Source organism: Rhinolophus hipposideros, assembly GCF_964194185.1.
Source record: "Rhinolophus hipposideros genome assembly, chromosome: 3".
NCBI classification, from domain to species: Eukaryota; Metazoa; Chordata; class Mammalia; order Chiroptera; family Rhinolophidae; genus Rhinolophus; species Rhinolophus hipposideros.
In genome coordinates, this window is record NC_138049.1 from 7,093,911 (window position 1) to 7,236,771 (window position 142,861).

At 43.2% G+C, this 142,861-nt stretch overlaps 7 protein-coding genes and 1 pseudogene across 28 annotated transcripts in view; 1 reads left to right on the forward strand and 7 right to left on the reverse strand.

The window, feature by feature from the left end:
- Window positions 1-3,433: 3,433 nt before the first annotated feature.
- MAS1 (MAS1 proto-oncogene, G protein-coupled receptor) lies at window positions 3,434-32,686 on the reverse strand. 4 transcript variants are annotated; one of them, XR_013993147.1, is made up of 5 exons: window positions 32,447-32,686; window positions 25,836-26,040; window positions 20,016-22,525; window positions 9,074-13,617; window positions 3,434-5,278 (listed from the first exon to the last, which is right to left on the reverse strand). XR_013993147.1 is itself a non-coding variant. In XM_081045136.1 (3 exons), the coding sequence occupies exon 3, from the start codon at window positions 22,487-22,489 to the stop codon at window positions 21,512-21,514; it is 978 nt and encodes a 325-aa protein (XP_080901262.1). In that variant the 5' UTR covers window positions 22,490-22,525; window positions 25,836-26,040; window positions 32,447-32,686; the 3' UTR covers window positions 15,323-21,511. The 4 variants fall into 4 exon arrangements, 3 of the variants coding, with proteins under 3 accessions (XP_080901262.1, XP_080901264.1, XP_080901263.1); XM_081045136.1 differs by lacking the exons at window positions 3,434-5,278; window positions 9,074-13,617 and having other exon boundaries at window positions 15,323-22,525; XM_081045138.1 differs by lacking the exons at window positions 3,434-5,278; window positions 9,074-13,617; window positions 25,836-26,040 and having other exon boundaries at window positions 15,323-22,525.
- Window positions 32,687-46,804: 14,118 nt separating this feature from the next.
- PNLDC1 (PARN like ribonuclease domain containing exonuclease 1) lies at window positions 46,805-62,884 on the reverse strand (the record flags this gene model as incomplete). Its single annotated transcript, XM_081036914.1, has 19 exons — window positions 46,805-47,514; window positions 48,602-48,700; window positions 48,833-49,008; window positions 49,325-49,424; window positions 50,861-50,903; window positions 51,090-51,143; window positions 51,635-51,699; window positions 52,512-52,567; window positions 53,804-53,889; window positions 55,562-55,631; window positions 56,154-56,297; window positions 56,452-56,528; window positions 58,032-58,132; window positions 59,415-59,503; window positions 59,678-59,801; window positions 60,362-60,401; window positions 61,922-61,995; window positions 62,284-62,341; window positions 62,809-62,884. 19 exons carry the CDS (start codon window positions 62,882-62,884, stop codon window positions 47,451-47,453), a joined length of 1,596 nt encoding a protein of 531 aa, XP_080893040.1. The 3' UTR covers window positions 46,805-47,450.
- Window positions 62,885-64,444: 1,560 nt separating this feature from the next.
- Window positions 64,445-72,117, reverse strand: MRPL18 (mitochondrial ribosomal protein L18). 7 transcript variants are annotated; one of them, XM_081045352.1, is made up of 6 exons: window positions 71,681-72,117; window positions 71,148-71,455; window positions 70,870-71,016; window positions 70,558-70,744; window positions 65,304-65,535; window positions 64,445-64,819 (listed from the first exon to the last, which is right to left on the reverse strand). In XM_081045352.1, exons 3-6 carry the CDS (start codon window positions 70,880-70,882, stop codon window positions 64,748-64,750), a joined length of 504 nt encoding a protein of 167 aa, XP_080901478.1. In that variant the 5' UTR covers window positions 70,883-71,016; window positions 71,148-71,455; window positions 71,681-72,117; the 3' UTR covers window positions 64,445-64,747. The 7 variants fall into 7 exon arrangements, with proteins under 7 accessions (XP_080901478.1, XP_080901480.1, XP_080901479.1 ...); XM_081045354.1 differs by having other exon boundaries at window positions 71,307-71,455; window positions 71,681-71,783; XM_081045353.1 differs by having other exon boundaries at window positions 71,307-71,455; window positions 71,629-71,754.
- Window positions 71,862-79,691, forward strand: TCP1 (t-complex 1). Of its 2 annotated transcripts, none has more exons than XM_081045346.1 (12): window positions 71,862-72,000; window positions 73,178-73,263; window positions 73,467-73,595; window positions 74,948-75,045; window positions 75,405-75,515; window positions 75,791-75,972; window positions 76,362-76,488; window positions 77,525-77,700; window positions 78,107-78,230; window positions 78,533-78,725; window positions 78,834-78,997; window positions 79,390-79,691. In XM_081045346.1, the coding sequence occupies exons 1-12, from the start codon at window positions 71,937-71,939 to the stop codon at window positions 79,604-79,606; spliced, it is 1,671 nt and encodes a 556-aa protein (XP_080901472.1). In that variant the 5' UTR covers window positions 71,862-71,936; the 3' UTR covers window positions 79,607-79,691. The 2 variants fall into 2 exon arrangements, with proteins under 2 accessions (XP_080901472.1, XP_080901473.1); XM_081045347.1 differs by lacking the exon at window positions 71,862-72,000 and adding an exon at window positions 72,199-72,854.
- On the reverse strand, window positions 79,511-91,326 carry ACAT2 (acetyl-CoA acetyltransferase 2). Its single transcript, XM_081045348.1, has 9 exons — window positions 90,146-91,326; window positions 89,371-89,505; window positions 86,055-86,236; window positions 84,491-84,608; window positions 82,878-83,021; window positions 82,033-82,155; window positions 81,302-81,456; window positions 80,420-80,530; window positions 79,511-79,999 (listed from the first exon to the last, which is right to left on the reverse strand). The coding sequence occupies exons 1-9, from the start codon at window positions 90,198-90,200 to the stop codon at window positions 79,829-79,831; spliced, it is 1,194 nt and encodes a 397-aa protein (XP_080901474.1). The 5' UTR covers window positions 90,201-91,326; the 3' UTR covers window positions 79,511-79,828.
- Window positions 91,327-98,946: 7,620 nt separating this feature from the next.
- WTAP (WT1 associated protein) lies at window positions 98,947-123,730 on the reverse strand. 11 transcript variants are annotated; one of them, XM_081045086.1, is made up of 10 exons: window positions 123,269-123,340; window positions 122,352-122,585; window positions 121,177-121,314; window positions 116,220-116,257; window positions 113,988-114,043; window positions 111,290-111,348; window positions 110,093-110,220; window positions 106,710-106,888; window positions 101,382-101,536; window positions 98,947-100,191 (listed from the first exon to the last, which is right to left on the reverse strand). In XM_081045086.1, the coding sequence occupies exons 4-10, from the start codon at window positions 116,247-116,249 to the stop codon at window positions 99,608-99,610; spliced, it is 1,191 nt and encodes a 396-aa protein (XP_080901212.1). In that variant the 5' UTR covers window positions 116,250-116,257; window positions 121,177-121,314; window positions 122,352-122,585; window positions 123,269-123,340; the 3' UTR covers window positions 98,947-99,607. The 11 variants fall into 11 exon arrangements, with proteins under 11 accessions (XP_080901212.1, XP_080901217.1, XP_080901216.1 ...); XM_081045091.1 differs by lacking the exons at window positions 121,177-121,314; window positions 123,269-123,340 and adding an exon at window positions 123,442-123,597 and having other exon boundaries at window positions 122,352-122,461; XM_081045090.1 differs by lacking the exon at window positions 121,177-121,314 and having other exon boundaries at window positions 122,352-122,461; window positions 123,269-123,338.
- Window positions 123,731-127,070: 3,340 nt separating this feature from the next.
- Window positions 127,071-127,514, reverse strand: LOC308496210 (mitochondrial pyruvate carrier 2-like; annotated as a pseudogene). The gene has a single exon. The product of its transcript is annotated as a mitochondrial pyruvate carrier 2-like (transcript).
- A 12,271-nt stretch (window positions 127,515-139,785) lies between these two features.
- LOC308496211 (uncharacterized protein) overlaps window positions 139,786-142,861 on the reverse strand; it is a 5,680-nt gene continuing 2,604 nt past the window's right edge. Inside the window, exon 2 of the mRNA XM_081045093.1 lies at window positions 139,786-142,792. Coding sequence (XP_080901219.1) covers window positions 142,737-142,792 — 56 coding nt within the window. The 3' untranslated portion in view covers window positions 139,786-142,736. The remainder of the gene's footprint in view (window positions 142,793-142,861) is intronic.

The window sequence follows — 142,861 nt, forward strand, 5'->3', positions numbered from 1 at the left end:
GGCAGAGAACTGTGGCTTGGCCTTGCAACAAGAAGTCAGTGAATCCTGCCAACAACGTGAGGGAGCTCGGGAGCCAGTTTTCCCCCAGTGGATCTAATCGTGATACTGTAGCCCCGGACAGCGCCTTGACCACAGCCTGGTGAGGTGCTGCAGTGAAGCATGCCCAGTCTCCTGACCCACAGAAACTCTGAGATTATAAATGTGTGCTGTTGTAAGCTGCTAAATTGCTGGTAATTTGTTACGCAGCAAATAGCTAACTCATGGAGAGAGTAAGAAATAGTTTCATGTTATCCACTTTTACTTTAAAATATAAAAATTTTGTTTCTAGGTGGTCCCTTCACACCAGAAGGAGACCCTTCCCTCCACTTCCACTGCCATAGAGGGGATCCCCCAATCCAAGCTCGTGGTGAAGCCCCTTCTACAATGCATGACGGCGGAAGAGAATGGTTCTCCCAAGGAAACCCAGGGTCCTGTGACCCAAAGGAAAAGGAGACAGAAAGTGAACATCCAAAAAACAATAACTGCCCACCTAAGAGTCCAACCCACTTCATTTGACAGAAGAAGCGACAGGCTCACAGAGGTAAGTGGCTTCCAAAGTCATCTGCCATGACAGGGCCAGAAGCAAAACATCCTCAACCCAGGACTCATCAGCAGAGCGCCCGGTCTGACTAATGTTTTTGGATGATCTCTGTTCTTTTAATCTGTTTAGGAATATCTAGTCAGTGACAAAGCATCAAAATCAAAGTTAGATAACTAGTGCAGATGAAAAGAAGTTTTAAAAAATCCAACTGTGGAATCAAACTTATTTGGAAGAGAAACGCCACTTTTGCTGTCCTTTTAAAATATTTCCAAATGATTTTTGCATATTAAGGATTTTGAATTACTCCCACAATCAAGAACAACAGAATAACAAATATGAACCTGTTAAAGAAAAAAGAATTTATTCTCTCTCTCTCTCTCTCTCTCTCTCTCTCTCTCTCTCTCTCTGTCTCTCTCTCGCTCTCTGTTTCTGTCTCTCTCTGTCTCTCTCTCTCCCTACACTTATAAATGCTTGTGGATCTTTTCACATAAACAGATGGAAATGTAGGCTCTCTTAGTGGAACAAAGCTTTGAGCTTAAATCATCAGATACCCTCCTTTACACATAAATAACTGAGTTGCTTGAGGAACCAGTTTCATGCTGGGTGCTCTGCTAGGCTCAGTGGCTGTAACTTCCCTGAGGTCTCCTGCTCTCTCCCTTCCACTGTCATGTGATTTCTGTCAAGCCCACCGGTGGTCCAGGAGCACCGGAAGTTTCCGAGGCAGTAGATGTGAAGTGGCTTCCTGAGGTCAGGACACAGCTGCTCACTGACCCCACAGGGGCCCTGCTGCCCTCAGAGTGGCTGCACCGCAGAGCGAGGCCCTTACGAGTAAGGGGAGTGTCGTTGGTCAGGCCCTCGGAAAATGGCGTTTCCCTCCTGCATGGCCTCCTCCTTTCTACTTCAGCAGGCATGCTCTTCGGGATGGCTACAATTCCACAAAGGCCAAGGGGCACGGGAGCAGGGAGGGCACAGATAGAGGAGAGAAAGTAAGTACAATGTCAAGTCCTGCCATGTGACTCAGAGCAACATACTTCTCTGAGCCTCAGCTTCTCCCGTACAGAATAAAAGTACTAATAGCTATCCTGCAACCTCGCCCTGGTGAGCAAGTCCAACGACATGGGTGATAGCTGTGTCTAAGGTGTTCAGTAAATATGTGGGTGCCTGTCTGAGCCAATTCCACATCCACAGTCACCTCCACTCACCCACGGCAAACGCTCGAGGATTTATGGAATAAACACTGACACTGCAGCACTTACTGTGGACCAAATGCTAAATGCTTTACACACAGAACACTTAACCCTCACAACCTCATAGGACACGAGCGCTGTCATGATCATTCCTGCTGTGTAGATAAGGGAACTGAGTCACGCAGGCTAAGGTACTTTGGAGTAACTAGCTGGTGTTGCTAATACAGCCAGAACACAGACTCAGGCAAAGGATCCCACATCAGGTTTCCCATCACCACGTTCTGCTATCTCTCGAGTGAATGCAGTGTCCCCAAAGAAAGGGACCAAACTTTCAGGGAGCCACCCCTCTCATTTTTCCTTCCTCACATTTTCCACCACCTGTCCCCCCAACCCTCTTAAAGTCTGGGGCTCCTCTGTCTTTCTTCCAGATGCCTGGATTCCGACTCCTCCCTGGGCCCCTTTCACATCACCACCTCCACTGGGTCACCTTCCTCTTTGCTGTGCCCTGACCACCTGTAGCTTTCTGAAGATCACTCCCAACTCCTGGCCGAACTGGAGGCGTTCCACCTGGCCTGGGGCCAGGTATGCAAAGATATTCCCTTGATTAAAGGGCATGGCCTTTTCAGGCAGAGAAGAGCCCTTCCAGAGCAAGAATAACTTTCAAAGATACACACCATATCTTAGAATGGAATCAAACCACATGTTCATACATTGTTCTTGTTGAAATAGTGCCTCAGTTGTCACCCGGCAAACTTCCAGTCAGCCCTGTTCTTCTCTCCTTTCCCAACCAGTTTGGTTTATTGGCTGTGGCAGCTTCAACATTTCTCAGAAGAGCTTGTACCCTCCTGGTAGAATGAAATTAATGAATGTTGTAAGATTGGAGATGCAGAAAGAAACCTAGAAAGCTCTTTCATCTTCTTTGATGCTAGAAGTATGAACACTGACAGGGGAGAGAGCCCTTGTCATCCTCATCTGGAACACGAGTGGGGGCAGCCAGAGTTCCCACAGTGATCGAACATTATCACTGGGCAAGTGGGAACCAATCTAAATAGCCAACAATTGGACAAATTATGCTACAACCATAGAGTGCAATTTTATGATGGCGTTAAAAATTATGCTTCTAAGTGTAATCGTTTTAAAGTATATACAGAGGGTGCCAAAAAAAATGTATACACATTTTAAGAAAGGAAAAAACTATTAAAATTGTAATAACTCACTCTATACTGATAACAAAAGATGAATACAAGTCACGTTTGACTTCTGCAATTACAAGAAGTGCTCAAAGTGGTTGCCATCAGCATCCAGACACTTCTGATTACGACGAACTACTGCTTGAGCATAGATAACTCTCTTAAAATGTGTATACATGTTTTTGGCACCCCCGGTGTTTCTGGGCAGAGGTTAGGTCACTGTTTTTATGACTATATTTTACATTTTTATACCTGAAGAAAAAAAAAAACTCCATGAGACCGAGGACCTAGCTGGTCCTTGCATTGAACAATGGACAGTGTGGGCTACCTGGCTTCCTGGACAAAGTTAAGCAAACCCAGGGCATCTTTTGGCCAAGATTTCCTGTATTCTGCTTGTGTACAAAGCAACTATCCTTCTAAAACATATTTAAAAAACAAATATTATCTCATACAATGTTACATCATGACCAATTTAAGTTTTACAAAACATGTTTTTCATATATTTGAAAATGGAATTGTGATTATCCATTTTGTCAGTTATATTTTACTTAATAAAATTCCCTGTTTCTTAGGAAAAAAACATTTAATGACATAGGAAAATCATATAATTTACTTTAAAGTGCAAAAAGCTGAATACAAAATAGTAATGATGTTAAACATTTATTAACATGCCATGAAAAACACCAAGATGAAGTATATAAAAATGTTTGTAATTATCTCGTATGAGTCACTTTTAATTCTCTTTATATTTTTCTACTTCTCAGATCCTCTATAGGCATTTAATATCTTTTAAGTGGAAAAAAAGATAAACTTTATTAAGCAAACACACCAGTGGCTGCCAGCCAAGGAGAGCACGTGGAGCTGCCTGCGCCTCTGCCAGGGAAATGTAAGGACACAGACGGTGGCTCAGAAGACGCGACTATTTCTGTTACTGTTACTATGGTTACCTGAGCCCTTGCTTCCCTTTCCAGGCTGGTATGGTGTGTGTGGACAAGCAAGGGTGACAGAGAGTTCACATGAAGCATAAGACCCCCAGCTCACTGCCATCCCTTAACAGAGACCATTACAGAATTAGGTAAAACACTGTTAGTCATTAGGATGTTTACTAATTTAAGACCTTCCTCTTTTCCCTCCATAGTTGTTATAGTTGTGTTGGCCTAAAATGGTCTCCATGTTGTATTCTTCTTCATAGCAGGCTTGGACTGTTAGCTCAAAGCCCACCGGCACCAACTCAAATTCTTACACATTCAGCTACTTAACATATAGTTCAAATAAATATATATATTTAGCCATTGAGAGCCCACCCAGTTTCTATAACCCATGAAATTGCACCCAACATTTGTTAGCCACAGATAAAATAAGCCCTGTAGCTATAAAAGACCCTGTATTAATCAGGGTTATCCAGAGAAACAGAACCAATAGGAGATAGATAGATAGATGAGAGAGAGAGAGAGAGAGAGAGAGAGAGAGAGAGAGAGAGAGAGAGAGAGAGATTAAGAAATTCGTTCATGCAATTATGGAGGCTGACAAGTCCCAAGTTTGGGGTTGGCAACCTGGAGACCCAGGAGAGCTGGTGGTATTAGTTCAGTTTAAGCCCAAGTCCAAAGGCAGGGAAAGATCAATGTCTCAGCTTGAAGGCAATCAGGCAGAGAGAGCAAATTGTTATTTGCCTTTTTGTTCTATCCAGGCCTTCAATGGATTGGATGAGGCCTAACCACAGTGGGCCTGTCAGCCTGCTTTACGCATCTACCCCTTCAAATATTAGTCTCATCCAGAAACACCCTCCCAGACACACCCACAATCATGTTTCACCAAATATCTGGGCACCCTGTGGCCCAGTCAAGCTGATACAGAACATGAACCTTCATAACCCCAAACGACTGCTGCCCTTGGGAGCTCTCTGACCCAGAGACTCCTTACCTTGCAGCTAAGTGACCTCACCAGGACATGTAAACCTCCTCTCTGATTCCTGGCAGTCCTAAGAGTTCCGGTGCCCTCTTCTTCTGAGTGGTGGCCTGCTGCCCCCTGTATCTGGAGGGTTCCTGCTGTTAGGGACCTCCCCAGTATGCAACTTGTCAGAGTCCTGTCCAACGAAGCTGTTGTGCAACACTGCCATCTGGTGGTCGTATCTCTTCCTTGATCAGGCTTGAAACCCTCCAACAGACCACAATAATCTTCATTGTACCGTGGAAGAACTTTCTTATGGTCCTTCCTGTCCCTGTTCAAATCCTTGAGAAGAGAGCGATCACCTTCAAATGATGTTCACTGCATTGAATCAGTCCTCAAGCTCCTTGGATTTCTTATCCCTCGCCCGAGGAATTCTGAGAGAGAGGGTGTGTTGGGGAAGAAAATCAGGCAGGGTGAATGAAGTAGCCTGTCTCCATCTCCTAGCTTCTCTCAGACAAGTCAGCAAAGTCAGAACTTAAACCACTCTGAGACCTTTAGTGGTGCCCAGCACAGAAACAGTTGGTGCCCACCACCTGCCCTCTACGCACTTCAAAATATGAATAATACTAAACCATGAAACTCAGAGCTTATTAAAAATAATTTAAAATAGTGTGCTGGAATTAAAAATAATTTCTAGATTTTTCTGTATGAAAAATTCTAAATAACTTTATAAAAAATAAATGTTTTGATCCCTGACTTGTTGGCACATGTTGCCTGTGGAGCAATCCTGTACTGCTTACACTCAAGCATAGTACAAAATATAGATCCTTTGAGCCAGGCCACACCATTTATGCTTAGCATACAGGATGGCATGTAGAAGATGCTCTGTAAATGTTTGAACTGATTTGAATAGTAGATAGGGTAGAATTATAATGACCATTTTAAAGTCACATACTACGGAGGACTATATTTTTCTTCCAGCTGACCTCAAGCAATTGAAATAATGTGGTATACTATTTACAGCTGTTTCTCCCCCCCCCTTTTTTTTTTAACAAGAAAAGCTTGTAAAAATATATCAAAAGGGAGAAAATGCTTCTTGCATGATCCATGAAAGAAATAATTGATAAACTGGACTTCATTAAAGTTAAAAACTTCAGCTCTGTGAAATTCAATGTCAAGAGAATGAGAAGACAAGCCACAGAATAGGAGAAAATATTTACAAAAGACACATCTGATAAAAGACTTATCCAAAATATATAAAGAATTCTTAAAACTATACAATAAGAAAACAAACAACCTAATTTAAAAATAGGCCAAAGACCTTAACAGACACCTCACCAAAGAAGCTAACAGATGGCAAACAAGCATATGAAAAAATGCTCCACATCGTATGTCATCAGAGAAATGCACATTACAACAATAAGATACCACTACACACCTATTAGAGTGGTCGAAATCTAAAATGCTGATACCACCACATGCTAACAAGGATGTGGACCAACAGAAACTCTCATTCATTGCTGGTGGGAATGCAAATGGTACAGTCACTTTGGAAGACAATTGGGCAGTTTCTTACAAAACTAACCATTCTCTTAACAGACGATACAGCAGTTGTGTTCCTTGGTATTTACCCAAAGGAGTTGAAAACCTACATCCACACAAAAACCTGTACATGGAAGTTTATAGTAGCTTTAGTCATAATTGCCCAAACTTGAAAGCAACCAAGGTGTCCTTTAGTAGGATAAACTTTTGCACATCCAGACAATGGAATATGATTCTGTACTAAAAAGAAATGAGCTATCCAGTCATGAAAAGGCATGAAGGAAACTTAAATGCATATTACTAAGTGAAAGAAGCCAGACTGAAAAGGCTACATAGAGTGATTCCAACTATATGACATTCTGGAAAAGGCAAAACTGGGGAGACAGTAAAAAGATCAGTAATTGCCAGAGATTGGGAGGCAGAAAGGGTTACATAGGCAAAGCACAGGGTGTTTTTAGGGCAGTGAAAATACAGTAGGCCCCCTTATCTGCTGTTTTGCTTTCTATAGTTCCAGTTATTCATGGTCAACCTTGGTCTGAAAATATTAAATGGAAAATTCCAGAAATAGACAATTCATAAGTTTAAATTCATTGCCATTCTAAGTAATGTGATGAAATCGTGTGCCTTCCCACTCTGTCCTTCCCGGGATGTGAATCATCTCTTTGTCCAGTATCTCCAAATTGCTTATACTCCCTGCCCATTAGTTATCAGATTGACTGTCATGGTATCGCTGTGCCTGAATATTCAAGTAACCCTTGTTTTACTTAATCATGGCCCCAAAGTGATGCTGGCAATTCGGATATGCCAAAAAGAAGCCATAAAGAACTTCCTTTGTGATAAGGCTTGTGATAAGGCATGTATGTATAGGAAAAACACAGCATGTATAGGGTTCAGTACTATCCAGTTTCAGGCATCCACTGGGGGTTGTGGAACATATCCCCTGCAGTAACGGGGAACTACTGTACGCTGCATGACTGTATAATGATGGATACATGTCATTATAGAGTGACATATCCAAAACCACAGAATGTACACCAGTACTGAACTGTAATGTAAACTATGGACTTGGGGTGACTCTGTGACAACGTAGGTTCATCACTTGTAACCAATGTACCTCTGGTGAGGGATGCTGATAATATGGGAAACTGCATGTGTCGGGGCAGGGGCCATATGGGCAATCTCTGTACCTTCCCCTCAATTTTGTTGTGAACTTAAAACTCCTTTAAAAAATAAAGCCTTACAAAATTCCTTCTTAACCAAACATTTAATATTTCTAAATTTAAATAATGATATATTTTTTTAAAACTCAGATCTTTATTTGGTAGAAGGAGGCTACGTTATTATATAAAGTTTTCTGTTGCCAAAATCCAATGTAAATTAACTAAAAGGTCAGAATTATATGTTAAAAATATCTTAAGCCATTTTTGGATCACTGAAAGAAAGGACAGAAGGCAACTGACCTCTGATCTTTCATTTGTCTTATTTGGTAATTAATAAATATATTTGGAAACCTTCATTCCTTCCTTCACAAAAATATTTTACTAGAGAGAATAGTTAATATTCCTCAGAAAAGGATGACAAATAGAACTAGTAAAATGCTATTTAAAGAATCATTTATTTGGCTTGTGAAGCTCTGCCTATCTCTGAAAGCCAACGCCACTCCAAACTCCCAAGTCTTACAATGTCGGAACCCTCTGATTAATTGTCTTGATATTTACAGTCTGTCTGAGGCTATTATCTGTGGAAATGTATTTGCTTCTGCCAAATATTCCCTAAAACACTGGGTGGTTGGGATTTTCTCTTTATTGGAAGTAATCTAATATTAAAACAAGTCCCTATTTGGGACTCCTGGAGTGGTGTACCTAGCAGGGGAGTGCGAACCAGAGGTAGACAAAGCCATCCAAATCTACAGGTCAGGCTCAAATCAGCTCCGTTCATGATTGGATTAAGGTGATGAAACCACTCTCTCTGCCTCACCAAAGTCTGCAGTGAACCCTGTCTGGGGGAGATAACATCATGCAGAACTTCTACACCATTCCTAACCTGGGGTCTGTGGACCCCTGGGTCCTTTGGATTGCAATTCAGTATAATTGGTTTCTTTGTAGTCCCACGCATTTTATTATCTGCATTTAAGAATATTTTTCTAAGAAGGAGTCTGCTGGTTTCACTAGACTGACAAAGGTTGTCCTGTCACATTTCTCTTGTACAATGTCCAGAATGCAACCAAAAATCACCAAGCACACCAAAAAAAAAAAAAAAAAAAAGAAAAAGAAAAAAAGAAAAGAAAAAAAATAGGACCAAGAGCAAAAATCTATTGCATTCTGGGAAAGGAAGAGGCTCCAAAAATTGTGGAGGGGGGGAAGGATGCATAGACTGTTTATTTATTTTAAAACATTTAAGTTCTTTGATGCAAGAAGATATAGATTCCTGCTAACTACTGCGTAATTCATTTTTATTCATAATTTTGTGTACTCTTAATTCTTATCTCTCTGAAACCAATCTCATTCATCTTAGTTCATCAGCTTGAGCATTTGTTCATGTCTTTTAGCCTTATGTTTTATCACCTAATTTCTCTCCTATTCTTCTCAACATGCCTTAGAACTGCCCTCCATGTTTCCAGCCCCACCTGTCTTCTATTTTTCACTCTGTACCCTCCAACTTGCCAGGTTCTGCACTGGAACACTTACTTTATTTGCTTCCTTCAGGAAACAGGTTCACAGGATCCATTTTTAGGAGGAACAACAAGGTGAAAATGACCCATGCAGCAGGAATTTCCAGATACTCCCTAGAACTGGTACCCAGGTCACTGAATTAGGTTCTCCACTACCTGAGTTCTTCGTGTCTTGTCTGTCGGAAGTGGCTGCACAGCTTATGCAGAACCTTCTGCCAAAAGCTGAAATGAGAACACTGGAGCAGCCCCAGTTCCGTTTCCTCTGTAGAGTTTAGCCATAACATACCACGTTGCAGCAGCTGGGCTGGAGGAGGAAGACAAGCAAACGATTAATGAGCCAGAATGCCACAATTTTGTTTTCTTAATAGCTAAACTCTGCGCTACTTATCTCTGAAAGATACTGAGCTCGAAGGAACATTTTAATAGTTCCCCAGGGATTCCTCATGTCATCTACATGACATATAAATTTCTCGACTTCCTTTTTGGGAGTAATAGTGAAAGAGAATCTTTGGTCAATACGGGGAAAAAGTCATTATTTGTGTTAGATGAAGAGTAGGCGCTCTGGAGTCAAGCTGTCACAGTTTGAATTCTGGTTCTATTAGTAAAACTAGTCTGAGGACACAGGAGATAAGAATAGGATACTTACGTGGTTGGTTGTGAGTGTTAAATGAGATAGATTCGTGAAGCCCTAAGAAAAATGCCTGGCAAATAGAAAGCTATTTGAGTTAGTAATATTAATCTCCATTTTTCACGAAGTAGATATCATTATTTATACAAACAAAGTCTCACAACTCTGGCCAGTAGGTCTTACTTCTGAACTCATGTGCCTTCCAGAAAGGAATCGCTGTACGAGCAGTGGAAAAGTCACTGTACACAATCAACTCCCCCTTCTGTTTAAAACACAAGGATATACCCAATCTTAAAGCTGCCCAAGGCTCTAGAAACAATAAGAAAATTTGTTCCATTAGTTTCTTGTGAAAAATCATGGAATTGAAAAAAACTTAGATAGCATGCCATCATACAATTTTTATCATGGACGTATTCACATGTAGATCATGCAAAAACTGTACCACAGGACTCATCGTCTTAGGTGTGCAGTTGGATGTTCGACAGAATGTAAGTTGAAGGAAATACATCCTAATTTTTCAGAGACTAATTACCCAGGTGATGAATGTTTGCGACCCTGTGATTTCTTTCCTTCTCGGGTTTTCTGTATCATTGCTTCTCTTGAAACCCAAAGGAAGGATTCCAGGGCAAGAAGAGGGAAGGGAAATGGGTGTCACGGAGACATCCCGGACTTGGAGCTGATGTGAAACCTGGAAATGCTTTGAACTGCAGATTGAGATGAGGATGTGAGTGGAGGGGGTGGGGGACCTTACAAATTGGGACAGAAGCGTGCTGGGCAGCCCAAGGCATGGACTCTAACAGGCATTTGTCACTTTAGAGTGTCCTATTATGTGTAGCATCTGTGGCATGTAGAGGCCCAGGTTTCGCGGGGCAACGGAAAGGGGCTCCCTCTGCCTGTCCCGCAACAGCTGGGATGTGAGTGTATAAACTTGGCGTTTTCAGCGCCACTCTCACCAGGACTTTGCAGACAAATAAGCAATTTGAATGTAATTTGGTGGCAGGCAGAGGCAGCAGCCGGCAGCATCTTGGCTTCCAGATAGTGTCCAGGCAGTGCTGGCCGTGTGGGCAGCAGCAGCAGCAGCCTGACCATACTCTGCCTGACATGGCGTTTCTGCACCTCAGCAACAGCTCCAGATTCTTTAGGTCATCGATGACAGCTTTTCTTTAGACCTAGCATAACACAACACAATATAATGCACTACAGTACAATTCAGTCCATTACAATACCGTACAACACAATACTGTGCAATTCAATACATTATAATACAATACAACACAATACTGTACAATACGATATGATATGATACAAAATACAACAGCATAACTTTACAGTTATGCACGACTCCCCAGAAAGAGAAAGGAGAAGAAATCAAGACTAAGTTCACAGACCCTAGAGCCAGTACTTCGCAACAAGCCATACCAAGGGACATTTTCCATTTGTTTGTATTTCCAATCCATTACAGACCATTTCTTTTGCAAAATATAATAAAAATAAGTGACTTAGAAAATGAAATAAAAAACAAAGTCATACAAAATACAAGTGTAATATTTTAATTATTAGATTCAACAGCCATGAAATTATTCTGTCAAATTACTATCAATTTTTCTCAACGCTTCCTCTTAGTCTGGTCTCCCGGTGGACCAGGAACCAGTCTAGGAGCTACTCCAGTCTAGAGGGGGAATCTTTCTCTGGGTCAAACCCTGTTCTCCTCACAGGCTGGGACTGAGGTAGGGGCTGGGGCCAATCTGGGGACACCTCCTGAGAAACCTTCCCCTATAGAAATCCCAGTCATCCAACAGACACGGTTAAGTTCCTAAGACATCAATGTCTGCCTTGTCTTCCCGGATGGGCCCTTTCCTGAACTTGAATCAGCTTTGAGGAGCACCTCCAGTCACTCGGGGTCATCTTTTGTAACCCAGAGGGAGAGTGCACAGGTTCTTCCCGTCTCCCAGGCCACTTCCCCAGTGTTATAATTTCATTCTGATCCCCACAGTGTAATCATCTGTGCGGGGAGGGGACACACAAGGACCCAGGAGACTCTCTAATATGTCTGTGGCCCTCAGGAATGCTTTGCTCTCCTGGCCTTGTCTCCTTTCAGTTCACCCAACTTGATGACAAATAAGGAAAACGATTGAAAGTTGAGAAGAAGGTCTGTAAGGAAAAGTCAAAGCCAGCAGGAACTGTCTGAAAGTGAGAATACTCGAAGGGTCTTGCGGAGAGGGTTCTATGCAGCTGTCCGGCCCTCCTTCGACGATAGGCCCACAGAAATGGCTGACATGGAGGACTGAGCCAGCCACCGGCTGATGGACAAGCCCTACCCACGTAAAACCAACAGTGATTTTTCTACTTCACATGTCTAACAAGGCCCTTCAAACCTGAAATTCAACTGGCATATACTTTGTTCTTGTTCTGTAGAAATACAAGGCGAAATTTGGGGGTGCTAAGCCCTCCAAAAATATAATCAGTGCTGGATAAGTGAGTCCCTGGCTCAGTCAGATTCAGGAAGAGAAATGGCCTCCCCTACCCCCTGGGCCTCATCATGTCCTCTCTCCTTGGAAGAAGAAAGGTAGAAGCTCCCTTCAATTTCCCATAAACATTCAACCACACTCAACCAGAGCCAATGAGGCTAAAGGATTTTTAACGAGGTTTCACTGTGCTGTTATTTTGTTTTATGTGTTTTAAGGAATGTTTTCAGTTTTCTACATTTGCCTAAAGGCAAATCATTCTAAAGAATTCACTTTAATCAAAAGCATGCATCAATAAATCAGTGTGATAATAACTTTTGCATTAATAATATCCTGAAATATTTATCCCACAACTCGGGACAAGGCTTATATTTCTTGTTTAGGATGGCGATGGTACAAAGCTTGCAAGTGCTAATCAACCCAATATTAGGAATGTTCTGTTTTTGTTTTGTTTCTTAACTTGTTAGCAATCAGAATTTATTCATGCTGTACTCAAAAGCCATATGTGAGATTTTTATCCTTCTAAAAACCCAACAAGAACCCTTATGCATGAGCATTTCATTCCTGGTCTCTGAAAAACTCCAATAATTTCCTCTGAACCTAGAGAATACAGTTTGGTATGACTGAATAAAATGGTCCCTGAACATAGAACTGGAATTATATCTATAGCAAGTTAGCTACCAAAGAAAATCTCTCCCTCATTTTCCTAGGATCACCTTATGATTTGCCAAAAATGGAGTTTCTGAGCTTTACACATACCTCATTCCTCAGGTTTGAGTCAAGATGTCTGATGGTTCTCTTGCAAAGTCAACTTTCCAGGAAACAATGAGGATTGGCCACCTCGAGGTCAGGATTGCAAATGGATGTGCTGAGGCCACATGAAAGAACTTCCAGAAGAGGGTTTTCCAAAACACTCTAGGCCAGGGGTGGCAAATTCCTATTGTCACCAAAGCTGGCCAACGCTTGTTTTGTGTGTGGCTACAAGTTAAGGGTAGTTTGTTACATTTTTAAACGTTTGAAGAAAAACAAAGGAGAATTTTTATGACATGTGAAAATTCCATAAAATTTCATTTTAATACCTGTGAATAAAGATTTTACAATCATACTCATTTATTTACGTTTTACCTGTGACTGCTTTCATGCAAAAAGGGCAGAGGTAAGTCCATGCAACACAGATACTATGACCTGGGAAGCCCCAAACGGTGTCTTTTTGCGCCTCTGCAGCGCCTGCATTGGGATCGTGTGGGGCTGCTCCCAGAGGAAACTACGTTGATTTGAAAATCCAGATTCTGAGATGTATTGTTTAATTAGCCTTCTGTCTTTGCACTGTCACTGGAGACCGTGCCAGTGCCACGTCCCCTGGAGTGATGGAGGGAGCTTGTCTGGCTTCTCTGTCATCAGTACTGTTGGCTGGGTGCCCTCATTGGGCCAGATACTGTTAAGGTTGCTGAGGAGAACTCCTGGTGCCTTGAAAGTATAAGAACCAGTTGTTGTTATTGTGGTAAAATTATATAACATAACCTTGACCATTTTCACCAGTGTTAAGTGTACAGTGCAGTGATATTAAATATATTCACATTGTTAAGCAACCATCGCCACCATCTGTCTCCAGAACTTGATTAAACACCCCGCCTTCCTCCCTCCTCCCAGGCCCTGGCAACCACCCTGTTACTTCCTGTCTCTATGAATGTGACTCCTCAAAGGACCTCATGTAAGTGGAATCACACAGTATTTGTCCTTTTGTCTCTGGCTTATTTCACTTCACACACATGATCTCACCTACTTGGCACAGCTACTTTGCGAGGCAGGCTATTTTTATCCCACTAGACCGGATGCTGCCGGTTAGCCCCAAGGCCACCCTGAGGTCACCTGTAGTCAGATCCTGCACTTGAGCATGGCTCCTCAGCCTCTCTGCCTCCAAGTGTTCTCACTGCGCTGCTCCCTTCCCTGCCTGAGTTCATACTCCTTCTCCATGTCCCCCTAAATAAATGACCTGCACCAAATCCTTACCTCAGGATCTGCTTTGGGGGAATTCTAACTAAGTCACCAATTGTAGATAATTAAGGGTTAGAGAGATGAACTTGTCGACTCTTGCACAGCTACTAACTAGAGTCTGGCTGTTAGTCCCAATCTTCTTTCTCCAGGTGAAGTGTCCTATTTTCAGCAGTATATACCTGATCTGTCAGGGTTGCTTATTGGAAATCCATTTGGAATTTATAGTAGACTGATGGGGTGTGGCAGACTAGAGACTGGGGAGTAGTCACGCACACATTTTCTAACTGTGTAACAAACAGAGTACAAAACGGAGGGGCCCCAAAACTAACCGGCTTCCTTCGAGAACAATGTCTGCCTACATTGCTCAAAACTCATCAGTCAATCTGAAAAACTAAACAATGTTCTCATGTAGAAGGAGACATTTTGGGAACTGCATCTCAGCTTTGGGCTCCTCCTGAAAAGAATGTCTCATTGGTGCCTGCATTTGCCTATGTCATTTGAATCATTAGCTTTCTGTTGGGTATGATCTATTATTCACATTGAATCTGCTTTGGCAATTCAACCTTTTGTGTTAACACTCATAAATACACGTTTAAAGATAATAGTGCGAGAGGATCTCCTTATCTAAGGAACGGATAGTTTTAATAAACATCTGTTAAAAGAGAATCTTGTTAAAATGAGGACCAAAATTGTCACAGTAAACCCTGAAAGAAAGAAACACCATAGTACATTATCTTGAAAAGTAAAATTAAAATTATCAAAAAAAATTTTTAATTCGCCTTTATCAAAACGTATTGCAATTTCAACCACATGCTAATTCTTTTGAAAAAGTGAGAAACCGGTGGTTGATTTGGGGCCTTTTGGGAAAATTCATTCACAACTCTACTGTTTTCAGGAAGGTTCCTCTCAGAACGCAGTTGTCGTGCTGAAAGCAACTAGGCTCAATGAGAGGCCACGTGTAGGAGCGCTGATGGCCTCTCCAGCTAGGCCCCCGAACCAGGCGCGGGTGCCACCTTGGTGTCCCACCCAGTCCAGCCTTCAGACCACAGCTGCCTCAGTCAACATCTGACTGCAATGCAAGAGACCCCAAATGAGAAGCATCCAGCTGAACTCAGTTAATTCACAGAACCTTGAAAAATAACGATATATTGTTGTTATATATATATATATATATATATACATATATATATCATTATATATACGAAAAGAGTTAATGTTTGGCATATTTTTTCTGTCAAAATTGTGTAATATCATATGATGTTCTTTATTTCATAGTGATTTTTCCTGAATATAAAAACAATGGATAATTTTTGTAAAAATACCTGAGGACTTCATTAGCTTTTCTAAGAGCATCCTTAAACATTTGATATTAAAATACTGCTATTTGGAAGCTCTCACCCCACCACCATCCTTGTTTATTTTCCACTGATTCAACTGCTAACAGGTACAACTCTGCCTGCATGCTCTTTTGTCAATAGTTTGCAGCAGTTATTTCAGCAGTTCTCTGACACCTCTCTTACCAATTTCAGGGAATCCTGAATATTTTGCAAACAGGGAGGGAAGCTTGGTGGGAACCAATTTTATATGTGACACATTTGGTACTTAATGTTTTCATGTTTTGAGGACTTTTAGTTTCCACACGTCCTTGTAATGTTACAGTCACATGCGAAACAAAAAGAAACTTCCTGTATGCGGTATCCAGAGATTAGTACTTTATGGCGCCCTCATCCACCTTTCTGCACCCCCGTCCCCCACCCTACCCCTGATTCAGCAGCCTTAACACTTGGGTATCTAGCCTTGTAATGCTCCCTCCACAAGGAAAAGCACTGGAAGAGCTATATGTGATTTGGTGTGTTTTCCCTTCCAAAAAGATTTATAATTGTACAAGAGTTGAGTGAAACATCAAACTTAACCTACAGGGATTATTTCATGAGCGGTTAAATTGTAGGAACTCCATACGGCATCTGCTAGGTGTTCCTCACACAACTCCATGAAGGCAACTAACTATTCCAAGGATGTCTACGTTGGGCACCAAGATGGCGACAAATGAGTGACATGGGAAGGGTGGGGCTCTCCAGCAGTTACCTCATGCATGCAGTGTTGTATACAGAAAAACAACTGGCACACATGGTGGGGGCAGGTAGTCCAGGCCAATGAGACAGTTCACCAACCCTCCCCCATCCAGCTTCTTGAAAATCTGTCCTCTCTTGGTCTGGACTAAAACTGATGGTGCAGAACAAAGAAGGGAGAATCACTGGAGAAGTGTCCTTGGGCAGGAACCTGGGGGAGGGAGCTGGAGCACAGGTGTGGGCGTTCACCTCAGCCAGGAGCACACTGAGTTCCACGAGCATAAGAAGGTATGCAGCTGACCATAGATAGGATGTTGGTAATGTATGGAACGTTTCTTCTGGTTGCTTCCCTTCCTGTGAAAAGGGAAGAAAGCCATCAGCTGAGAGCGAGGGCGACAAAGAGCTGTTGAAAGACTAGAAGAGAAGGTGTGAGATGGTCATTCCAGGAAGGCACTCCTGAGACACCGACTCTGAGCTGGATGTAGAAGGATAGAGTTTGTTCGATTAAAAAGAAGGAAGGGCAATCTATGCCAAGGGTCACATCGTTTGGGTGACAGGGTGACTAGCGGTGTCATTCACTAAGAATAGAGGAGAAATTGTGGGCAACCGGACGGGTTGCATTTGAAGTGTTGACAGGGCATCCGTCCATACAGGAGACACAGCACAGCAACGGGTTGTGGTCAGTATAGTTCTGAGGGTCACTAATACGTGAGTGATCATAGATCAGGACACCCAGGGGGAAGGTGGCGAAGGATAGTGCAGAGGCCCAGCCCCTGAAGCCACAAAACATGGCCATTGAAGGGATGAGCCGAAGAGCAATAAAAGAGGAAAGAGTCTGAGAAGACAGCACAGGATTCAGATGAGAGCAGAGGGAAATGGCTAACTAGAATCACGAAAGGCATATTTTCCAGAAGACTGGTTGCTGTGTCAAGTGCCACAGAAGGTAACAGTAGGGAAGAACCCATAGGATATGGTGATGTGGAAGTCACTCGTATTCCTAGCTGTGCCAATTTCAATGCGGTGGGAGGGTCGCCAGCCAGCTGGCAGGGTGTGGAGGGGTGAATTGCAATGGAGAAAGTATGGACAATGAATGTGGGAGAAGCTTTCCAGAAGGCTGTTCTGTGAAGGGAGGGAGAGATGGGACAGGAGCTCAATAGGACTGTAGGGAATGGTTTTAGTTTTTTGCCTGTGTTAAGAGGGGAGCAATTTGAGCCTGTGTATATGTGGAAAAGAACTCTCCCAGAGAGGGGACAAGTGGACCCCATCACTACAGCACAGAAGGAGCATCTACTCTTCCAGGGGCTAGGACGACAGCCACGAGCAAAGGAAAGTCTCTGCACTCCAGGAGCTTACCCTCTATGTATGACAAATCCATGTGTAACATGAGGGTGTGATGAGCACTGAGGAGAAATGGGGGTGGTGGCTGGGTGTGAAGGGACAGTGAGAGCCTCCCTGTTGAGGTGACATCTAATCAGAAGCCTGAGGGAAGGGAGGAGAGAGGAGCAGAGACCTGGGGGAGTCATTCCAGGTTGAAAGCCCAGAAGTAGGAGTGCACTTGGCACGTTCGAAGAATTGCAAGGACACAGGAGTGTCTGGAGGAGTGAGCCATGCCAACCCTGGAGGGTGTAGGGGGTGCCAAGAGTTCCACAGAGGCCAGGTCACCTAGAACCTTGTAGACCACTGTGAGGGCCTGTTTTTTTACTTTAAACACACACACCCTTTGGTTGCTAATACAGCAGTAAGATTATTGACTGGGAGGCCAGTGGACAGGAAAATTGGGAAGAGAAGTCTTCAGACAGGAGAAGAGGAGGAAAGCAATGGTGTTGAGTGGGGTTCTCCTAGATGGTACGGAGGACCTGACAGTCGTCGCCTTGTAGCCTTGGTGCTATTTTTTTTCTTCAGTGATCTATGAAGCAAGGTAGTGAGGCGATAAGGACAGTGAGGGAAAAGGTGCCAGATAGAGAGTTTGAGGAGAGAGACAGAGTTTGGAAGAGCTGCCCAGGGGAGGGAGAACAGGTTTGTGGGGCCATGATGAGGGACCAACTGTTAAAACCATGACTGCAGGAGCCCTAATCTGATGGCCGTGAGAGCTCTCTGCACTGCACAGAAGGCTGTTTGGTGGCAGAGGCGGACCAGGAGGGCAGGGTGAGAGAGCAAGGGGGCAAGAGCATCAAGGAGCATGGTGAGAGTGCCTAGACCAGGGATGATAGGGTTCTGACTGACAGGGACAGAGATGCCACAGAAGGGACTCACAGACGTGGCGGACTCAACAGTGAGAGAGAAGAGGTCTCAGTGGTGTAGAAATCCAGGGGCAGAGGAAGTAAGAAAGTGAATGATGTGAAGGACAGGAGATCACAGTCAGACAGAACTGAGCAATTCTAGTTTTCAGAAGTAGATTGGTTTCAGATGCAACAAGGCTCAGAGTGTAGCTCAGAAAGGAGAGGAGCTGAGGTTACTGGAGTTGACACAGAGACGGAGGCCAGAGCAGGACTCGTGGAGATAAGAACGATAACTATGGCAAGGCTGGAGGATGAGAGTGGCTGTGGACAAAAGGCCTGGGAGCCATACTTCAAGGAAGTTGAAGAACGTGGGGCCAGAGGACAAAGAGAACAACAACAAAGCAAGAGGAGGAGGTGGTGAGCAGGAACACGAGGGTCTCCAAGGGTCTCTTCTCCAGTCAATCCACAGAAGTGAAGTGACTGGACTTCTCCCGAGCCCTCGAATCCTTGCCTGTCATCTGCCTGGAATCCCCTCCCTCTGGCCTTTTAAAATCCTACCTGCCTTCAAGCAACCCAAGGGCACCACCATGAAACATTCCTTTTTTACTGCTGAACATATGATTTCACCTTCCTATTGACTGCCACACAATTTTGTTTATAATGCTCTCCTGACATTGATTTGTGTGCAGCTTGGAGCTGCATTGATTTGTGTGTGGTTCCTTCTGCCCCAGACCCCAGCGGCTCCCACTTGCTCCTCTGGGCCTTGCTCACATCATGGAGTTTGGTGGAGAAGGCCATCCATGAATATTCGTAGCATGAATGTTACAAACCCTTCTTCTTTGTCAAGGAGAGGCATCATGCCCAAACACCCTGCTCCCCACACCCAGGGAATTCTCAGTAACATCACCTCCTAACCTATGGTGACTTAGGCATATTGTCTAAATGCCCAATGGGTATTTAGTTTACGCTCCATTTGCGCATATGTTCTTAGATCTTGTTTTCATTTTCACCTTATGCTTTACTTTGGGGGATGAATCTAGGTGAAGAAAGAGAAGAATTTGTCCTTACAACACTGCCAAAGCCTGAATCCTACCTCTTTGCAAGTCACGACTCTTTAAAACATTAAAAGAACTTTTATATTCATTAACACATTCAATTACGCCACTTTTTCTGAAGAAAGGCAATTAATGGGAGCTTCCAATTAGTTTACTATATTTTCCTAGGGTGAAAATTCCTTGTTTGTAAGAGTCTTAAAGTTTCTCTTCGAGACCAGCCTCCCTTTGAGACAAGAGGAGATTGATCCCATTTTCACTGACCAAGAGACCAGCGCAGCATCTGGGAGATGACAGCAAACAGAGGAGGGCCACTCTGACCTCCAGATTCTCTTCTTTCCCAGTGAAGATGCTCTGTTTTCAATCAAAAACAAGATCGTTCTGAATGTCATCTCTCCACACCCATCTGGGGCTCCTCAAAGCAAGCTGCCTCATTTCTGAATCAGATGTCATCACCCACTGAAAAGCCGCCTGCATCCAAGCAGGAGAGACTGGCACATCTCCCGCAGTGAAGCTGCCCCCATACTTACAGGCAACTGTCTTTCGAAAAGGAGAGGATGGAAAAGAAACAGGCGGCAACAGAGAACCTTTTCATCACACCTTCTCTGACCCTTTGAGACAGTTAAAATCAATACTAATCAGCGTGAACACTTGACTCCCCACAGAGCTACATGAAGCACTGCCATTTTCATGGAGCGCCTGGAAGAGGCAGAAGGAAACTAAACCTAATGTAGTCTAGAGGCCATGATGGGTGTCCAGGCTCAAACCTGGGATGTGCTGTCTGAAGACCCAGACACAAGTCACAGCAGGTGAGCAGCAGAGCGCCAAGATGCTGAGGAATTCCTGCCAAGTTTCCTCCAAGATGTGGCCACTCTCTCAGCAGCCCCTGCCAACGAGCCTCCTTCCAGGAATGACACTCACAAATGCTCAGAAGGCGGGAAGGCCCAGAAGTGCAGAAACCCACACCTGCCTATAGGTGAGAACTCTGTGGTTGTAAATAAATAACCCACTGCTTCATGGGGAGAGGGCCTCCAAAAGCACACTCACTCTCATGAACTCGTGAATTAAGTTCCATTCATAAAAATTTATGTCAAGCAAAGGATGTCAAAACAGACTTCCCCTGCATCAAGCATTCCCACAGAGGGAAGGGAAGTCATGAGAAATCCCTCTACTGGTGGCCAAACGTCTGTCTTCACAACCTGAAATGACGCTCTAACACAGAGCTGGTTGGATGTAGTAACATCTGCAGACGTTTTCAATAGCGGTGCTGTACCATGAGAAGCTTTCGTACTGCAAGCAGAAAGACGACCTTTGTAAATTTATGGTCAACATTTAAAAACACATAACGATATTTGTATGACAAAGCTGTGTGCATGCTTTACAGCACAGAAATCCGTGTTTCTTCTTCCACTTAAAGGAGGGAGGAGAGGCTGACATTTGTCGAACATTCCAATGTGCCAATTGTTTGGCACACCTTATCAGCCCATTTCATCCTCACCACAAGCCCAGGAGGTATGGACTATCACTGTCAAACACTTTATAAGTGAAGAAACGAGGTTCTGAGAGGTTAACCCACTTGCCTGAGGTCACACAGCCAGGAAATGCCAAAACCAACCTGACTCCAACACCCATCTTCTTCCTGTGACATGTCTCCACCTCCTCAAGTTCCAACAAATATTTTTGTTACCTTTTCCTGTACACAGCTGCGGCCTTTCCTGCTAGAATAATTTTTATAGTTCATGGGGAAATGCCATGAAAGCTGAGGAGGAAGAGAAATGCCATGAAGGGCTGAGGAGGAAGAGAAAGTGTTTCTTTGATAGGTACAGATATCACAACGGTACGACACATATTTAGGCATTTCCAAAAGATAGAGTACAAGAGTACAGTCTCGTGGTTAATTAGCATCTCATGCATAGAGGATGGGGGGTCTTTCTATATTACTTAGGAGACAGTTAAGTTGTCTTTTGAGCACAAGCTACAAATGACCTGTGTCCCACCATTTCTGTTGACTGTTCCCCCACCATCCTCAGACGACCGTCTCGATGGCGGTGGGATTGCCATTGCTGTCCTGGTGCCTGGGCTGCATTTCATCTTTGAAAGCCCTCGTGAGAACCACCTTTAAGGACTCCTTGAACCGCTTCTTCCGACTGCTGCCCACAAAGAAGTAAATAAAGGGGTTGGCACTGCTATTGATTGTGGAGAAGAGGAGAGAAATGTGGTGCAGGTTCCCAAACGTTGACCAATTCTCATGGTACAGCAGGTAGAAGAGTCTCATGGGCATGACGAAAATGAGGAAAATGACAATGGTGACCGTGATGATGATGTACAGCTTCGAGGAATGGGACGTCCACGTGTTCTTTCGGATCTTAACCACCAGGACGGTGCTGGACACCACCATGAGCGGAGTGAAGAGCAGGAAGTTCAGAATGGCTATGAAGATGATCACCGCCTTGCAGTCACTTTGCGAGGGACTCTGCCCTTCACTGTCAATGCACATGACATATTCCATGGTGGTCACTAAGCAAGAGAGTGCCCACAGGAGGGTGCACACGAAAGCCGACTGGTGCTTGGGGCGATGACATCGGTACCAGATGGGGTACAGCACAGACAGGCACCTCTCCACACTAATGGCTGTCAGCAGATAGAGGCCCATGTTGTAGCCAAACAGAAACGTCACCGATAATGTGACAGTTGTGTAGTAATGACCAGAAGAGAGTTCAAAATCTGAAGCATAGTTGACAGTCAGCGTAAAAATACAAAAAAGCAACGAGATGTCCGCGATAGACAAGTGGGTGATGTACACTGTGAAGGGATTTCTTCTCATCCGGCAGCAGAGGAACCAGAGGAGAATTCCGTTTTCAGCAAATCCCAGTGGGGAGATGCTCATGATCACCCAGTACAAGACTGGAATCCCCTGATGTGGATGCCCAGAGGAAGTGTTCCTGCGCGCCGAGGAGTTCGTGGACTCCTCACCAACAAAGGACGTCACGTTTGACTCATCCATGAGGAGGCCTCAGGCTAGGGCTCTTCAGGTAATTTTCTGTAAGTAAGTTAAAAAAATAAATGGACATTGATGAACTTGCGTAAAAAGGAGAATGTCAGCTATGGATCAAGCCTTCGTGTTACGATCACACAAAGGTTATGATCATACAAAAGGTTGCATACGTGTAACTTTACACAAAAAATGTTTAATAGACTGTACAAGTTTCTTTTTAATGATGATAAAATTGGACATTTCACCGAGAGAGAACTGATTTAAGAACATTTTTGATCCCCCCCAAAGCCCTTAATTATGTGTTATTATTTGATTGTGCCCGGATGCCCAAAGGATCCAGCAAAGGGGGTCAGGATTCCTGGCTCCACTTCCGGTCTGGCCCAAGCTTTCTGAATGGTGCTTTGAAAATCATCTCATCTTCTGTACCTCCATCTCCTGGCCCAAGGAACTTGACACATTGTCAATGTTCAACCATTAAAATGCAATGACGATATACATGTTTGGGCAATGTTGTTGTTGTCATTTTTTAAGGCACAAAGTGCCATAAGTGATAGGTAAATGAGAGCGGATGGCTGGCAAAATTATGTTCAATAATAGAAAGTTCAATAGTGTCCAATAGAAAGTTCAATAGTGTCCAACATATGTGAAAGGGTGAACAATCAGAAAGCATTTCTTTTATGTGGTCTCGGGATCTGTGACAAAGACGGGAACCTCCTCAGCCTAGGTGTGCTGTGCAAAGCAACCCTCTATGGTAGATGGTGAGCTTTTATGAGATGTCGTCACACCCCGGTACCACAGGCCAGACCCACGCAGGAGAACACTACTGACAGACATTAAACAAAGCCTTAACCGGAAGCCAACAGAAGCGCTGAATATTTTAGACTGCAAAGCAAAGATTCTCAGAGACTTTCCTTCACACTTTCTGAATTGCAAAATAAATATTTGCACAGTCCCCACCCTCTTCCTCTCATATAACAAATATGTGTAAGTCCCTTACACCACAGGAGAAAGACGGGGAGGCAGCCCATGGCAATCAACTCCCTTGGGGTGCTAAAATATTGATTTTTGCATTTGAAATTTGTCCTTGCAGACCAGGACCCCCACATGTGCAAATAATTAACCTTTAGGAAGTTGATCAAAACAATATTTTAAGTTAGCAGATACCTGCCTTTTGCTCAGAGCAGGACATCGATGTGATATTTTGTGGAACCTAAATGCTCTGATACTAGACATTTCCGGGATGGAGTCAGCAGAACCCCAGCATTGGCAGGGACCCGAATTTGGGTCTCAATGCCGCTGTTACCCCTCCCCGGTGGTGTGATCCAGAAACCCAGAGAGGTCCCTGCCTCCACTGTCCTGATCCCACGTTCCCACAACACTTCCCTCAGCTATTCCGATGAGGTACTGGACGCTGTTCTCACTGGGGCAGAGTCTTCTTTCATTTCATGAGACGGAAGCTATACCTCAGGACCCCGACACCTCAGGAGCCCCACCCAAGAACCAGAGTCCACAATACTATGGCATGGCTGACCAAAGACTTGTGTAGAGACCGGCTTTGTTAGAAGTGTGTAGGTACGACAGCCCTGTTCCCAAATTCACCCATCACGTATTTATTTATTCAGTGCCCACTTCCTGCCAGGCACTGGGATACAACAGTGAACGGGGTTTGAAGAGTCTGGCAGACTTTGGGTGGAGGACTGACTACCCAGCCAGGGAGGAAGAGAACGGCTGGACTGAAGCATGAAAGCAAAGCCTGGTTATGATACTTCGTGAAATGTTAAGTTTATTCTACAAGCCATGCTTATCCAATTCTAGAGCTTAAAAATTACCTGGGGTTGCTTATTGAAAACGCAAATTCCAGGGACCCCCTGTTTCAGAAAGCCTGGGATGGGGTCCTGGAATCTGAGTTTTCATAGCCCAGGGGATTCTAACGCAGGTAGTTCATGGGCCATGGTCTGAAAAACACTGCCATTCGCACTAGGGAGCTATTAAAGGTTTTCAGGCAGGGCTGCAACATGACTTGAACTGTGTGTCTTAGAAAGTCTGCCCTGGTTGTAGTCTAAAGGCTGGGTGGAAGGGGATGATGGATGGAGCTATGAAGCCAGTCAAGGGCTGTTGAAATATTCCTGGGGAGAGATAATCACGAGGATAATGGCTGAAGGAGAGAATGGATTCCAGAGACATTTCAGAGAACACCGGTCAGGCCTCAGTGACCGCGAGGGGAAGGGACAGGGAGGAGTCAGAGGACTGTTTTCCACCTGAGGTGGCTGTGTAGATAAACTGCTGGCTGAGACCAAGAACAGGAGGGCAGGGGCTGGGGGAGGGGGAGAACCAGGGGTCAGTGTGTGGTGCGTCGAGAATGAAGCCTCCGGAGTGCGTGGGGAAGGGTCAGATTCCAGGTGTGCTTATCTTTGTACGTCCTGTTCTCAAGGGTCTACATTTTTTAATAAGCCGAACTTAATAAAACAAAGAAGATAGACACACACATGAGATCTTTAGAACATTCCTTCCCGTAGAGTTAAAATGATATCTCCCCCACTAAACAGCAAACTTCTTGAAGACAGGACTTGATCTTACTCATGTCTGGGTCTCCAGCACTTGGTGCAGACATTCAATGAACGCTTACTGAATTATTCCACAAAATAAAGCTCATCACTACAGTCCTGACAAGCACTCTGGTCACCTCTGAGAGAAAACCACTGCCCCCAAAGCCCATGCTATCGCAGCTAAGTAAAAAGTTCTCTAATGATTGTTAGAGTAGAACTCATGAATCACACATTAGGCAGATTTTGATCATAATGTAATTGGAAAGCAAATAAAAATCCCATTAAAACTAATCTCATTAAAAACTAATGATAACTCTCCAAGCCGTTTTGTTATAGTGGTGTTTCATTTAAATGAACACATTGTAAAAGTCACATTCCCAGTCTTACCGGACCAAACCGAACTTCAGCCCCTTAAGTGCAACAAAAGATGGCAAGAAGCACCTAGAACGCAGCAGGCCCCACCTGCTCACCACCCCTCCGAACCCTTCCCTCCTCTGGGCTCCTCAGTCATTTTGCATCTTCTTAATCTTCCTGGGTGGACGACTAGGGTATTTGAGGTTGGGAAGGGTAGGAGAACAGAAGGGCAATTGCTGCTAGCTGACAAAACAGTCGAGCTCAGAATAATTTCGTTTTGGCTTGACACACAGTGAGTTGTCGGTGACGACGAGAGGAAGCAATTGTACCATGGAACTAACCGCTGTGGGTACCTCGTCTTCCTGTCAACCCAGTTCTAGTTCTGTGAGCTCTCTGCCCAGACAAGCAAAGCTCTGTGTTTAGACAGCACTCCTATCTGTGGGGAAGCATGTTACCTGGCAGCGACAGTCCCGGGTGGAAGGGAGCTCATTCTAGCAGCCCTCTAGACCCCTGATGTGGTCAGTAACACAGCAACTCGCCAGAGGAAACAGCTGAGAACAGAGAAGACGAAGTGGAGTAGGTGATGGCACCACTGCTGTAAGCACCAGGCAGCCTCATAGAGCATCTTCCCATCCTCGTTTCCTTCTCATAACAGGAGCCCTGTGGAGGAAGCAATACCCTGGAGCACGAGAAGGTGGCTGTGTAGGACTTTAGAGCCCAAGCACCTACCCTCCCTGCCAGCTTGCATCCTCCAGCCAGCTTGGAAGGCTGCTAAGGAAGGTGTTATTGCCCCTACTTTATAGAGAAACTAAGGACTGAGAAGCAGGCCAAGTTCAGAGCCACTGGGTCACTGAACTCCTCGGGTCCCCGCCCTCGTCCTTCACTGTGTCTGGTGCGGCCTGGTCCCTGCAGGGTGTCAGGGCCCAAACACTCACAGGGATTCTGATCACAGAGCCAGCCAGCAGGAATCCAGGTCCCCACTTCTCACTGAGAGCTGAGCCAGTCTCCCACTTTGAAAAAGTCTGAAACCGCTGGTCTAATCAAACACCCCACTTCCCCGACCACTGCGTGGAAGCCAGAGACACTGAAGGAGAGGCCAGCATTCACAAGTGCTTGGAGGGAGCCGGGCGCTGGGCGCTCCTCGCTCCAGAGACCTTCGCACTCTGCACTGGGGCCTAATCCTATTTTTAAGACCTTACCTTTTATAGCCTCTCAGTTACATGTTTTCCAATCTAGTTTGCCTCTGTTGCTTCCTACTTAAGGAATTGAGGGCACGATATTCCCTGATGTTATAGGGAATTTTTTCTTCCCCAAAGGCTTGTTTAATTTCTATCTGTGACTTTGCCAACATAAGCATTTAAATTCCACTGGGAATAAAGTAGCCGTAGGTACTGACTAAATGGCCCTGCTGTACACAAGGGCTCGCCTCTGAAAAAATTGCTCACCCAGTAGGGTCCTTTCACAGTTTGTGTAATCTGAACATGAAATGGGTATTTTTATTGCCTTGTTTTCTTTCTCCCCCCCTCCTTTTTTCAGCCTCCCTCCCCCCCACTCCGATTCAAGCCATTGTTTCTCAGTCTAGTTAGTTGTGTAGGACACAGCTCTCTGGCCCATGCTGGTATTATGAATCTTGCACTCCCCCCGACTCGGTCGCCAGTTGTTGGTCGGCCACTCATGGCAGCTCACTCCAGCTCTCACCGGTTGCCAGCCATGCCCATCGGCAGCTCCTGGCAGCACACAGCAGCACACAGCAGCACACGGCAGCTCAAGCCAACCTCCAGCTGTTCACGGCAGCCCAGCTCCAGGGAGAGCTGTTGTTCACAATCTTAGCTGTAGAGGGTGCAGCTCACTGGCCCATGTGGAAATTGAACCCGCGACCTCGGCGTTAGGAGCACAGTGCTCCAACCACCTGAGCCACTGGGCTGGCCCCGAGATTGCATTTTTATAACCTGCTTTTGTTCACTCTATCATATTATAAACATGTACTTTGTCAGTATATACTTTAAAAACACGACTTTAATAGTCACTATTTGGATGTACCGTAACTTATTTTTAATCGTCTTCTAATCTTGAACATACCAGTTGCTTCTGATTTTTCACTATTTTTTTAAAAGCAAAGCACTATAATGAACGTTTTTTAGATTTTGTGCACATGTTTAATTATTTCCGTAGGACATAGTTCTAGAAATGGAATGGCTGGATCAAAGGGTATAAATACTTTTCAAGATTTTAAAGCATAGGCCGGCCCAGTGGCTCAGGTGGTTGGAGTTCCGTGCTCCTAACTCCGAAGGCTGCCGGTTCGATTCTCACATGGGCCAGTGGGCTCTCTACCTACCACAAGGTTGCGACTTCAATTCCTCGACTCCCACAACTGCGCCCCCTGCAACTAAGATTGAAAGGACAACAACTTGACTTGGAAAAAATCCTGGAAGTACACACAGTTCCCCAATAAAGTCCTGTACCCCTTCTCTAATAAAATCTTTAAAAAAAGGTTTTTTTTTAAAGCATATGAACAAATTGCCTTCCAAAAACCTGTACCAACTATACTGATATCAACAGTATACAGATTTTGTTTTTCACAGCACATATATGCTTTTTTCCCCTACCACTCCATTTTTTTTCAAATTTCCAAAGTTATGGTGATATAAAAATTTCCATGTTCTAATCTGCATTTATTTGAGTGCTAATAAATTGAGATATCCTTTCATGTTAATGGTCACTTGTATTTCTTCTATGATTGATTATTTTTCATGTTTTTTGCCCATTTCTTTTATTGAGTTGCAAGAATTCTTCATAAATATAACACTTGGTCATGTTACAAATTCTTTTTCCCCAGAAACTGGGGTATTTTTATAGAGGATGTAAGAGCATGCAGCTTGGAGTCTTTTAAAAACCTCTTCCTGATGGTTAAAGCCTGACTGGACGCTGCTGGTGCTTGTGGTTTAGAGGTTGAAGGAATCATGTAGACAATGCAAACCACCCTTAATTTTACAGGTGAGGAAGTTACCACCTTTCATATGTAGCTCACAGCAAAGCCAGAACCGAGCCTAGATTGCCCACATGGGCACTATTTCTACTCCTTACACTAGTCCTCTGTCAACAGTCACTTATACGTGAAGTCACCCATGCATGTGACTAGACTTTTGGGACATTTAACAATGGTTTTACTGTCACCAGGAGCCATTTCCACAATCGACTTGATTGTCACTAATGATCTTTATTGAAAGCCTCAAAGAATGGCCTTTTGTTTATTAAAGAATGAGTATTATTTATTAGAGGACAGATTTTTATTTATTAAAGAACCATCTACCCAAGGTCAAAACCATAACAGCAATATACACAAACAGAAATGAGTTGTTTTCAGTTTCTTTTGATCTTCTGTGAAATGGAGTGACCCACAATCATCACCTCTACTGAAAAATATTAAAAATGAGCTGGTCCACTCCTCATGCACTTTCAGACAAGTCCTCCAACGGAGAGGAAAATGTGGTCTTGTTCTCCCCTCCCCAAGTATATTATGGAATCCTGTCTATTCCATCTCCCCTCACTGCCGTCTCTGAGATGACACCATTGCCTGCACATGCTTTCTTCTCTGCAGCTCTCGTCCTGCCTTTCTGCAGTTTCTTCTCTGTCTCCTTTCCTGGATCTCTGTGTACACTGCCCTTTGGGCCTCCAGGCTCCATTCCTGGCCCTCTTCCCTTCTCACTCCATAGTCTCTTCCTGGGTGGCCTCATCCAACCCCCTCATTTCAACTACCACCACATACCGATGAAATTCAAATCTATAGCTGGAACTCAGACATCTCTCCAAAATATCAGACCCTGTAACCAAAAGCCCTGGACATCTCCCACTGGGCCTCTCATGACAGCACACCAGCCTCAGCTGATCCAAAACAGAAATGAGACCTTCCCTGCTTTTCCATGCTTCCTCTGGTATTCCCAGTCTGCCAAGGCAAAAAACTGGATGTTTTACCAGGCACTACTCATCTTGTATATTCGCCGCCTCAGTCCCTAGAACACCATTTCTCCAAGCAGTAGAGAAGGGCATGTGGAAGCCACGGTCTGGATGCTGGGTATCCCCTTTGCTCTCAGGGTGTCACTGCTCCCAGGCCTTCTCAGTAGATGGAGCTAAGGAACATATGTATATAAATACATATGTACAGTCATACATACACACATGGAGATCTGTATTCCTATATCTTTCTATATGTACAGTTGACCCTTGCACAACCCAGGTTTGAACTGTGTGGTTCCACTTATACAGAGATTTTTTTCCAATAAATACTATAAATGTATTTCTCTTCCTTGTGATTTTCTTAATAACATTTTCTTTAAGTGTATAGCTTACTTTATTGTAAGAATACAGTATACAATACATGTAACACACAAAATACATGTTAATCAACTGTTTATGTTATCAGCAAAGCTTGTGGTCAACAGTAGGCTATTAGCGGTTCAGTTGGGGGGGAGTGAAAAGTTCTATGTGGATTTTTGACTCTGTAGGGGCCGGTACCCCTAACTACGGATTGTCCAGGGTCAACTGTGTATATTGAATGCCAAAGAATTCACACCAATATCTCCAATTTTGATCCCACACCACTGAGCTCAGTTTAGTTTTCTTTTTCTCCAAATTTGTAACTCCCTTCTCCGATGGTGAGAAACCTGACCCCAATAGCCTCAATATATTTACTTATTTGATCAATCCACCCATAGACATACAATCTCCTATGTCATCACTGCCTGTTCCCCATCCTTGCACAGATGTCCTTCTCACTTTATGGGGCTCTGTCACCACATGTCAGCCCACTGCAGCCACTGCCCCCTGCCCTGGGACACATTCCTCACCTAGCAGAAACCCTGAACCGGGCACCAGGTCTCTGCGACCCCCCATGAAGACTCTTCCATGTCACCACCACCCCCATCACCCCAGCTGGACTGCCCCCATGTGGGTTTTTCTCACCCACTCAGGCTCCAATGCCTCACACAAGCCATGGCGAGGCAGGCTGACTATAGTACGAGGTATACTTAACAGCCACCACCCTCCCGCAAAACTCAACAGAACTGTAGGGAGCATGGCATCTGAGTGCAGAAGAGAGGTTTGGCATTGTTCAAGTTATGCTACAGAGGTGACTGCAATTGTGCCGGTGCCTCAGGCTGCTTTGCTTGGAAGCCACTCTTTCCATCAACCGGCCCACTCGATGTGAGTCCTAAGCTAAGCAGTGGAGCCCCTCGGACCTCAGCTCCTTCACATAGTTGGCAGCTTAATGCATTTCTGGAAGGCTGGGGTGTAAGAAAAGCTAGAGATTGAAGAGCACTTAGGCAATACGAGTCTCATGGAAATGTCAAACTGAGCTAATGAATCAGCAAGCAGGGAAACAAGTACGGTGGTTTCGCAGACGTGTACGGACGCGGGCTTGGCAAAGCCTGTGTCTTGGCCGGGCTCCTCAGGATTGCTGCCTGCATTTCCCTCTCAACAAAAGTGAGAAGATGGAAAAGTAAGAAGAATCAAAGCAGGCAGAGTTAGGTGTAGTGTTTGTTCAGCTTTCTTGAGGTATAATGCAGAGAGTTTTGAATACTACACATTTGTGCTTGCTGAAGTTTTCTCGAGGGATCTAAGAAACAAATATCCCCGTCCACATTCCCGTTTAGTTGGCCATAGTCCACCCATGATTCTGGATTCCCAGTCCAGCACATCATTCTTGGAAGGAGGGAAGGAAGAAAGGAAAGGAGGGAGGAAAAAACAAGAATGGGAGGGAGGGAGGGAGGGAGGGAGAAAGGAAGGAAAGAAAGAAGGGAAGGGAGAAAAGCCAACAAAACTAGGGTTCCAGGTTGGGCCATCTGAAACCTTATCTTGCTCCTAGGCAACCAAAAAAGAGAGGCTTGACCCTAGGCTGCACCTTCCAGGTGTGCAGGTCCAGAGAAAAGGGCAAATTCTTCTGTGTGTGTGTGTGCAGTGACCTGGACAAACAGAAACCCATATGTGAGCTGGAATGTCCATGGTCAGCAAAGGATCTGACGGGAACGTGCAGGGCAGGGACATCTGCCCTGGTACTAAAGGCCTCATTCACATCTTCCTAACACTTGAGCCACCAGCATGGAGAAGCAGAAACTTCTCACTGCCTACCCAAGTGTACAGTCAGATCAGCTTAGAGCACTGGTCTCAAAAAAGGCAAGGGCTGTGTGTGATCTTTGTGCCCAGGAGACATTTGGCACGTCTGGAGATTTTGGTTGTCACAGCTGAGAGGAAGCGGCTCCTGGCACATAGTGGTCAAGGCCTGCGATGCTGCTAAATGCCCTGCAATATGCAGAACAGCCGCCACAACAAAGACTTGTCTGGCCCAACGTGTCATGGTGCCAAGGGTGAGAAACCCTGCTCTGGAGGTAGGCTTGTTTCCACCTTCTCATTGCTGCTGACAGAATATTTTACATATTCTCTCCCGTTTCTCCCCACCCACCCTGCCTGGGAAATATCGCCAAGATACATCAAAGATCAGGAGATTCCTCGTAACACACACCTGGCCACCCAAGCACTGCACACCTGACTTTAAAAGCAACAGAAGCCAATACTATATCCACTAAGGAAAGGCAAAGAAAAATCAATCCAACTTGCCTCCGGCCCTGCCCAGCTGCTTGTAATCAAGCGATTTCCCCAGAGGAATCACATATGGTAACTACCCTTTCAAACCCCAACTCCTTTATTATTCATAACATCTAATTAAATAACCTTCAACACATCCACGTCCACATCAGATTCATGAATTGACCTGAAGATCCTTGCCCACCTCTCCCCGACCATGAGTCAAAAAAAGAAAAAAACTAATGCAGGAGTTTCACCCCTGAAGTTGAAAAGCAATGTTTGGGGACAGTTAACCCAGCGAAGAAGCCAATTTTCCAAAACAAAGACAGGAGGAGACAAAGGTCCTTGCCAACACACACCAAACATCTAACACGCTGTAAAAACAACCAGCACAGAAAGAGTTGCCCAGGCAATAGCTTTCTGAAGAGGGAAAATCTTACTTGGGCAGTCCAGGGCAGCTGAACAATGAAAAAGTGGGGTGTAGACTCACTAGCTCCATTCGCTCAGGAGGGTCAGAGGTGGTAGCAGGGAGGCCGTCCCTTCGCATCCTGGGGCACCGCTGCCCCACCAGCCTGCAGGGTCTCTGGTCCCAACGTCTTCTCCAAGGATGGCTGCAGGCTCCCTTCTCTGAACAAATCAGTGCTGCTCTCCCACTGCTGAAAATATTTGAGATGTGTCAAGCAGATGGTCCCACGCTTATCAGCAGAAGCCGTGTTCAAATGGCATCGTTCAGTGACACACTCCAGTAAAAATCTTCACGCTGATCTGGAGTGGGAACAGGCTGGTGATAATGGACGTGGCTGACCCCTTAGGGCCAGACAGGGCTAAGGAGAGAGATGGCCCAGAGAAAGGCTCTATGGAAGCACAAAATCACGTGTATCAGAAGGATGGAACCAGCTCACATTCCTGACTCGGCCTGCGACCAGCCATGTGGGCTTTGCCAAGGCTCAGTTTTGTCACCTGTAAAATGGAGCCAATCATATGACCGCAAAAAGTTGCAATGATTACCTTCAATAATGGATGAACAAAGACTTATCCACGTCACCATTGTTTTGTAATGGCAAAACACCCCACCAAGTTGCATTGATTCAATGAGACGTCTGGATACACCTTCATAATGAGGGTCACACTGCTCAATAATTAAATATTCGTTCTCTCTGTACAACACATTTTCAGAGTCTCGTGCCCACGTCAATGTGTAAGTACAATGAAGAAAGGAGAGAGAGAAAGCCCGGGACCAGGTTACCGGACTGGAGGGACGCCGTCGGCGTTGCCCAGATCGGATCTCAGCCTGGTTCAGTGACTGCCGCTGGGAGCAGCTGTGTCTGGTAGATGTACATTCTCCCCGGTGCAGTCAATCAAGTTACTTTCCCCCTGACCCCTGTTGCCCTTTTCAACAGACCCAATGCGAAGGCGCAAAGGCCGAGCAGGAGAACTCTGGATGGTTTGACTAGCCAAGACCTGTGGTGAAGACCCCCCCCCAATCATGGCAGCAGTTCCTCATTTTCAAAAGTATTCCTTCATGGTTAACTGTGTCAAAGTAGTAACAGACCCCTGGGACCGATTAGATCAAAACAGGGTGAGAAGGCAATTTCAGACTCTGTGGGAAAGCAGACTTGGGAACCCGAATATGAAGCTTTCCTCAGACTGTTTTCATAAGCAGCAAGACCAAAGGCCAGCCAAACGCTCCTGTGGGAAGCCTGACCTGTGGGAAGCAGAAAGGGGAGACCAGGGGCGTCCACCTAAAGACCTTCAGCCACAGGCAAAACAAAGTGAGGAACGTGGCATCACCAGGTCGGCAGGGGCTAAGCAGAAGATCAAAAAATCAGGTGACCTCAGTCCCGAGAAGCTGGAGGTACATTTTTGTTACCTGGTTATGGTGTTCCAAGGGAGGAGAAGGCCAGCCTCCTGAAGAACTTTACAATCCCCAGAGGATAATCAGAAACTGCAAAGAAAACCAGGACCATCTGCAGCGAGCTGCGAGGCAGAAATGAAGGAGCGCTTAGGGAAAAGGGACTCAGATGCAGGGAAGCTAATATGAGGACAGAAAGAACGGGCTGGCTGAGATGGCCCCAAAGTCACAGTCGGGAAGGAAGAGCTCCCCACGGGAGAAAGGAGGAATGAAAAAGAACAAGGTGCAATGGCAGGACTTGCCCTGCTCTTCTGCTCCACATCTGCTGCTTCTCAGAAGCTCGGGGACTGTCCAGATTTGATGAACGTTTCACCCTGTCCCTACGGGGCTGCGAAACCCTGAGCAGAGTGACCAACTGGAAGGAAGACTCCAACGTCACTATTTAAGTCAACAGGACAGAGGGCCTCACCAATTTGCTTTTTCCAGCTCCTGACAGAACAGAGAAGTCTGAGCAGTAACACTGGCAGAGAACAAGTCACCCAATTTGGAAATTGATAGCGGTCACAAGGTGAATGAGGACCGAGCTGCCAGGAAGCTGGAGTGGCCAGATGGTGTACAGGTAGAGAGGGGGGGCAATGGCTAGGCAGGGGGAGCCTGGGAGAGACCGCGCTCTCTTCCTCCAGATTGAGTGGGCAGTAGCCGACGCCAATTGTTTTGTGACTAATTGGCAACACTAACAACAGCAGGGTCTATTGCAGATGGAGCTGGAGTTTCATTTGTGATAGATAAATGAGTTACACTGAAAGGAAATATAGCAATTCTCTGTAAAAATAAAACTGCTTGCATTTAAGCCACAAATAGGTTGGCTATTTCTGTGCCTGGCTTGTCTTTGTGAGTAATCCTGCTCCTGGAGAGGTAAAGACAGTTCGGGCGAGGGAGGGGTACAGAGCCAGCGGAAATGAAGTGTGGTCGTCCAAGTCCCATGTGGAAGGAAGTTCTAGATTCACCTCCACAAGTCAAGTCATGCCTTCCAAAGTTTCCTAGAGAAACATCCCTCTTTCTCTCATAAAACAACAAGGAAATATGGTGGAGGAGACCGGGGAAAGGACCTTATGCGAGCAAGGAAGGAAGTTTAGTAACCCAGAAGGCTGTAGACCCATAAGTGGTAGAACCCACCAGTTGGTGGAACGATACGTACTAGACCTCATAAGTGGCAGAATTCTTTTCTTCCATCAGGAGTTTACTCTTAGGTTCCAAACTCTCTCAATGCTGTGGGGGCTTTGCTCAGGGCTAACCCCAGGGAAGCATAGTGAATTCCGTTCACAGCCTGTAACACATGCCTCATCTGGAAGGAACTCTGCTTTCCCCTAGATGCTGAGCTGTTGGGGAGAAAGCCATTAATTACGGCTTCACAAACCCCAGTACTACCCTTGGTGTCAGAAAGAAGAGACTTCGAGAGCAAGGGGTTGGGCCACCCCTAGAGAGAACGGGAATGGGTGGGGCAGGTGGGAGTGTCCCTTCTCATAGCAAGCCGACAGGCTCCAGAGTAGGGGCTGGGAAACAGCAGGACTGCTAGAAATTTGGACTTGCCAGCTTGACTAGAGTGATGAGTGATTCTTTATTCCATCCATTTGATTGACAGGATCTCAGAGCAGGGCTGGCCCCGCCCTCTGCCCTCCAGTCCTGCAAGAGACTTCAGATCTCACTGGTCAGATAAAAGTCCAAGATAAAACCCTGAGAACATAACTCTCCCAGGCTCATCTGTATCCCATCAGCCTTGGGGAATCTTCTCCGGGCTTCTCATAGCCTACCCTATCCTGGGATTTGTTGGGTGTCTCCCAAGTAACCATCTTTACTTTCAGTGCACTTTTCTTAAACAACAAATCTTAAAGAGAAATGGCATTTTCTCCCCCATGTCATTTGTTTTCTACCAACTAAACAGGCCCATCTGCTGAGGCAAAAACCACAGCAGGTACGACAACAGGAGAAAGCAAACCCACAAGGAAGTTAAGGGAGCTGATAAACTTCTGGATAAACCCTGAGAAAGGTCCAAAACAGACTGCGGCTGCAGATTAAACCCAGCTGTGGGAAGCTGGGTCTCCAACCCTGAGTCTCCCCCAACTTCCCCTCCCCCCATTTGGAATCTGCCAGAAAGGAGACTCTTCCTGTCTTTGCCGAGTGATGAGGAGAATGTGAAATGACCCAAAATGAAGCCAGCAGTGCTTCATCAAAGACAGCTGGCTCTCCGTGCCAAGGGGCCGTGAGAGCACGCATGGCAGTCATCCTTATAGACACAAGTACTGAGCAGGTTCCCTCACTTTAATAAATGAAATGTCTCCTTGCCCTGTGAATCAGCACCTAATCAGCTATACAGACACTGTGCCCTCTGGATTCCTTACCTAGATTGTAATCGTGTGCTCTCCCTTGTCCAAACACCACGAAAACATGCAGTTGTGAGAAAGAATATTTTTGGAGCATTGCCTTGGGACATGGAGTCTATCCATTCCTCTAGCTGTTCTAAATATTACCCTGGGTTCAGCCTTGCATACTTGGCCAGCACTGTGTTGGCTCTTCATAAGACTGTAATTTCTAAATTATCCTTTGGAGATATTCATCAGCTAGCATTTAGAGGCTTTAAAAAAGAGTCATAAAAAGATCAAAAGTGCGTTCCTGTAGGAATTGGCTAGAACACTTCCCACCCCACCTAGTCTCGAGACTCTTGGAGATTTCTACGCCAGGAGTAGCTGAGTTTCTCCTGAGCCGCAAGCAGCCAATGTTTGTGCCAACAGAACACCAAAAAGTGTGTCAACGTGTTTTTTTTTCCTTTTCCTGCTAGGAAGCCTGAAGACACATATTTAACCTGCTTTTGAAATAGACCACATGGTTACTTAAAAGAAAAATGTTTGAAATTACTAATTTAGTCAAAGATCAAATCCGGGCACCATTAAACTTGTATTCATTGTTCTTTTTCTGCTATGACTCTGAATTTTGGCAAACAATGTTTTTTCACCTACCATATCCTGAAGGAAACTGAAAACAATAAGTCACCTCTAAACGATAGTAACTTACACGTTGGGACTGCTACAATTGGCTAACTTAAATAGCAGTGACTCTGGGTCCGTGCAGAAAAGAGTCCTCTAAATTCTATGACAGCACGTATTAAATTATATTATCAGTTACTTGTTTGTGTCTGTTTTCCCCACAAAACACAGCTCCTTGAGGCAGAGGCATTGTCCCATCACATTTAGTACTGGCCGAGCAAAAGGATACATTGGATAAATACACTCTGTTTAGAATCAGCACCACAATTTTCAATATTAGTCGTTTCACCATGTTTCTTCAGTGTTACTTTGATTTCCCCAATTAAACTGAAAGTCATTTGGGGGAAAAAACAGCATCTAGACATTCTTGTGTGGCCTTGTACGGTGCTGAGAAGATGAGGGGCTGAACGCTGATAGATGGTTTCATAAACGCCTGGCTCCACGTAACAGAGAGCAGACCGACTAGCGCCCTAGGCTGGCGTGTCGCTGAGCCACGCTGTCCCGATTGACCATAAGTGGCCCCTAGTAAACCCTCGCATGCATATAACGTGGTATCACACTGATGGCTCGTATTTGTTTCGGGTGTGTGGGGAACCTCTGTCATTACTGCCTGTTGTATTTTGGAGGGTAAAGGCTTGTTAACTCTTGTAAAACCAGAGTGTCTTATCGTGGTCTAATATGCACTTACTAGACGATTTTGATGGCAGATTACAAAGATGAAAATGTATCCAACTAGTTGTCTGAAAGCAACCTGTACAACCTGAATTCCATCAACGGGGCTCATTCTCGGCAAGTCAATATCCATACAGCGCCCTGAGGAGGAACACTCAGCGTCTGTAGCTAAGAAAATAATAGCTGGGTTTCTGGCAACTGTAGCTATGTTAGAGCTACCCAGTTACCCTCTGCTTAGTTACACAAATTCTATCAGGAAAAAATAAAAATATTCAGCCTACAACAGTGTAAATTAGGCAAAATAAATAAAATCAACCTTCTTAATTTTGTCCCAACTTGAATCACTGCTCAGGATATAGGGGAAAGTCCAGTCAACTTCCTGTGGGTCAGCATGGACCACTTGGTGTGTGTCCCTCCCAGTCCTTGACCTGGTCTTTCGATGTTTGTTCATTCCTCATTTCCACAGACCCATCGCCAAGTAAAGGTGAGCCCAAAAAACAAGATGGGTAAGCCCGCCATATTCGTGTTCTTCTTAGAGAATATGCTGGAGAGGGAGGTTATACTATTGGCCAAAATGAGATTAAGGGATTTTCAATATTTCCCATTGAACATTTTCTCCTTGTGTTCTGCTGACACGGATGTGTTAGGTCACCTCACGTCACCATCCTGAGTCAGAAGATGCTGACCACTCCATGTCTTCCAAGCCCTGAGGTGAGGGGGAGGGGGTAGGGGGACTGTGGTACAGAAGTAGATTCCTAAGTGCTGAGGAGGAGAGGATGATGCAGAAAGAAGGCCTCCGTGAACAAGGTAAAAACGAGTGACCCCTGGGACGTGTACCTCCAATCCTCAGGGAATCCCCGGAACCCACGGGGAAAGGTGACGTGTAGTAGGCAGAGACCTACTGATATAGGGCAAGCTAAGCCCAGTCTCAGTTGACGTCCTCATTAATCAGAGTTACACTCACTCCCTTACAGTATTCTGATACCCTGGAACTATAAAGGAATAATCTGCAGGGAAAGTTCTAGAATAGCAACGTTCTAGGATCAGAAGCCTTTCCTGACTGACTCCTCAGGCACGGTCCTCCAGCCGTGTGTTCTCCCTGACCTGGGGGCACAGTCTCAATGAGAGGCCAGGCCATCCAACTCAGTGCTTCTCTGATGGAACTGCCCTGCTAGAAGACTAAATTTGAGAGAATTTTTTTCCCCATCAGCACATCAGGGAGCCTTGGAACAGGATATCTGACTGCCTGCTGCTACCAGAAGGTGGGTCTTTAAGTGCTGCTTGTGCCATTTATACCTCAAACTGCACTGGGACAATCCAGTCACACATATGGGCAAGCCTGTTCCCCACGTTCACCCCCGAGCAGACCTTAACACCGTGAGGTCCTGTGGACAAGGTAGGGACTCAGAAGAACAGGGGGAGGCAGGGGGACGAGGGGGCCCACAGAAGACCACACGCTTTGTGCTCACACTGCCCAGGGTTTCAATCCCAATCCCACTTAATCACTGTTGACCTTGAGCCAGTTACTCAAGTTTGCAAAACCTCAGATTCTTCATCTGTGAAGTGGGGACAATGCCATACACATAAGGATGTGTGAGAATTAACCGGGGAGAGGTAGGAAGGTCGCGTAGTAAGTACTCAGAAGTCCTAGCTCTCGTTTTTGCTGTTGCTGCTTCTACTGCTATAGTGGGGTGTGCCGGTGTGGCCCAGAGAAGGTGTCACTTGCAATTCGATCTATATTTTTAATAAGTCATTCAGTTGTTTTTATAATACATGCAGTAAAAAAATAAAATAAAACAGGGCTCAACAAATTCGTCTTGGCTGGTGGGATAGAGACAGCCGAATGGGAATGAGTTGTGGTGGCATGATGTGTGTACGGGATCAGTTTCCTGGGGCTGCCACAACCAAGTCCACAGGCTGGGCAGCTTAAAACCCCAGGAATGGATTCTCTCACAGTTCTGGAGTCCAGAAGCCCCAAATCAAGGTGTCTTGCAGCTAAGTGTTGCCCAGGCAGCCCCTGCACTCCCAGTACCCGCAGCACATGTCCCCAACTCCCTGGTCCATGTGGTTCTACTTCTGCTTCTTCCCAGCCTGTTACCGTTTATCCAGCCACTGTCAGTGGAAAAATTGTTCTGCAAATATGCGCCTGATCTTTCCATCTTGGGAAATTGCAGCCTTTTTCTCCCCCTGTAATACCAGTAGATAATTATGTTGAGCAATGTGGGCTGAGGAGGAGCCTTCAGGGGAATATTAGAAAATCTTTTTGTCCTATCCCAGGTTTCCCCAACAAGAGAGGAGCTGCGACACGTCCCCAAACTCTTTCTCCAGAGCTGTTTTCCCATGTCCCAGCACACACCAGCAAGAGGCTGTGTGACCCCTTCTGCATGTGCCCACCCTGTGCCCAGGGACTCTTAGTCCTGCCCTTGGCCCACATGCACTCTGGCTCCACTTCCTGATGCAAAGGTCAGAGCTCCCTCCCTCCGCACTATGGCAGACCACTGCCCACCCCCAGACTCCCTAAGGAGGAGCAGAAGCTTAGACCTTCTGGGAGAGCTGTCAGGACCTCTGAATGGCCAACCCTAACTCATTGGCATGCACCAAGGACGTCCCATAATGGGCAGATTTTTTTCTGTGGATTATGATATTTTCCCCTATTTTACTCTCCTCCCCTACTTTGCATGGGTATATTCGTTTGATAGGGCAGCTATCACAAAGTACCACAGACTGGGTGGCTGAAAGAACAGCAGTTTTTTTCCTCACAGTCCTGGAGGCTGGAAGTATGACACAAGGTGTCAGCAGGGTTGGCTCCTTCTGAGGCCTCTCTCCTTGGCGTGTAGACGGCCGTCGTCTCCCTGTGTCCTGCGTGTGTCTGTGTCCTGATCTCCTCTTCTTATAAGGACACCAGTCACACTGGATTAGGCCACCCCGATGGCTTCATTTTAATTTAATCACTTTTAAAGGCCCAGTCTCCAAATATATTCTGATGTGCTGGGGCTTAGGGCTTCTCCATATGAATCTGCGGGGGACACAATTCAGTCCCTAACAATGGCCAGTTAGGGTAAGGACCTAAACTGTTCTGAGACAAGACCAATGGGTTTTAGCAGATGGCTGTTTTGACCAAGCCTTGGGCTCCCAGCAGCTCACTGCCCTTCAACAGCACCAAAGCCTTCATCTGTCATGCAGCGGCGCCTCTTCCAGTCTGAGGTGCTCCACGGTATGTCAGTGGCTATTCGTGGCAGTTCGTGTGTTTCTGAAATCAGCAGCCACTGGATCACGTTTCCTGTGTCTTGGCTCTTTCCAGACAGACGTGGGCAGTCTAGTTCCCCAACACGAGAAGTCCTGTGGCATTGCCTCCAGAGACATATGGACATGCTAATGCCCAGCATTTTTAGAGGGTCAGTTAAATCTCCCCAGTGGAAGCCACCTTGGGAGTGCCGAGAAGATGGTTCTAGATTTCTGCCCTTCCCCAGCTGAGGTACGTGCCCCGTGCATCACCCGAACATGACAGGATTCCATACTACAAAATGTTGGAATTCTGGACCAGGGTGAATGCACGACAGGCGACCTGGCTAGACACCAACGCATCCCCCAGGGAAGAGGGTCTGGGCACAACAACGCCCCTCACATCCTGCTTTGAAGAGCCTACATCAAGTGGCCCCGCGGTCAATCCTACTCGTCTACGTACTCGTCTGTACTTGTCTATGTACAGCAGGCCCTGTGTGCTCAGAGTGGCCACATCCTAGCATCTTGTACCAAACTTGTGCTTTCCCAGAAGTCCACAGTCATTATTTGATGCCTCTAGAGGTGTGCATGTTTCTCAAGAGGAAAAACTAGTTGTTTGCCACCCACCTGGCACCTGGCGCTGAAGTGCCCAGGTCAACACTGCATTCTACTTAGTTCTACAGTACTATTTTGAGGCCGTTGGAGACAAAGCTTTGCTCTTTGTTTGGTGATTCCCTCCGTGCAGGACCACCCACCAATGCCGGCCGCCATTTCCTGTCCCGCTTGGTGCACGGAGCTCTCAGCCGTGACTCCTCAGTCAGGTTTGCAGCAGGAATATCTGCGGGCCCGCGTCCAAGCTGGAGCCCTTCCCGGGGAAGTGTCAGTGACCCATACAGGAGACCGGCAGGAGCGGCATCTGCTCACTGCGGCAGCTCCGTCCCACTGAATCCTGAGCTCAGGCTGGTAACGTGGCCGCCCGCCTTGGACCGCGAGCACCTCTTCTGGTCCAGTGAGCAGCTATGTAAAGGGCCCACGATTGTCCTCACCACAAAGATGACCCCATTCTCCTACGCTGCACCCCGTTTATATAAGAGCTGACTTGAGCGCTAGAAAATCTAATTTGATATACGGTTCAAGTCTTGCTCTCAGACGACTCTGATACACAGTACTGTCCTTTGGAGGACTTTTTTTTGCATGTAATTTTTTATGTTAAAATATATATACCATAACATTTACCATTTTAACCATTTTTAAGTGTACAGTTTAGCAGCACAAGTACAATCACATTGCTGTGTAACCATTGCCACCATCCATCTCCAGACCTTTTTCACCTTCCCAAACTGAAACTCTGTCCCCATTAAACACCAACTCCCCATTCCTCCCTCCCCCACCCCTGGAAGCCTCGAATCTGCTTTCTGTCCCTACAGTTTTGACTACTCTAGGTCCCTCATGTAAGTGGAATTGTGTAAGATTTGTCCTTCTGTGTCTGGCTTATTTCACTTAGCATGATGCCTCAAGGTTCACCGAGGTCATAGCACATGTCAGCACTCTACTCCTTTTAAAGGCTGAGTATTATTCTATGGTATAGAATGGAATGGGTCTGTCCCACATTTGTTCGTCCATTCATCCACTGAGGGACACTTGGGTTGTTGGAGGACATCACTTTTACGAATGCTACACTAGGGGGACAGGTTCATCAATCAATGCCCAAACACCCTTCTTGCCATCTAGTTTTCCAGAACGCTTTTGGAGTCAATAGTTTGGTATACTTCACCTACAACTGCAGAGAAGGTACTTTGCAGACACTTCTGGCCCTAAATGCTACTTGTGCCAAGGGACCTGTATCGGTTAGGGTTAACTACAAACAACAAAAATAGGCTCCAGCTAATTTGAGTAGAAAGGGGATTTATTAAAAGAATATTAGCTAGCTCACAGAATCTCCAGGACAGAAAAATCCAGGCTAAGTCAGGATGCCAAAAACAACTGCATGATGCTAAAATCGTGCAGAATTGGTTCCGTCAAGATGCTACAGATGCCTCCGCCAAGCCCTGGGTGACTCAGTTGCTCCCCCACAGCCACCGGCACCCAGAGCCCAACGCACTGTGAGCGCCAGTCCTGCTGCCCTGGGCTCTCAGTCTCCCGAATCCCACCCCCGCCAGACAGGATTCTGTGTCCCTGCTCCCTGGTCCCCAGCAGCTGAGGCAGTCAGACCCAGACGAATATGGGCCTGGGCCTGAGGTCCGCCATGCCAACATCAAATGCCCACAGCCCACAGGAAGCGAGGTCAGGAATGTGAGCCTATCACGTGGCGGGGAATCCACAACCCATGCCAACCGTGTGCGAACACGTCCGGGTTTTGGGTGACCAACAGGAGAGACGAAGATCCACGCCAGGTTTTAAGGGCCTCTCCAGCCCCACCGCAATCCTTAGCACAGAAAGCATGTGCCCCTAGCTATTCAATACTGCACGAGGCCTGATTAAGTGGGGCCCCTGCCCTGTGCCCCATACATGAAAGGCCCACAGTGGCCCACCTCCATCACATACCACCCACAGGTCCGTGGGACGCAGGCCACGGCCTGCCTGCAAGCTGTGGCCCTCCCCCAGACGTCATGCTCTGGGTGCCCGGGACCCTGGTTCTCTGGGCCGAACACACGGAGCCGCTCCCAGGGCCTGTACAGGACGTGGCCCTGGGCCGCCCTCGGTGGTGATTACACTGCTCGTAGGTACACCTGGGCCGAGGGGGGTCTGTTCGCAGAGGATGTGCACAAAACTCAGATGTGCCACAGGGACACCTACATGTGTGGGTGAGGCCCTCATGGGGACGGCCAGGGCCAAATGTAGGAAGAGAAGAGGGCTGGACCAGGGCTGGGGCCAGCTCTCCAGTGTGGCCGTGTTCCAGCACAGAACTCCATGCAGTCCAAGCATTCTAAACTTGAACCTGGTCTTCCAGTCATTACAAAAGTGGATTTACCAAGGGAGAAGGCTAGAACATATTTTATATAACAGTTTGATAGCTTGTTGTATATATTTTACCACCAAAAAACCCCCATAAAATTTACCATTTTAACCATTCTTTACCTGTACAGTTCAGCGGTATTAAGTACAATCACATTATCGTGCAAACGTCACCACCATCCATCTCCAGACCTTCTGCAGCTTCCCAAACCAACACCCTGTCCCCATCAAACACTAACTCTCCATTCCTCCCCACCAGCCCCCGGGACCCTCACATCTGCTTCCTGTCCCTACGAGTTAACTGCGCAATGCACCTCATGTAAGTGGAATCATGCAGCATCTGTCCTATGTCTGGCTTATGGGACCTCATGGCTTTCGGGGGGGTGTGAGCCAGTCCCTAGGAGTCCAACACAGGTAGGAGTGACGTGCAAGAACAGGACTGGGGGCAACACCTGGGAGAGAGAACAGAAGAGAGCAGCAGGCCGGGAGAGCAGGTCTGACACTGCGCGAAGGGACGGGAAGGATGGCTGGTGGACAGGTCCTGGCCTGCCTGCAGACGAGGAAGGGTCAGCAAGGCTGATGGGACACCCCTGAGCCCAAGGGGGCTGTCAGCAGAGTCCCACTTGCCCAGCATCCAGCAGCTCAGCCTGGCTGGGAACAGCACCTGGGAAGCAAGGCTTCAGGGCACCTGTGGAGGCGGATTACCTGCCACTGCCACTGCGTTCCCCAAAGCTGGCACCCAGCTGCTGGCCAGCACCCTCCCAACGCGGCTAGAGGACATCTCGCTCCATCCTACCTCCGTCCCCAGCAGTAACCTAAGTGTTTCTCTCAGCCCTGCACAAGGCAGGAGGCCATCCCAGGCTGCTGAGGGACACACGACTGCACTGCCTGGCCCACCTCTGCCACCCCTGGTACTGCACAGGGCGTCCCCTGGCCCCTCCACCCAGGGTTCCAGGCAGGAAGCAAAGCAGGGCCACCTCTCCTGGGTTATCCCCCCCCTGGGGTTTAAACATGGTGTCAAGTGTCCCACATTCTAGCCCCCTTCCCTCCCCAGGCTGTACGCCCAGCTCTTCTCCCATAGAGACTTCATGGCTGGCATCAGCCCCTCCACGTCTGTCTGAAAACAGACACTCCACGCCTCAGCCCTCCAGGTCAGACCTACGGACATTTACAGCTCTGCCTTCAAGCCCCAGGAAACCTCTTAATTGTCGCAGCAATCATTGTTTAAACTGTTTTAAACTGCAGCCTGGGCAAAGAGGTCTGTCCCAGGCAGAGTCAAGGACAAGCTCTCCCAAGAACAAAACAAACACAGTTCACAAAATAGCATCCGTCCCTCATATCTGGGGAGAATGGAGTTTTAAAAGACGCCACCAGGAGGCGAGTAGAAGCCCTTTGGGTTTCTTATTGTTTGGTGCCATCAAGTGGTGATTTAGGTTTTCAAAAAATGGAAATTCTTCCAGTGATTATTTTTATTCTACTGTCTCCCTGCTTCTACAGGAAGTTGGATTTTTGTTATCTCTTGAATTATTATTTTAGGGGAATTTACTCCCCAAAACCAGGGAAGATTCCTTTACCTTGGCAGACACCAAATTAGTTAAATAGGCTATTTTATAAAGTCAGTGACTCAATTGGTAACCACAAGATTGTTATGGGGATATGAAAGTCAATTTGGGGAATGTAATCAATAATGTTGTAAAGATTTTGTAGGGTATCCGATGGACACTTGTCTCATTAGGGAGACCACCTCAGGGTTGATATAGATGCCTGGTCACTGCACTGTACACCTGAAGCTGAAGCTGAACAATAATGAATGCCAACTACAAGTTTATATATATACATATATAGTCACAAGGAGTGGAGTACAGCATTAGGAATAGAGACAGTGGAAATGTAATGGCTGTGTGTGATGTCAGAGGGGTACTGGATAGGGGAGGAGGGTTATCACTTTGTAAGGGATACATAAATGATATATGTCTAACTATTACATTGTTTTGTACACCTGAAACTAACACAAAAAAATAAAATTAAAAAAAAAAAAGTCAGTGACTAAGAAACTCTGAATTTCTTGGAGGCCATGCTCAAACGGGATTTTTAATGAAATCCCTTTGTTTTCTACTCAGGGTAACATTACAGTGTTCAGATCTCACTCACACTGCTTCCTACACCCTCTCATCCATATTTCAACTTGAGTTGTCCAAAGGTCCAAGCAGCTATCGGAGTGCTGCCCACCTTACCAGAGTGGACAAAGGTGGACGCAGCCCAGCCACTGCTCCTCTCCCATAAGGTGACTTGTCTCCCTCTTTTAAGCCCCAAGATGACTGACAATGATGACATCCAATTACAACGTCCCTTTCTCCCTTTGGGGGCACGGAGATGTGGGCTTGTTCTCTATCACTTCAGAGACCTGACAAAAGGGCAAGCAAGCTGAAGTTATCATGATGTAAAGAGAGCTCTGAAAACTAAAGCACACCTTATATTCTTGTTCCATTTCATCTTGTCTTTGGAGTTCCCAAGGAAGATCTCCAGGGCACAGCATAAACAAAGCCTTGTGGGGCCCAGCCCTCCAGGGAGCAGAGAACAAAGGAGGAGGTTCTGTCAAGCGGCCAGTGAAGCCTCAGCTTGCTTCCCACCAGGGACATCTGTGGTAACTGAAAAATTCAGAATGACCCTCGAGACTTCCTCAGGTCCTGAGACTGGGGATGCCAAGTGACTTAAACAAAATTACTAGACAAATCGCTTAAAATTTCACACACACAAAGTAAACTCTCATATTTATCTGTATTGCGTTTTGTCAATGCATTTCTCAGGCAGAAAACACAAAAGCAGAGTATCTGGTTCAAAACTAGAGACTGGCAATCCTGAAGGTGAAATGACCCATTTCTTCCAGGAGTGGGAGGTAGGGCCTTCAGGCCCTCAGGCAAACAGGACTCCCCACCTGGGCAAATAAGCGCAGGGTTCCTGACGGTCCCCTTCCTTCCCCTTCCCCACCTATCTATCACAGGGACACCCTTCTGCCCAGACCAGTAGGAATATTCGTCCTGTTCCCACAGCAGTTAAATCGCTACAAGGAAGGGGTAGCCTAGAGATGTAGTAGCAAGAAATGTCCATCCATAAATATTTATTTACTACTTTGTTTTTACCCTTAATTACACAAAACATTTGAAATGACTTAAATGAATGCTTATAATAAATGATGTAGGTGAATTTAAGATTTGATAATATAGTACAACAATATTTGATTATACCTCGACTCTATGGTATGGGTAATTTTGTTGTTTCTAAAGTGAATATTGACATTTTATGGTTTAGACATTTATCAAAAGCATCACCAATGCACATGGACACTTGGCTTCACTTTCTTTCTTTACTAAACTTGGGCCCCTTCTCAGGCCTAATCCTCTACCAGCTGCTGGCCATTAATTTCTTCTCTCAGAAACAATGCAGCCTTTTGTTCATTTGGTGTCCAGCTCCTACACTGTCTGTCTGTAAGACACTCTGGAACATTCAATTCCCACATGTGGGGACTGCTCCCCAATCAGCGAAAGAAAAAAAATGTTTCGGCCACGAAGGTATCAGATCCAAGAATTTCTTTATCACTGATAATATTTACAGAATTTCTCATTCAAAACACAACAAAATTCCTTGTAAGGACCATACAGTTCCATCTGCAAGTAGGAGTCACACAAACCAACCAGGATGGCCGTCCCCGAGAGGCGCGGAGACAGGACCTAGCTGCGGACGGCCTCGCCGCATCAGGGGCTAGGTCTTCCCAGAAGAAACGCCACAAGGGCCCAGGTGGTGACTATGCCACAGACTCTGCAAGACAACGACAATGTCAGTCGCCCTGGGGTGCGGGCAGGCTGTGTGCACACCACACCGATTTGAAAGATTTGACACACAGCCTCACCCCTCTTTCTTCCTGACTTTGTTTACCCCAATGTTAATTTCTTCCCATGGTTCTCTCAGCACCAACAGCGAACTTCTGCCTCCCGAGATCAGAATGGCTCTGGGACACAGATCAGTCATTTTTCCTAGTGATTTACAGTAGAGGTTGACAAAGGACTGCATAGCAGCCAAATGTTTTTCTTCAACAACACTGTTTTCTGTAGCTCTGGCTTCAAACCAGAAGCCGAAATCTTTATAAAGCACATCAATAGCAACTCCATCTTTCCAGTTGCTCAGGCCAAAAACTCTGCATTCAAACTTGACTGTGCTCCACTCTGCCAGTGACCCCACTGTCACCACCCCCAGTCTGCTACCAAGCAATCCAAGCCACAGCGAACTGTGACCCGGTGACTTGGCTTCCCGACTTCCTCCCCGACCCTGTGTCCTCCATACTCTCAACACAGCCAGGTGTCACTCCTCTGCTAAAAACATCTGACCACCTGCGGTTTCTCCTGCATCCTTTCCCACGGCCCTCCATGTAGTTGGGACCCACTTACTCCTTTAGCCTCCTCTCCTTGCTCATTCATTCCTATCACAGTGGCCTTCTCACCAGGCAGCTCCCCTCGACATAGGGCGCCCCAACTTCTCCTTTAACCAGCAATCTCTCCCCAGGCACTCTTCCACTCCTACTTCCTGACCTGCTCTCATTTTTAATAAACCTTGTCATCTAAAAGGTCATGCAGTTCACTCATTTATTTATTGTTACCTCCCACTGGAGTGTGAGCTCCGTAAGAACAGCAATGTTTGTTTTACTCACTGTCGAGGCCCTAGAACCTACGACAGTGCCCAGTACAGCAGATGCTCAATAAACATTTGTCAAACATTACTGAATAACGTTCGGGTCACCACACTTGTCAGCACGACTCCTTTACAACACACACCAGCTACTGAGCCATGCGTGACGCAGAGCAAACAGGGAGCCCAGGACAGTAGGATGAGCTCAGTCCCAGTCACTTACTGTAACAAGCAGTTGACGTTCGGTGAGTGTCTCCATTGCCGATACAGGGAGACCTGCAGGGTAGGGTGGCACTTGTACTCCTTCAGGATATTCCGAGCACTGCCGAAAGAAGTGTTCTCAGCTCAGGCACGCGAGCCTCAGACCTACTGATCCACGTAGGCGCCAGTGGCTGGGGGCCAAGAGATGGGGCGGCTGGGAGGCAACAGGATGGCTTAGAAGCAGGACACCTACTCCTTAAACTTATTGGTCAAGAGCAGGAACTGACTCCGTGTGAGTCGCCGGACATCGAATTTGCAGAGATTCTGGAACTCACGATATACTTGCTGCTCACTGACCCCAGGCCACCTCCTGACACTGAGGATGAGGATGGGAGGTCGGATACTGGGATAATCTGGACCCGAAAAATTCTAGAGGACAGGGAGAAGAACAGAAGACATTTTCCTCCATTCCTACTGACAACCTACCCGCTTTTCAAACCTTTAGAGAGAAACTAGGAAAGGCTGTATCTAGGGTTGGGAGAGGGAGGAGAAAGGAAAGAGGGAGAAGATCCACATTGGATTTGGCAGAAAGACACAAGAAAAAATAAAAAGTTCAGTAGGCATGAGTGCCCTCTTCAGCCTTGATTTCATTATTATCGTAACACCCCTAAGATATCCCAGAGAACCAGGCCGCTTCCTGGCGCAGCCATTGAACAGGCAAAAGAAGCAAATGCAGGCTACTCACGATCTTAGGGACGCCAGCTCGTATCAGATTCACCTGGTTCACATAGGGAGCCAGCACGTCGAGGTACAGTGGGAAGGAGGGCTCAGGGATGGAGCCAGCACTACATGGAGAGAACCCAAAGCACTCAGGCACCCAGGCATAAGGCTCCGCACATGTCCTCGGCCGAAGCCAAGGCTCTGGGCACGGAACAGGAGAGCTGCTGCCTCTGACCACTCTCCCTTCCTCCCACCCAAAGTCCGGGGCTCATGTCAGTGTGCTTCCCCAACAACCAATCGCAAAACGCTCCCCCAGTGGCCCAAGCCAAAGCAGAGCTTCCAAGCGGTCACCATCTGTTGGTGACAGTTTGGTGAAGAGCCCATCCTCTGACAAACATTAGCAACAGGCTCAGAGAATTAGTGAGAGGCCACGGTTCAGTGGAAGGTCCACTTTATCACTCCTTGACATGACATCACCCTTGACTCCAAATGGCCGTCCCTCAGCCACAGCCTTGTTCTACCAGCAGCCCCGCCTCCATCCAGACCCCGCCACATACCCCAGCGCAGGCCATGAAAAGGCACAGGCTTGGAGCCAGGCAGGCCGGGGCCGCTGCGGAACTTCGCTAAACCTAGGAGGGTTTCTAAGTCGCGAAGATTAAAAGGAATAAAGTGTGTAAGGCCCAGGTGCCACAGCACTGAGGGGCTCCACTGCTGTTGGCTGCCTTCACAGTCTGGCACATGCCCCTCCAGTGGGCACTCAGATGCCGTCAAAGCACAGGAAAAAGGGAGATGGGGCGGCAGAGTTCTTATTTAAGTTCAGTGTGTCATCGACTATTGGTGCATAATATCCGTTACTAAAACAGACAAATACAGGCTGTGCCCAATTTAACAGATTCTAGTCCACACCTGTTTCCAAGTCAGCCTCAAAGAACACATTACAATTTTGATTAGCCCCCTCGCCTGGCCAGAGTCCTACTGAACAACTGTGTCCCCAAGGACGGCGCTATAGAAAGCGCATTTCAGGTGTGCAGTCGGTGCCTGTGAGCCGAGGTAAGCACCCAAGACGACGCTGGCACAGGGAAATGCATTTACGGTTCCAAACCTGCGTTTAAGAGCCTCTCCCGTGTGCATGGTGCCAACTCACCACCCTTGCCCCCACCTGACTGTGGACCCCAAGGACGTGTCGTTTACTGACCTGTACACTCTGTCCTCCTACCTCGATGGGACTTACACAGCTATGAGAAGTGTGGTGACAGGCAGAGCACGTGTACCTCGCTGGGCAGCACTGCAGCGGGCCTGAGAACCTAAGCCTGACCCCACTGCGCTGGTCTCCTGACACATGGATTTTCCCAACGCCACCAAGACAGGAAGCAACGGGCCCGGCCCAGCACGGGGCAGGGGAGCAAGGCTGCTGCCCAGTCAGGGACTGTATTTACTCAATGACACTCTGAGTTCTCCCTTCTCTGGCAGAGCCGTGGGATCCGCGAGGTCCGGGCTGGCAGCGAGGGCTGAACAAATCCTGAGCACTGAGTGATCCCAGGATGAAACAAGGGACACTCACCTGTGTACTCTCCATAGAAGCAAGTGTGCCACTTTCAAAAGAACTGGAAGAAAGAAGCTAGAGAAGTAATAGACAGCAAGGCTCAACCTGATCACCTTATTAAAACATGCACACTCACACTTCATTTCCATTTTGTGCAACCCACCCGGACATAAACGGAGAGCCTAGGGGTGGTGGGGAATTATCACAAATACAACACGAGTCTCCTTTTAGAAGGACAGCCTCTCACCTGATCCGCAGAGGAAGGCATCGTATGCTGCTTCATGAGGGTACTTGGTCTCAACTGAGACATTGTTCCAGAAGCAGGAGAGAGTCAAGCCGTGATTAGAACTCAAACTGGGAAAGAAGCCTCGCCCCCACGCTAGTGCCACACGCACGGGCTGTGCACACACCACCATCCCCACCTGGGCTCCATACCCACATAGCCATGCACACACAACCACCAACCCTCGTTCCTCCAGAAAGCCCCTCCCACCCACACCCCATCTTCACCTCGATCCTCCCCACAGCGGCATGAGCACCCACGGGAGGAGGACTCAGAGAGCTGAGTTTCCCGACACACAAACCACCATGGCCAAGACAGCAGGTGCCCCCTCTCCCCAGGACCTCCAACGCCTCTGGGATCACTCTTTCCGAGGGAGGGGGCTATGGGGACCTCGGCACAGGAAAACGGTGGAGGGAAACCCACACACCTGCCGCCGGGGTGACGGGCCTTAGCTCCAGCACCTCAGTGCTTTGCCAACTGTGGAGGAGCACGCACTCGTGGGCACGTACCGTATTTTTCACACTTGCTTGCGTGAATAATCACGGGCCCAGAATCCTTGGTGGGATTCAAGTCACTATTAGAGAAATGAAATAGAGACATATCACTGAAAACAATCCTCTGTTTTCCCCTCATACTCTTAGGTTCATGTAAACAAAAATATCCTCAGTTCTGGGACATCTCTGAAAAAGAAGCAGGGTTCTAGGCCTAGGCAGATAAGGTCTGGTAACCAGGCCACAGGACAGGTGAAAGGGAACAGCAGGCCCGGGGCTCGTCCCCCATGTGGGGGTGGCTCTGAGCACCTATCGTATGCATGACTCGAGCCTGGGCACCAGCGTGAATGATGCCAGCTGTGCCCTCAGGTCTGCTGTCCAGCGGTCTGAAGGACAGAGAGATGAAATTGCCTGCATCCTAGAAACGCGGTGGCTGAGGCGTGACGGTGCGTTCCAAAGGTCAGGGACTCACCTAGGTAATGGCATCATTCATTCATGCAAATGTTTAATGTGTACCTGCTACACCTTGCACTGCTGGAGGCCCCAGAGAAGCCTCAAAAGAAAAAAGAAACAAAAGACAACCCTGTTCCCGTGGAGCTCATCACTCCAATAATCGGAAACAAATCAAAAGAAAAATAAAACCCTGCTGACAGAAATACCACATCATTAAACCCTCCCCTTTTGAACAGGGTTTCTCAACTTCAGCACCAGTAGCAATTTGGGCTCGAGAATTGTGTGTTGGGGGCTGTCCTGTGGATCCTGGCGTCTACTCACTAGATGCCAGTAGTACCCACAGGTCTAATGACCAAAAGGCATTGCAAATGTGTCTTGGGAGCAAAGCCGCCCGACAGGGAATTCCTGCTCTATAAGCAGCTCCAAACGATAGCTTCCTTACCTGTTTAGGACTTCATAAACTTCGGAAAGATTGTAAACCCTTGGGAAATTCAATTCCTGTAATTATGGAAAACAAATTGGGGAGAATAAAAGCTGTATGCTTTTATTTATTATCTGCTTTAGGAATTATCAAATGGACATTAAAGTGACCTGGAAAATGCTAACTCACACAACCTCTTCTTTCTCTTCAAACATGCCTATCCTCATTCCTTATTTATGATGCCAGGATATACCTACTGTCCTTGGATTGGGTCCCTAGAAGGGACTCAATGACCCAGGCTAGAAACAGCTGCCGCAAACGTAGTTCATTCCATCTTCCTTCAAAGACAAGCGTTTAAGGAGTTCTGGAAACATAGGACTCCAAGGTGCCAGACCCAGGCCAAAGACACAGGGGTAGGACAGCAGATATTCTAAAGATCAGAGGGCCTTGGAAAACGCCATGTCACCACATCCTCGAGTTCATCTCATCTTGTGTGGAAAGGAACACCACTGATTTCCTCACATCAGCCCCCACACCCCTCCCACTTCGCCCCAGGACTCAGTTACATGGAGATGAGGAGCATCACAGAACACCATCAGAGCTGGAAACGTGTGAAGTACAAAGAGTAAGTTTCTGGGCCAACATGTACCAGGCAGCCCCGTCTCATTTTTGTGGCTCCCTTACTGAATAATTAACTTTAAATGATCAGCATAAGGCTTTAAAACGTTGATCCAATTCCCCTTTCTCTATTCCTCAGTTTAACTTCTAAACAGCCTTTAAACCAGTTGGGTGCTTCCCTTTTCCATGTGTGGTGCACAACAGAAATCACCTGTGAGCTTCAGGTACCACCTGCTGCTCCTCTAAACCACAGAAGCCAACAGTAGGGCTCAGGTGTCAGTACTTAGCTTCCCAGGTGATTCTAATGGGCTCTCAAGGTTGAAAACCCAGGACCTTAAGTTAAGGCTCATATATTTTCTCAAGAGAGGACCCCCTACCCCGACAGTCTTTAAGCATGTTGCAAATACTTACTAGGTATGTCTCAAGCTCTAGAACAAGTTCTGTTGTCCCAGCTAAATAAGCACATGAACTATACACAAGTCAGTCAAAGCATGGGCACTTGAAAGAGGGAAAGGACAAAATCATATATAAGCTAATAAGACCCAGTGGTGCTGAGACAGAAAAGAAAACCGATACTGGTTATAAAATACGAGAAAAGAGTATAAGGAATACTTTTTTTAACAGAGAGAGAGAGAAAGCTAAGTGTTATTGGGACAAACAAAGCATTCCTTACCCAAAGCAATTTCATTCGTTACCTTCCAGATATCCTTTGTCACATTCTTGGTATCGATGAGGACAGGAAACAGGTTATGGATATTCAGCTTAAATTGATCGTAGCTTTCTGAGGGGAAAGGCCCAGTTAGTTATAAGTAAATTTGTGGGTAAAAATGGGAAGGTGAGTTCTCCAACCTAGCTTGTCAACAACCGGTTAATAAATAAAGCAAATAAAATAGGAACTGAAACATCCTTACTCCTAATCATTAAGGATTTCTAAAATCCAACCTTCCACCATCATTTATAATAGTAAAAGTCAAATGGTTTTTCATTAAATTCAGGATACTGTTATTGCCAATATTAACGCAGTTTGCAAAGTTCTAGCCAATGGAAAAAGGAGAAAGAGGTGTTATTGGAAAGGCAGATATGAAATCATCATTTGTAAACGACTGTTCAGAGAAAAATCAACTAAAAGTCATTATAATGAAAGCCAAGTGCCCTGATTAAAAAAAATATCTTTAACTACTAATTGGTATATTTATCAAAATTATACCTGCATGTAGGTGAAAAAGATTTATTGCAAAAACAAACTGGAAAACCCCTGCTATCCTCCTCTCACTACACTCCTTTTCCTATTCCCCAAAGGCAACTGCTTTCACTTGTTTTCTTTGAGTGTTTATCCCCACATCTCTAAACAACACATTTTTGCAGAGAGGTGATTTTCCCAGTTTTGGGCATGTAACTACTGACTTCCCACCATGTAAAATGACAACTACCTTTCATTCCACGGCCAGCACTTCGTCACTGCACCACCTGCACCACCAGCATGTTATTCACAGGAGCCGTGCAGGATTCTCCAGCAACTTTTTCTTTCTTGCACAGCCTTTGTTCTCCCAGCAAATTTTTTGTTTTGCAGTTTGGTTTTGCTGTTTGCTTAGTGTTTTAGTAAGTGCTTATAATTATTAATTTTCCCTCTAATTCTCCCCCAATTCTCTCAAGATGCTCAAACTGAGGTGTTTTATCAATTCATTTCTTGGGGAAATCTCTCCTAGAACCTCCTCATCCCTTTGAATCTAGACCAGTGTTCTCTGTACATTAGTTCATTTAATCCCAAACAACTCTATGATATTGTGGCCATTACTTCCCCCCCACACACACTTTAGAGGCAAGGAAACTGAGGTGGGTATGTTAATGTAACTTGCTGGAGAGCACACATGTAACACGAACGAGGACGCAAGCATGGCTCCTAACTGCGGCACCACACTGCCATATGTCCAACAATGGCATCAGTTGTTCAACAACGGCAATGGAAAGCTATGCTACAGACATAACACAGGGCCACACAGCCATTAAAAGCACACGTATTAGATTAATGACACAAGTAAACGCTTTTGGTAAGTGAAAAAAAGCCAAACAAAAAATCAAATACACAGTATGATCAAATATGTAAAAACTCACAACAGAGGAAAAGCGGTGTCAGGATTATAGCTGACAGTACAGATGGCTTGTCTCCTTCACACATTTCTGATTTTGCCAAGTTTTATACAATGAGACTAAACACTTCTGTGATGTGGGGAGGAGTAGCAATTTAATGGTAAGTTTTCTCCCTGAGAAAGTCCTCTGGTCTTCCACTTGGGGAAAATGGTAAACGGCACAGATCTGCCGGACCCCGCAGATAGGTACAGACTGTGGGGGGGGGTGTGTATGTAGGGCTACTTCAGGTACATGACTCTGGGCCAGTCCCCTTGACAGATGGCAAACTAAGATTAAGGGAAGGAGACTGACAGGTCTGACCCTACCTGGGAGAGGTCTGAAGAACTTGTCATGGAGATGCAGCAGATCCATCATCATATTATGTCCCACTAAGGGCTACTTGGAAGAAATTGACAGGTGCGAGAAATGAAATTTTAAAAATAATATAGACATCATAGACTAACAATCTCTTGCCAAGTGTGTAGCTTTAGAACCCACTGCAATTCTGACCACATGGTAAGTCCATCCCCTCATTCCATCCCCATGAAAAGTAGCCCAATTGCTTAAATTCCAGCAAAGATGAAAAGCAGTGTGTAGGAGGGACTTGAGGCCAGGGCCATAGTGGGAATCTGAACTGTGAAGCAGACACACTCAGTTCCCCAAGTAGTTTTAGGTCAATTCGTATTGGAATACCTATGTGCCTGAAAGGAACAAAGAAATAGTAGTATTTCACATGGACAGTCTTTCCCCAAATTAATCTATTACGATTTGGTGAAAGCAAAGTTAGATCCATAAGGCCAGTTACCAATAAGAAGGAATCACTTATGTCAAGGAATTTTATTGTTGGCAGTCCCATCAGTATTACAGCCAGAAATACAAAAGACTGCTAAAGACCAAGAAAAGAGATATTTTTCCTACCTTCTGGGCTTTTACCAGCATCTGGAAAAACACAGAAAAACCCCTCGCGGAGAGAAGAATCTTCTCCTTCCAACAGCTCTCTCGATCACAAGAGTTGTTCTCCAGATACCAGCGATGTTGTTTACTCACTTTCTTCACTATCACCTGAAATGAAAAGTAAAGACCAGTTCCCTGAGTCCTGGGAATGAAGCCCAAGTGGTTCTTTATCTCAAAAGAGAAAGGGGAATGGGGGAGGTGGGCAGACAGAGACAGAGAGGTGGCCGAATGAGAGAGAAATGCTGTCTAGGTGACGACTCACTCCTTGGTCTCGCAGCACCGTCCAGATGTTGGGGAGGGCCTGCCTCAGCAGTAGCTGGACCTCGAAGGCCTGGAAGCCTACAGCAAGGAAACACAAGGCTGGCACAGAGCCACCGCAGACCCTGGAACGGCAGTCTGCCTTCCCCTCAAGAGAAGCCTGACAGGAATAGAAGCTGAGGCACGGATGGATCAAGTGGAAAAGCAGCTCTCAGGTGTGCCTAAGTCCACGTGGCAGGAATGGCACAGACTGTCACGGCGTGATCTAGGGCAGCATTCTCGAAGTCTACCTCAGGGCTACTCTTAAATTGAGGACCCCAAAGAGTCTTCTTGTGTAGGGGTTATACTGATTGATATCGACCATATTAGCAAGTAAAACTATACATTAAATTTAAAATTGGAAAGTTTTCTTTCAAAATAATAAACCCATTCTACTTTTGCCCAGGATTTTGTAACATCATACACTGGTAATTGGAAAACAGTGGTTTGCTGAGTTACGCAGATCGTCCAGTGTTCACACATTTCCTTGTACAATACCAACAAAAGACACTTGTAAACATGGCCACTGACCTCATCGGAAAGGACTCAGTATTGGGAAGGCGTTGAGCTTATGGGGCAGACTCAAGTTTTCCAAAATGCCAGTTTTTGATTGAAAGCTCCCATTTCATCACTAGCAAATACTGTGAGTTATCCCCCTTGAAGTGACAGGCTTACTTTTTTCATTTGAGAAAATGACTGAAAATACTCAAGTCAAAATAACCAGTCAGTTCCTTTAAGTAAAAATAATTCCATGAAAAACAAGAAGCTAATTCAGCTCTCAACTCAAAAACTTGCACGAGTGCTTTTCCTCAAGACAAGCCCTGTACTTTGGTAAGCAGCAGCGTTTTATGCATACTTATTTCTTTACATAGTCATTTTGATACATAAGATCGTTAAAAGATGAACAAAGGTAGAGATTTAATAAAATTAAGAATTATTACTCTTCACCAACGAGGTTCTTAAATTGGATTTTTTTTTTAACTGAGAGAAGTGATAAGAATCCAGTGACGAGCAGCGTGGTTTGACGCTATGCCTTAACCCGTGCCAAGGTGCTGACAGGCTTACCACCAGCGTTTCAGTACCATCAGTGCAAATGGCACAGTGACTGTGACAATGAAAGTCGAGTGCTATTTTGACAATAGCTTTGACCTCATGGACCCCTTGGAAACGGTCTCAGAGACACCTGGGGCCCACAGACCATGACTGACAACCACTAATCTAGGGTGTGTTCACTGTGATTCCACGTTGCACCATGGGAAAAATTCAGGGGTTAACGAAAGTAAATAAAAGTACACAGGGCACTCAGGATTGGGATAAAAGAATGGTTCTGAATGAAACTTCAGTTCCTTAACCTTAAAATTCAGAATAGGTCAAAAAGCTTCCAACTTCTGAATTGAGATCAGAGCTGTATCTCCCCCCAAGGACCACACATCTGCTGAGCCAACGCCCAGGTCCACGGAGGGAGAAGGGATTGCCCCTAACCCCTGGTATGTGACATTGACGGGTTCCAACACTCCCAGGTCAGGCAAGCAGCCTCCTGCCTACCAGCGATACCAGGGAGAGTCATCCAGTCGCCTTCCTCTGCCAGGTCCAGCCACCGCGTTACCTCGTCAATCACCACCTTGATTTGCTCTTTATCCAGAGAACTGAAAATGGGCACACGAAAGTGGAAATGTTGGAGAAAACCAGCAGAACCGTGACAAGGGGAGCACTGTCTCCAATTTTAACACTGGGGTGTTGGCAAGAAAATGGACCCAAAAAAGACCATTTATGTTCCAAGTTTTGTTAAACAATAAGAAGCCAAGGACTTGGCTTATTCTCTCCCGTATGTCACAGGAGAACGTACCATCCCTTTCCGCTTCATAAGGACGTATGGAGGGAAAGGTACTGGGAGCCAGCCAGCACTACACATTACTATCAGGCCTGTCTTCCTAATTGAGCTCTCAGAGGTGCAAAAACACCATCTGGTGAAATAAGGAAAAGACAGGAACTTTGGTAAGTACATCTTCTCCTGTGTCAGAAATATAAGAACATGATGTTATTTTGAGATACAGAAGGACTTTTCTCCAGCATCCAAAAATAACAGAACGTTAAAAATTCAAATTGTTTTTTTTCCCCTTACAAAAAGCTACACTTTTATGTGAAAACCACAAATGAGGATTACCAAGAATACCCCCCAAAACTCCAACATGACATAAGATGATGATCTGGACCAGATAATTAATCATAACATTCCAGAGTTAAAAGCAGTCTCATTTAACCCCCTTCCTGATAAAGGCAAAGAATCTAAAGCCCAAATTGCTTAAACAACTTGTTCAGAACCACACGGGGCCTGCCAGGACAGGGTGGCCTGCTCTTTCTAGCACACAATGCTGCCACTCACTCCATCCCTCTCCTGGCCCCCGCTCTAGGGGAGGACAGGGTTTCAAGCAGACAACTGGCACCAAGGGTCAAAGGAAAACAAAGGAGGAAATCCTGCCCTCAGGGAACACAGCAGGACCAAGCACAAGAGGTGACATGTCCAAGATGAGGCATGTGACTTGCATGGTCAAGGTTACCCGTGATTTACCCCTGAAATCCCTAAATCACACTGAAGGCCAACATAACATCTCACAGCCATCTCCCACCTTAGCACTGGAGTGGAGTTCCTGCTTCTCTGAGTACCAAATTAGCAGTCTGTTCTTTTCTTTTTTCCCTTCAATTTCCAACACTGAAATCACCATCAATGCAGTGAGTGGTTTCTCCACTCAGGTGCAGGATGGAATCACGGCACTTGTTTGGCTGAGTACATGCCGCAGAAGCCACCCCAGTTAAAGGTGATGGTGCGAGGTCACCACACTCTGGAGGGAGCATGCCTACCCACAGGACATGCAGAAAAACACCAGCGACAAAGAAACCCCACCAAGCACCGGGAGAAACAGGCTTTACCTGCGAACTTTCCAGTTCCCAGTCAGGATGTTGTGTTTAATTTTCTTCTCCTGTTCTTCATTCATATATGGGATTCCATTTTTGAGAAACTAAAGACAGGAAAAGAACAAGGAAGTCTCGTAATGTCGTCTGTGTCTGGGAGCAGAGTAAAAAGAAAGTTTCCTTGTCAGGTTTCATGTGGACGTGAAAGGGGAAGGTAACGGGACTCCAGCTGGATAAGGCAACCTTTAAAACCGTCCCACGTCCCTCTTCCAGTGACATACCTTGTTATAGTCAAAGCCATACTGATTCAAAAACTGAACACTAGAAGCCTGGAAAGAGAATTCTGAATCCAAAATCCCAAACGTTGTAGGGAAGAGAAAGAAGTTACACGAATGGGCTACGTACCTATAAAAAAACAAGAAACATAAGGAGGAAAAACCACTTTTAAAACTCTGGCTCAGAGAGTAAGCTTCAGGGTGGACTCTTCCTTTCACTTGAGAAGTATTTGAATGTCAGCTGCTTCCAGTACTATGACTGGCCCTGGGGGGCAATGAAAAAAGGCAGAAGTCCCATCCTCGAAGAACAGAGTGTGCCCCCCTGTGGTGAGCCCAGTGGGACTGCCATCCAACATCCTCTCTGCTGGGACAGGACGCTACCTCAGCCTTGGGCATAACACTGTTCACCGATATTCTAAAGAACCCCAGAGAAGACAACGGAAATGGGGAAAGAACGTCTAAGGGCCAGGGCAGGATGTCAGGAAAGGCCCCCCGAAAAGGTGTTGCTTCAGAGACTTGAAGGACAAGCCTGAGTCTGCAGGGGAGAGAGCAAGGGGACAGGCACAGAAGCAAGAGTGTGGCGCACCCAGGGCCAAAGTGGTTGAGAGCCTGACGCAGAATCTGGGGGGAGGAAGTGGAGAAGATAAATGGGCAAGAGCCATGGGTTATGCAAAAGGTGTTTATACATACTTGTTTGACTCTCCTTCAATACTAGAAAACACGGACAATCCTAGAAGAATGACAGGAGGGGGAATGAGTACCGAAGTAGAGCTGCCAGAAGTTAACTACTAAAACAAAACATTTTGAATGGTATTTTGCATCCAAAGAAACGGTGTGGGCTTTAGAAGATGAACTCTTAAAAAGAAGAGGGGAGGGGTAGGAGGGGAAGGAAGAGGAACAGGCAGATTAGAAACACGAGAACTGTCAAACTGTAACTCAAACTGAAATTACTAAAATATAATTGTGGATGGCTCTTCCAACACGGAAGTAAAAATCAAATGGACATTTTTATAGTTTTAAAAGTATCCAGAAAAAAACACCACCAAAAACCATGAAGATTAATAGATTTAATTGCTTTAAAAAGTCTGCATTGTAAAAAAGACCACACATAAAGTGAAAAAGAATTCTCAGTAGGGGGGAAAAAATAGAAACATATCTAAGTGCTGTTTCCCTTGGTTTTGAAAGAGGTCTTACAATCAAGAAAAACCACAATAGAAATAGCAAAGGACAAGTATAGACAGCAAAACACACACACACAGATCTTCACTACCATTTATAAGAAAAGCAAGGGTCAGTAAAATCCGTCTCATGGCCTGTTTTTATAAATAAAGTTGTACTGGAATACAGCCATGCTCATTTATTATGTACTATGTATGGCTGATTTCCCGTTAACAATGGCAGAATTGAGTAGTTGTAACAGAGACCATGTGGCGTGCAAAACCTAAAATATTTACTGTCTAACCTTTTACAGAAAAAAATGTGCTGACCTTGTATTAAAAATGTAAATCAGAATAACAATTAGATCGTTTTTCCCCTACTAGGGTGGGCAAAACATTTAAGACTGAGAATAGCCAGTGTGAGTGAAGGAAAGGCCTGTTCATTGCTGTTGGTATGGGTCCCTCCTTGCCAGCTTTGTGGATGGGTGTTAGGAGGAGGGATAGTTGGGCAACACAAAGCAATACTTCAACACATACACTCCTCCCCTCTGCAATTCCACTGCTAGAAGTACTACGCCAAAGTCATACTCACAAAAGTACAACAGTGACGTGGAAATACTAATATAGTCAATGCCAGCTCCTTTTCTCACACACAAATGGTAACCAAAGGGTGCATCATTACAAGACTGAGTCAACAGATACATTCAATTTGAAACAGTATACAAATGTCAAAAATGAACAAAAAGATCTCTAAACCCCACCAGTCGAGTGAAAAAAAAAACAAGATGTAAAACAAAACGTGTGTGGTATCACCCTATTTGTCTGAGTTTTCTCTAAATGAAAATCACACACACACATTTTCCCTTGAAAGATGGTACAGGTTCCTTAACGTTGATTTATTCAGGCATGGAGACGATGCTGCTAATTGTTTCTGCTTGTCCCACAGGCATAGCATGGCTAAAACCCACACAAGCACGCCCAATGACAGCCAGGGTCTTTGAGAGGCCTCAAAGTTGTCTGACCAGTAGGAAACACAAAAACAACACAAATCTCTCTTAGTAACTCATGACAAACAGCTGAAGATCAGACTCACCAATCTGACAGATTGTGAATTGCTGAACACTCTGACGGGTCTTTAGATACCACTCTGATGGCAAGTCAAAGAGACTGTGAAAAAACAGGCAGCTCACTCCATAGGCAAGGAGATGGGGTCAAGGCGCCCAGCCTCCAAGCTGAACGGGCACCTCTCAGCCAATATTCCTTACCCCACTGGGGAACACTACCAGCGTGGAATGGACAAAGGCCAGGGCCCTAGACGCCCACCCAAAACGTTGGCCTGCCAGCCCAGTGCCAACAGGGTGCCTTCTGAGAAACAGTGCTGGCGTGGCCAGGGTGCCGCCCGGAGGGGCACAGGGGAGCCTGCCTGTCTCAGTTCTAAGGCAGCTTTAGCTTTACCTGATCTGCTGCGGCCTGGACAGGTTAGAACGAAGGCCGGTGAACTCTATGTCCAGACCTGCGGGGGAGGCGAAAAAGACAAGAGTGCCCAGGTGCAGACACCGCCAGGGCTCTCCACGCTGTAAGCGCTGCAGGTGGCAGACCTACGGCTCACCTCCGCGGGGCTCACCTCCGCGGGGCTCACCTCCGCGGGGCTCACCTCCGCGGGGCTCACCTCCGCGGGGCTCGAGCGGCCAGGTGACATCAAGAGGGGAACGCGGAGGGAGCCAAAGCAAGGACAACCGCGCCACCCCCTCGGTCGGCTCGGCTTCTCCTTCCTGGGCCGCAGCAGGGCCCGGGGGTAACTGCTGCTTACCGACCCCTCCCAGGCAGAGCAGCAACCTCGCTGTCCGCGGAGGGCCGCTCGGAGCCGCCCGCAGACGGGCGACCCTCCAGGCTGGGCCTCGCCTCCCGCCCCGTCCCACACCCTCCGCAGGGTGGTCCGGCCAGGGGCTCGGGCCACAAGGCCCGCGCCGGGCGTCTTACCCACGAAGTCCGCGCCCAGGACTAGCTCCTGCAGCAGAGGCAGGCTCTGCTCGAACTCGTCGGCGCCCACGTCCATAGCCGCGCAGCTCCGCCGAGAGCGGGTGAGGCCACGTGCCGCCACGCACTTCCGCCGCTGACCTTAAAGGGCTCGCGCGGGGAAACGGGCCGCCTCCGCGCCTCCCGCAGGCCCGGGGGCCTCCACATTGGGCCTGGGCTGCTGGCTGCGCGCCACCTGCCGCCCACAGGTGTTTAGTTTCACACCTTGCCGGCCAGGGTGAAGGGCTGCTTAGACTCCGCCTTTGCAACCAAAGCCCATTTACCGTGCTCCGCGGCAATTTCTTTGCAGTCCTTATAAGGTGAGCATGTCATACATGTAGACGTAGGACCTTAAGAGGCATGGAAGGACAAAGCATTGCCTGGAAAACGGTAAAACCAGACCATAAACAGCACCTGAGGATTGCAGTAAGCAGGTACCACAGGTGCAGCGTGGGAAGAGGCAACACGTTTCCTAAATCACTTCTTCCCAACTTCACCATTCTTGCCAATATTGGTCTGTCCCCATCCCCTTCCCAACACCTTGTCTTTTTCTCACTTTACTTTGTCTGCATCATAGCTGTCTTTAATACCTTGTATCAAATGCCACACAAAGTCTCAAGAATTGCCTATCAAACTGAAGGAATCCTTGGTGCATAATGATCTAGGACAATCATACTCCTTGCAGAAAAAATCTGACCTACAGCATCACTTCCAGGTGAACTGTTTTGTCAATTTCCAAAGCTACTAGTCCAGTCCATCTTCTTCCTCCCTTGAATTCTACACTTGTTTCAACAGCCTTCTAGAACTGTGGTTTTCAAAGTGAGATGCTCCGACCAATATTTGAGGTGAGGGAATATCAGAACTATACTGTATACTTTTAAATGTCTCCACTGGGGTATTTATTAATCGAAAGGGAACTACTAAGCCATTGCATTCTGAATCACTCATACATTTTAAAAATGTTGCTGCATACATGTTACCTTGAAAAATAACACTGAATACTCAGATTGACAGTAACATCATTTCACTTCTATATAAACATATAATTGAGTACACATTTAATAATTGGGGGTAAAATGCTCTAGATGCCACTTTTAACTGTTTACAGGTTCTTCCTCTTCACGCTGTAAACAGCCAGAAACCAATACCTCACTTTGATTTAATCAACTCGTTAAAGAGAACTGCAATGATTTCCATCTACCCTAGCTTCAATTTTAGATTAACCTGAATGCACTTCAAGTTTCATCTCCTATCTAACCAATTTTCACTTCATGCAAGCTTAGCATACACTAACACTGTCCCTTTCCACTTCCATTTGCAGCTCCTCATTGCATTCCCTTCTTTCAAACCTGGTTCTTCCTGTTAGGATCCAGAAGCCCAAATGAGGTTAGAATTTGTCCCTTTTACCTTCACATTACTGTTTATAATAAATTGATTTTCCTATTTTAAAAAAACATCTCCTCTCCCTGAGCAGCAACAGCTGTCATTTACTGAGATCACCCACTATAAGCTAGACACAGTAACAAGTGCTTTGCATAAACCTCACGTGCACTTTTGCTACAGTGAGCTCAAAGGCAAAGAAATTTAATATAACCAGAAATCAGAGTTCGTAAAATGCCTTTATTCTTTACTTATAAACATTTAATTTATCCTTCAAGTTAACTATAATTGGTGACAGCTTTTCTCAGATACTTCTCTCATGTCCATGAGAGGGGAAGAATTTAGCCCTTGACTAAATAAAAATCAGAAAAACATGGGAGGACGGGATGACCTTAACGACTAACAACATTCCGCAGTTACATTATTGCATAAAACTTCCAAGCTGGCTGTGCTTCCAGATGCTCTCTTCTGATGGATGTTAACAGCTGGCAGCTTTACATTTGTTCCAAACAATGCTGCTATTTCATTCATAGATCCTCCGGGGCTCCTGTAGTGTCACACCACCTTCTGTCATAGCATTCTGTAGTCGTTTCATCTGGTTTTAACGATCAGAAAACAAGGGAAAGATTAAGTCAAGACCACAAGTAAGTTGACAATAAACAGTTCACTTACCGAGAAAGAGAAATAAACAACTGACTTGCTTTTTGCTAACTTCCCAGCCTACACTGGTTTTTCAGAAAGTGATCTTAATAATGACATAGGTAAGAAAAAGGAGAATGAAAAGCTGCCAAGGATTAGTAGCATTTGAAAGTATCACACAGAGAAGATGAAGTAGCGTGGGTGACATCGTTGCTGTGGATCATTTGCCGTGGGTTTGAAACCTGCCCCACACTGACTCTGGGCAGGTTACTTATATACACAACAGGGAACACTAGTCCTGACCCTTGGGCTGCTGTGAGGATGGAATCAGGTAATGCACCTCAGGGGCTGACACATGAAAAGAACTATTATTATTATGTAGGTACCTACTGTCAAGAATTCACAATACCTTTCAAACAAGTACATGAAAACAAAAATACCGAGTCTGAGGCTGCCTCCCAAGGAGTTGGTTGATAGACCATGAAGTTGATTCCGGCCTCTAAGCATCGTTCTGCCAGCACTCGGCCTATACTCTCACAAGCCACCACGTTTTTGGTGCTGTAAAGGTGCTTTTTAATAGCCCATTCACGAGTGGACGCCGAAACCACAACCCGGCCGCTGCGATGCTCAACAAGCGCTTCTACGTGATGCTGAGTCCGTACAACTCGCAACCTAAATGAGGTGAGAAGAGAAAATAATCCTAAAAGAATCGTAACGCTAAGTGACCTCAGGTGAATGAATGCTTAAATATTTCATTCATTTACTGCAATGTACTTAACCTGGAAAGGTGTTTTTCCTCTGCCTTTATAAGGCTGTTCTCAACAATAAATAAACCAAACATTCCCACTTAACCTCAAATATCCAAGAGAAATTTGGTGTTTCTGAGAGCTGAGACTCATTTACACAGCATCTGCTTCAAAAAGGATTTGAGGAGGCAGAGCTAAGTTACTGACCCTATAATAGGTAAATACTTACTCTATGCTTTTATTGTCCAGCTAACACCAAAATAAATGTAAGATGGAAAATGTAAGATGGCTCAAAGACTTAAAAGTAAAACAAGAAATCTGGAGTACTAGAAGACGACATAGGAGAAATTTTTTATAATCTAAAGAAGGGTAAGCCTATTTAAATATGACAAGAAACAATGTCATATGGCTTTTGTAGAAGACTGACCAAGTTTTCCACATGGTAAAATACAAAAACTAAACTAAAAGGAAGTCAACTAAAAGGAAGTCAAACTAAAAGGAAGTCAAAACACAAGCAATGAAACAAAAAATATTTTAAACTCAAATATTGTTCAAAGGGCTAATTACTGTCATATGTAAAAAGCCTCCTATAATCAAAGAGAAAATAACCACTAACTTAATAGGCAAAGGATTTGAACAGACTATTTACAGAAAAGTATTGACTCAAGTCCATAAAAATATACCCAATCTCACTGATAAAATGCATAGACAATTCATTGCAACATTGTTTGAAATCATAAAAGATAACCATCAATAGGGAGCCAGTTACCTGAAAAAGCCATGCAATGGTATTCTATACAGTTACTAAAAAGAATGAACTAGCACTTTATGATGATGCTAACATTTATTGAACACTTACTGTGCCAGGTACTGTGGTAACTGTTTACAAGTATAACTCAGGTCTCAAAATAATCCCATTTCTTTTCTTTCTTTTTCTTTTTTTTTTTTTGGCTGCAGAAACAGGCACAAACATTTTAAGTAAGTTTAGCAAGATTAGAACTCATAGACTCATAGTAAGTAATGGAGTTAGGATTTAAGTCCAGGAACCTGGCTCCAGAGCCAATGTCCTTAACCAATCAAAGGATTTCCAAAATGTATTGTGCGTGTGTGTTGGAGGGGAGATGCAAAACAGTGTGCATGGGGGCTGGCCCGGTGGCTCAGGCGGTTAGAGCTCCGAGCTCCTAACTCCGAAGACTGCCAGTTCAATTCCCACATGGGCCAGTGGGCTCTCAACCACAAGGTTGCCAGTTCAATTCCTCGAGTCCCGCAAGGGATGGTGGGCAGCGCCCCCTGCAACTAAGATTGAACAAGGCACCTTGACCTGAGCTGCCGGATGGCTCAGTTGGTTGGAGCGTGTCCTCTCAACCACAAGGTTGCCGGTTCGACTCCCGCAAGGGATGGTGGGCTGTGCCTCCTGCAACTAGCAACCGCCACTAGCAACGGCAACTGGACCTGGACCTGGAGCTGAGCTGCGCCCTCCACAACTAAGACTGAAAGGACAACAACTTGACTTGGGGGGAAAAAAAGTCCTGGAAGTCCACACTGTTCCCCAATAAAGTCCTGTTCCCCTTCCCCAATAAAATTTTTAAAAGAAGTGTGGATGGTGTGCTACGATTTATAATTTAAAAAACTACAATTTATACTTATGTGCACAGACTCTCTAGAAGGATACACAAGAAACTGTATTTCTTTTTGGATTTTATAACACATGTACCATGTTTCCCCGAAAATAAGACCTAGCCAGACCATCAGCTCTGATGCATCTTTTGGAGCGAAACTGAATATAAGACTCAGTATTATTATATTATATTAATTATATTTATATATTATGTTATATTACATCATATTATATTATAGACCCGGTTTTATATTGTATTAGAATAAGACTGGGTCTTATATTAATTTTTGCTCCAAAAGACTCATTAGAGCTGATAGTCTGGCTAGGTCTTATTTTCGGGGAAATGTAGTACATATTACACATTTAAAAATTAGGCTCATGTTAAAGAAAACACCAAAATTACAGATTACACTGAGATTCTTAGTGTAAAAAAGCACTAGATTTAGAGACATGGGTTCTACTCCCAGTTTTGCTGGGAGCCCTAGTAAAAATTACAATCTCTTAATCCGGGGGTCAACAGACATTTTCTGTAAATAGTCAGATGGTAAACATTTCAGGCTTTGTAGGCCATACAGTCTCTGTCACAACTGCTTAATTTAATTTAGCAATACTAGAACAGCCAGTTGAGAACGAGTGGTGGTTATGTTCCAATAAAACTTTTTTTGTGGATAATGAGACTTGAATTTTATATAAGAGGTGTGATCAAAAAAATAGTGAATGTTTAAATCAAAAAAATTTATTACTATAAAAGTCACATTGCCATTAACCTCCCTCAAAATACTCCCTCTCACTTTTAACACACTTATCCCATCGTTCTTACCACTTTTTGAAGCAGTTCTGGAAGTCCCCTTTCATGAGTGTCTTTAGTTGCACTGTTGTGGCTGCCTCGATGTCCTGAATCGATTCAAAACATTTATCTTTCATGGTCATTTTGACTTTGGGGAAGAGCCACAAGGTGCACGGTGCCAGATCTGGTGAATTAGGTGGATGAGGACACACCGTAATGTTTTTGTTTGACTTTAATTACTTAAATGATCCAAAAATTACTGTACGAGAATCGATGTGACAAGGAGCATTGTCATGATGGAGGATGAAACTGCCTGCCCATTTCATTTTAATGCGTTGCTCATGATCCATGATTTACGGCACTTTAAAACACACCTTCTCTCAACTGTAGCTCACACCCAATTGACTGCACCAAACAAGTTGAAAGTTGTCACACACACTTTATGTTCGACATGCCACTTCCCGTACTGAAGACCCCCACCTTTCCATTGGATGGCACTCGACAGCAGCATTCACCATAGTCTTTTATCATAATGGAAAGGTTCTGTGTCACACATCACTTCTGGTACGGCAATTTCTGTCAAATAAAAACATTATGGTGTGCCCTCATCCACCTTATTCATGGGATCCGGTACCGTGCGACTCCTTGCTCTTCCCCAAAGTCAAAATGATTCAGGGCATTGAGACAGCCGCTACAGCACAACTAAAGACACTCATGAAAGAGGACTTCCAGAACTGCTTCAGAAAGTGGCAAGAATGATGGAATAAATGTGTTCCAAGTGAGAGGGAGTATTTTGAGGGGAATTCATGGCAATGTGTTTTTTACTATAAATTTTTTTATATTTAAACATTTACTGCATTGTTTGTTCCCACCTTGTAATTTTCACGTCACAAAATGTTATTCTTTGAATTTTTTCTAACCCTTTAAAAAAACATACAAATGTTCAACTTGCAAGCAACGTTGGCCCATGAGCCATAGTCTACTGATCCTTGTCTTAACCCATCTGTTTAACAAAGGGGTAGGGCTCATGTCTAAAGTCACTTCCTACTACATTATGCCAAAATTCTATACTGCTAATACCATGAACAGAGCAGATAGAGAAAAATATGGGAAAATACTTTAATTACTTAAATGATCCAAATATTAAGTGACAGTAATTGGTTGTTTCAAAGAAGTTTAGATTTAAGATCTCGATTATTTCAAAATGGAACTGCTTACTCCCTTTGACTTCTCCCTGTATACATTAAATAAAAATGCATAACAACTGTAACACTTCGTTATTCCTATCCCATGTTCCACTATGAAACTGTTAAGACTTTTGCTGACAGGGATGACAACTACCTTATCCTTGCATTTCCTGCATCTAGCACAATGCCGATGAGGTAATACAGGACTAATGTTTGCTGAATGAATATATCACACAGTTATGATTTCTGACTTGCTCTTATAACTCTGTATAGTCCCTAAGAAATATTCTATTTTTAACAAATCCTCACCAAGTAGATACAGTGTTTCCCGAAAATAAGACCTAGCTGGACAATCAACTCTCATGCGTCTTTTGGAGGAAAAATTAATATAAGACCCAGTCTTATAGTAAAATAAGTAAAACAATATAGCAAAAATAACATAGTAAATAATATAGTAAAAAAATATATAGTAAAATAAGACTGGGTCTTATATTAATTTTTGCTCCAAAAGACGCATGAGAGCTGATTGTCCGGCTAGGTCTTATTTTCCGGGAAACACGGTAAGAGTCCTGGCTCTTGGGTCAGACAAAATATGTGTGAATCTTAGCTCTGGTGCTTACTAACCCTATGTCCCTAAGCCTCAATTCTCCTGCTTCCGTAAAATGGGGGAAATTACTGCACATGCTTAGTAAGGTAGTTTTAAGGATTATAGCAATTAGCATAGTTCCCGGCAAATAGGAAGTGTTCAATAAATAGCCATCTTTATAACAAACAGACTCCTAACTGATCTTCTCACTTCTACCCTTGCCCCTTAAAAATGTGTTCTCCGGAAAGCAACCAGAATGATCTTTAATTCAAGCTCAAACTTTAAACCCTCTGATAAGTTTCTCACTGCAGTGAAAATCAAGTCTCAAGTGCTTACTGCGACTTACAAAGTTGATAATCTGCATCCTGCCTACCTGTCCGTTTTCATCTTACACCTTTGCCCACTGGGATCCAGGTAGACAGGCCTTTTAGGTCCCCAAAGACACCAAGCTCTTACCCCCACCGTTTCCTCTGCTGGCAACGCCGTCCTTGGCGGATAGTTGGGCTTCTGCCTATCGGTCAGCGGGGCCTCAATAGGCACCCAGTTCCCCAATGAATCACCACCCTCTCCAAGTTTTCTCCCCGACACACGCTGCTTGTGTGTGTGTGTGTGTGTGTGTGTGTGTGTGTGCGCGCCCGCCTCCCTTCCCTAACCCCCTCCAGCCCCTGCACCTCAGCTTCCTGAGAGTCCCGCACTATGCGGCACGTTCCCGGAGTGAACTGACGAGAACAGTTTGTGCGCTGCCCCTTCCATGGCCAGCACTCCGTTACCTGTGCCAGAACTCCCGGGAGGGCCACACTGTCCTCCAGCCTCGCTCTTTCCTTGCCACAGCTAAGAGCTCCAGGTTGCGGGGGTTCCGGTTGGTGAACTCGGGGGCAACGGCTTCATTTTCCAGGGGGTCCACGTGGGGCTTCACCTCTGGCTTCGAGCTGGTCGAGAGCGCAGCGACCCCGCACCCTGAGAATGAAACCACCGCAACGGGATCTTTAAAAATGACGAATACGTTCACAACAGGGCATTCCCATCCACTCCCCCAACGTGTTCGCCTGGAAGGGGAACCTCTAAGAGGTACGTTTACTCACAGGGTGCAGTCATCACAGACCCCAGCCCTTAGTTTTCTACGACTGGCGTCGCAAGGCTGTTAGCTCGTTTCCTCTTCAGGTGGGGTATGTGGACTCTAAGGTACGAAGGGCAAATGCACATTTACGGTGCAGGCCCCGGGGCGTGATCTGGGAGAAGCGGAGAGATTAATTACCGGGGTTCCTGCACACCGACGACAACTCCCAAAACCGCGACCGAAGCGCCATCGCTGAGAGGATCCCCCGCAAAGCCTCGGAAAAGCCTCGCCTCCTTTCCTCACCGGCGTCCCTGCGACTCGCCGGCCGCGGCCATGTCAACTCCGGGAAAAGCCTTAGGCTCGCGGAGGTCACCGACACTTCGACCCGGAACTAACACGTTCACGGCCACTGAGTGGCTGACAGAGCAACCTGTTATCTCCGCTCCTCCAATCATCGCTTACGCTGGGATGCACGCAGCCGCCGGAGTCGACCAACCGCCTCGCAGTACCGCACTTGGGTGGGGCGTGACCCGTTAGCCTGTGCCATGGTTTTTTTTTGCAGTTTTTTGCTGGGGTCCGCTGAAGGCTCCGGGTGCTCTCCGAGCAAGTACCTACATTTAAGGAAAACAATTACCGTATAAGCTATTGCGCAAGACTGGCTCAGAACCGCAACTCTCCCTCCGTCACACTCTATGCCAAGCTCCGCCCTACGGCACCACCTTTTCTAGAAGGCGCTAGAATGTGCAAACGCGCACGCGCACCCCGTACCTTGCGGGAAGCTTACCCCGGGCGCTTTCTCCCTCCAGAGTCTAAGATCCCGACTTCCGTTCCCTCACCTTCGCGTCCCTTTCATTCGCTAATTGGGCGAAAGTGCTGAACCCTCTTCCGGCTCCTCACTTCCTACGTTCTCGCCCCCTCCCATCCTTTCCCGCCCTGCCCCGCGAGGAGCGGCGTTCCCAGCAGTCCCTGTGGCGGCGCTTGGCCCGTTCCACGCTGTCGCTGCCGCTGCCGTGGCCGCCGCCTCCCGGCCCGAGACCGAGACGCCAGTTGTCCGCGCTGTGAGTGAAACTCGACGTGCTCCCTGCCGCGAAGATGGAGGGGCCTTTGTCTGTGTTCGGCGACCGCAGCACTGGGGAGGCGATCCGCTCCCAGAACGGTAAGTGCGGGCAAGGCCTGTGTCGGGCCGACCGCGGTGCGGTCCCCCCAGCCCCAGCCCGTCCTGCTCGGGCCGGGGCTGCTACAATCCTTGCGTTTCTTTCTCTCCCGAAAAAGGGTCAGAGGGGTGGGGTGCGTGCGCGACCCCGGCGGTCTGGCCCCGGGCGGGCGGGCCGCAGCGCCCCCTCCCGGTCGCGAAGGAACGGCGGAGCGCCCACGTTTTCACGGCGGCGCGGGAGGCGGTGGGTGGCGGCACGCTCCGGGCCTGACCCCGCGGCTCTGACTCGGCCGGCCCCGCCTGGACGAACCTTGGGTCCCATTGCTCGGCTCCCTTTGGTTGCGATGCTGAGCAGAGGAGCGTCTCCCAGTCTCTAGGTCTCGGTGCAGGACCGTTCACCGGAAAAGAGGAGTTGCGACCGCTCGTTTTCACTGCTGCGCAGACGGCCCGTGACGTGCGCACTGCGCCCGACCGGTTGTCTGCGGGGGATGCCGGTGTCCCGGGGTCCAGGCCCAACTCTTACCTCCCCTGTCGCTGGCAGCGTCAAGGAAAAATAGCAGGCGACGTTTCAGTTGGAAGTTAGCATGAGCGAGGGTTAAAGTGAATGTGTTCTAGTAAACGGTGCGCGTTACAGCGTTTGTTGAGCCTCTTTCGATAGTGTTGAACTTGGAGGTCGTGGATGCCCGTCGGTCTCACCGTTATTTGATAGATTCTTAAGCTTTGTCTGGCCGTTACCTGATTGCTAATTTTTGTCCGGAATGAATTCGAAGGAAAGTCAGGACCCGTGGGTTCCCTCTTCTCTGGTTCACAGGTGAAGACTTAAAAGCTGCCCGTTGCTGAAGGAAAAGGCTGGCGGAGTATGTCCTTTTATCTTGTGCGTGCCGTGGTGGGCTGCATACACGAAATTATGAGTATCTCTTTATCCTGTGAGGCAATGAAGTGGATGCTCTTTAAACCAAAATACTTGGCGTCCTCTTCGCAGATGAATTCAAACTGAATTTTGCTAGTTCCCTCCCCCACACATTAAACTTCTCATAGCTAATTTTTTAAATGATTGGGTCAGATTTGTACGTTTGGAAAATGCAGAAGCTGTTGGATGTCATTTACTTTTTTAGGCTGAAATGATTGTCCTTTGAAGTAGTGGATTTTTCTAATTTCATTATTTTTTTCATTTATACAGTTATGGCTGCGGCTTCTATTGCCAATATTGTAAAAAGTTCTCTCGGTCCAGTTGGCTTGGATAAAATGTTGGTGGATGATATTGGTGTAAGTACAGCTGTATGTTTTTACTTTACGTAGAAAGAATAGGTCTTAAATATTTTGCTGTGTAGATTCTTTGTGTTTAATCCGAATGCTGGTATTGGAGGATGGTGTGGCAAAGGTGACTGTGGATCATAATGGGGTTGTGTTAATTAGGATATCCTGTTTCTGAAAGATAATTGTTTTTCTCTTCCCTGCAAACGTCTTAGGATGTGACCATTACTAATGACGGCGCCACCATCCTGAAGTTACTGGAGGTAGAACATCCTGCAGCTAAAGTTCTTTGTGAGCTAGCTGATCTGCAAGACAAAGAAGTGGGGGATGGAACTACCTCTGTGGTAGGTAGTTGCCAGTAGATGGCCAAATAAATACTGATTGTTTTCCTAAAATCAAACTTTCAGAAAGTGAAGCCATAGTTAGTTATTTTGCTTCTGAGTCAGAAACAAGTTACATATTTAAGAGGGAGAAAATGTAATGTGTTTTTTGGGTAGTGATTCAGAAACAGTTTGAAGGCTGAATGGTTATAGCTAGTTTGCACAATTTAAATAGAAACTTGAGATGATTTAATGTGGTCCCCTCATTTTAAATGTTTTCACAAGTTTTATGAGTTTTTTTTCCTCAACTAGAATAGTATTCATACATCACAATTTTATTCATACCGTGTTTCCCCGAAAATAAGTCTTAGCCAGACAATCAGCTCTAATGCGTCTTTTGGAGCAAAAATTAATATAAGACCCTGTCTTATTTTACTATAAGTCTGGGTCTTATATAAGACTGGGTCTTACATTAATTTTTCCTCCAAAAGACGCATTAGAGCTGATTGGCTGGCTGGGTCTTATTTTCGGGGAAACATGGTAATTTCTTTTAAAAAGTTGTCCCCCACCCATGACCTGACACTTGGGAATTTCTAAAGCCTTCCCTTTGTAATTATCTAAAGAAAAAAATGTTACCAGCTTATAAAAACAAGGTCTCTTTATATTTTAAATGCTGACAAGGTAATCTCATGAGTTCAAAATGGGAGTATGAAAAAGTAAATGTGATCCATAGCATGACATAAACTTCAAGGTCGTCAGCACATTGAAGTAGTGGAAGCACTATTTGGTGAAGAACAAATAATTTGTTCTAAAGAAACAAACAGTAGTTTGTGGGAGGAAATGTTGGTATTTCTAAATTAAACTGCAAGCCATGAGAGAACGGAATCTACCTCGTCTGTAATAATAAAAATGGTCTTTGACCAAGTAACTTATGGTTTTTTTTAATAAAATGATTATAACCTCCCCCTAGAAGAATCAGCCAGAATTAATGAAGTCTTTTTAATTTAAAAAAAAATTTAACGTATGATTTTTAAAATAAACCAGGTAATAAATAACCTACCATAGTACAGGTCGTTTGAGTAGTTAGACTCTTCATTTAGCGTCTGTTGTGTACTTAATCTTTAAAGGTAATGGATATATAGTATAGTCCTTTACTATTTTACTGCACAGCTAGTTTATTAGCCAGAACAACTTTCTGGCTTTGGTCATTTGCGTATTGAACACGTTATCTTTTTTCAGGTTTCTAATAATTAGTTATTCATTTCACTGCCATCACCATTCTGGTGAATAATATCTGATCATTTGGTGTTTTTACATGTGCGTTGTGCATGTTGAGTGACAGACTAATATTAGAGCAATAAATGTTTTCTCAACAGGTAATTATTGCAGCAGAACTTCTTAAAAATGCAGATGAACTAGTCAAACAGAAAATTCATCCCACGTCAGTTATTAGTGGCTATCGACTTGCTTGCAAGTAAGATTGTCTGCATTTGGAGATAATTTTATGTTATTTGATGTAATAATTGGAAACTGTTCAATGTTTAATGACTAAATTTTATTTGGGGAAAATTGTATTTTAGCATTTAGGTAGTATTATTTTAAGTAGGGCCAGTATCAGAATCTTTTTTTTCCCATTTGACTACCACATTTTCTCCTAATGATAGATTTTAGTGGCTATGCTTATGGGATAGATTAAGATTGCCATGATCTGAAGAGGGAGGATTTATTTGTGTCCTCCTCCTATATGAAATGGCTGAACAGAAAATTGGTGTCTATGTTTTGACAGTGATAAAAGGTTGAATAATTAATTTATAAGTGTTTTCTCCCTCACAGGGAAGCAGTGCGTTATATCAGTGAAAATCTAATCATTAACACAGATGATCTTGGAAGGGATTGCCTGATTAATGCTGCTAAGACATCCATGTCATCCAAAGTCATTGGAATGTATCCTTGTGACGGTCCATAAAGAACGTGCATTGGTTTTGTGCCAGGTTATGCTGTACTGAAATTGCTTGTTCCCTTCCCTGCTTTTCGAGGGGAAAAGGTAAAGCGTGTGTAAAAGTAGCATGAATTGCAGGTAGTACTCTAGCATTTTGGTGGCATGAATAATGCTTGTTTCTTTGATGAGATTGCAAAAAGGAAGCGCCTTTGAATTACCCTTGATTTTCATGTGCACACATTGTCCATTTCAAGTCTGTTCTCCTTAACTGTTGCCTTAGGAATGATGATTTCTTTGCTAATATGGTAGTGGATGCTGTACTTGCTACTAAATACACAGATGCAAGAGGCCAGCCTCGCTATCCAGTCACTTCCATTAACATTCTGAAAGCCCACGGGAGAAGTCAGATGGAGAGCCTGCTCATCAATGGCTATGCACTCAACTGTGTGGTGGGATCCCAGGGTAAGGCTCGGGATTGTCACGTAACAAGAAGGCTGAAGATTAAAATCAGCTTTTTGTGGAGTGCATACTGTTCATCTTCAGGTGAACTCTCCAAGCTGTGCACTTCCTGTTCTTTAAGGAAGCCCAGAGAAACAGGAAACTGTATCACTTTGTCAGTTTCTCTTTAGTAATTTAAGCACATATAACTTGGGGAAAATGCAAGTTAGAAGTACATGTGTTTAATGTCATAAAAATTTGTTTCTAAGGCTTAATGTAACAAAATCTGAATTTGTGTTTACACACAGTTTAATATCTTTGCTGCTTTTTATTATGCTTTAAGGATAGATGTTATAAAACGTAGCATCGTTAATAGTTACCATAAAGGAACTTAATATTATATTCAATTACAGGCATGCCCAAGAGAATAGTTAATGCAAAAATTGCTTGCCTTGACTTCAGCCTGCAGAAAACAAAAATGAAGCTTGGTGTACAGGTAGTTATTACAGACCCTGAAAAACTGGACCAGATTAGACAGAGGTATGTTGAGAGATTGTTTTTGACTTTGAAAAGTGGTGTTTGTAAATTACGCTTCTGTTAGAGCAGGTGATGGTAAACTAACAAAAATGAGGACTGCATCTCACAGTTACCAGTGCAGGTGATCAAGCAGTTAAGGTACTACCGTGTTTCCCCGAAAATAAGACCTAGCCGGATGGACAGTCAGCTCTCATGCGTCTTTTGGAGCGAAAAGTAATGTAAGACCTGACCAAAAGACGCATGAGAGCTGACTGTCCATCCGGCTAGGTCTTATTTTCGGGGAAACACGGTATGTCTGCCTGCCTCCTGATAGCTTCACCTGAATAACAGGGGCTTCAAATAAAACTGAACTCTCATACTGCCCCCAACCTATTAGGATTTATTTTACTCCAGGAGTCAGTGGCTGAACCTCCCAGTTACCCAAGCCATACTTAGACTTCTCTGTTTCGGTCATCTGTGTCTCCAGTTATTGCCTCCTTTCCTGTCCTTCACCTTTCCATTGCAGTTTCTACATTGACATCAGGAGATTTTTGAAAACAGATTGGTAATACTGTTGTTTAAAATACTAAACTTAGTCCAGACTCTTCAACACGCCTACAAGGTTCTTCATTTTTTGGTCCTAACTGCAGTTTTAACTCGGGTCGACCCCTCTTGACTCCAGGCCTGCAGACTTTCCTTGTCCCTCCTGCCAGGCTGCATTTCTGCCTCTTGTGTATAATCTGCATTCCACTGTAGAAACACTTGCCTGGGACTGGGTTGAGTCTGCCTCCCTGCTAGATCGTTGAAGGCAGGGACACGGTTTCCTTTCTAATTCTTGGTTAGGAGCTCAAAAGGGGGAAGGTGAGAACTAAGTGGTAATATTTAATCCCTTGAACTTCTCTGTAATTGGACTGATTTAAATTCTGGTCATAGAAAGGAATGGGTGGTTAATATAATGTAATCTGCAGTTGTTCGTGAAATATACTTAATGGAAGTTAGAGCTATGTTATATAAACACAGAAGATAACTTTGGGTTACAACTCAAATACTTTATCTGCAGAGAATCAGATATCACCAAGGAGCGAATCCAGAAGATCCTGGCAACTGGTGCCAACGTTATTCTAACCACTGGGGGAATTGATGACATGTGTCTCAAGTATTTTGTGGAGACTGGCGCTATGGCAGTTAGAAGAGTTTTAAAAAAGGATCTTAAACGCATTGCTAAAGCTTCCGGAGGTTTGTCTTTTGCCATCTCAGACATACTTCATGACCATCTCTTCATATTGGAATGTCAGCACTAAGCAGCTTCAACACATAACCATTTTTACTTCTTACTCCTTTTAATGATTTGTGTTACAAATATATTTCTAGAGTCATTTTTCATGTGACTGGAATTTTTTTCACCTCAAAATGACAGTTCCAACTTAGGACAAAAAGCTTGACATCTAACTAAAAACCTTAAATATTAGGTTGGTGCAAAAGTAATTGCGGTTTTTGCAATTTTTTTAACCTCTTAAACCGCAATTACTTTGCACCAGCCTAATAATTATGTCACTATTGTAAATGTTTCTGAATCTAAGAAAGGATATGAAAATATTCATGGGAGAACAGTATTCACAGGTCTTTGTCATTGCCTTAATAGCAACTATTCTGTCGACCCTGGCCAATTTGGAAGGCGAAGAAAGTTTTGAAGCCTCCATGTTGGGACAAGCAGAGGAGGTGGTACAGGAGAGAATTTGTGATGATGAACTGATCTTGATCAAAAAGTAAGAGCTTTCTAAATTATAAAGCTATACAGATGTTAATGAATCAAAATGGATCACCTTCCCATTTATTTGCTGCTGTAGTCTTTCAGTGATATGAGCAGTTATACGCATGGGATAAAAAAACATTGGGCCACAGTCAATTGAGGTGGAATAACTGTTTCATCTCTTCTGCGTGGTCTAGACATTGCTATCATGTCCACATGTCACGGAAGCAGGATTTAATCAGGGTGCTTACTGTGAATTCCTCTGTAGACTTATTTTAGAAAAGTACTTTTAAGAATTTCACTTTATTTTTTTAATAGCACTAAGGCTCGTACATCTGCGTCAATTATCTTACGTGGGGCAAACGATTTCATGTGTGATGAGATGGAGCGCTCCTTACATGATGCTCTTTGTGTGGTGAAGAGAGTTTTGGAGTCAAAATCTGTGGTTCCAGGTGGGGGCGCAGTAGAAGCAGCCCTTTCCATATACCTCGAAAACTATGCAACCAGCATGGTAAGAACATCTCAAGCGTTTTGGTAGTATACTTCATCTGAGACCTTATCTGCTGCTGTGGGCTTTAATTTTCTTCTTTTTGTGAAGACACATTGTCTTTCTTCTTAGGGCTCTCGGGAACAGCTTGCTATTGCAGAGTTTGCAAGATCTCTTCTTGTTATTCCTAATACACTGGCAGTTAATGCTGCCCAAGACTCCACTGATCTGGTTGCAAAGTTAAGAGCTTTTCATAATGAGGCTCAGGTCAACCCAGAACGCAAAAATCTAAAATGGTAAGTATACAACTTTCCCTGTGTGTTTCATTGTCACCTGTATATCACATATCAGTTTTCTAGTGATTTTATTAGTATTAGTCTCAGGTTATCCTGAGCTCTAGGGAGAGTTACTTCACCTACGGCACAGTCTCAGAGGTAGAGGGGAGGCTATTTAAGATACTAAATGATGTTGAGACTATCATCTAGGCCTTTCTGCAATTCAGTGCTGATTTTGTTATTTATATTTGGCTACTTTAGTCTTAAAGGGATCTACCATAAGGTCCCAAGATTGACATATGCAGTAGCTGGAATTAATGAGCCACCTAATCAATTAAAATTAAAGGGATGAAATGAGAATGTGTTATTATATAAGAGGCCATTTAATAGTATTTTTTTTCCCTGAATTGTAGGATTGGTCTTGATCTGGTCAATGGTAAACCTCGAGACAACAAACAAGCAGGTGTGTTTGAACCAACCGTAGTTAAAGTAAAGAGCTTGAAATTTGCAACAGAAGCTGCAATTACCATTCTTCGGATTGATGATCTTATTAAATTACATCCAGAAAGCAAAGATGATAAACACGGAGGTTATGAAGATGCTGTTCATTCAGGAGCCCTTGATGACTGATCAAATTTCTTTTATTTATAACAATGTTAGCTGCAGTTGTCTTGTACCTTCCGTATTACACATTAAAGTACAATGAGCTGTCAAACCTTGGGTTCTTGTGAAGTGGGAGATGGCTTCCATCTTCACATTGGTCCTCTGATTTCGTGTAACCTCGTGCCTTATTAGTTTAGAAAGAAGTGAGGTTCAAGCTTAGTAATAATCATGAATAATTGTTAAGCAGTTTCATCCTCTCTGAACACACATTGCTATTCCCATCCCACCCCCAACACATAGGGCAGCAACACCACGACGTGCAGCCTTGCGCTCCATTGTGTGTAACAGGGTAACAAGAATCCGACAGCCAGATGCTCCAAGAGGATGGCCCAACGCTATAGCCCCTCCTTGAATGTTGAGCTAAGAGGGAAAAAGATAAATTTATCATTCTATGAATACGGGGTTAAAATCCTACTTTTTCCTCTTAATGTTATACCAGTAATATCAGCTACCCTTTCAAATTCAGTATTTTAATGCTGTGGAACTGATTTATACCTGTGACATCTATCCTGACTACCTTCCCTTATTAGATTAAAAGGTTTAAAATGCCCTGTTAGTGATAGAAGTAAACTAATACAACCAAGGAGTTTTGCCTTCAGACGCAACAAAATAAGTGAACTCCCTGATTGGTCCCAACAGGAACTTAGTAGCCACCCGTCACTGCATAGCCAGTACTTGGGACATACTACCTAACTACTTACACATGGTTTGCTGTTTACAATCTTAAACTGATACTGTGAATGTTCATTTACAAGCTCTGGAGTGCTTGCTCATGTTTACCTTCTCCGGGTTTAATCCGAGTTCTTTAATTATTACAACAGAGAGGGCTGCAAAGGCTTCATTTATTTCAAATACATCCACATCTTCCAGTGACCAACCAGCTTTTGCAACCTAAAGGAAAGATTAATGGAAGAGATCTAAAAACTCAGGTGGAACCATTCTTCATTGTAGCTATAGAATATGCTGTGATGTTGAAGGATCTCTGAAAACCCACTGGGTTGTTCCTACAGCAGCCTAGTAACATTTTGCCTTGGTGACACCAATTCTAATAGGTTAAGGATTAAAAAAACTTGGAAATTCTAAACTATCTTCGATTTTGAACCAGTAACACCTGTTATGTGTGAAAGGTGATCTAGCAGAATCAGTTCCTCTAAAAAGCGTATGATCCAACTGTACTTGGCTGCTTTTTGTGTAAGGGAAAGTAGAGAGACTGATATGAGCTCATTTAAGGCTAATAGGAAGACTATCAAAAGGGACACAAAGCAAATGAAACCTGATAGGAATAAACATGAAAACAAAATCCAGCTCAATCCTGCCATTTTGGAATGGAAAGGATCTGACAAAGCACAAAGGGGGCCAAAAAAATGTATATACATTTTAAGGAAAACTTAAAATTGTAATATATCAAAAAAGATGAATACAAGTCACATTTGACTTCTGCAATTACAAGAGGTGCTCAAAGTGGTTACCATCAGCGTCCAGACACTACTGATTATGGCGAACTACTGCTTGAGCAACACTGACCCAAGTGTCACATATTTTTTGGCACCCCCAGTATAAAGAGGGCAGGACTTAATACAGAATAAACATTACTGGTCTTCTAGTCTCCAAAAGATTATATCAACAAACTAAAGGGCAGACACCAACATTACACACACTCACAGCTTGCTTTATTGCTGGAATTGGTCCTGTTCCCATAACTGAAGGCTCCACACCTGCTTGTGACCAGGAAACTATCTGTGCTAAAGGTGTAAGCCCTCGTTTATCAGCTTCTGACCGCTTCATAAGAACCACAGCTGCAGCACCATCATTTACTCCTGTAAAATATGAATGTCTTGATTTCTAAAATAATGTTTGTTAACTTACGTACCTGTGTCTACTTTCTCTAATACCTGAAGACGTGAGTTAAGTTATTAACACATCTTGGCAAAGCCATTTGCCATATTTTGGACTTGACAGTGTAGTTTAATAGGGTAAGTTGGGCAATATGACATAACTGACCACAGAACATTACAATGGGAGAAAAAGTTGAAAGATAAAAGCAGTGGGGGAGGGGAGACTAACGAAATGAAAGAGCTTGGACCTCACAGGAGTTACTGGGAGTTTCTGGTTTTGGAAAAGTATAAAGGTAAACTCAGAGGTCCCCTAATTTGCTTTTTTATATGTACGTCTGGTTAAGATACTGAGAAACCGTATCCATTATTTCAGCATGCATAGTTGTCAATAAATATGGAGAAATTAATCAAATATGAACTATGACCTTTTCCTCTAAAGCAGCTAAAACGAGGTCTTAGAATAATTTGCATATAAATAGCAAATAAGATGAAACTGTTAAAAAGGTATTAACTTGGTAGAATTAGGGATTCCCCCAACAGCCCAACAGAAAATCTAACCGGAAGCATTAGCTGGGGTGACTGTTCCTGTTCCATCTGTAAGGAAGTAAGGCTTTAGCTTAGACATGGCTTCTATGTTGCTTCCGTGGCGAGGAAACTCATCTGTTTTAACTTCAGTAAGACCTGAAAAAAGGAAAATCAATTGGCTAATTAGAGCCAATGGTAGTCAGCATGCTAGGAATGGTAGATTCCTCAGACATCATTCCTTAAGATTCTTATTTGGAAGAAAGATTTATTTAGAAATAACTTTCATTCCAATAGGAACAACACACTAATAAAACATTTCCATATCCATAGCTCTTTCTGAGGAAATCAGTTACCAGGAGTTCTTTGTACAAAATGTTGCTATGGTTTGGGATATAGGACTTGGCTGGTTACAACGGACTGGATGGGGGAGAGTCAAAGCCAATCTCATAGGAGATGTCAGTTGTCAGTACTAGATCTTGACTGGAGCACTCCCTATTAGGTGACAGCAGAGTGGCCCGAGAAGGTCTACCCAAGAAACATGAAACGCGCACTGAAGCAACAGGAGGTAACGGATGTTTGCTTCTGAGGAGACTTAGCCTGTAAGGGCGAAAGGTCAGCTGATGCCTCCTGACACCCATGAGCCAATGCTCCTCTTTCTTATGAAATGCGCTCTATGCTGGCACAGCTTCCCATGTTTCCTCACCCCATAAACACCCCCCACCCGCAACCCACATTCAGGTGTACGCAGGATATATCTTTTCTTTGCAACCTGTAAGATATAACTAAGACAATTTATAAAGTCCCATATATTATTCTTTTGGATATATTCCTCTTCCCTATAAATAACAATGCTAATGTTTAAATCACGATTTACCCACCTTTTCTAGAAGATACAAACACTGGTACAATCTCTTTGTCAAAATGGCCAGCTTTCTGTGCCCTCTCTGTCCTGTTCTGGGACAGAACTGCAACCTGGTCCTGCTCTTCTCTACTCACTTGCCATTTTTTGGCTACATTTTCAGCTGCGAAAGAAAAAATAAAAGCAATACACATTTTCAGGAACTGGGTTTGGTAGCTCGTTTGTCACATCTAAACAAGCACTGACCCCAACACTAGCAGGCTCACTGGTCGGCTGAGAGACATGCTGTGTTGGCAATCTTGCCTCCCACTGGCAATGGAAATTTTGCAGTAACTCAAGCCATTTTCTTTTTTTGCTTCCTCTTCCTCGTCCTCTCTTTTCCTTTCTGCATAATTTTAAACTCAGAAATTTCCTTTGTGCAGGTTCACCGGTTGTTTATTTTTGCCTCTATTGATTTAGTATTCTCTTTCTGAACTGAGAGCAAGTTGTAGATATCATAGTCCTTTATCCCTAAATTTTCAAATATTTCCCCCAAACAAAGCCATTTTCATACATAAACCACAGCTATGAAAATCAGGAAATTCAGCATCGATACAATACTAGTACCTAATCCTTGGTCCAGGTTCAAGTTTCACCTATTCCAACGATGATATAGCTATAGCTAACATATTTGTTCAGTCCAGGATCCAGTCCGGGATCATGCACTGCCTATTTCACCATCAATCTCTAGCTCCTTATTTGGAACAGTTCCTCAGACTATCTGTGTTTCTTAATCTTGATATTTTTGAGAGCAGGGGCCAGTTATTTGGAAGGATGCAAAACAGCTCATGACACCTCGGAAAGGGCTTGAGAGCTGAATTTTTAATGACTATCTCTGGTGATGTTGAGGCAGTTAGTTGGAGTATCACACTTTGAGAAACTCTGACCCAGATATTAGGACAAGTAAGACGGGTCCAGCACACAGCGCCTTCCATGGTTTGCCCATGACCTCCAGGCTTCTCTGCTGTGGCTCTCACTCGCAGTGGTGGAGATGCCTTGAGCCTTTCAGTTACCCACATCTCCACACCCTTCCCTCCCTCTTGGGATTGGCACACTGTTGCCTCTGCTTGGAATCTTGCACTTTTCTATTATCTCAGCCATGACTTATATTGCTCAATGACGCAGACTCATGGCCACATGCCCCTGAGCAAGGTGCTCAACCTCTCAGGGTTTGTTTCTTTAAACCTAGACAACAAAAGCCTTCTAGATGGATGACTAATGAAGACCTGATTGTGTAATGCAAAGAATACAGTTAGGTACCAGACATACTCGTTTATCTCTGATACTGCCTCTACCACAAAACCACAATTTGTGGGCCCTTGTTTTCTTCATCTAGTAAAATGACAGATTGATCCAGAAGAATTCTGAGGTACTTCCCACCTCTTAAAATTTCCTAATAAACAAGGATTCACAAAGGATAAAGGGTTATTTCCTCACTTCAGTTCATCAAAGGGAAACTGTCCCTGTCATCAGGGATGCAGAATGATTAGGACATTGTCCCTACCCTTAATGAGGAAAGCACCTGTGAAGTCAATTTCTATATGATTTTTAACCTTTTTACAGTAAGTATGATTTCGACTATGTCTGCCTTACCTGTAACGCCCATATGATAGTTGTGAAATGCATCCGTAAGCCCATCATGGAGGATACTGTCAATTAGTGGTGTTTCCCCCATCTTGACTCCTGTCCTCAAGTGAGCCAAGTGAGGAGCCTGGAAACAATACATATGGATAGAGGCTTGACTGTACCTAGTCCTTCCTCTAGGATTCCACTCAAAATTACCCAGTGGTCCCTCCGTCCTCATCTAGTCCCCCTTGTGACCCTTCTCCCCAGGTCTGGCCCACCCTCTTCCTCACCTAGGGTCCAGGGCCCAAAACGCGCTGGAATCAGCAGACCTCCCCACCCTGCCTACTCTTGGGAACCTGGTAGTCTCCTACCTGTACACTTCCCATCAAACCTATCCCTTCTGTGCCCTATTTCCTTAAGAACTTCCTTTATTCTTTCCAAAGAGGCAACTAGTTATTTGTTAAATGAAGAGCTCATCTTAGGGCTTAAGTGATGCTAACAATGTGATACTTATTTTGATGGGAGACATATGCCCATAGAGAGAATAATCAGGTTGTTTAATTAACTGATGAGGAGGGATTTCTGGATAGGGAGTCCTGTTAACTCCTACCAATGTAATAGCAGCTATAATACAATGGGAAAACTTGGAGTCAGAAATCTGTATTTGAATCCTGGCTCTGGGCCTCAGTGTATTTCACTGGGAATGACACCATCCACCTGTAATGGCTGTTGTGACTGCACGTATAAAAGCAAGCACCTCATAAAGTACTACACAGATATTAGCTGGGTCCCCTCAGAATCACTCTGATTGTGTTGGTTACCTTCAGCACACCCTCTCCTGGGTCTCAGCAATGCCTGGGCTGAGTTGGCCTCTGCCCAGGAGATCCCCAGGTCAGACCCTGAACTATATGTAGGAAACAGGGCTTGAATATACACACACTCCCTTGTAAAGACAGGGCAGAACACGGGCTTTGTTCATGTTTCTAATTAGGCTGTGTGCTTCTGTGATCATGGCTTAAGTTGGGAAGATAAGAGGGTTACTTAAAGAGGTAAACCTCCTTTTCCTTTTCCGCCATGCCACTTTGAGCGATGGAACTTAGTGAAACAAACGCCACGTGGCAAACCTATTTGAGATGGGCACCTCACCACTCCATGGTCCTCTTTTCTACATTCTATGTCTCCCAAAGGTCAACAAAATGTGGTCCCTGGGGTCCTCCTTGTCACATGCAGGAAGATAAGTGGCGTCATCTGTCTTTCACTTTTCCTCTCAATAAGTAAGAAAGGTAAGACCACGCATATCTACCAACTAATGTTATAGGCGTACTTCAGAAAGCATCCGACACTTTGGTAACATTTTAGAAAAACTATTTTGTTCTAATCACACTGGTTGATAGGCTTTTTCTTCAACCTTGATTTCCCATCGAAGTTGAAAATAATTGACATTCAGGTAGGGCTCAAAGCTGGATCCATTTTTTGTTTATTTGTTTACTGTTTGGTTCCAACTCTGATATGCATCAATTTACACCGCTATAGCATGGACATGAATTTATTTGCAAGAGGTCAGTGAAAACCATCTCTTCAGAGGCCTTACCTTGCTCATACTTTCCATGCCTCCTGCAACCACAATGCTGGAGTCTCCTATCCCTATTGACTGTGCTCCAAGGCACACAGCTTTTAGGCCAGACCCACAAATCATTTGGCAGGTCCACGCTGGAACAGAGTAGGGGATCCCTGCAGCCACACTGGCTTGTCGAACAGGATTCTGTCCACAACCTAGAAGAAGGAACACATAGTAATCACAGTGAAAAACAAAATGTTTGGGTAGAAGTATATGCAAAATCAGGCAACTGCCAGCTAGGTCACCTGCCACTGCCAAGCCAAGCCTAGCTCCACCAGAGGCAAAAAGGTCTATGTACATTCGACATCTGTCATAGTCTAGCCTTAAATACATATTAGCTTATGCTGTTCTACACGTTATGGATATAAGCTTTCTTCTCCACAAAGTTATTAATCCGTTAAGAAGGAACTGTCTTCTTGACCCTTTGATAGGGCTTGAATATACACACACGCCCTTGTAAAGACAGGGCAGAATGTGGGCATTGTTCATGTTTCTAATTAGGCTGTATGCTTCTGTGATCATGGCTTAAGATAGCTGGGAAGATAAGAGGAATACTTCAATAGGTAAACCTCTGAAAAGAAGCACTTGTTTTCTTGCTTAATATTTACCACATCATGGTTAACTGGTTATGTAACAAGTTATGTACAACATGAGGACTGACAAACACCTTTCTAGAAGTCAACTATGGGGGATTCCTTCAGGGAAGAAACATATCACACACTTAATTTAATCAAAGAAGCAGGGAGGGGGATGGACTTGAAAGTTTCAAACATCCTCAGTCACCACTGTCTGTTATCAAAGGGTCAATGTTTATACAATTTATACTTGTACACTATTGCAAATTCCAGATATATCCATACTTAGCCCCTTTTCTTGGTGAGTTTGTTGGAAAAAAAAAAAAACTAGCAAATGTGTCATTGACAAAAATTTAGAGATTTTTAGAGATCACAGTGTTATTAATCTGGGATTAGGCTAGAAACTAACAACTAGACATTGAGAATAGCTGCAGGAAAAATATTTTTTAAAATAGTATCAAAATATTCTCTGAATTAAACTTATAGGACCCTAGTTAATAAGAAAAGACAATATTTAAGGTTCCTGCTTTTTAAGCTACAATGTATTATGAGATGTAATCAAAGAATATAGTGAATGTAAATTTAAAAAATTGTATTACAGTAAAAAACAAATTGCCATTAATCCCCCTCAAACATACTCCCCCTCACTTCGAACACACTTAGCCCATCGTTCTTGCCACTTTCTAAAGCAGCTCTGGAAATCCTCTTTCATGAGTGTCTTTAGTTGCGCTGTCATGTCTGCCTCGATACCGTGAATCGATTCAAAACATTTACCTTTCATTGTCATTTTGACTTTGTGGAAGAATCAGAAGTCGCACAGTGCCAGATCTGGTACATAAGGTGGATGAGGACACAGCATGTTTATTTGACAGAAATTGCCGTATCAGAAGCAATGTGTGACATGGAGACTTTACATCGTGAACACAAAATATGGTGAATGCTGCTGTCGAGTGCCATCCAACAGGAAGGCAGGGACCTTCAATATAGGAAGCAGCGCATTGAACCTTAGTAACAGTGTATGACAAGTTTCAACTTGTTCGGTACAGTCAGGCAGGTATGAGCTACGGTTGAGAAGGTGTAGTTTAACGTGCCATAAATCATCCTCCATCATGGCAATGCTCCGTGATACACATCGCTTCTGGTAGACAGCCATTTCTGTTAAATAAAAGCATCACGGTGTGTCCTTATCCACTTTATTCACTGGATCTGGCACCGTGCGACTTCTGGCTCTTCCTCCAAAACCAAAATGAGTCAGCACATCGAAGCAGCCATGACAGCACAACTAAAGACACTCATGAAAGAGGACTTCCAGAGCTGCTTCAGAAAGTGGCAAGAACGATGCGATAAGTGTGTTCGAAGTGAGGGGGAGTATGTTTGAGGGGGATTAACGGCAATGTGTCTTTTACTGTAATAATTTTTTTATTACTGTATTGCTTAATCATACTTCATATACATTCATCTTCAGGTACTTAGAGTTAACAAATGAGCACGGAACATAATTAGTAGCCTAGCATTTAGTCATCATTCTCACGAGCTCCATGAGAATGAGGCTTTTCTATGTGATATGAACGTTGCTTATCTCTTGCTGATGGAACAGTACCTGGCACAGAGCAGGCGCTCAGTAAACATGTTATGTGACTGTGGAGGCTACCTGGGCTTAAGGAGGACAGGTGTGGCTTCAAGGGCTGGCTCCAGTTCACACTGTGACCCTGGAAAAGTTACCTGATCTCTCAAAATCTCGTGTACTCATTTGTAAATGGAGGTAACCCAATTCAATAGGCTTACTGAGAGGACTACATGAGGTAATGAAAGGAAAGCGCTAAGTACAGTGCTTTAAAGGCCCGGCATTTAGCAGGACTTCGATAAACATAGCTATTATTTTTTTATATATATAATTATGTGGAAATATCATAGAGGTGAGAGGTGGAAAAGATAAGGGAGACACCAGCAGTTCAGTACCGCAGACAACTGCGTGAGTCTGAGTCGGGGTTGGGAAGGAAGGAAGGAGGCAGTGACTGAAGGTGGCGGGCCCGGGGGGGTCCTCATGCTGAAGGCCTTGGACAGTAACGAGAAGGTGGTGGGCTGTGACCTCAAGGCCCAGCGGGACCAGCTGGGAAAGGAGAACCGGGAAGAAGAACCACAGAACTACAAAGTTAATACAGAGCAGACGGGGCAGGCGTCAGGGTAAGGACACAGGCGGGGTGTCGCTGGGCGTTACCCACAGACGAGGAGAACTTAGGCTGCCGAGGAGAACTTAGGCTGCCGAATAGAACTTAGGCTGCCGAGGAGAACTTAGGCTGCCGAGGAGAACTTAGGCTGCCGAGGAGAACTTAGGCTGCCGAATAGAACTTAGGCTGCCGAGGAGAACTTAGGCTGCCGAGGAGAACTTAGGCTGCCGAGGAGAACTTAGGCTGCCGAATAGAACTTAGGCTGCCGAGGAGAACTTAGGCTGCCGAGGAGAACTTAGGCTGCCGAGGAGAACTTACTTAGGCTGCCGAGAGACAGGGAGCTGGGTATAACTAACTACTTAGGGCGAGTCAGGGGTCGCTGGCCTTTTAAACCCGAGGAGCTGAGCACGCGGGCGACTCCCCGTGCGCGTCCCGGCCCGGTGCGCCCTCCCGGGGAGGAGTGCGAAGCACGACCCGCCTAAGCAGCTCCGCAGGCGGGCCCAGGGCGGTGAGGGCGCCCCCTGTGCTGTCGGAGCCGCTGGTTACCTGCTGCCAAAACGTGTCCAAATATGACCTCTGACACGTCCTCGGGAGACACAGCGGCCCTTTTCAGGGCTTCCTTGATGACGGCTGAGCCCAGGTCGTGGACAGGGACGGTGGACAAGGCGCCGTTGAAGTTGCCTGGAACAGAGGGGCACGCGCGGGCGAGGAAGGGGCGGCCCCCGGCGGGGCGCGGCCAGAGCCGGCGTCTCCCCCCGCACAGGCGCCCGCCGCAGCTTGTCTGCGTGGAAAGCGGAGCGCGCGTGCCTCGCAGCAACCGAGAGCCGGGCAGGCGAGGCCCAGCGCTCGGGGAGTCGCGGACCCGCGGGAGGCTTGCCCGTCCTGTCCCCAAATCCCAGCCAGCGGATGGGCCATGATCCCCTAGCAAAAGGAGGCGACCCCCCCACCCCCCGAGCCTACGAGGGCTCTGAAAACCGCAGCGTTAATGAGACGGACACAATCTGCAGTAATCCTCGTTCGATGAGCAATCGCCCTGACTCCGGCTGAGACCACCGAGCAGCCCCGCCCCTACAGCCCCAACGCCCATGGCCACAGGGCTGACATGGCCGGTCCGGGAGCTCGCGAGGGAGCGCCTCTTTCCGCCAGCCAATGGGAGAGTCCGACGGCTCGATGGCTCTATCCGGGGAGCCAATCAGCACGCGGAAAGGAAAGACCCACACCGGACGGGGGGCGGGGCTGTCAGGCCCGCCGCGGGGGAAGCGTGAGGCTTTCTGAGGGTCCCAGGGGTCCCCGCGGCCGCGCGGGACCCCCGGCCACTTACCTATGGCGGTCCTCGCCGCCGAGACAATGACCACGGCAACCGAGTCTGCACTCATCCTGCCACAGGACCACTCCACGCGTTGCTGTGGTCCCGATGCTGCCGCCGAGTGAGGCAAAGCCTTTCCCCACCGCCGATAGACTACCGCGGGGGGCGGAACTGCAGGCCGTCCCGCCCACCGCCCCCTCGGCGCAGGCGCGAGGGCCAGGTTGGCGGAGCCGGGCAGTGGGAACCAACCCGGCAGAAGGCAGGCCCGCAGTACCCCTGACCGGGACACGCGCACCTCACCACCCTCTCAGACCCTTCTGTGAACACCCGTGTTGTAGTCTCTAACGCCCCTTCTTCCACCTCCCTCCGCCACTGGGGTTCAAGCCGTTGTTTCTCAGTCCAGTGTGTAGGACACAGCTCCCTGGCCCGTGCTGGTATTAGGAGCCTTGCGCTACCCTGGGCTGTGGCAGTTGGTCACTGGCCGTGGGTCCAATTGGTTGTCGGGCCAATGCTCGCACCACAGCTCTCACCGCTGCCGGCCGCTCATGCTGGCACAGGGTAGCCCAGGGCAGCACGTGGCAACCGGGGGCAGCGCACCGCAGCCCACAGCAACTCAGCCCGAGCTCCGCTACTCACGCAGCCCAGCTCCAGTGCTGTTGTTCACAATCTTAGCTGTAGAGGGCGCAGCTCACTGGCCCACGTGGGATCCAACTGGAAACCTCGGCATTGGGAGTATGGCGCTCCAACCACCTGGGCCACGCAGGCTGGCCCTGTATTTTCTGTCTTGATGTTTGTGGGTTTTGGGGGGGCGTGTTGGTTTTTTTGAACTTAGTGTTTTTCGAGTCAATGAAAAGTGGGAGTGATAGAATGTCCCGCGTCCAGCCCAGGACTGGAATCCCAGTGGCAAGAATGTGCGAATTCTACTAACTGCAGGCCTGCGGGTGGTTCAGATGTGTGATTTTGCTCTCCGTGGCTTCACAAGCTCCTTCACGTTTTACGTGGGCGCCCATAATCATTCTCGTTAGGGGTTAACGTGGTTCTCCTGTATATAGACCTACCTGCAGGAGGACTCCGTGCCCTTCTGTGGGGTTGGCAACACTTGGCTTTCTTCACCTGGAATCAGCTTCAGGTGAAGCCAGAGTATCTTAATATCCCACAGGTGGACAGGATTTCCTCTGGCTGACAATTTGGACAATCTGTCCAAAAGAAGCACGTAATAAATAAGTTGGGTCAGTCTTCTGATTAAAACCCTTTACAACTTTCTATCCTCTACTAGGCAAAGTGCAAAATCTTAAAGCTCTGTAGGAAGCTCAGCATCTGGTCCCAGTCATTTTTCCCCGCATCGCCTCTGGCTGTTTGCCCTGGACACACCTTGCAATCTAGTCTTGTCTGCCAGAGAGAGGTCTTGCTTTGCCTTTTTCTCTGTAGCACCTAGAACAGTGCTGGACACTCAGTAGGACTTAATTAATGCTTATCAAATGTTAATAATTTTTTTCTTTTAATTTTTAAAATATTTTTTCAATTATTGTTGATATAGAATATTAGTTTCACGTGTATAACATAGTGATTAGATATTTATATTACTTATAAAGTGATCACCCTGACAAATCTAGTACCCATCTGACACCGTACAGTTATTGAAATATTGACTACTTGCGCTATACTTTTTACATCTCCATGACTATTTTGTAACTACCAATTTTTACTTCTTAATTTCTTCCCTGTATTCACCCACCCCCTAAAACCCGTCCCAGTTGTCATTTCGGCAATCATAAAAATGTTCTCTGTATCTATGCATTTGTTTCTGTTTATTTTGTTCTTTATATTCCACATATAAGTAAAATCATATGATGTTTGTCTTTCTCTGTCTGACTTACTCCACTCAGCACAATAACCTTTAGGCCCATCCATGTTGTTGCACATGGCCAGATTTCATTCTTTTTTATAGCTGAGTAATATTCCATTGTATATATGTATCTCCTCTTCTTTATCCATTCATCCATTGATGGACAGGCAGGCTGCCTCCATATTTTGGCCATTACAAACAATGGTGCAATGAACATATGGATGTACATACATATCCCTTCAAAGTAGTTTTGGGTTTCTTCAGATAAATACCCAGAAGTGGGTTTACTGGGTCCTTGTCTCTTGTCATAGCCTTTGTTTAAAGTTTATTTTGTCTGGTATAAATATTGTTACCCCCACTTTTTGTTTCCATTTTGGTACCAAAAGGAGAACAGAGAGTGCAAGGAATTGAAAACCCATTGGAAGATATGATGGAACACTTCCCTAAGCTGGTGAAGGAAATAGAGGTACAAGACCAACACAGAGATTCTCAAACAAGATGAACCCAAAGAGGCCCACACCAAGACATACCATAATGAAAATGCCAAAAGTTAAAGACAAAAAGAGAATCTTTATTCTCTTTTTTTTTTTTTTTTTTTTTTAGGAGAGTGCAACTCACAGTGGGCCATGTAGGGATCGAACCAGAAACCTTGGTGTTATTAGCCCACACTCTAACTGAGCTAACCAGCCACCCAAAAAAGAGAATCTTAAAAACTACGAGAGAAAAGCAGTTAGTTACCTACAAGGGAGCTCCCAATAAGATTGTCAGCTGATTTCTCAATAGAAACTTTGCAGGCCAGAAGGGACTGGAAAGAAATATTCAAATTGATGAAAAGCAAGGACCTACAATCACGATTACTCTACCCAGCAAAGCTATCATTTAGAATAGGATAAAGAGCTTCCCAGACAACAAAAAGCTAAAATTGTTAATCAACATCAGACCAGTATTACAGGAAATGTTAGAGGGACTTATTTAAGAAAGATAAGAAATACGAATAATAAAATGGCAATAACTACATATCTATCAATAATTTCTTTCAATGTAAATGGAGATAGGGTAGCCGAATCGATAAGAAAACAAGACCCTTACATATGCTGCCTATTAGAGACTCACTTCAGATGGAAAGACACAGAGACTGAAAGTAAAGAGATGGAAAAAGATAGTTTATGAATTTTCATGATTATCGTCTAAAAGCTTTAACAATCCCCAGAGCTGCATGAAGTCTCACATGCATAGGTTAAAATCAGCTAGATATAGAGCTTTACAACTACTTGAATAATAATTAACATTGAACAACCATCAATTGTCAATATTGGCAAGGTGTATTTGAGTACAGGGTAAATATTTGGGTGGGGTAATTAAAAGAGCTGGAATTTCATGGCTATTACAGAGACTTGATACATTTCACCTCTTTCCATGAATCCAGTTATAGTGATTGATTCCCAACATCCATTTTATTCCAAATAATTAGTCTTAGCTTCGCTAATGAACATGTGACCCAATATCTGGCACCAAAATGTGAAGGTTGTGGAGGATGGCTCTGGGACAGGTATTTTCACTTCTAAAAGATACAAAGTAGTTCCTTTTCCCTTTGGACGTTGTGGTGTCTGGGTGTGAGGCGTGGAACTACGTGAGAAGAGCCAGTATGACTGCCAGGCCAACACACTGACAGCAGAGCGGAGATGAAAAGAACACAGCCTTTGAGGGTATCTTTGAGGCCAATCCTAGAGGCCCCTCAGACTCTGATCTTCCAATTATGAGACAAATTTTCCTTAGTGTTTAATCCAGCTTGGGTTAGGTAAGCTGTTCTGTTATATGCAACTGAAAGCATCCTGATTTCCCCAGGCTGAGTTCTTGGTAGGAAGTCAAGATTTTTAGATGTTTGGTAAGTCAAGGAGAAACAGCCTAATATGCTAGTAAAGAAAGGGTTTCTAGGCTGGCAGTGCAGCTTGTTGAGAACACTGGAGCAAGAGAACTTTGTCACAAGATTGTGGGGGGGAAAACTGTTGACAAGCCTAGGGAATCCTGAAAAACTTTCAAGTAGATTGAAAATTCATTACGTCCTGGGAACCTACATCAACTTTGAGGAGATGTGTGGATGGGTCAAATAAACCAGAGAAGATAACTAGAGTATAAGCCTCAGAAGCAAGGTGGAAAGGGGCAATCTTGGATAAGTGTTTCCTTTGGCAGAAATCCTGAGGGTCTAGAATAGTGATGGTATCAGCTGTCCTCCCCCAAAACTCAGCAACACTCTAAGACTCCTCTGTCTGGAATATGTTTCCTGTCCTGAAACATGGGAACCTAAGGAATTTAAGGAACTTGTCCCTTGGCTTCATGCTGTATTCTATCCTATGGCCCACTTACATCTCTGGCCATTTCTGTCTCGTTTGTGGGCTTACTTTGATTGCTCCTTAATATATTCCCCCAAGGTTTTTACTTTGCACTGGCACCCTGGGTAATACCAATCACTCCCATGGCTGTAGTTACCACCTATGTGCTGACAGCTCTGAAGTCTAACCTAGTTGTCTCCTGAGCAGACAGGCGTCCTCCATTACAATTTCCCATAGCACATCAAATTTAACACATCTACACTTAACTCATTACCTCCACCTCTTTCAGTGTTTTTCCTCTATTCAAAAAGTCATGAGCAGTGTAACTATCTTCTGTTAACCAACCTACCAAACAGCACTCCACTTAGGAAGGCTGCTTCCTGGAGGAATATCTATCTCCTGCTTTTGGTGCTCCTTGGCCTCTTTACCTTTCTACTTACCATGTGTTGTAATCCCCAGTTTCATCTGTCTCCTCTACTAGACTAGTTTGCAAGACAATCCTGTTATATGGCTTTATGCACAGCACCCTGCACATTAACAGGCAGTAAATGTGAATACTAGTATTCTTTTGGCCCAGTGTCTACCATGCTTCCCCGAAAATAAGACCTAGTCAGACAATGAGCTCTAATGTGTCTTTTGGAGCAAAAATTAATATAAGACCAGTCTTATTTAACTATAAGACTGGGTATAATACCAGGTCATATTTTTTTGCTCCAAAAGACGCATTAGAGCTGATTGTCCGGCTAGGTCTTATTTTGGGGGAAACACGGTAATACATCTGAATATGAATGTATTCTTCTGGATGCAAAGAATGTATTCACTTGTTTCCTACTTGAAGGCTCTATCGAGACCCAATTCAAGAGCAAAAACTGAGAAGATAATTGCTTGCTTTTGCTCTGTGGCCACACCACACCTGTCCCCTGGGGAAGTCCTCAATTCAGTTGCTCATCAATTATCTACTCAAAGCTACGTATGGGCCAGATGGGAACTAAGAATAATAGGTGAAAGAGGACATCATTTTAAAAAATTACACTTGGATTTAGATCATGTGCTACCTTGGCTGGTGAAACAGCACACCATAATCTCCAAGTGCAATGAGGAGCCACTGTTAGTGTGCTGCTGAGCCAGTTTCTACTGAAGGGGGCCTTGCAACCCTTGTGGGTTCAGTTTCACAAACAGGTTGTAGGAGTTCGGGCCAGATTTTAGCAGAAGGCAGAATTCACCAGCCTCCCATGCAGCAAACTCCCTTGCAGGTCTGAAGGGAGCAGTGATCACCAAAGTGGACCTGCACAACTGGAGTTCACAGCAAACTCTTTACCATAGGGGTACCGCTCAACTCTCCCATGATGGGACCAGATCAAATGACATTACTCTGGGTTGCAAAAAGTGTTAATTACACCCACAGGAATAAATGAACTCCCAAGAAAATGTCATAGAGAAGAGCAGTACAGGGGACAAACTGCTATTGAGAAACAAGGAACATCTAAGAGAAAATTGTCAGAAAGAAGGGCTTTGAATTGTTTGCAAGCGTCCCAGAAACTAATTGGTAAGTTGTATCAAATATAGCTGAGGCCAAGAGAACTAATACCTAGTGAGCCCTAACAAGCACTTTTACATTTTTGTTCTCATTAAAATCTTCCCAACAGTAAATAGTACCCACTAAACCTTGTGAAACGATGGCAACTGGTACCTCCTCCAACGCCAGACCTTTGAGAAATGTTTTCAGTCTGCTTGTCCACAAATCGACAGCATTTCCTTCAAGGACCAAATTAACCATTTCTGAGACTAAACCGTCTTCTTACCTCAGCCAGCCAGTATCTTGAACTACTTCAAATCTTTATAACTTACATTTTCTCCATCATTGCATTACATTTCATGTGGTTGTTTCTAACTCATGCGTATGTGGCACAGCAACCAGACTATGTCATCCTCAGCAGCTCAGGTAACATTTCTTCTTGTCACTCAAGAGGATGAAGGCGGGCAGGACACAGCGCCAAGCCTGGCCCCTTGGAATCAGCTGTGCTTCAGCTGGCAGCTTTGAGGTATTGTCCAGGAAGCTTTTATGACAGCACCCTAGAGGGCAGCTCCAACACTTACCAACACTTTGGTAGTTACTTAACCCTTAAGCCCATTTCCTATTCTGTAAACGGGGATAACACGTGCCTATTGCACAGGATGATAATGAAAATCCTAATGCACATAAAATACCTGTCAGTTTCGGGCATATAAGCACTCAGATGTCAAAAAATGTTACGGCATTTTTTACAACCTTGACTCTCTCTGGAATAATGTTCAAGTAGAAACATTGAAACTTTCTTACTGTAGCTTGGGCTTTATCCAAGTTGACTGCCCTTAAAAATTAACCTTTTATGGCAGTACTCATCAAACTTTTGCCAAATTCTGGGTATCTCCTTTCCAGGAGTCACCTAAAGAAGGCTTAGCACTTCCACTTGTCCTGCTGAGAAAGTAACACACTTTTAACAGAGGAAGAAAGTAAATACAGGCAGCCCTCCACTTTCACATCAAAGATCACAACCCATTTAAAGCTACTACCGTGTTTCCCCGAAAATAAGACCTATCTGGACAATCAATTGTAATGTGTCTTTTGGAGCAAAAGTTAATACAAGTCCCGGTCTTATTTTACTGTAAGACCGGGTATAATAAACATAATATATATAATAAATATAGTATCATGTAATACCAGGTTTTGTATTAATTTTTGTTCCAAAAGATTCATGAGAGCTGATTGTCCAGCTAGGTCTTATTTTCGGGGAAAGAGCATACCTTTTCTTTCCGGGGAAACTATCCCAACAATAAAAATCTGTGTCTGGAGTAGTTTGACTGAGGGAGACGGTTTGCCATCAGGGCTAGAACTTCACTTCGAGGAAACAGTAACAAATAACATTTACTGAGCAGTCACTACACACCCAGTGATAGGTAAGTAAGCACAATACATGTATTAACTTATTTACTGAACGCTCTTTACAGGGAAAAACTAAGCCACAGAGAGATTAAGTAGTTCACCCAAGCCATGAGGCAGGCAAGTGAGAAAGCAAGCATTCAAACCCATTAGCTCCAGAGGCCACCCTCTCAGCCTGGATTATGATTTACCACCTGTCTCATCACAGTCATAACCAGCAAATAAAGTATTCAATTCCAGAAATGAAGACTACTGATCCTGCACAATCTTAAATTCTCACTGCCCAGGTTAATCGTACATTAATGCAGATTTAACAGAAATGTGAAAATTGGTCACGACATGGTAGGTGTATATTTAATTTATAGTCATAAAATTACCACTTTAAAAATTAATTTCCTACTGCACAACAATCTTTACTTAATACCAAAATGAAATTCATTTTTGTTTAAATTGGGCAAAGGACACACGACAAAAAACAAAAACCAAGTACTTGATAAATCAAGAGAATATTTAGTATTTTAATACAAACCAAAATGTCTATCATTACCAAACTTATTTAAAATTGTATAGGCCTTCTTATCTGAAGACTGCACAAAAGATTAATCAAAAGACAGGAAGAGCATTCTTTAAATATGTCATATAAGACCAGATATACTTGCATTTGTTAGTTAAACCAGCAAAAACACAGGTGTTATTTTCAAGTAAGTTGTACCTGTTTCAAGTGTCCTAACTTCACTTCCGAGGTTCCTTGATTATAATTAAAACAAGATATTTTGCTTTCAGCAAAAATCATATTTCATCTCAATCACATATATAAAAAGCTATAGATTCTGTAGGTTTCAAAACCATAGACCTTGATAACTTAATATTTAAAACGACAGAAAACTTTGAGCCTTACATCTTAAAAACATTTTCTCCTTCATTCTAACACCCCACAGCCTTCCTATGTATATTAGCAGACATATTATTAGTACAAATCAGTACGTTTCCCCCCAAAATAAGACCTTACCGCAAACAAGCCCCAGCATTTTTCAGGATGCTCGTAATATAAAATAAGCCCTACCATGTTTCCCCAAAAATAAAACTGGATCTTGTATTAATTTTTGCTCCAAAAGACGCATTAGGGCTTATTGTATATTACGAGCATCATGAAAAATCAAGCTAGTGCTTACTTTCTGCTTAGTCTTATTTTCAGGGAAACACGGTAGCACTGGCCAATTAAAACAAACACCAGTTTTAAAACAAACACCAGTGACTACACAGATATCCTAATTACCTGAAATTTCACAAAAATTCTGCTTTTCAATTAAAACCTAATAAAAGTTGACCATTTTCTTTATACTTTTCTGTATTTTCTAATATTTTATAACATTTATAAAAATTACGTGCACAATCAAAATTTTTATAAATTTTGATTTATACATGGGGGCGACCGGTTAGCTCAGTTGGTTAGAGCACGGTGCTCTTACAAGGCTGGTGGTTCGATCCCCACGTGGGCCACTACGAGCTGCACCCTCTACAACTACATTGAAACAACTACTTGACTTGGAGCTGATGAGTCCTGGAAAAACACACTTAAATAAAAGTTTGAAAAAAAACCCTGATGCCATGGACTTAAATTTCACTTTGTGGTATGATACTGAAGGATGAGTAGAAATTAAGCAATTCAATTAAAATAAATAACAAGTGCTAAACACACAAAAATAAAAAAAACAACTAATGCACGCGTTACAATAAAAATCTTTATTTAGGTTTGGTCAGTACAGGTTAAGATATACTGGAGTCACAGAGCAATATGCATTAACAGGGTACAACAGTTCATAAAAACTGAGTAACTATGCACACAAATTTCTTAAACATTCAGTCACCTAAAGAGAAAATGCACAAATGTATGGTGGAAAAAACTGCATCTAACACTGAAACTACTATAGGACTCCATCAACAAGTCCAACTTTTAGTGATGAACTACTCTACTGGGCAAACTTGGCAGTCACAAACCCACATCTACTCTAACAGGTCTGAATGGTGCAGAGGTCTAGGAACAGCGTGAGTGAGAACCCCTCACACAGCTCAGGTTCTAGATAGCCACAGATTTATACAGACATCATTATGTTATACTTTAAGGAAAGATTTCCATTTACAACTTCACATTAACTCATATAAAAATAACCTGACCATACACAAAATGTCCTGTTAGCAATAAAATAATTAACTGTTACCATTTCCAAAGTAGCAGAGGTATTGAAGCAAAGGGGGGCGGGACAGAAAAACACACCCACAAAAAAAAAAAGGCAAATTGTGACAAAAGTATGCGTTAATTTTCTGGACAGTATCCTCTCCCAAATTAAATGACACTGTATAAAAGTTTGTTGGAAAAAATATTACAAAACTGAACCCTGTACATTGACACTTGAGTCCAAGCCATTCTGAACATGGCGGGAACCCGCAGTTCGGTTACCTTTCCCACTCACTGTTTTCTCCTCTTGAGGGTCATGATTGGAGTCTGTGTCATTTGAGTGGTGTGTGAGAGAGTTTTCACTGCCCGTGGGAGAGTCTACACTTTCATACCCCGCACTGAGTTGGTTTACGTAACTACTACCTCCTCTGCCAGTTCTCTCCTCCGAGCTGTTGGAGGCCTTATTACCATTCCCTGGAGAAGAAGGCAAGTCATCTTCAGTTGTGTCCCCCTCCCTGTGAAATCCAGACCCAGACGTCCTCTGCCGGGAGGAACTGCCATTACTTGGTCCGTTGGCCAGCCGACTGCAGTCTTTACCTGTGGCCTCTGCCTGTCCTACAGGCTCAGAAGCTGTAGTCCTGCTGGTACTTGGGGCTGGGGCTTGAGACTGCTGTTGTTGGTACTGAGCCAGCTGTTGGCGTGTCTCCTTCAGTTGTTGCTGAAGAACTAGAATGGTACTCTGCATACCCTCTACTTCTTCGTCAAGTTGAATGATGAAGTCATTTAGTTCTGTGCAAAGGAGAGTCAGACCTACTTTAGTATCTTATAATATATTTAAAAATGTTTCTTAGTAGCTGCCACAAAGCCAGGCAGTCAATAAATATTTAAGTGAACAAACATAATTCTAAAATCGATTTTAAATTCTGCTTGGAATTTTAAAACAGCCATTCAAGAAGGAGCTGTTTTATGGGGGGAAGATGGATGCTTAAAACAAATATATGAAAGCATCAAGTTTAAACTGACTCAGACCAGCTAGTCACATACCACTGATAATAGCTGCTTCACTGTTGTTTAACCTGTGGCCCCATATGATTGGTCACCTTACTCCTCCCAGTAGTTTAGCCCCTCAGGAACAATGCGGTCCTCAAACACTCCCAAGAGGCTGTGCTGTAACCAAGGACTATTCCACAGCCAAGAAAAAAGAATCAGAGAAAATAACCCTAGAAAATTGATAGACTACACATGTCCATTAAGTTCTAAAAGACTTCTGGAGCAAATATTCCTCACTACGATACAAAACCTATTTACTATTTACAAATAGTAAGAGCTAAGAACCATCATTTGAAAAGGTAGTTTTAAAGATATGCTTGATTACCAGTCTTTGCAGTTAACTAATTACTCAAATTCACAATTTAATTTTCAGACTTTGGTTAATTTTCTTACTATTAATCTTTCTCATAAAAAGGAGAAACAGCACGAATGCAGCCATACTTACTTGTCACCCAAAAGGGTGGCAGCTGACAATTAAGTTTTAAATATTACATCTTACTCATTAAACGAGGCCTTAATAGAAAATTTATATACTTTCAGACCACTAGAAATAACCAAATACTTCCAAGATTTACAGTTAGAGAAATTGGTTCAATGAAAATATTCCCTTTTAAGCACTGAATACAAATTTGTATATTTATATAATGCCCTTGTTATAGAACAGCATTTCTTAATCCCACCCTGTGAAAATCAAAAACTTCTTATGAAATTTACACAGTGAACAACCAGGAGAGCGGGTGGGGGTGGGGGAACCAGTAAAATTAAATGGCTTTGTTTACTGGATCAACTAGAAATGTTTCATTCATAATTCTATAGAACCACTGGCCACAGATGAACATGTACAGAACCTGATCTGTAATATTCATGCCTGACAGATTTTTTTAAAGCCAGTGCAAAGTGAAACCAAACTTTTCAAAAAAAACCCTTACCATCCTGACTGCTTTTAAGTTCCTCACTATATTTCTTCTGTAAAGCCAACTCTGCTTCAAGCTGTGCAATACGACCCTGGGACAGCTGCCTTCCAAGCTCTTGGTTCTCCTGGATAAGCATTCGACACTTCGCCATTAACTTTTTGCCTGTTTGGCTGCAAAGGAAAGAGCCATCCATCACAAAATGAAGACAAAACTCTCTACAACCTTCTTTGCTTGTAATTATTACAACAAAAGAGGTATCACGTACAGAACATAACTATGTCACAGCAGATGCCTTCCTATAATTACCATCTTCTTTTCTGGAACACGTCCATCTTCTGCATTTCAGTATTTTGCCAATACAGCAGCAAAATTAAACCCTAAACACAAAGGACCCAAATGGCCGCTTTTTATTTCTATTACATTAATAATTTTGAAATATATTTTCATCTCAAATTATCATTTGAAACAGAAATGGGCCAGTTAACACATACCTGATATATACCAATATTAACAAAACACCAAGGTACTTAGCTTTATGGAACAAAAAAGTTCTGGAAAAGGTAAACGTACAATTCTTTAAAATACCTAATATGTGAAAATCAGAACCTATAAATCTAAATGAATGAGTGCATTTTTTTCTTGCCCGAATAGCATTTAATAAGGATGCCTCTTAATAAGCAGTTCTCACAAGAACGTTACTGCATTAAGTGAGGCATATTCAGTAATTGTTTTTAAAGAGGCTTTTAAAAGTCTTAAGACTATTTACTTCTATTCACCAATCCCTCATTTAACTTCTTTATATGATATACATACTTTGAGCTGTCTGAAAATGTGACATTAAGTTTTTAAAAATTTAATACTGATATGTGATTAAGATTTTACTCATGTTATAAATGATTATCCTTAGAACACAAAAACAAGATTTGGGTTACTTATCACAAATAATACAAATATTTGCCAAAATTAGGACTGCCACACTTTCAACAAATTAGTTACCAAGTGCTAGTGCAATCAAGATACTACTGTGTTTCCCCGAAAACACGACCTAGCTTGACAATCAGCTCTAAGGTGTCCTTTGGAGCAAAAATTAATGTAAGACCCGGTATTATATTGTTATATATTATATTATACCCAGTCTTACATTATAGTAAAATAAGACTGGGTCTTATATTATTAATTTTTGCTCCAAATGATGCATTAGAGCTGATTGTCCAGCTAGGTCTTATCTTCGGGGAAACACTGTATAGAACCTACATGCATATACAGCAATTGCAAAAATGCAATCAAAAGACCTAATTGCCGTCTCTCAATAAACCTTTACTACTTTTCTTGAGCCTCAACAATAACAATAGAAATGATCACTTTTATTTAAAAATTATTTTAAAATTTTATAACTTTATTTGAGCTGAACTGAGGACATATGCTGGGAGAAAGATTTGAAATGCTCCAGAAACGATCATTTTTAAAGGGATCATATAATTGTGATGTTACCTTTAAGACTTGAGTAGTTTCATATTCTTGTGATGGCATTATGTTCAGAATGACCTTATTGGTTAAAAAAACCTTTTTTGCTCACGCTTTCTATTCCTTCCTTCTTTTAGTGACGCTTTCACTTGCTGGATATATCAGAATGCATCTAACTGTATTAAGTCTTATAACTTCTAAAATAAGAGCACTCTAAATGATTCGCATTCTCTGACTCAGTGTTGCAAGTTTAACTGAGAACACGTGCTCTACACCCTAATATAACGTAAGCACGAGTTTGTAATTTAAGTTTCCTTACACAAATGTGTGGTACAGTACAATCCGGGTTACTACTACTCAAAGGAGCCTCAGGTGAAAGCCTTGAGCCAGCAAGTGGGAAGGGTTTAATTCTCCACATGGCAACTTTCTGAACTAGTGTTGTTGTCCACTGCACTGTTGCTATTCATATCCCCGGTTTCCCATTAGCACTCTCAGTGAACAAGAGTTTCGAAATCAAGTGAGGAATTAAGAAACAGGCAGCACTGTCAGACAGGGGTGTTCCTCACACTTTACTGCCTATGCTCCCACAACTTTGCCTGGCAAAGTATATAACATCACTGTTTTCCAATTAACCTGAAATATCTCCTTTATATGAATTTAATAAAGACTAGAAAAAACAGAACTAAATCAATAAATTTGTCACCTGACTTTACCTCATATATCACAAATGCTAATTCAAAACGCATTTCATTTATGAAGCTGTACCTTTTTATAAATAAATACTGTTCTAAGGTAAACTTGTCACTTCTAAATTGATTACTAAAACAAATCTTAACAAAACTGCTATTCTTTAAACATTCTGTAATTTTATGTCATTTTACTAATTATGTCATATACAATTTGTGTTGTGTTTATTACATCACAAAAACACGACGAGAATCCATTTCTAAGTATTTGTCATTGGACTGATATGTTTAATCTACAAAAAAAAAAAAAAAAAAAAATCCAACCCATTCCTAAAATCAAATAACCCACAAAGAAAATATAACAGGAATTACTTTGAAAGAAAAATTTATAAAAAAGAATGGATACTGTACATTGTTTTGTTATTAAGGGAGCCAAGGTTATCTTGGAGAAGTGTACACACAATTACCTAAACAGTTAAAAGCACACTGAAAATTGTCAAAATACTGAAATACATCCCTCTAAATACTCTTAAAATATATGCATTGTCACATGTATGAAATATTTTAACTAAACTGGACAAGGTAATTCAGAGAATCTTTCTCTCAAAATTAAAACAGATAGGAAAAAAAAAAACACCTACCCCAAACCCATAAGTGATTCTACTTGACTTATTCCAGATAGTTTTAAGCACTATTTATTTCAAATTAATGGTGTATTTATAGTACCTGGAATACTCTGGCTTATGGCCTATTTTTTAACAGAACAAAAATTCACTTATAAGTGATTAAAATAAATTATGATTCATTAATACAATGACAATATTACGTAACCATTAAAAATGAAACTAAATGAACTAAAAGTGGAAAAAATGCCCAAGGGATAAAGTGGGGAGAAAAAAACACCAAAACAGCAAATCATCTGTATGTACACATTTGTTTAAAACCAGTATATAAAATGACTGTATTTGCATAGAAATTATCTTGATGATACCCAAGAAATTCTTAACAGTGGTTACTGCTTTTCCAGAGAATAGAATGGGGAAGGCCACACACATCCCAGGACTCTCACTTTTCGCCTTCACCTTTCTTCACAGTTTTAATTTTATACATGAACATGTATTATCTTATTAATTAAAAAATGTTTTTAAACAGTAAGAAGAAAAAAAACCAGATCCCAAAGTGACTGTTACCTAAATGGCAAAGAAAAATACTGGCTGTATTTTAAGTACATGTTAATACACTTTATAAATTATTTCTTGGCCGACTAAAAATATTTAGGCCATTTCTAATGTAATCTTAAATGGCATAAAATATATACAAAAGCCTTAATGCAGGTACAATAAGCTAATTTCAAACAGATTTGGTTACTTACCACTCCAACCCTCACAAATAATGAGAATTTTAGAAACGGGTTCCTTGCTGTAAAGTCACACAAACCACTTCTTCAACCCACCATGTGCCCCACAATCAGTTCCTTAGAGCATAAACATACATGATACTTACAATTGATTTGAATGATTAAGAGAGAACTTAAGTCACCCTTGTTAAAACTGCACTTAAACGTTGGGACAATCTGGAACATTTATCTTCCACTCATCTTAGACTTCATTATCACCAAGAAAAAATTCGAATTGGTGACTTATAGAATGATCTGACGAAAAAAATTCACCTCCAGGACTGGATGGAAGCATGAAGAAAGTAATGCCTCATTATCTAAATGATCAAATGAATTTGCCAGAAATGATCACTATACCTTTTTTTTTTTTCCAATTCACAAAATGTCTCACTTAGGCCAGCCCACAGTTCCAATACATTATTTCCCCAATCTTCTGGCAGGCACCCTCTGAAGCTGTCCCATGTTAATTTCTACTGCAATATCCTGGGACAAGATGTCAAAAAGTACCAAGTGTCAAGTCTCCTTGTCTTTTATGATACCAGCTGGAAAACAGTAGGTCTTTCAAAAATGAGACAGAGCCTTTTCCTTCACTTTGAAGAGCACAGCAACCATTTTTCAAAAATCAATCTGCTCTCCATAGCACCCCCCAATCAACATGTTTAAAGGTACAACAAAATCATCATAGTATTCCTTGAACTTAAAAAACTAAAAAAAAAAACCAAAAAAAAAAACCCCAACTATTTCAAGGCACATTTACTTTAATATCAAGAGTGTGATACAAAAGGCCCAAATACAATGAAGGAACACACTCCCCCATTAACACCAAAGACAATTCTCTTTCAACACGTGCCTGTAGAATGGAATGGGGAGTTAATAAATTTCACTACTAAAAAAAAAGAACGCACTGAGTCTCATCACAGCCAATATCCTTATACAATCTAGTTGTGAAATGAATGTTTATAATGTTTCAAACAGTTTAAACCTGAAGTTTGATACCACACCTTCATGTTTATACAGTCCTCAATGAGATTATCTACAGTATTATTAGCAACCATTCAAAGAACAAACCATTGATTAAAACCACATTGATTTAAGTAAGGCTCGATCAAGTAATATAGAGCCCCAAACTAAATGATTAAATATATGAACTACTTGTACTGACATCTATTAGTTGATTCTCCTCTCATAGCTATTAAGTTGTTTCTTAGGAAATAAACCCTTTAAAGGCAAAATTCACCTCATTTGAGTTTTGACCCAGAAGTTCAACAACAATCACAAGTCCACAGTCTTATTGGCAAAACTGTATACAGTGTCTCTAAGTCACTATGCTCAAGGTTAAGAGCGATGCATTCCATTTTTACATTTTACTGGAATTTTACATGTTCAATTCATGATTTTAAATCTCTAGGTTTTCATTCCTCCAAACTGTCTGAAGACACAGTGTGCCACAGACTTAAGACTTCTGTTTCTCCCTCTATTTTCTTCAAACAGAAACATTTCTCAAGTGTCTACATGTTCTAGAAGGGGAATTTTTCGGAGGTGGCCACTTCTTCGGAATAGTCCGACGCCATCAGGCCTCTGAAGCAAGGGGAGGGGGAAGAGAAAAAAGCTGAAACACAAGGTTCATCTGGTAAGTTTTACATTAACCATTACAAGCTGGATAGTATAAGAATGTGGCTTTTTTTGGCTCAAAAAGTCTGAGTCTTGGTGTGGAAACGAGTACTTGGCTGTCCCACCACAGCTTTCTCGTAGTGGGACTGTCAGGGAAGTCTTGACTGGGGAGTATGATTTGTTTACCTATCAGGCGTAAACTTCCAGGCACTCAGTTCATTTTGGGCTTGTTCCAGTTTGTCTTTAGTCTGTTCCAGTTCACCTTTCATTTTTAGGAAAAACAAGTTGATGGCTGGGTCCACCATTGTTGATCTCAGTTGGGCCACACTAGGCTGCTGGACTTGCTTCAGGTACTGGATTTGAGTCTGTACAAAGCAAAAGAAACAATTACTACCAAACCAAAGAAAACATACATTAAAAAGGGAGGGTAAAATCCCTTTCATTCACTGGATTTATCACTTATTAACCCCCTGCCCCCAATCTTAAAATCCTCTACAAAAAGTACAAATTGAAATCAACTATTTAAGGTCATCCATGTAGGAATTGAGGCTACTTGATTGCATTTCCCTATTTGAAACCTTTAAATAAGGTTATATCTTACTGTGCAACCAAAACTACTATAATATATACAAAGGATGCCAAAAAAATGTATACACATTTTAAGGAAAAAACTGTATTACAATCGTAACACTCAATATATACCAATAACAAAAGATGAAACAAGTCATATGTATACATTTTTTGGTACCCATGTGTACATATTTACTAAATGTTACCGTTACTAAAAATGCTGACCTGACACCCACTGGGAAAAAGCCAAGTTTAAAAATACTACTTATATAAGACTACAGTGGTTTACTCGCTCAAATTTGTGCCTATGGAAATTATTCTATGTACAAGTTCCCTAAAAATGCACAAGGTACAAGATTATAATTTAAAACACATATTTGCATTTCTAAATTTAAAATGTATATAGTATGAATATTTATTTATAAAGTTGGCATTCTTTATATGTAGCATCTTATAAATTAGCTTTATAAATATTATCTAATGCCAAAATAAAATACTATGTTTATTTTTTTCCCCGAGTAGATCTGAATGATAGAACTGTAAAGCTGGAAGCAGACTGACCTAGTCCAAACTGCTTATTTTTGAGAAATTAAATAAGGATACAGGTAGTTCAGTGCCAGAACTGGAACTAGAAATATAGTTCTCCAGCCTCCTGACTCCCAGTGTAGGGCTTCTTCCACCATACCAGAACCCCTCTACTTACATATGAAACCTTCAATTTCGACTTCAGTTGTACTATTTACTAGCACACTAAAAATACATTTCTAAAATATGAAATAGTTTATTAGCATTAAATGCATCACTTTCTTCACACCCAAAGGAGATGTGGTCCAATATCCTGCTCCACAATAAAGCTTAAACAGGATTAAAGTTAACATTTCATAAGCAGCTAATTTCTATCATAAATTTAGTAAAAGCTACAAATACACTAAATGGATTGGGAATACATTTAATTACTATTGTTTACTTAGCTTAGGAAGATTTTTAAAAGTAACTCATTTTAAACAAAAAAGTACAATGGCTTGTTCAATGTAAGGCCAGTTGTTAAGACATTTTAACAAGAATAAAGCATGTCATATGGTATATGCAACGTACTACTATCACTGAAGAAAACATTGCCTCTCCAACACTGACATAATTACTATTTAGATTTACAAAGTGAACTGCCCTCATCTGCCATACAATCTTGGCCTTTCCTTGTGTTTTTGTTCCTGCTGCCCTTTCTATAAAACGTCACTCTGTATTCTAACTGAACAGTGAAAGAACAGCGAACTCCCTGTTCAGTAGGCCTGTGCAGGGGAGAGCTGTAAAATAATGCGGCCGGAAAAGGTTAGGTTCCAGTTGAAATAACCTTAAAATCTAGGTTGAGAAGACAAAAGACTGATGGGGTATCACCAAGGGCTTTGATCAGGCACGACATGATCAAAACTGCCAATGTATATAGAACAGCTGAAGAATCAGAGGTGAGTCCATAGCACGTCTTGTCTAAGCGAGTGGTGGGAAGTACCTGAACTAGGTTATCAAGAGTTGGACTTAAAAGGAAAACACACTAGTGTTATGAGGTATCACCACGGCACCATCCATTCACACTCTTATATACCAGGTGTTAGCACTTGGAAGGTAAGATCCATCCTTTGCATATGTAAGTATCTAGCAAAATATCCAAACAGGGAGACCTAAAACTATTACATCAGTAAATGGTAGAATCTAGAATGCTAAATGTCAGAAAGAGAAGGAAAGAAATGGTTTTGAGACTGAGCACCTGAAATACACTGCCCGCTCCATTAGCCATGAAAATCCTAAGGAAAAAAATGTTTTTGGAAGGGTGGGATGGGTGTTACATAGAAAGAGAAAAATAATATTCAAATTATTGGTGAGACTGTTTGCAATGAAATGTCCAGCTAAAAAAATAGCCAAAGGTGGGGACGGTCAATAGTTTCAAATACATAACTGTCCTATGACTACTGAGAAAAAGAGAAATTTGTTTATGTATTTGTTATTAACCTTAGAGGAAAAAAAATCAGTGGTAGTGAAGACGGAAACCAAACTGGCAGAAACAAAAGAAAAAGTGGGGGTGGTTAGTCAGCTCAGATGGTTGGAGCGCAGTGCAGCGAGTAGCACCAAGGTTGCTGGTGCGATCCCCACATGCCACTGTGAGCTGCGCCCTCAAAAAAAACAAGAGGAAGAAGAGGAGGAGGAAGAAGAAGAAGAAGGAATAAAAAGTGGTGAGAAGGTAGAGAAAATGATGGAGGATACTCTTTTCTTCAGCAAAGTAACAGGTGAAGAAGTCATTCTGAAAAAGGGAAGGAAGAGCGACTAGAGACTTGTGGAAACGTGCACAATCTCTGCATAAGAAGGATGGATTGTGATTTAGCCCTAAAGAACATTTTATTCATGAGAGACGAAATAGGAATAGGACTGTGCTCCATACATTAGTCTCCAGTGACCAGAATATTGCCTTTTAGAAAAATGGCTAACACTACAGAAGACAGCATAAAACTGAATCTAAATTCAACCAGAGCTAAATGATCAAATATGTCACATTTCAGATCTATGTAGTAGACATGGCAAATAGCACAAATGAAAGCTGCAACAATTAAAAAGGAGATATGGCAGAAGTTGCTGATACTAAGAAATACAGTTTTATGCAGAGGTAAAGAAAGCAGAGGAAAAACTAATCAGACTATTGGCTTATTTACTAAAGCAACGTTACTTAGACCCTCAGATATCAAGCTACTAAAATATATCTGAATCAATGTACAATAACCTAAAACTTTTGACTTCTTGCCACAAAAAAGTATTATAAATCCAACGATAAGAGGCTATCTACCAAAATTTTACATTTAGCATATTTACAGCTCAAAGGATTATCTATCTCAACAAAACATGCATTTATAATTAGTATTAAGTATATAGAATTAGCTTAATGCTAATTAGCACATGCAATGTGAACTAAAAACCAATTCCTCACAAAGACTTGAAACATGCGAAATACTTACAGTACACTCTTGCATCTCTTGCTCCTTCGTTGCTAGTCGCATTACAAGGATGTTTTCTCTGCGTGCAGACTCTTGCTGTTGTTGCTTTAGTTTTTCTTCTGACTCCCTTAAGCCAGTTACATCATTAGCTAATGATTAAAAGAAACAAATTCAAAACATCATGAAATATAATTTCAAGATCCAACTGAACTAACCAAAAGAAAGTTCTGATTGTCTTTGTCAAGGATAATAAAAACCAGGGTGAAAAAATTCATCAAGTTGTTAGTTTCCACTTTAACTACTTTTAGAACAAGGAAATTGATTCCCAATCGTGAGTGCTCTTTAGGAGGTAGTGGGGAATCCCATAGCAGTCCCAAAACACCTAAAACAGATGGAATTACATTGTTACAGTCTAATCTGTTCCCAACAGAACACAGGAAACTTCATTATTTGCATGTTTACATTATACAATATTGACAAAATCCTGACTAGTATTGTTTTGAACCTATTCAATACAAACATGCCAATAACTTCAAGGACAACTATTAAACTTTAAGTTTCCATAAAGTTCTTACCTTCTGTGGATTATAATGTAGTTATAATAATTGAAATTTCAGAATATTAAGCTTTCTGGGCTTGGAAAATTATATTGGTTTTATATACACAAATAGTGTTACTCTCAGTGAACAGTGACAGACTAAAACAGTCTGAAATGACAAACTTTGTTGGTATTTTTAGCAGATTTTGAAAAATCTGTAAAACTATAGCTATATCCTATTATTACAATTTAAGTAACAAGTTACAATTTAAGTAAATTTATTACTGGTTGTTTCTATATACCGCCCTTCCACTATAGATTAATACCTAATGCTTTATTTCATATTCCTATGTGGAAGGGATCAGGAACAGATCAAGGAAGTTTGAATTAGTTACGAGTTACCCTATCTATTCCCTCTTAGTACCTTGTACATAATTCTGCTAAAAGAGTCATATGATTACTGCATGTTGGTCTTTCCCAATGACTGAGAACTCCCCAAGAGAGAGCATGTCTCATTTATCTATTTCCTAGCATCCATTATAGTACCCACACATAGTTCTTCAATAAAACGTTTAAATAAAAATTACATGTCTCGTAAAGCCAATTATCCTGCACGTCTATAACAACAATCTAAAAGGAGATATTCAAATGGTCTTTAGGAAGCTAAAATTCAAACTTACAGTTAAGATCTGTGTACTTGCCCTCCAAAGCTTGCACATATGCTTCATACTGTTTCCATCTAGTAAAAAAATAAATTCTAGATGTTAAAATCCATATTAACTTATTAATAACTTATATAATAACTCATTAATAACATATTAAACCATAAACTTATAAACGATTCTTAAGGTCTCTTCCATTTTGAGATAATTGTAAATCTAGTTTAATCAATAACAGTCACTTCATTATTCCTTCTCAACTTATAGGAGCAATATAAAAGGAAACACAAAGAAAAGTGTTCTCTCCTGAGCACATACCAAGTGTGCTTCTCTGGGTCAGATCACACACCACACAGGACTTCGTATCGTTGATGCTTGGCACAATGCCCAGATTATCAAAGCTGAGTAAAAAACTTACTACTACTTTCACATACCCTGTCCATTTCAAACAAAAGGCATATAAAAATATGCATCATTATAAGGGACTATGGGTTCTTTATCTTGGCTCTGTTGTGAAAATACCATGTGGCTCCCTCAAAGTAACATTTTGCCTCTAAAAAAAGGGGAAAGAATATACTATTTTTCAAGACGATTTTTAAAGCCCGTTTCTAATTGGCAAAAACAACTTGTATAAATGCCATACACTATCAAAGACCTTTCTTCCTCATTATATTCCTCTACTCTCAAAATATAGGTTTATTAGCTGCTCTTGGCAATTACTGCTGATAAACAACAAAGCTTTCCTAGTCTTTTAAGCAACTGCTAATGGTAAGTAACCTGCCCTGAATGGCGCTTTCTCACTGAAGAGCTGTTTTCAAACTGCTCTTTAGTTATAGCTAATCAAAATTTAATTTTAGAAAATCTTTTCATAATCTTAAAAAAATCTGCTGAGATTTATTAATATTACAACAAAACGAACAAAAATACTTTATGATACCAAACTAATCCACCTTCCACATAAAGACTACTGTTTAGCCAAGAGCATGCTTATTTTTATGGCCTGACAACGTAGGACACAAACAGAGTCCATTCAATGTTTGGGGATGAATTAAGGTTTTTGCAGAGGCTATGTAAGACCTGTTTGTTTTAGAAGTACAGAAAAATGTGAAAATACTCAACTAAGAACATCCTATCAAGAACACAGACAGTTGGGGGGGACAGGGGTTGTCACTGTGTGAGGGATATAAATGATAAATGTCTAACTATACGTTGTTTTGCGCACCTGAAACTAATAAAATAATTTTAAAAAGTTAGAAAGCACAGACTAGTTAAATAAGTAACAGTTGATTTAAGGTCACCAAGAGTATTTAATGAGGGAAAATACTCACTAAAAGTCATAAATGAGAATTCCCTAAAGAAGTTAAACTGACTTCAAGAATATATACTGCACATGATATAAAAATCTTAAAGGTAACTTAACATTAAAAATTGCTATGATTTTTAAATTAAGATTATAGTACTGATTCCCCCGCACCCAATAGTTTAAACAAGAAAAAGACTGCACAAACTAACCAGACAAATTATCTACGAAAGGGTAAAAGGCAAGGAGTGTACCATATCAGAGGTACAAAGAGAACAGGTAAATCGTAGTATATCACAAGCGATTGTCTGCCTCAGCAGGAGAGGACAAGAGTGTCTAAGAATACTAAGGATTCAAATTTTATATATGGGAAAATAAAGGTATGCAATAGAAAAACTGTCCCATGCATGAGATTATGGCAAAGGAAGATAAAAAGCATGCCCACAATAAAGTAGCTAAGCAGAATGAGGGTGGGAAATTAACAGACTCTAGTAAACAGAACATGTCATTTGTGTCTTCCTATCTTACAAAACACCTTTCTCTTCCCCACTTCCAGCCTGTTAAATTTACTTAGTTCTTCTAGTAAAAATTCTATGAAATTTCTAAAGAAAGTTCAATGACCTTGTAAAGGATGCCTTGAAACATATTCATTTTATTTTTAACTAAAGTTATGTAAAAAACTCACCAACCATGGTAATAAAATGTAAAAATATATTTAAGTTACAAAACATGAAACGTGCAATTCCCTTTTCTGATTGCTTAACATTTAAAAAAAAATGAATACCATAATGCTGTACTTGACAATTTGCTTTCACAAGACATTTATAAGATAACCACAGAAATTCAGAGCTGCAGGTAACATTTAATCCAACTCCTTTAACTTGCAGATGAGAAAATGAAGGACATAAAGAGTTAAATGAGCTGACCAAGGTCAGTCATGAGAAAGAGTAACTTTGCTTCATCAGTAAACAGTGTATTTTTTCCATAACTAGAAATCTATCTCCCAGGACTACAACTCTTTCACGTTAAACAAAAAAAGGAAGAACTGTATCTAACCAAGCCTGTGTATCTGTTAAACTGAAAGCTGCGTCTTTTCCCACAGCAAGTTATACTCATGAAGTACAAATGCTTTTCAAGTTAAAATTCTGAATATCTTCCTTTTGTTAAGAAAAAAAATTCAGGTTACCTGTTAGTCTAGAATTTATCCAAGCTAGTGCTTTAGATATTTAAAGGGTTATGCTTTTCCCCATGTTTATATAACGAAAAAAACAAGACATAAAAATACATTCCAAAAGTACACTAAATGATTTGAAGAGGTATTCCCATTAAAAAGATTACCTGACATAAAGATAAACATAGTAGAGTCACAATATAATGGTCTATAGAAAGAGTTTTACTTTTGATAAAAGAACATTTTACCTCAGAATTAATTCGTCTCGTGCCATAACTTTGAAGTCTGTTTCACTCAGTCGAACCTATAAAAAGAGTTAAAATAAGAACTGAGTGTTCTTCCTAAAAATTTTAAATATTAAATGTCACTGGCATGTATACTCTTCATATTTCATGAAGACAGGACCATAACTTCTAATCCCTCAATTGCTGGTTTCCATTACTAGGAACTGCCTGCCTTGTTACTGAAGACATACAAAGCCCCTGCCAAAAGGAGCTCTGTACTGAGACATACAAAACATCTCCAGAGTGTGAGGCTTAAATGGCTCAGCACATATAATTTAAAAAAACCCCAAAATCATATTTTATTGGAAAGAAGTTTTAAAAGGTGAACTACTTGTTATCTTTAACAAGGGCATCATTAGGGAAATGCAAACTGAAACCCCCAATGAGCTATCATTACACACCTATTAGAATGGCAAATAAAAAAATAGTGCTTAACACCAAAAGGTGGGTGAAGATGCAGAAAAACTGAACTTTCATTTCACACATTGCTGGTGAGAATGCAAAATGGTACAGCTGCTCTGGAAAATAGTTTGGTGGTTCCTTTTAAGACTAAAAACGGAGTGCCATACACCCCAGCAGTTGTACTCTTATGCAGATACCCTAAAGAAATGAAAATTTTCACACAGAAACTTGTATGTACATAAGTGTTCACAGCAAATTTATGTAACAGCCCAAACTTGGAAACTACCCAAATGCCCTCAACAGGTTAACAGTTAAACCGTGATACACCCATACCATGGTATACTAAAAAGAGACAGATTACTGATACATGCAACAACTTAGATAATCAGCAAGGGAAAATATACTGAGTGAAAAACAATCTCAAAAAGATACATCTACTGCATGATTTCACTTACATAACACTTGCAAAGCAGCATAATTAGAGAAATGGAAAACTGCCTAAAGGTCTCAGGGTATTAGGGATGAAGAGGGAGGGGATGGACATGGCTATAAAGGAGTGGCACGGGGGAGGCTTGTGGTGATGGTGCAGTGAACTCGTTTGGTTGTGGTGGTGGTTACACTAAGTTACACGAGATAAAACTGCAGTCCACAGTCCACGTATAATTGGTGAAATCTGAATAAGCTCTGCAGATTGTCCCAATGTCAAATTTGTGGTTTTGATGTTATGCAAGATGTCTGACAGTCATGCAAGATGTTAACACTGAAGGAGGCTAGATGAAGAGTGCACAGAACCTCCCTGTACATTTTTTTGCAACTATTTGTGAATCAATTATTTCCAAATAAAATTTTTAAAAATGGGCATAATAGCCTAGCTAGCTGAAATTGCTTTGTACACTGAGGACTATCAAGTGTCTTCTCTATACCAACTGAAAAGGTGAAGCACCTCTCCTATTTTAGTATAAAATTATGGCTATATTATAGTTCCCCTTATGTGATTCTTAAAATATTTTTCCTTTATAAAAATATTTCAAATTGTAACATAACCAATAACATAGTACCATTATATAAAATGGAAGAGGGAAAATCATTACACAGGAAAACATTAAAAGTCTTAACAGAAAACATAGTAATCACCAGATTATTACATCACTCTACAATTCTTTATTTCATTAATAATCTGACTTCAAAACTTAAGACAGAAATTTCCATAACACTTATCTCAATTGTTCACTTAAATATTCACTAGTTAGTAATCACATATTCTGCATTCCCAATTGAATTATAAATTCCTCTTAGAAACTGTTATTTCATTTGTAACTTCACGTGTATATAATAGTGACTAAACTGAGCTACGGTAGGGATACAGAACAGGAAAAATTAGACTACAAAACTTCAGAGAAAAAGGTAGAATTTAAGAACTAGCTGTAACCTTTTTTTTGGAAAATACAGAAGCAGTTTTACATTATAATCAAAGGGATTTAAATTAGGAGAAAAGTAACTTATAGGAGGAACCTATGAAACAATCTTCTTTTTTGACATTATTTGCATAATATTTGTAATAAAGGCTAAGAGTAGACCATGGGGATATAACAAAAGTTTTCCAAAAGCTGAAAATATTTGAAATATATATTGCATAGAAGATACAATGTCTAGTACATTATACTCACAATGCATGATGCTTTTGTCATAAGGCAAGGGAGTAAACAATAAGCAAACAATTCAGAGTCCCTTCAACTCTATCATACAAAAAAACAAAAAACAAAAAAAACTTAAAAACCGCTGGAAAAAACACACCTTCTTGGGAAGAGGTTCCTCGTTGGTCATCTTGAATCCTAGAAAAAGGGAGAGAGAGAAGAGGTTCAATTAATTTTTTTCCCCCATTTAAGGTAGAAACCAAAAATACTAGCTTTTTTCAAACCAATTTATTAATGAACTCAGTTATGACCAAATCACTATGATTTTTAATTTAAATAAATCTTTTTTTTTAGTTTGTTTTTATTGGGGAATATTAAGGGACAGTGTGTTTGTCCAGGGCCCATCAGCTCCAAGTCATTGTCCTTCAATCTAGTTGTGGAGGGCACAGCTCAGCTCCAAGTCCAGTCGCCGTTTTTAATCTTTAGTTGCAGGGGGCGCAGCCCACCATCCCATGTGGGAGTTGAACCGGTCGGTAACACTTGTTGAGAGCTCGCGCTCTAACCAACTGAGCCATCCGGCAGCCCCCAAATAAATCTTTTATTTTAGAATAGTTTTAGATTTACAGAACAGTTGCAAAGATATTACAGGGTTCCCATATACTCCACTACCAGTTTCTCCTTTGTTAACATCTTATATTACTTTTATTACTAGGTTAAAAAATTTTCTTTTGTAAAAAAGTTGATCATTCTTTTTGATGTTGCCATAAACGATTGAGAGAAACGTAATTTTTCAATGCCTTCTTACAAATCTCGCAGCAGAAGTGACAGCTTTGCGCTCAAGTCAGACACTGATCCCAGGCATCTTGCTGAGAGGATATAGAAGCGTAGTACCAGTTGCTAATCCTTGCCTTTTACAGCATTATGTTGTTACAGTGAGGTAGAACCTATCACTATCAAGGTAATTACTGCTATACAATGCTTATCTATATTTATACCTTAATAAAAATATTCCTACACTAGTGTTTAATTTCATGTCATAATGTGTATCTCAAAATTACCGTTTCCCCAAAAATAAGCGAGGTTATTGTCCCCTAGCCGGACAATCAGCTCTAAAGCATCTTTTGAAGCAAAAATTAACAGGGCTGATTGCCCGGCTAGGTCTTATTTTCAGGGAAACACGGTAGCTTCTTCATGTTAATTTATACAAACTGACTTAAGCCTGCTGCAAAAGATAGGCTAATGAGAAAACTACTCTCATTAACTTTATTATGCTTACTGAAAACACTTCTGATACTTCCTAATATTCAAATTTAACAGACAAGCTAATTTAAATTTATTCCTAGATATAATTTCTAATAGCATAGTCATGAATGTTTTATATTTTAAACTTTTGTAGTTTATTTTACTTGCCCATACTTCCTACAAATTCCAAATTATTAAAAACAGAAATAAATAAGTTATGGATATGTAATGTACAGTATGGTGACTATAGTTAATACTGTACTGCATATTTGAAAGTTGCTGAGAGAGCAAATCTTGAAAGCCTTCATCAGAAAAACTTCTGTAACTATGCATGGTGACAGATGGTAAACCAGACTTGTTGTGATCACCTCGCAATGTATACAAATTTTGAATCATTATGTTGCACACCTGAAACTAAAGTTATTTGTTGTTGTCAATTATACCTTAATAAAATTTAACCAAAGAATTTATAGTGCAAAAACTGAGCTTTTAAGTTACTTGACTTCTTAGTGAATACGTGAGATTCTTCCAAAGGCATCTCAAATATTCCACTACCATTTTTGTTACATACAATCCCAACTCTGTAAACCGGATATTCTAATTATACTGTAAACTCCGATTTTCAGATTAGGTACATTGTGTTGAAATCAGTTCATTTTAGAAAAAAATCATAAATTGATATCATAAATTACTGGTTTAATTCTTCCCTCTTGAATAACCTTATCGTATACAGCTAGCAAAAACCTGAGTATATCACTGTTTCTGAGCTCATGGCTGCTTAGTGACTATCCTAATATACCAGTGATTCCAATCATGTGGAAAACAAATCTTCACCATGTTTCTCTCCACAGAGACTACTTCAGAACTCTATTTTAGCATGGTTTTCTTTCTTTTTTTAAATGCAGATGATGCAGATTCTGGGTAGAGTTTGAGAGTCTATTTCTTTTCTTTGTTTTTCCTTTCCTTTGCTTTTTTTACTTTAATTTTTTAAATTGGGGAATATTGGAGAACAGTGTGTTTCTCCTGGGCCCATCAGCTCCAAGTCCACATGCCATTTTCAATCTTTAGTTGCAGGGGTGCAGCCCACCATCCCATGTGGGAATTGAACCAGCAACCTTGTCGTTGAGAGCTCCGCTTTCAACAACTAAGCCATCCAGAGGCCCCATTTTCAGCATGGTTTTAATGTGCATAGACTGCAATTTCTTGGAACCCAGAAAACAAGTTTGGCATTTACTTGGAATTTCTCATTTTTCAAGAACTAAATATGGTAAACATGAAAAATGTATTTAATAAGAAAACCTGACAATTTTAGCCATTTGAAGTTTCAGCCATATTTAACTAGTATATAAACATGTACCGATGTATGTCACTATTCTGCTTAAATCTTTCTAAAGGCTTCCCATCTCACTCAAAATAGCACATGCCAATTCCTTGTATTCCCTTGCATGGGACTTTATTTTTCTTCATAGCTCTTATCACGACCTGATATTTCATGTACTTATCTGTTTCTCCAGTTATGAAATGAGCTCCATGAGAAAACTGTTTCATTCACTGCTGCTGCCTCAGTACATAGTAGGCACTCAAACATATGCTAAATGAACAGTATGAACAAATGAATTTGCTTTAGTTATTATTAAATCATAAAACTGAGCTAAATAAGCCAATCTAGTCCCCCCCCAAATTGACCAAGACCACCATACTGTAAAATTTTGAGACTATACGTGGAACTTAATAGTAACAGGTATTGTGATAAGAGTTCTATGAATGACAGTTTGTAAACAGCCAAATTTACCACTGTAGATAGGTAGTCTACCTGTCATCTAGTTACTGGGCCCCACCACAGCTACTCAAACTTTTAGTAATAAAACTTAAATATTATGGATGCTATTTAATACAGATTAAACTCGTTTTATCAATTAGTATATGCTTCTACAACCTGACACTTTCCCATTTATTTGTTCGTTCTTTTTTTAACACAGCTATTCCTATTCTTATTCCATTACAATAAAATTGCAACCTTAATTTAATTAGCAAGACATACACCAAACATTTTAAAGGACTGAGAAACAAATGAAGAAGTTCTAATAACCCTGGCTTTTCTAGAACAGGGTAACAAACTGAAAATAAAAAAGGCAGCATAACCTCTGAGCCTCAGTTTCCCGATCTCAAAACGGATTACATCAGCAAGGCTCAAAATTATTGTGCTATTTTTAAAGATAAACATTAGTCTTTAGCATGGTGATTAGCACAAAATAAACAATGATTCGTTTCCTTCTCCCCATAAAAAAAATCCAAAGACTTTCAATCACTATTTCTTGAAAAATCCGAAGGGAGAATTGACAGGTTAAGTATAACGATCTTTGTTTCTAAGCTCCACTGCAAAATTCTTGGTGATCTCCAATTTTTAAAATTCTAAACAGCAAGTTATTTAAATTTCTAACGTTGGCTTGTATTTTCTTTCCTTTTAAAAAGTTTGATGATGGGTAGATTTTAATAACACACTTAGAGAATATTTATATTTTCTTTATAAAAATAAATTTCTAAATTTGTAATGTAAGTCAGGGATAAAAATGTTATACACGTTTTGTATAAATGTTTCACGTGTCAATTCTCAGTCACCGGTTATCCCACATGTTATATGTAACATGGGAATTCAAAGCATAGCTTTTAGAAAGAAATTCCTTATCTTTAGCTGATTAAAAGTCAATCTTTTCTCGAGTCCAAGACTTAAATGGCCTGTCTGGCAAAAGGCAAATTGAACAGATTTAAAGTTTAAAAAGCATCAACATTCAACTATTTAGTCAAAATAGAACTCTGGTTCTCGATTTTGACTTTCACATTGCCATAAATGTGCTAAGAAATTTATTATTTCCAAAGGCATTTTTTTTTTAGCACAACTGACAGCACAATAACCATCTAAAGTCAATTCTAGATTCATAAGGACAATTTTAAGTTCATGGATATTCCAAGTTCTTAGCACAATCTATTCTCGTACCAGAAAAATGGAATGACTGAAATATCATTTGGAGTTGAACCCTGAACTTTGATGGAAAAAAGTGAATATACATTCTGTGCTGTGAGTCAGTTATTTAATAATGACAACTTTTCAAAGTTAAAGTTGGTCATTTTTCAGATGATGAAATGACAGAAGTTGGTAACTGATGAAGATGGGTAATTCTCCTACTCTCCCATTCTCAATAATGATCAAGCAGCTTAAAGATAGCTAAAATAGAGAATGCAGAAAAGCAAAATAGACAAAATTCAAACTTGACAAATTTGGTTACCTTTTATCAGGTTTAAGAAAATTGGTTAAACATGTCCTCCCACCCCCATCCCCAGGCAGTCGTAGGGGCAGCCCAGCTCCAGGTAAAGCCCTTGACTTAGCTGTAGAGGGTGCAGCACACTGGCCCACGTGGGAATCGAACCAGTGACCTCAGCGTTAGGAGCATGATGCTCCAACCACCTGAGCCACCAGGCAGGCCCTAACATGATTTTAAAATTATGTAACAGTTTCAGTTACTAATGTAGATAATTCAAAAATATATCTCAAGTTTAGAATGTCAGAACCACCATCTACTCTTGATGCCTTAATATTGAGAAACAGTCTACGATGGAGAGCTCAGATTTGGTTGGCTGGGTACCTAGCATCCCTGATCCCAGGAGTACCTGGCTCTTATCATTATGATCCTGAATTATGCAACTCAGTTCTCTCTCAACAGAGGTTAGCACTAGCCAACACAACTGCAATAAGAAAACATGTACCTCGTTGAAACTCATTGTAGCTAAACACAAGAAACTAATAATTTAACACTGTACTAGCCTTAGCCTTGTAGAAAGGGTACTAGCTAGGAATTGGAAGACAACCTTTTGCTCACCTTTATTAATTAGTCATGTGATCCTGTGCAAGTCACTTAACTTTCTGGGCTACAGTCTCCAAACCACCAAAAACGGTCCCAATTTTGGCTACCTCACAAAGTGCTGCAAATCTCAATGCTTTAAGTGCCATACAAGTGCTATAAAAAGAAAAGATTTTTTAAAATAAAATACTAACATTAACATAAAAGTTAACTTTAATGTGCATTTAGGAAAAATTAAATTCTACCAACTACACTTTCAGGAGTGGAGAACATTTATTTATAGACTGAGTTCTAGCCTGATGCACTACCTTAATATCCAACATGTTGTTATGGGAATATTGATGTTTTTCTCTCGTAAGTTTAGTAACAAAATTATCTAGAGGCAGAAAAGTGGGATATAATTAAAAAATAATAACACTAAATACTAAGTCTTGTTTTGCTAAAGGATCCACCAACATAAAATTTTTAAGAACAAAAATATTTTTTTTTAAAGAGTAACACAACGTACAATTATATGAAAATGATCAAGATTGCTAAAGAATATTTTCAAGGGGATTCTATGCTACACACATCAAGACTGTTTAAGGGACTTTGAAAGCTGTAATGGATTGTCCAAATGTAATCATTACAGCTCTCGTCTTCACATCATGGGGCTGCTATAGACTTTCTATGTATCAACTCATTTCTTACAAAAACACAAAAATATTTTAAGTAAACATGACTCAAAATTTAATCAGGAAAGCCAGATGTTATAAACGCCTGCAAATTAAATGAGCCAAGTAAAACATCAATAACGCCTGGGATACAGTTTTACTATTACTTGCGTCCTTTGGGACTTAGGAATTCCGGCGGCTCGCCCAAGGCCCACCACCGAGAAGTAAACGACCACTGACCCCTCAGCTATCGGTATCTCCTTAGGACAACGTAAAATCCAGGAGAACTCTAGAAATACATCCACCCAAACACTTAAAATTTAACCTCCTCCTTTCTTGCCTCAAGTTGTCTAATCAGACGCTACCGAACTGACATGCGTCAATGACAGCTCTCGAAAAAATTTTCGTAGTTTTTAAATGGGGTTCGAAATATCTACCGTGTTTACGTATTACAGGAAACTTCATGGTCAAAACACAAAAGTCTTCAAATTCAAAACACGGGTGAACGCGTGGGGAGAGAGCGACCCGACTTCCACTCACCTTCCTCAGCAACGGATTGTCTCAATTCTGAGAGACGGAAAACCAGGTAACAACTCACGACGACACCGCGCTCACGGAAATACCACCTCGGGCGAAAGAATCGCGTTTTCCTACACAGACATGGTTATTTACGATTTTTAACAGAGCGCCCTTTGGGATCAGACACCCAGCTGATTTCCTCAAGACAAGCACTTGGAGTCGGGTTCCCTAATTCCACTGACTCACGAGACGTAACTAAAAAAAAAACAACAAATTGAACTAACAGCCTCACCAGGATCCAAGACGAGACTTTAAAAGCTCACGAAAATCGGGCACTGAACAAAACGTTATTTTCTACTCAGAACGCATCCATCATTTAAACATGGAAGTGTCCAGGACAACGCAGCCGCAGGCGCAGCCTGCTGCGCGACGCGAAATTCGGTCACGGAACGCCGCTTCCCTCCTGCTGCCCCGTCAGCACCGCCAGTCCTCGGGACCCGGCCGAAGGGGGTCGGAGGGGGCGGCGGCGCGGCGGGGCCGGGACGCGCGCGCCGAGGGGGCGGACGCCCGGTTTCCCCGACCCGTGGGAGCGCCCACCACACCCGGGCCCGGAGCTAAAATGGCCTCGGAGCGGCGGAAGTGTCCCCGCAGACTGAGGCGGCGCGGCTAACGGGAGGCCGGCGGGCCCGGAACCCCGGCGGGCCCGGCCGTAGCCTGCCCAGCCCTCCCGGGCCGGGGCCACCGCGCCTCAGCCTCGGCACCCAGAGGTCCTCGCGGCCGCTTCCGCCGGCGGCCGGCACCTACCTCTCCAGACAGAGGCCGCGCTGGCGCCGCGCAGTCACATAGGCCGAGGCCGCGCCGCCCGCTCGCCGCCCAGGCCGCCCGACCGCGCCGCCGCCGTGCCCCGCGCGCCTCCTCCCGCCGCAGCCCCGACGCACCCCTTTATTTGCGGGTCTCGCCGCCACAAAATGGCGCTGAGGAAGGAAGCGGAGCGCCGCTGCCCCACCCCCTTCCCGCTGCTCCCGCCCCTCGCGCCGCCGTCCTGCGCCCCGCCCGAACGCGCCACCGCCCGCCCACGCCCGCCCCGTCGTGTCGCGGCCGGCCCACTCACCGACCAGAGGCCTCCCGACGGGGATGCAACCACCGGCCGCAGCCGGACCCCCCGCGGAGAGAGAAGGAGAAAGGAGCGCGTCCGATCAGGGGCCCCGCAGCGCCGAGCGAGGGGCTGCGCCTCGGGGGGCACGCCCCGCGGGCCCCGCAGCGCCGGGGCGCAGGAATACAGCTCGCTGGGCGGGGCGGGCCGCTGGGTCGGAGGTCAGCCGCGAGGCATCCCGGGAAGGCCGACGGGGGTCGCGATGGGTGGCGACGGCTGGCCGCGCTCGCCGGCCACCTGCGGCTGCGGGGCAGCCTCTGGCGGAGGAATCCGAGCAAGACGCGTGATTGGCCGTCTGCGCGAAACGCCTCCCGGTGATGCCTCCGCACGCGGGCGGACCAGGTGCGGGCTCCGCGGCGCGGCCGCGGCCAGGGCTTGGGCTTCCCGCAGCCTCACGGTCAACGAGTTTTGAGAGCTGGTCCTGACGGTGCGCCTCGCGTCCCGAAGTGCAGCCCCCAGCCACGTGGTTCGTCCTGCCTTGACAGCTCGGGGAGAAACGGAGGAGCTATTGTCTAGCAGATGGAGCTCGTGCCTGTGCCAGCGGCTCTCGGCGCACCTTGCTAACTCAGAAAGGAGGGGAAGCCGCGCGGACTCCGTGTGATTTACGTGGCCACGGTAAAATGAGCTTTGTGATTGGAATACACGCCTTAACGCAGAGCTTTGTGTCACCCGGACCATTGCCTAACAGTGATGGTGTTACCAGGAAGCGTGAAACAGTCTCACACTTAACTGCAAGGGTTAGGTAATTCTTTTGATTGGTCTGCCCTTATCCGGCTTTACCAAAATTGTTTATCCCCAAAGGAGGTGTCCTGGAATGAGGTGGTTTACAAGGGTAAGATTAAAGGATACTCCCGGTGGTCAAAGGGATCATGGTACGTTCCCAGTAAATTAGATCAGCGCGGAGAAACTATTTGCAACGTACATCAGAGGAACTCTTCAAAACGGAAAAGAAAATGACCCAAATCCAACGAGGAAAAGGGGCAAAAACATGAACAATTAACAAAAGAATAGCAGTGGTCCTTAAAAGGCTATTTGTCCTTATTTATAATGGAGTGCACGTTGAAACAAGGCTCTGGATAAACAGTTCTCATAAATTTCCTGGTGGGAATAGGAAAATGATTGGAGCCCTATATGGAGTACCAAAATTCTGTATGCATTTATTCATGTATCTCCAAATTCCACTTCTAACCCTAATCTTCACCTTCACAAATAGAAACAAAATGTAGGCGAGGTATTTATTGCAGTGTTATTTGTCATAACAAACGTTTGGAAATAACTCAATTTCCATTAATAGGAAACTGGTTGGATTATAGAGGAATACAGTGCAGCCATAAAAAAAAGAACAAGGATAATATTTTTGTGTTGCTTTGCAGTAAGTCCCAGGTTATATGGAAAATTTGAAGGATGTCATAGGAATGTAAATGATTATCTATAGAGGGTGGTGGGGAAGGGTGGAGGGAAAAGAAATAGAAGAAGCAAACCTTCTCTGGCTTTGAACTTTTAAAGTTTTACATAGCCAAAAAAGTAAATAAAGAAGGAAACAAGTATAAACACAAAGTTTAAGGCAAATTGAATTAGGTCAAATTGGTAACATAACTATGTTGTTAAACAGAGAAAAGAATTATTCCCCAGTTCATGAAAAAGAACTATAGAGGAATCTTCAGCTTCACTCAGTGGTTTATAATTACTGGTAATATTGTTGCTGTGGTTTTGAACCTATTTCTATTGTGGGATAACAAATATTTTAATGTTATAATGTACAAAACTTTCAGTGTAAGAGAAAATGAGACAAATATAAGATCAAGGAAGTTCAGAAAAAAACCTGTATTGCGTTTAAATCAGAAATAGGAATTTGAGCACATGATTTTTAAAAGAAATTTCCTACATCTAAGCACTGAAAGGGCCTAGAAGCACTAGGTTGACCAATTGTCCCAGTTTGCCGGGGACTGAAGGGATTTCCTGGGATGCTGGACTTTCAGTGTTAAAACTGGAACCAACCAGAATGGCTGGTCACCTTACAGTATCAATGAGCACATCTGCCAACTAGATCGTGTTCCAAAATTCCATTTTCACTTCCCACTAATTCCAATTCCATTTCCCACTAAATAGATCCAGAGCACCTTGGAGAAGGCTGATTCGTTATGGGGCAGGGGAATTACAAGATAAATCAGATAATTTGTTGTTCCTGAATGCAAAGGAAGTGTTTAGGCTAATGGAGATATGTCAACAGGACTTAGGAGAATAGGCAAAACTAACCTATAGGGATAGAAGCCAAATCCATGCTTGGCTAGGAGGGAAAAGGAGCAGGAATCGACTGGAAAGGAACATGGGGAGACTTTGGGGTGATGAAAATATTCTACATCATGATGAGGGTGATGGTTGGCCAGGTATGTATGTTTGTCAAAATTCATTAAACGGTACCACTAAAAATGGGTGCACTTAATGTAAATTGTACCTCATAAAAATTATACCCTCATATGTATGTAAATTATCCCTCAATAAATTGTGGAAATGAACGAAGACCAACAAAATGAGAAAAACAAAGGCTGTGTATTCAGAGTTTGCTGTAGCAAGGGAGTCAGCCTTCATTGTTTGCATTTGGCAGAGCTGCAAAGGTGGGCAGAGGAGGGGAGAGCTCCTTAGTGAAGAAAGGGGCGGCTCCAGGTGTGACCTGATGGGTGGAGGTCGTTGGCTTGGGGAAGCTGGAGGTAGCTGACTGGAGGTGGGGCGTCATGTGATAGGTTAGGGGTGCGTGTATTACTTTCTCTGATTGGTCCTGAGTTGGAAGCAGGGACAAAAATTAGGGATGCTGTCAGTTATTAATCAAGTCCTGGCCATTTTGAGCGGATTTTTATAGAAGATTCCTTTAACTACCTGGAATACTAGAGATAGCAGTCTGCCTTTCTCCAAGTTTGACTTATAGGAGGGTGGCTTTCTGGGCTGGTTACTGTAGATCAGGGGGGGTCAGTTTCCTGAGCACTTTGCTGCAGGTGGTGGGTCAGACTTCTATCTTCATAGGTGGTTGTCTCATGTCATTTGTATATTCAGTCTGCAAAAGTAAATTTTAAAAAGACAAGCCAGTCTAAAGGGTCTACCACAGGCCAAGATTAGGGCAATTTTAGCATTAAAAAGAAAATGACTACAATTGATCGTAAATACTGAATAGATAAAAATCTGTATCTCTATAGTTATACTTGATGTGAGAGAAAGGGGGCAGCAGACTATTTTTCCATCATTGGAAATGACTTACACCAACTTCTAACTCTGAAAATTAATTGTCAAAGGGAAAAACAGTATTTGCGCTGCCTTTTTGTTTGTTTATATGAGCAAGTATGATTTCTTATGGGCAAACAGTAGGAAAAAAATGTTACTAATATCCATAAATACGTTCCTTAAGTCATGTGTAAAGAGACACTAATTAAAAATTTGCTTTGTTTTTCTGCTGAATCAAGTATTAGCTCCCAGTTAACTTAGATTTTTTTTATGCCTTCCAGTCAAGAGCACGGTTAGAATCACCTTACCAATAAGCAAATAATTAATCAAACCGAGTCCCAGCTGTTATATTCACATCTAGGTTGTTCGAATAATCAAGAGCTCTTACTTGTTTGCTTTAGCTTGTAGTTCTGGTTATATCTCCAAATACGAAAGAGCTGGGAGGCTCCTGCTGCCCCAACGAAGAAATTAACAGCAAACAGACTCCAGTGTTTTGGAATAATGACAAGTATCTTGACCAAATAAGCCCTGTAGCCATCAGAACAGCAGATTGAGCTGTGCTGCGTTTTTCCGCAGGTCTGGCCATGTCAGCCAATCCAGCACACACCAACCCCCATTTCATAATTGGAGCCCAGAAAAAAACTGTTTTGGGACCTGCCGGGTGGTAGTATAATGGCCTCAGTTTCTCAGGCAGCATGAGCTCCACTTTATTGAGGACCTAGTGGTAGGTTGGCCCTCAGGCCCCCGGACACCGCAGCTGACATTTCTGAGGACGAGTGATGGTGGCCGGCCAGGCAGGAGGTTGGCCGCATACTCATTCCTGGCTGACTACGAAGGGCAACTCGTCACTTTTCCTTGCGCTCCCTTTTTTAAAAAGGGAGAATTGTTCATACCTGGTTGATGAGGAAAAAATCTTTACAATAGGGTGCTGGCAAATGTAGAATAAATGATTTAATTAGAAAATGACTTATGCAAATTCTAAAGACAATTCAGGCAAGGATTATGAATGAACTTAAAAACCTTTAGATGTCAGATTGCTGAGAAAGGTGAGTATTCATGTGGCACCAAAATGTCACCCCACAGGTTATTTATCTAATTGTAAAAGAACACACTTGTATAGTGGAGCCATCTGGTGGTCACCTCCTGACCAAACAAATTTACAATCTGAAATAGTGGGACAACCTCCAATTTACAGAAAATATAGGAGAAAGCATAGTAGTGTATATCTAACAATACTAGCAAAACTAATAATTCTCCACACCAAACTTTATGAAACTATCAACAATAAATATTTCTCGAGCACCTGAGTCAGGCCTAGCACAGCCCTCAGTGCCAGTAGCCATGCCAGCTCAAGCTACACTTTTAAATAAGATACCAAAGTATGATGAAAGTTACTTGCCCATTCTGTTTTAAGTAGCACGTGCTATCAAGTTAGATAGATGTTAAGTAAATCGGCCATTTCTTTCCCATCAGCCTACTACTTAGCCTAAAACCTATATTCCTACTATTAGGTTGGTGCAGAAGTAATTGTGGTGTTTGCAATTGTTCTTAACCTTTTAAACCACAATTACTTTTGCACCAACCTAATACTTCGATATAGGGACCACCTGATAAAGTATTAATAGGGAGACGAGAGAAAGAAAGAAAAAGTCATTTGCAGTAAGTCTGGCCTTTGTCACTGGCAGTCAAAAAGTCCAGGGGTCCTTAACATGGGCAGAATTGGCTGTTAAAGAAGTTGGTGGTTGGGCCGGCCTGGTGACTCAGGCGGTTGGAGCTCCATGCTCCTAACTCCGAAGGCTGCCGGTTCGATTCCCACATGGGCCAGTGGGCTCTCAACCACAAGGTTGCCAGTTCAATTCCTTGAGTCCCACAAGAGATGGTGGGCTGCGCCCCCTGCAACTAAGATTGAACACAGCACTTTGAGCTGAGCTGCAGCTGAGCTCCCTAATGTCTCAGTTGGTTGGAGCGTGTCCTCTCAACCACAAGGTTGCCGGTTTGACTCCCGCAAGGGATGGTGGGCTGCACTCCCTGCAACTAGCAATGGCAACTGGACCGGGAGCTGAGCTGCGCCCTCCACAACTAAGACTGAAAGGACAACAACTTGAAGCTGAACAGCACCCTCCACAACTAAGATTGAAAGGATAACAACTTGACTTGGAAGAACGTTCTGGAAGTACACACTGTTCCCCACTAAAGTCCTGTTCCCCTTCCCCAACAACAACAAAAAACTTGGGAAAAAAATGAAGTTGGTGGTGATTCATGGACACCCCCCTGAGCTCAGCTGGTGTGACCCTGAGCATATCATGCTCTCCCAGGAGCTCATATCTTTGCTCAGTCCATTCTTTCTGACCTGCAGTGCTGTTTCCACTCTTCCTCACCAGGTTATCTCCTAATTAGCAACTCGCTTTAGAGAGGTTATTAGTTATTATGTGTCAAACATAGAGCTTTGTGGTTTTACAGATACTGGAGCTAAACCAAACTTTGTAGACTAGTTTTCTCTTTCTCTCTCAGCCACTGTGTTTTACACTGACTTTCTTACAGAATTTTTCTGTGAGCTGCAATGCAATATGCCAACCCAATGTACCTAATCATTCAGATTGTTAACATTTAACATTTTGAACCGTAATTAAAGTTAATGATGTTTTGTCTTCATTTTCTTTTTTATTCGATTATTTAATTATTTTTCATTAAATTATTCAATTAAATAATTTCTCCATGAGCAGGTGATACATTATTTTAATCATCAAATGTACTATTTGTAAGGTAGCACTTACTAAATTATTCTTTAAGCATTTGGGGGGCTGTAATTGTAAGCATACTTAGATCTAGAGCATCCTAAGTTGCCAGGCAGTAAGAATAACAATAAGTTTCATTTGCTGGGCCCAAACTTGGCTCGGTGCTCTCTGGACATTCCATCTAGCTGTCTAGTTTTCATTTTCTTTGCAGACCACAAAGAACTCCACTGGCATTCTAAAAAAATATTTTTAAAATAATATAATTAGATTTCTATCATAACTTACTAATACTATTGTAAAATTGCGATTTCATTGTACCTATATCCTTGAACATAATGCTGAACAATTTTCTAGGCTTTGTTTCCCTGTATTGTTTTGAATCAATGTTTTTGTCATATACCCAAGAAACATTTACCAAAGACCTGCCACATTGTACTAAGTACAGGGTCTACAAAGGAGACTTTATCCCCCAAATGTGAGTATACAGTTGGGTTTAATCATTCCCAATCCTTGGTGGGGGCAGGGAACAGAGATAATAGAGGTGTGGGGAGCTCAGAATCACTTCTTGGAAATAGGCTTGTCCAGTTACTGGGAAATCCCTTCATTAGAAAACTAGAGGCAGTCCTTGGAGACATTTTCTCTTTCTTAATTTCTGTAGTTATTTCCTTGTCAGCCATTCAGCACTTTCTGAAAAGGTTTAGGTATGCCAGCATGACTAAGCGTTGCTGTGCTCCTTCTAGCTTCCACCAGGGTACCATGGTACATTGTTGGAGCCATGTTCCTCTTCTTGCTGATGGTCCCATGATTGTATTTGAGTCATAATATCTTTAGCCTATAAGGGTGATTGATGGTGTACTTTCCAGGATTTAACAATTTAGTTTATTTTTATTTTTTTATTTTTCCTTTCCCTCTTACCTGATTCAAACACTGTTTTCTCGAGGCTACATGCATACCTTGTTAATCTGGTTAATGGCCAAAACACTGACTTGAAAGAAATTAAGTTAGCCCTCCCTCAGCCATCCTGGACACCAGCAACCCAGCTGCAATTCTGGGCTGCGATTTTCTGCCAGATGACATATGAATCACCCCTAAGACCAGGTTCGAGACAACCATTGCAGAACAAACTGGACTCCAGAAGACTTCTCCTGGATGTCAGAACCAAGGAGTCGCATGACTGACTCCCCTTTTGTTCTGCTTCTTCTTGTGTACCTATAAAACCCCCTGACTGTTCTAGGAATAGGGAACTTGGTCTTGGAGACAATAGCTCGCCATCTTCTGAGAATGCTGACATTTTGAATAAACCTACTTTTCTCTCCACCAACCCTCTCTCCTCCAATGTCTCTCGATCATTGGCTTATGAGTGGCTAGCAGCCGAAACTGAATTTGGTAACAAGCCCAGGGGATAAATCATGGCTGCTCTAAACCAGTGTTTCTTAACAGGAGTGGTATTAGTATTTGGTGTAGGATGAATTTTTTTTGTGTGTAGAAGTGTTCTGTGCATTTTAGGACATTTAGCATCTCTAGACCTACCCACGAAATGCCAATAACACCTCTCTATCTGTATGACAACTGAAAGTACCCTCTCTATATTTCCAAAACTCCTGGATTGTCAGGATGCCTCTGATGAGATCCCCTGGTCAATTCTGGGTACTAGGATCTTCTTTACCAAATACTGATGTTCATTCTTCCAGACAGAATTGGCCAGTTGACCAGTTCTGGCTAGGACCAGAGGAAATCTTGTGGGGTTTCTGAGAAAGATTTTCTTCTCTGATAAGAGAGATGTGTGTGAGGAGAAAGCGTTTTGTTCCCCCTCTCTTCCTTCTTGTCTCTTAACAGGGGAGGAGAGGTGGTGATGCTTACATCTATAGAAACATGATCATGAGGCACCAAGTGGGAAAACAGAAACCAGCCTGCTGAGAAAGCAGAGTAGAAAGTGGAAATTCCTAATCCTGGGTGACACTGTTAAGCTTCCAAACTAACCCTGGGACTGCCAGTCATTTGGCTTTTTATGAGGTAAAATAGAAATGTCCTTATATTTTAAACTACTGCCTATCAGGATTCTTGTTAGCCATGGCCAAACACATTCCGACTTATACAGTTAGAGCAAAAAGAGTATTTACAAGATAAACAAGTTAAAGAAAATGGAAAAGTATCAGCAAAGCTATGTTTTTCTCAGGAAAAAAATAAGTAATAAAGCATTCACCTGCAGATAGTTGAATATTTGAAGTCTCAGTATATGAATTGGTTTCCTTTACTGAACCCATGAATCAAAAATAATTGTTCTCCTTGTGGCATTTTGCTTTATTGTTTTTGCATTATATTATGATCACATCGCTCATTTGTCATCAATATGATAAAGCAAATATTTAAATACGATTATTCACGTCCAGAAAACCAAAGACCTAGCTACATTAAAAAGGTAAGGGGCTTGGACAATCTTGTTTTTAGAATTTTTCAAAATACTATTCTGTTTGCCTCTGAGGCTTGCTAAATGTGTTTAACCTATGGGTGCAACAAGTGAATTCTACTGGGTCAAACACTCTTCTAATTTTTAAAATGGACAGCTCTTTATTCCCCATAAGTTAAAGACCCATGAGCTCAGGAGACAGTCCATCTAAAAGCCATGTGCCTGTTTCACCCTGGACAAATTGCAGGTCTGTACTTCCACCAGAGAAGAGCACTGGGCTTCAGGCAGTTCTTCTATTGAACATGCTGACCACCTGCTAGAGACATCTGTGAGGAACAACACAACACTTATGTTCATTGCTCTTTTTTGCCTTTACTAACCTCCTAAATATTTTCTTTGTCCCACTCTTCTGTGTCCAGTGCTACCAGCCACATCCAGATCTTCATTTTTTTCCCATGGGCCACTGCAACAGTCTTCTAGTTGGTCCCCTGCCACCCATCAAAACCTTCTTCCACACAGCAAGCAAGCCTGCTCCTATTACAATTCTAGGAGGTTTCTAATTCTGGGGAAATGGAATTCCTCTCACATAGCACATCTAGAAATCCTGGACATTTCCTATGAAAAAAGTACAAGGAGGCACACTGGCTAAGGACCCAAGGATGACATGAGGTGAGTTCTCTGGGCTTTCTTTTTGCTTCGTAAACCCAAGAAGTGGGCAATCTGGAAATACAAACATGCGTAGACAAAACATGCGCCCCAACAAAAGTCTAGTTCCTGTAACCAAAGGACCCAGGAAGGGGCAGCCCAGCAAGAGAGAAAAGTTTGGGCAGCAACCACTCTGTTTAGCCGACACAGGCTTTTGGTCAAAGCACCGGTGACCCAGGAGGTGGTGAATCAGGGTGACACCAGGGCACGGTTATCTTACAACCTGGGCACCCTGAATCAGAGTCATTTGGTACACCTTTACAACAAATTGCAAAACAGGAAGCACTTTGTAGGACTCTGGGAAAGAGCACCATCTAGTGATGGAACAAAAACAAAAAAATGTAAATGCTGTGCTTCCAAGCCCTGAGTCAAATCTAAGACAAAACGGGCTCTTGGAAGATTACTACCCAGCCCCAGCCAAGGCCGGGAGGCTGGTGTACAGTAAGCAGAATGGACCGATGAAGCCCAAATGGAATGTGCTAGAATGTTCCAGATCAAAGCTGGGCTCATCCCTCTTGAGGAGGGAAAAATCTAAAGACGTGTCACCTAGTGGGGACTCAGGGAAATCTGAGGTCTCACTGGGTTTCTAGAGACAAAGAATATGGAGAAAGGTGTAGACAGAAGGAGAGATGGGAAATGATGGCTAACACTTTGCTGGATAACTTACCTGTGTTGTTTTATTAGTTCTCACAACCAGGCGTCTAAGGAAGTAAGGGCTTGTATTGGTCCTATTTGACGAGTGGGACAGCTGAGGCACAGAGAAGTTAAATGACAGCAGATGAGATGGGGTAAAGCCTCAACTTTACTGGATGAGTTTAACTGGATGAGTTAAATTTATTTCACAGTCTAGTCTCAAACATACGCGACAGGCTTCCCTTGGGGACACATGCAATACTAGAAACCTTTAGCAAAATAATGGTACAACTGCTGCAGAGAATGTGACTTAAAGGATGTTTCATCTCATCAGACTGATGTTATGATAAACATAAGTGTCCCTATTTGTGATATCCTTATGTTGTACCCGTAGACCCTTGAGCTGAATAACAAGTCTCCCTCTCGGTGGGAGAAAGCTAAGACGCAGGGGCAGGGGATTTTGTCGTGTTCTTAGGAACTAAATGCTCCATATAGCCAAAAGATCCAAGAAGTTTGAATAGCACTTCCGCCCCGAAAGAGGAATAACCAAATGTAATGAGGGCTGGTCTGGGTAGGAAGCAAGCTAAAATGGGCTGCGGTGACCACCCAGTCTTTCTTAATGAGGAAAACCAGGCTGTCCAAGGCTATGTCCAGCAGGCATGGAAAACTCAGGTGTGTTTAGGCAAACAAAAGTTTCCAGAGACGCTTTCCCTGAGCAGGACCCAGCAGATAGAGGTGGGGCCGTGGTGGTCTTGGCTAGTTATATCCAAGACTCCAGGAGGAAGCCCAGCCACAGAGAAGGGGATCCAGCCCCTAGAAGGTTCTGGCGAGGGCCAGGAAGTGTTCCAGGGCCTCAGACATTGAAAATAAGGAATGAGCAAGATATACAGCTTAATTGCCAGCAGACAAACGTGCTTGTTCTGTGTAGGAATCTTTCTAGAAGGCATTAAAGAGATAATAAATATTTAATGCTTTTATAAAGGATAAACCACGGTATGGCTTTGACCTAAGTATTTTCCAAAATTCACTACGTGTGTGGCTTCAGCCTTGGCCTTTGGGAAAGCTGGAGTCACATCATGAGGGACAGTAATGACCTCAGTGGTAACCTAGCAGCTGACGTGCTGAGAAATTATTATAACCTCATGTTTAAAATTAATTTAAATCCAAACTACTACTACTAAATGCTGTAATAAGAGAATAATTTTATTTATTTTGACTAAAGCTTCAGATTTATTCTTGAATTTCTAAAGTTCATTCTGTAATGATGCTATTTGTCTTTGACCAAATATTCATCATACTCACCAGTTGGCCATTTAGGCATCTAGCTAAAGTTTGCATTTATTGTGTTTCTAAATTCTTTAGAAAGTGACTGAAGGGGAACAGAATATGCCACCCCAAAATGTGCCACTTTGGCATGTAGATTATTCTGAGCTAAAGTCAATCAAGGTGCAGCAGACTCGAGAAAAACCTTTACCTCTCCCTTATCTACTACCTAAAAGAATTTAGAGAGGAGGCCTGGCCCAGAAAGAGCTATTACCAGAGACAACTTTTTATCTGAAAAGCCTATCTGTATGGCAGGGCAATCATCTAATTACCAAACGTCTCTTCTTATCATGCTGTGAATTACCCTCCTCCCCACGGAAGCCCCATTCCTTAGCTCAGGATGGCATATGAGCCTCGACTGCCTGCCTTGATCTTGACTCGCATATCCTTTGGGCTCGCATGTGTATGAAATTATATTTTTTTTCTCCTGTTAATTTGTGTTAGGTCAATTTTTGTATTAGACCAGCCAAAAGACCCTAGATGAGCAGAAGAAAAATTTTCTTGCCCTACATGACTAATAGACTTATGTCATCACATTTCTTGGTATCCTGTGAATATTAATTTGCATTTTAACATTTATTACATTACCAGTTATAGAATCCCTAAATACAGATTTTTTTTTTTTTTTTTTTTTACTGGACTTGTTAAATACTCACCAAGCCCAGTTTTCCTTCTTCCTGGTCAGAGAGGTGAGCTACATGGTCCCGCTTCTCTTGCAGTCAGATGTGGCCACATGGCTGAGTTCCAGATAATAGTATGTAAGCAGATGGGGTGTATGGCTTTCCAGGCTGGGCCCAAAACAAAGTTTCTCATTCTTTTCCTACCTGCCAGCTGATGGACGGAAAGGCAGGGAACATGCACGCTGGACTGTGATGGGAATGGAAACTCTGGAGAAGTGGGAATTTTTCTGTCAAAGCAGCTAGTGTTCCTCTTAACACTCTTCTAAAAGAATTTCAAGAAATGTTTGAAAACAACCCAGGAAACCATAAAATGTCCACAAGAACCAACGTTATAACTTTGCTTACTACTTTCTAATTTTAAAAGTCACATTTGTTCTGATTGGGGTTGGGTGCCCTTACACAAGATGATGGCATAAGCTCTAAAATCCCCAGTGAACTGACCCGTGAAACAGACTCATAGGGGAAAAAAAAACAAACAAATTAGTGCTGGAAACCTGGTGGCATTCCATTCAGATACCAGAAATAAGGAAGAATTTCTGGTAAATATAGTGTTGATGTGTTATAGTACATTAAGTAACAGTGATTCATCCATCATGGGATGTGATCACAACCTGACTTCCCTTTTGTCACGCACTGTCATTACACTGGCCTGGTGGGCTTGTTTTTTCTTTGCCCCCGGCCCAAAATGCTGGTCCCATGACTTTTTAAAAAAAAATTTTTTAAGTAATAAAAGGTCATATAATCTCTTTTAAGTCAGAAGGCAGGCTCAGTCTTAAAAGCCCAGTCCTAAGTAATAAAACTCTGACTCTGATTTAAAATTGGGACGTCTCCCGCTTCAGTGCAGCCTGAGGTGGGAGAAAACGATGGGGGGTTGGTTGGCAGCTCCTACCTTCCTGCCTTCTTCTTACATCCTTTGGTTTCTGACTTTCCCAGGGCTTGAGCTGCAGGAGGGAGGAAGTGTGGGGTCACTGTCCATGGTAATGGCTTGTGGGGGTGCCTGCGGGGGGATCTTACTTTGACTACTGTTGTCTTGCCTGAGTTATTTGAAGTGGACTCTTTGTCTCCTGGTTTTGGAGACCACTCTGTCACCGAGGGTTTGTCACAGAGTTCAGTCTAACAACTGGGAGACTACAATTGTGCTCCAGGGAACCTTAAGAGAAAACCAAATCACCCCTTTGGACTTGAAAAGGTTACGCTGAAACTAAAAGAAAAGTAGGCCAATGGAAAGTCAAATTTTAACAAAAATAGACGTTACATCCAAAGACCAGCCATTTATGTTTTTTCCACTCTCTCATGGTTTTGTCAACTATACCTCAATAAAGCTGGTAAAAAAAAAAAAAAAAAGACGGAGTAGCAGTGGTCTGCATATGAGTGCTGTGGCCCAAGTGGAAAGACAGCTCAGACTGATCTGAGACACCACAGACCCCAGAATTTATACAGCCAAGAGTTTTGTGTGCTAGCACAGACCAGACATTTAAACAGCTTCCAGGGTGTGCTCACAGAGATACGTATTTGTTCTTCATTTAGCACTAAGAGACGACGTCTTTTTTTTCCATGTGATTAAAAAGGTTGGAGTCAGAATAAAATGTCACATACTTACCTGAAACAATGCATTTTAACTTAAACCATGCAAATATATATTCATTCAATACTTTTGAGATGAAGAGCCAGAAAATGTCTGGATCTACCATCATCACACTCATAATGCATTATCTGTGATTTCCATTTTCAATTCTCTGAAGTGAAGTGGGACCTTAAAGACACCAGCAAAGCAAGCTGATCCTCTAATTGTTTAATTATTTTTCCGATTTTATATATTTCTTTTGCCCACATCTAATTGAACATGATTATTTTTAGTGGCTCGCCTTTATGGAGACTTTACAAAGCATTCCATTTAGTATTTGTTAAAATAACTTTTTTCAAACTCATTTCTTACTTAGATGACACAATTTCAGTAACAAGTAAAACTAGGCATAAATCTGTTTGGGAGACACGTACCTCTGACTCTTGGTAAGCATCCAACTCAACTGTTGGGGGCAGTAGTGAGTGACCAGGCCCTGATCATTGGAGGGCTATGGGCATCTCAGTACGTCCCACAGAGGACCTACAGGATGTCTGTTAATCTGGAAAGTTGTTGAAGTGGACTATGTATTAAAAAGCTTCAGGGGTGGCTGGCTGGCTCAGTTGGTTAGAGCATGAGCTCTGAACAACAGGGTTGCTGGTTCGATTCCCACATGGGCCAGTGGGCTGCGCCCTCCACAACTAGATTGAGGGAAAACGACTTGGAGCTGAGGGGCCCTAGAAAAACACACTGTTCCCCAATATTTCCCCATAAAATTTTTTAAAAAAGCTTCTACTATAGGTTGATGCAAAAGTAATTGCGGTTTTTGCAATTATTTGTAACCTTTTAAACCGCAATTACTTTTGCACCAACCCAATATATTTATTCCACCTGGAACAGCATGGTAGGGTGGAAAAGCATGGCCCTTGAGATCAAGTTGACTTAGGTTTAAATCCTGTGTTTGTTTCTAGCTCAGTGACTTGGGGGAAATTACTTAATCTTTCTGAATCTTGATTTATTTGTAAAACTTGGCAAACTATTCATGAGGATTAAACAAAACCAATTAGTAAAGATTCTGGCATATAGGTATTCAATAAATAATAGCTGTTATTATTATTATTTTGTGTGTGTGTTGTTAATCTTCCCTCCTCCAATTGAATATCTGGTTCACTATCCTGTTTCCCCCCCTTTGCCCAATACCCCAATATTTTGCACAGAGCTGTTCAAACAATGCCTGACGAATGATATTCATAATTGTTCACAACTGCATTTACCCTTTTGATTCAGAAATTTGTGGGTGATGGAGTACATATCTTTTCATTTTTTTGCAGGTACACAATTCTTTTCCAGATTGTTGTCATCATTCAGCCTAACTTTGTTCTCATTTATTGGTTTTCACCAACTGTTTTTTCTTTGTAACAGGTTCTAAGAACTTCTTATTTTTCCTTAGAGGTTATTTGTCTTCCTATGAGTCATAAGCTCATCAGAGCAAACTTCAGACCAGGATCGTGTTGAGGCTGAGTAGACTTGAACATGGAGAGCTGGAGTATTGTCACCTGCAGTGAGCGAACTGTGCCTCATGCATCACCCATCTGGCACCTTAGGGTGGAGCCAGACATTTCTCATCTTCTGCTGTTCCCTTCTTGGTCCCTGATCCTACTCATTTTTGTAATAGTTTTACCTCTAGAACAGTGGTTCTCAGATGGGGGGACCAGGAGGAGGGGTTGTGATTTGGGTCCCAGGGGACATTTGGTAATATTTGAGACAGTTTTGGTTGTCAAAACTGGAAGTGGGTGAGTGCTACTGGCATCTAGTGGGTAGTGGCCAGGGAGGTGGGTAAATATGCTACAATACACAGGACAGCCCCTGCAACAGAGAATTAACTGGTCCAAAATGTCAACAGTGCTGAGGTTGAAAAACCCTGCTCTCTGGGTTTCGGACTTTGAGCCCAGACTCCAGTCTTTGGGTGGCCTCAGGCCTTCCCGCCAGCACTTGCAGACACCACTATCCTTCCAGGGCAGCAGGCTGCCCGGGACTGTGACAGAGCTCCTGAGGATGGGGGTGATGGCTGGTTCTACACCCAATTCAGAACAGTCTTAGCACCCGGAGGACAGTTAGTACCGCACAGTCAGTACCGCACTATTCGATGAATAGCAGTAGAACATGAAGGCTGAAATCCTTTCTCATTCACCCTCCCAGTTCAGCTAGTGGAATCCCTGCTACTAAAGGCAAGATTATGGATTCCCCAAAGTCTGGCTCAAAGGTGGAGAGGCTCATGTTCTGGATAGGCTGTGCTTTCCCTTCAGGAAATATGGAAGGGGAGATGGGGGAGAAATAAGAGCTGTCTGAGGCTTTACCAGAATGTTCAGCTCGATCCTTTCCCATTTTGCTCCCCTCTCATGCCCTTGGAGAAAGGGAGTCACAGGACCTCTACACCCTGAACATTATGGGTGAACTTGGACACTGGTATCCCCTTTTCGTCAGGACATTTCTGAAGGTAGAGGCACAGCTGGTCTTAGGGGTTACGGTGAGGAAGCATGAACAAGGGTGCCCCAGTGGCTGCACAACTGACCAAAGGAACCTGGCAAAGGGGCAGGCGCAGCGAACAGAGGCATGGGCACACCTGGACAGGTGCAGGGGGTCTACATGACAGAGAACCAGTTGGGGTGAAGCTGAACCAGACATGTCACCTGTACAAAAACTTCCACACGTGGGCGCCATTAAAAATAAGTTGAGACAGATCAAGATAGAACACAGCTCTTCTCTCTTAGTCCCTGACTGTGGCTGAGGCTGGTGTCACTACTACCTGGGGCCAGATGACACTAAAACAGGAGCCAGCTGAGAAGGGCCATCTCTCCTGAATGCAGACCCCTCGTCCCCTCCCTGCAGGTGAGTACCAGCAAGCCCTTGGAAGGAGCTGGCTGTGGGGGGCCGTGCAGTGGAGGAGGTCCCAGGACATTTTGACAACCAGATTGGATTATAGAAATCACTGAACTGCTGTATTAGTTTGCTAGGGTTGCCATGACAAAATACCATAGACTGGGTGGCTTAAAAAACAAATTTATTTTCTCACCATTCTGGAGGCTAGAAGTCTGAGCTCACGATGTTGGGAGGGTTGGTTTCTCCTGAGGCCCGTCTCCTTGGCTTGCAGGTGGCGTCTTCCTGCTGTGTCCTCTCACCTGTGTGTATGTCTATGTTCTTATCTTCTTTTAAGGACACCAGTCACACTGGTTTGGGACCTACCCTTGTGATCTTATTTTAACTTAATTACATTGTCAAGGCTCTATCTCCCAAATAGAGTCACTTTCTGAAGTATTGGGGATTAGGATTTCAATATATGAATTTTGGGGGAAACAATTCAGCCCATAACAACCAGATTTAGTTCTAAACTGGTCTGGGACAAAACTAAGATGTCTGCTCAAGGGGGACTGGAATGTTCAGGGTCAATGCTGAGATTAAGAGAGCTTCTAGTTTGAACATCACCGATAGGACACTCTTCAAACACAATACAAGAGGAATCAGTCTTCTTTCATAATTAATCAGAGTACCTTGTGCCAACATATAGCTGATACTCTTAGGGCAAAAACATGTACAAGCTTGTGTTAGATGATTTTATCCAGTTTCCCACCCAGGCCCAGTACAGATATAAGCCAGCACCAGAGTAGGGTAATGTGGGCCAGGATGGGCTGTGTTCTGGGACATGCCTGAGATGGGACCCAATGTCCATACTGTTCCCAGTGGACCGAATTCTGGCATGAAGCTCCATGGTATATGAGCCTACGCCTCCTGCAGACCTACTGTTTCGTCAGAGTGGATCTCATGATGTGGGGTGCAGCCCCTGGCATGGCTGGCTGAGCCAGCCAAGGATCTGAGCCAGGCTGAGATACTTATGCATGGTCACTGCTCTCATGGCCACTGGATCAATTCATCTTGGGTAGCTCTTGAGAGTTATTCTTAGGACTGTACCCATGAATTCAATCTCACTCTGTGATGAATCCTGGGAAACTAATTGGAATTTTTGGTATGATGACTGACAGATATCCCCACCCTTATGGAGAATGTATTAACCATGTTATTTTTTACCTGGTATGATGGTCAATTTTATGTGTCAACTTGGGAGGTTGTCTTTGGATGAGATTAACATTTAAATCAATGAATCTTGGTAAAGCAGATTGCCCTCCATAGTGTGGGTGGCCCTCATCCAATCTGAAGGCCTGCATAGAACAAAAACCAACCTCCCCTGAGCAACAGGGAATTCATCATCAGATTGCCTTTGCATTGGAACTGCACCGTTGGCTCTCTGAGATCTCCAGTCTGTGGGTTCACAGTGCAGATTTTGGACTTGCCAGCCTCTATAATCATGTCAGCTGATTCCTTATAATCCATCTCTCTTTGTCTTTATATACACATCTGATTGGCTCCATTTCTCTGGAGAACCCTGACTAATATACCTGGAGTAGTAATGATGGTGGGTTTTTTGGGGCAGACGTTGCGGTCTTTATGGAGGGGTCTGATGGAATCTAAATATGGGACAACCTTTCTCCTTACCCTTCCTCTATTCTGTTCTGGTTTCCCAGGTTCATGGCCTGCAAGTCTGATTCTCTCCATAGACAAGGGTGGGAAGAGTCAGTCCTTCACTGAGGCTGAGAAGCAAATGTGATTAAAGAGGCGAACAACCCAAGGTGAGAACCGAGGAGCAGTCTCAAGCTTCAGTCCAAGAGTTATGACTGGGGTCATATGCAAGAGATGAGGCCAGAGATCAGTCAGGAGTTGAGAAGATAGGATGCATTGGGAAGCAGCATAGGAGGAAAAAGTTTCAAAATTTGGGCTATACACAAAAAGATTGGGTTGAGCTCAATTTTATTGTGTTCAAGGAACGTGGGAGAGCAGTTTAAAGGCACAGAGTTATGTCAGGGTAACAGAGAGCAATGCATTCAAAGCCCACCTCTACTACCTACTAGTTCTATGTGTGACCGTGGTCAAGTCACTTACTATCTTTGTGCAAAAGAGGAATAATAAGCCATTTCATAATAATGACCTTACAATAATAGTAAGGTCAAGTCACTTACTATCTTTGTGCAAAAGAGGAATAATAATAATAAGCCAATAATAATAAGTGTGAATTAAGATACAATGTAGAGTATTTGACCTGGGACCTAGCACATGTTGAGGGTCTAATCAATAAAGTTGTATCCATAAATACAAGCACCACAAGTCTTGTTCAATAAAACACTTTGGTTCTGAGCCAAGCTCCCCTTTTCCTTTCCAGGAGTTAATGTGTTCTAATTGAAATTAGCCTGAGGATGTGTGGAAAAAGGCTCACTTTGAAACCCTTGTTAATGATACGTATCTTTATTATCACTTTCTATTTCAGCCTGAATCACTGATTTTATTTTAGCAATTTAAGTATTACTCTTGGTCTTATTAACAATCCAAGTTATTCAAAGGGAAAGTTGGTATAGCAATTCTCATTGAGATTCCTGCCTGGCTAAGATTTGTGATGCAAAGATGGAAAATGAAAATAGAGAGGAAAAATGAGAGAATGTAGCTAAGGTCATTCCAGTAATGGTCAGAGTTCATATCCAAGTATGTGGAAATAATATCTTGTAGAAGGAGGCATGGCCGAGACTCCTATTTTCCAACCCATTACTCATTTTTCCTTTAGTTACAGAATTCCACTTTTTTTTTTAGATTAGAAATGTGCACAGCTGAATGAGTACATTTCCCAACCTCCTCTGCAGCCAGGTGTAGCCTTGTACCTAAATTCTTAATGGCATTTGTTGGGCGACTCTACCACAAAGGATCCTTAAAAGGGAAACAGCTGGGGCCCAACCTTCTGTCCTTCCCTGATCATGGATCGGAGGTGAGATGGCAGGTACTATACTCGTAGAAGCTATCATGGATCATGAGGCAACTCTGAAGACAGACGAACCTTGGTCCTTGATGACTTCATGGCACTGTCATCCCAGCTTTGGACTGCCCACTCCAGATCTCTTTTACGTGAGGGAATACACTCTTCTATGTTTGAGACACTGGGGCTGGATCTCTGATACTAGAATATAATAAACACAATTAATAACTGGCTCAAAATGATTTCACCTCAATCCACATTTTGCCTCCT

What these genes read in the sequence shown, in the direction of transcription:
- ACAT2 (XM_081045348.1), bottom strand. Translation starts at nt 90,200, where the DNA reads ATGAGTGCAGACTCGGTTGCCGTGGTCATTGTCTCGGCGGCGAGGACC. An exon ending in TGGACACGTTTTGGCAGCAG is followed by an intron (nt 86,237 to 89,370) that starts GTAACCAGCGGC and finishes TCCTTCTTCTAG; the next exon opens with GTTGTGGACAGAATCCTGTT. An exon ending in TTCCAGCAATAAAGCAAGCT is followed by an intron (nt 80,531 to 81,301) that starts GTGAGTGTGTGT and finishes TCTTTCCTTTAG; the next exon opens with GTTGCAAAAGCTGGTTGGTC.
- MAS1 (XM_081045138.1), bottom strand. Translation starts at nt 22,489, where the DNA reads ATGGATGAGTCAAACGTGACGTCCTTTGTTGGTGAGGAGTCCACGAAC.
- MRPL18 (XM_081045350.1), bottom strand. Translation starts at nt 71,094, where the DNA reads ATGGCGCTTCGGTCGCGGTTTTGGGAGTTGTCGTCGGTGTGCAGGAAC. An exon ending in GTCGGTGTGCAGGAACCCCG is followed by an intron (nt 70,745 to 71,042) that starts GTAATTAATCTC and finishes TTTCATTCTCAG; the next exon opens with GGTGCGGGGTCGCTGCGCTC. An exon ending in GGGAGGCAGCCTCAGACTCG is followed by an intron (nt 64,820 to 65,303) that starts GTATTTTTGTTT and finishes CGTTAAAACCAG; the next exon opens with ATGAAACGACTACAGAATGC.
- WTAP (XM_081045085.1), bottom strand. Translation starts at nt 116,249, where the DNA reads ATGACCAACGAGGAACCTCTTCCCAAGAAG. An exon ending in CAAGTACACAGATCTTAACT is followed by an intron (nt 110,221 to 111,289) that starts GTAAGTTTGAAT and finishes TTTAATCATTAG; the next exon opens with CTAATGATGTAACTGGCTTA. An exon ending in AAGAGATGCAAGAGTGTACT is followed by an intron (nt 106,889 to 110,092) that starts GTAAGTATTTCG and finishes TGCTTTGTACAG; the next exon opens with ACTCAAATCCAGTACCTGAA.
- TCP1 (XM_081045346.1), top strand. Translation starts at nt 71,937, where the DNA reads ATGGAGGGGCCTTTGTCTGTGTTCGGCGACCGCAGCACTGGGGAGGCG. An exon ending in TGTTGGTGGATGATATTGGT is followed by an intron (nt 73,264 to 73,466) that starts GTAAGTACAGCT and finishes CAAACGTCTTAG; the next exon opens with GATGTGACCATTACTAATGA. An exon ending in AAAACTATGCAACCAGCATG is followed by an intron (nt 78,726 to 78,833) that starts GTAAGAACATCT and finishes CTTTCTTCTTAG; the next exon opens with GGCTCTCGGGAACAGCTTGC.